General features: G+C 37.9%; 1 protein-coding gene across 2 annotated transcripts; it reads right to left on the bottom strand.

Annotated features, from left to right (window-relative positions):
- Positions 1-29,620: 29,620 nt before the first annotated feature.
- On the bottom strand, positions 29,621-126,396 carry sh3gl2a (SH3 domain containing GRB2 like 2a, endophilin A1). 2 transcript variants are annotated; one of them, XM_015345275.2, is made up of 9 exons: positions 126,189-126,396; positions 53,675-53,743; positions 49,846-49,918; positions 45,000-45,143; positions 37,305-37,438; positions 36,536-36,694; positions 34,549-34,655; positions 33,255-33,379; positions 29,621-32,244 (listed from the first exon to the last, which is right to left on the bottom strand). In XM_015345275.2, the coding sequence occupies exons 1-9, from the start codon at positions 126,231-126,233 to the stop codon at positions 32,048-32,050; spliced, it is 1,053 nt and encodes a 350-aa protein (XP_015200761.1). In that variant the 5' UTR covers positions 126,234-126,396; the 3' UTR covers positions 29,621-32,047. The 2 variants fall into 2 exon arrangements, with proteins under 2 accessions (XP_015200761.1, XP_015200762.1); XM_015345276.2 differs by having other exon boundaries at positions 34,549-34,652.
- Positions 126,397-144,179: the final 17,783 nt, after the last annotated feature.

Genomic DNA, 144,179 nt, shown 5'->3' with positions numbered 1-144,179 from the left:
TTTTCATTTATTTTTCCCCAGATCACTCTTCATCTGTAGCACAAAGTCACGGTGCTTCTGTCACTTTTAAAATAAACCAAAATAACTTTTTTTTGTTCCCCAGTCCTTTATATATTGCTCTAATGATTAATCAAATCTCAGTTAGGTTTATTAGATTATTCACAAGGGCAGCACAGTGGTACAGTGGTTAGCATTGCTCCCTTACAGTGCTGGGACCCTGGGTTTGGTTCCAGATATGGGGTACTGTCTGCATGGAGTTTTTAAGTTCTCCCTATGTTCGTGTGGGTTTGCTCCAGGTGATGCAGACCTCCCACAGTTCAAAGACATTCTGGTAGGTAAATTAGCTTCTGGGAAAATTGGCCCTGGTGTGAGTCCTGTCCAGGGTGTATCCTGCCTTGCGCCCTTTGCTTGCCATGATAGGCTTCAGCTCTACTGACACCCTGAATTGGATGAAGAGGTTAGAACAGATGGATGAAAACTCAAATGCAGCATTACACAAGGAAATACAGAATTCGTCAGAATGAAATAATAAGCGGTGATAAGTAAATCAAAGTGAGAAAGAAAAAAGAAAATGCAGTAAAAAAAACCAAATACCCATTTAAAAAAAAATAACCAATAACCTCATATGCAGATTACATGAAGTAAACTTACTTAAAAGGCACCAAGTATTTTAATTGCACTTTGTTCTTTGCCATTTTTTTTAGATTTAAAGTAAACTGTAGTTTACAGCCAGACCAGAAATGATTATTTCTTGGTTTAAGATCTGATCATCTTGATATATATATATAATATTTCTTAGCAAGGGAGGCTTTAACCCAGGGTTCAGTTCTCTGGACCTGGGGATCTATCTGTGTGGAGTTCATATGTTCTCCCTGCATTCGTGTGGGTTTCCTCTAGATGCTCTGATTTCCACAGTCCAAAGACAGACTGGTGTGAGTGTGTCCATATCTGTGTATGCCCCATGATGGACTGGATCCTGTCTTGTGCCCATTGCCTGCATTTCTTGCTTGTTAGAAAGGCTACAGCTACCCTGCAACCTGTATTTGGTAAGAAAATGGATTGATGGATGAAATTCCTAAACCTGGCAATTAGAGAATCATGGACAGATAAATCCACTAACGTCATTATTAGAAAATTACTACTGTTGCTGCCTATCCGAAACCTGCTTACAGCAGAGGAAATAACCCCATCCTAAATGTTATTACCCACAGTAAAATCTCCAAACTGTACTTTTTTTTCTTTTCAGTGAGAAACCACCCCATTCTCCCCCACAACCATGAGCTGTCTGCAGTATTTGCATCCTTGTGCTCTATAATGAAATCATTTAAACAGAAGAAGAAAGAGGCCATGCAGCTGCTGATATGCAGAATCTTTCATTCACTGCAACAACCGAATGAAGAGACCACAGTATATGGAAAAATGAATGGTACGTACTTTGTAAGTCACAGGCCTTTCAATCTTGTCAGAAAGTGAAGCTTGTGGATCAAAGGGGATTAACATGTCATCCTTGCCTTGACATGATGCTTTGCCTCACTGTGCCCCTGCAATTTTACAGTTGTAATGCACTGGGAGCACCCACTGGAATCTACATTTTCAACTATTCTGTAATATGCAGTATATTACACTGTTTTACTAAAGAGATCAAATATATTGTAAAATGTACTAAATACATAAAATGGGTTGTCATCAATCATTAGTTTGCAAGAGAAAGTTTAAACCTACATTTGTCAGCTTTAAAGTGAGGTGAAAATTATTGAGATAACTGGGCTCTATAGTTATTTGGAGAGAGTGGCACCTTGGCTTGGTTGACTGCCCTGCTGTTGCACAGCTGTTGGGTCCTGCCCTGTTATTAACAAGAATAAAATGAAATTTCTGTGTGGAGTCTGCATATTTGCCCTCTCTTCACACAGGATTTTAACCGGGTGGTCTGGTTTCCTGCCTCCTTTCATAAGAAATTAAGCTTGATTGGTGTCTTTATTTTTTCTACATTCTGTGTTTGAGTGCCCTGTGTGTTTTGAGTGTCCCATCCAGGGCGTTGTCCTGTCTTGCGTTGACAATACCTGTACCAGGATTAAGAGGCATTCAGATAATGGATAGATTGTAATGGGAAGCTGTGACTGTTAAAACCAATAATATAAATTACCACATGTCTGGTGCTTTGTACTATTATGTCCTAATTTGTTTTTGAAATTTCTTGTCTTAACTCTTAAACAAGAGGGTTTGCTGTAGACAGTGTGCTCTCATGTGAGTGGATAATGGCTGGATACTGCAGTTATTCTATAATGTGAAAGTCAAGAGCATAATAAAAGCCATGAATAGGAAATCACTGAATGTCCCTTATCTTTGGGATGAACCGACAATAATATATTTTATGTTGTCACAACCAGGTGCAGCGGCCGGGCTGTCAAAGCTACAAGAGAAAATGCATAAAAAGGATGATATATAGGGTCAATTTAATTTCACTTAATTGGCTTTTGTACAGTAAGTTTCAGACAGTATGTGAGTTAAGAACAAGAGACAAATTCCAGCACTGAGCTCAGTTGGGTTTTGTTTTGGCAAGCCTGCTGCCCATAGTGAATATTTGTCTAATCTCTGGTTTCAATTATTTTAGTCTTAGGTTTTTTTGTTTAAAAACTCTTTAGCTACAGCAAAGTTAAATATATATTTTTAATTTCCTCAATTATATTTACTGCTTATAATGTTTTTTTTAAATTAGCCTCTTGCATAGCAGTTTTAATGTTTTATTTGTCATTGTCTACGCGGCACTCTATATAATCTATAGTGTACATATTAGTAGTCTTTGCTGGGTTTTCTTTTCATTACAGTATGTTACGATTTCACATCTTAATAAATATGATTTAGTCTTTGGAGATCATACCATGATTCATTAGAAAGGGGGCTGCCTTGTCTGCTGCTTTCATGCTTGAACTCAGAACCTGGGGTAAGGCAATTGTAGAGCGAAACAGGTGTGATTTTTCTTGGATTTTGAATGTTTACATAATACAATTTAATGTAATAAGACCACCTAATTTCTCTCTGTCTTAACACATTGTTTTTCTCTCTTTGTCCATGGATATACAGTTTGTAACTTTGGAGCCTAATCCTTCCACTTCTACCCACATTAAAGTCTAAGGTTTCACTCTTCAAGTGTGGGAATCCCAAAGTGGTTAAAAAGATTGAATGTTCTTCGGTTCTCTCTTGGTTAATAACTGAGTAACCTCTAACTTTCAGTCACGGTGCTGGATACCTTTTCTGTCTTAAAAGAAGTAAGTAGTTTCAAAGACCATTAAAAATCCTAATGTTTGTTATATGTAGAAAGGGAAATGCAGGTTATCCACTCATCATGTCTTTCATCTACAAATACCATGTACAATTTGTGAAACCTTTTACAGCTGCTCATCTGATCTGTTATTTTTATTAAGTTTTGAAATCACCAGTTGCAGCCATGTCATGGACTACACTGTTATGGACACAACTCCTGGCCCACTCAGGAGATAATGAGACACACAGTACAGTTTTTCCAACACACCCAGCTGCAGAGACATTCGTCACTTGACATGCTGCAAATGCCACAGCTGGTTCCATTCAGAAGTTCCATCTTGCCTGGATTTTTTCCAAAGAGGTAAAGGAAATTTTTTTTAAAAAAATGTGCAGAATTTCATGTGTGTGTATTTTTAGTGACTTTATTATTACAAGAACCTTAACTAGCTCTGTCTTGAAAGAGTGAATCATGGCCATGAATGAATCATTCATGCCCACTAAAGATTCTACTAATACTGTATATTCTATACACCCTTCATGATTTGTGTTAAGAAGTGCCTGGGCAAAGCATCACTGATCTTGAATATATATATTTAAAATGTATTTTTGGCATCTTACGGTGGCATGCATACAATTCTACACAAACAATGGTAAGACTTAATTGAAAGATAGTCATATTTCTCTATTTTTATTAGATGGGTACTTACATAAACATGCACACACATGAAACCGCTACAATTCAAAAGATTTTAAACAATGCTCCGTGCAAAAGTGAATGCGGAACCTACTCACCGCTCAAATTAACTGTTAATATATGATCGTTTTTGTATTTATCTGTAATATGGTTTACACTATGTATATCAAATATAATTAAATATAATGCGATACATTATAAAAGTTTTTGATACCATGAACAGAAACATTTTTGTGTTGTTTTGTCCAGTTGTATTTTCTTTTTGAAATTAATCACATCATCACATTACTTTCGATAACCCCTATCTAATTCTAGGTCATGGTGGCCCAGAGTCTATCGAGTCTATCCCTTAAGGCGAAAGGCAGGATACACTCTGGATGAGGCGTGAGTCCATTGCAGGGCACAGAGAGACACACCAGGGCTAATTTTCCCAGAAGCAATTTAACCAACTGGTATGTGTTTGGGCTGTGGGAGCTCTGCAGCACTTGGAGGAATTCATTAAGAATAAACAAACAATTTAAAATGATCCCTTGCCCCAAAGACAAAACTGGAATTGCCAAGCCTTAATCAACTCTTGTTCTACAGGATTGATTCATTGAGTTACCCTTATCCAGGGTGACTTAAACTGTACAATAAAACATAAGAAAAATAGAAAACATTCAAAAGCTTAGGTAGAACTGTAGAAAGAATACTAAAAATTACAAATGACCACATGAACAGTGAAGGACGTATAGGTCACAGGTGCATATGCAGCACAAAACGGATTGAAAACAATGCTCATTGAGCGCTAAATGACACATAGGCAAGGAACTTCTGATTACAGTAAAGAAAGAATGCCACTGAGCAGAGTGTAGTATTGGTTTGTGGAAAAAGTTTGCAACAGTGCAAGAGGGATCCCAGATCTAACTACTAAACACTACTGCTGCTACAGATGAGCTTTTCGGGACTGAGCAGTTCTGATTTCAATGGCTGGTTCATTCCACCACTAAGGAGCCAAAGAAAAGAATAAAATGGGACTTATGGGACAGAGGTGATACCCTTGACAGCTTAGAGCCCTTGAACCCCTCAGTATGCAAGCTGCAGTAGCACTGCTGTTTTGGAGCAAAAACATATACTGTATATAGACAGGATGTTTCATGATTATGGTAGATGTGCCAATCTGTAAGTCAGACAAAAATACAGTATGTAAAGTTGGCAATATTGCAAGAGTAAATATTTTAAAAACATCCTGCCTCTGGTATTTTCAAAACTCCAGTGCCACCTGCAGAACTGTTACTAAGGGATTTGTACCAACTCAGTCACTGACACTTATGGATTACCTGTGCTTAAGTCAAAATCTCGTACAAGCCACGTCTTGTGAGGAAAAAAAGTCAAGCATCTGAATAGATTTTATTCTAGCTGCAACAGGATTTTCTTTTTAATATCCTTATTACATTCTCCTGAACATACTGTATAAAGTAGCCTTACAAGCCTTTTTTCGGCTGCCGTTTTGTTTCTTCTTGTTCAGCACAGTATTTAGAAACTAGTTCGAAAGGATTCAAGGAAGAGTCAGACTAATTGTCCTCTTAATCACAGCATTGTGAATTAAGTACTCTGCTCTTCAGTGATGTCTGGAGTTTGTATTTGTCAGGGATATCCGCACAGGGTGCAAAAAAAACGGAATGAAAGGGCGAGCTATTGTCTAGAAAACAAATGTGTACGCAGAAAAGGAAATGCACTAACAATATAAGGCAAACATTTTCAAAAGACTCCTGCACTTTTAATTTTTTTTCTTTTCTTGACTCTAAGTAAGGGCATGAAATCTGAAGTGCTTTCACGGGCCACCTAGTTGAGCTAAGACAAACAGTATATGGTAAAGGCTTGGAAAATGCCACAAAAACAGGCTTTTTTACCTTTCTCAAAGCACCAGTAGACAACAACATTAGGGATTCTCCTCCTAATCCTTTCTGGAAACCCTTATGTTTGTATTCTGAGGTCAGGAATCTATGGGATCTCTGCATAATGCCAGACAAATCTTTCAGATGTGTCAATCAACAAGTTATCATGTGATCCTGAACATCATTGCCCTTTTGGTCACATTAATTGCTATTGTACCTTCACTGATTTCCACTGAGGAGTACAGAGCCCTGAGATACTGCATTAGGCTGCTGATCCTACAAATAAAGTATATCTCAATGTGGTGGTATTAGCTATAACGCAAAGTCATTTTTGCTTTACTTCATAAACATCTAAAAATGCCGAATGTTTTCATAACCAGTGAAAGTGTCCAGTGTATTTTTCTTTTTTTTTTCAGATTAATTACATTGAGTCAGTCAGACATAGAATTTCAGATTTTTTTGTTTTGTTCTTGGCAGGCTATTAGTTTCTTTTGGTCTTTGGGTTTCCTCTTTTAAATTAAAAGAGATGAGGCGGGGAATCCATGTTATTGTGCAAGGGAGAGACAATAGGTTTTACAGCATCTGAGAAGACCACTGACCACTTCCATATATACAGTATACAGTATGTGAACAAGTAATAGGTTTATTCCATGCTGAAAAAAAGAAGAAAGAAAACACAACGTTTCAGCAGTGGAGCCTTCTTCAGGTGTCTGCTGAAGAAGGCTCCACGGCCGAAACGTTGTTTTCTTTCTTCTTTTTTTCAGCATGGAATAAACTTATTACTTGTTCCTTTGCAGCCTATGCATGCTGATGCAGCTACCCACCTGAACTATACAGTATGTGGACATCTGTGCCAGTCTAGTAGAACTGATGCTTTGATGTGTTAGCACTGGCATCATTTCTAGAAATAGAATGGAGATTATCTAATATTTACATAGAAATACTGTGTATATTTATAGTATTACATTTTGAGATCATACATCTGAATTTTAGTAGAGGCAAAAGAAGATGTAAAAGATAACCAACCAAACACCTTAGGTGCTTTAAAATAAAATGCACTTCTTTCTGGAAGAGCTTCTGAATTCACAGTCTAAGGTAGTGATTTGGTAACTAATTTGTTGATTGTTTGTAATTGTAAAAATGATGTATTGTATGTGGCCAGTAGTCAACACAGATTGGAGAATTGAGCAGGAAAAAGAGAAAATCACTGGATGTTTATGCGAGTTAGAATGTCAAAATTGATCAGAAACTAACATTGAGTAAAAGAACAGCAGCTATATATACAGTAGCTATATAATAGCTGTATTCTGTTCTCATAATAATACATTCTAGTGTCTGGAGTAAACACATGTATCCAAATACGTTTGATATCTTCATACACTATTGCTAGTTTATTTCAGGTGCACATCTAAAGTAGGTACTCAGGAAGGAAAATGGTAACAGAGGCCACCCAAGAGATATGTCCAGTTTGACAACTTTAAACTCAGTTCCCAAGCCTGAAACAGAGCTGAAGAGAGAAAAACCCATTTGTGTCAACAGCAGAGAAGTCAGTCATGCGGAAAGAGTGGTTTTCTGATGCACTTAGAACAATGGGTGTTGTGGGTGTAACATTCAGCTAGAGATTATGTGCAGAGCATTGTTATGAGTAACAACGTTTCTGCTTACAATGTAATGAAGATTTACTTGAGCTCCTACTGCTTCTCCCAGGTTTTTGCAAGTATTGCAACAAAATAATGTTATTGTGTACTGGTTAAGATTTGAGAAAGGAGCTCAATGAATACTATATTTAATTTTTATATATACAGTAGTAAGATAATTAATGATATTACTGTCTCTGCCTCATAAATAAATCTTCACCGATTTTAGTTTAAGATCAGATTGTGAATATTTTTATGTTTTCTTAAACTATACAGTATGTTACCTAACACTGACTAAAGCCCCAACTCTAACTTTAACCTTAACCTTAACATTGTCCTTAACTCAAACCCCAACTCTAAACATTAGTGTAATCATTACTTGTACCTGTATTCTAAGTCTATTTTCCAAAACGTGTAACTGTAACACGTCCTTTTCTAGTCCGGTAGAGAAGTGGAGATATCTGGATTTTGAATTATTGTGTATTGAGGTGATATATTTTCAGAACACTTTAATTGGCAGCTAATACATTTTTCATCATGTTTGGATTTGGTATGAAGCCAAGAAAGTGAAAATAAGTGTCAGCATAAAAATTAAATATTTTTAGCAGTCCAGGGAGGGAAACGGCAGAATGATTGTGAGTTGTGGCAGAAAACCAATACGAATTTCTCCTTCCTCAGGAAGAAACACTTATGCAAGCAATATTCTATTGTATGTTTTAAGAAAAATAAAGTTTACAGAATTTGCATATTGATTAAAAGTTTTTGTCATTTTGCTTACTTTATTATTTGTGACTGACAGTGATGCACTGTGTTGACTCCACCTATTTGATAATAAGCCCTGGTGAAAATCAAAAAATGAAAGCACAGAATGGAACCAATATGCCCCATTACTCAAGAGAACATTTTTCTACTGTTATGTTGGACCAACACCTGTCCTGTTCAGCAGTGAATCAAGGCTATTTCCTGACCACCCTGATGGACCTCGGTGAATGTGTCACAGATATGCTAAATACTAATATGCTATATGCTTAATGAATATGCTAACTGGTATGCTAATATGCTCATATGAGTATCAATTGTTGTGTATAAAATACTAATAGATGGGCAGGTCCAAGTCTGAAAATATGAATAGTAGTGTTTAGTTGCTACCAAGCTTCACTTGTGGTGACTAATAGCAATATGAGAGCACAACACTACATACAGTAGATCATTTCTTGGGACCTCACTTCTTGCAGGCTCATCCTGATGTTACAACATTCCAACAAGACAAGGAACTTCTGCTACAAGGGCTTTCTTGTGAATTGAGAATGTAACAGGCCACGGATGCCCAGCTTACCAGACACGGGCTCAGAGCTCAGTGACCAGGAACATCTTTGTCCAGGCTCTTCAATAGGAATAGGACAGCCTGTGTCCATGATTTAATTCCTCCTATCTAATACAATTAAAGAGCTGTATGTCTCTCAAACGTAACTTTCTTTAAGATACCTGCATGCTGGTACAAAGGTACAGTTTATTGTTTTCAAGGCCACACACTAACAGCCTGTGATCTTCATAGTAGATGCTCTGTTGCTCGAATAATTCACAAATCTTAATCAGCATAGTGCACTAGCCTAAACCATGATTTTTCAGTGAAAAGTCAATACATACTCTTCAGTCACCCAGTCTTCTGCAGAGGCATCTACTGTATATTGAGCAAATAAGTGGCTCATGGCATGAAAAAGGGTCAATCACCTGACATTGACATTCCTCCGAAGTGATTTTAACCGCAATTCGTTCCTCTTCTGCTTGGAATGATTTATATGACACTGAGAAACTTTGGGGGAATGTTAACACTGTTGGTAAATCCCTGGTCCTGAAAAATAAGATCCTACCAGCTATTGTTCTGTGCCCATGATTTGATCCAATGCTAAATCTAATGGTAAGGTCTTATTGGCTTGAGGTCCATATGACCAAAGTAGTTCACTACAATGAGGCAGGCTTTAATAAAGGGTATCTTGAGTGTGATAGCATCTACTGCCTCCTCCATATTATACATTAAACTACAGACATTGTTTCTCCATTTGTCATTCTTTCACTAGATGCTGATTAGTGTATACAGTTGTTGACATCTGTTGTTTGCCTTAGCTTTGGTCATTCTGCTATTTTCCCCTATATTCCATAGCATTATTTCACATTGCCTAATTCTGTATTCAAATTATATATTGTGCTGTTATAGCCAATGTCTCCCAATCCTTTCTTATCTGCTAATTATTGTTGATGATTTTAGAGCCTTATCAATTAAACAAGATTTAAAGCTCAAGATTTATCAAACTTTGAAATAAAAGTGCAACAATGAAGGCTTGCATAATGCTGATGGTGCTAGTAGTCAAACACAATTACATATTGAAATCTACAAATACATGCTATCACAATAAACAGGTTGCAAAACCAATCACATATGTTTGCTTGCTTGAATTACTTTAGTCATACGATTCATTTTTCTTCCTCATGAGGCTATTGGGTTAGATCGCATACTAGAATTTGTAAATTATTTGGAAAGAGACTTAACAGCATATCAAATGCTCTAGTCTGCAATGAGAAAGTTCTGTAGAGGCCCTATATCTGCCAAATCTTATATTATTATATATGTAACATATTTTCCTTCTTTTTCTTGCAATTACTGGTAATGTGGTGGACTTCAGATGTTTATTTATCTTCTTTCAAATAGTAAAAAAGTAATGTCTCCCATACTGATAACTCTCACAAATGATGTACTGTAGATTGCATTTTTGTTCCATAATCACATGGTTAACTTACACTTAAATTAAATTTGAAGAGATTTTCTCAGTTTTTTGAAGATAGAAGATAGAATAAATGAAAGTGAGATTTAACATATAACAGTGAATCATAACACAGTGGCGAGGACTTTTCTACCTGAGGAGACTGACATTTCAAATTACTTTAAAACAGTCAAAACTAAATAAATGAAAAGTAAAGTTTTTTTTAATCTCTGAAACAATGTTAACATTGTGTTTGTCTGAAAAAGCTGTAATATTCCTGAATCAAATCCTAATTTCTTGGATTAATAAATTACTTACAACTACATGGGTCATTCAACTTGCCTTTGCCGCAACATTTCTTACATGTTCATGCATTCATTTTACAGTATTTTTTTGCAGTTTGATTTCATCTGCATGGCAAATCAAATTTGAGTAGATTGCTATAAATCTATATGATACCTAATATAATCAGATATGGCCACCTTTGTCAAGAGATTACCAGGATATTTTATTGTTAAGGATGTTTGTTTTTACTCTCTCACTATCAGATAGTTGTATCTGGTTTGACCCTGGCAACATAAATAACAAAAGTAAATAATTCCCAGGAAAGCTTAACATATTCATACATTCCATTAGTCTTAGTTCAGCATGTCAGACATAACATTGAACAATAGATCACCACAGTTTTATTTCCGAGTGCTTCTGCTTTGTTTTCTATATGGATAGGCACTACATCTTTCAAGATTATAATAATTACTGCTTGCATTCATATAGTACTTTTCATCTCATAAAATCTCAAATATTATTTACATAATGGAGGGGATCCACTGACGTGCACTCCTTCTCTTTTAAAAAAATTGTGATGGGATCTTTAATGACCAAGTAGTCAGGAGCTTAAATTAACAGCTCATCTCAAAGGTATAGTACACTGTACAGCACACTGAACCCTCTCATCATTCTGATACATTTGTCTGGATTTTCTACAGGGAAGAGTGTCTACAGAACCACCAACAACACTTCCAGTAGTTGCAGTAGAAATATACTGTAGCTCTCTCCGAAAGGACTCCAGCCAGTAGAGACCAGTCCCAAATCTGCTTCACTTCTGAGATTTCACAATATTAGGCTACAAGGCAGTAATGCTACTGTCCCTTAGAAATTGAAACAAATAATTTTTTACAGTATGTATTTAGAAAATTCTAGTCTAGTACATTGAAAAAATTAGCAAAACTGATTAATGAAAACTATTTTTTCATTTTATATTTTCTTTGGTAGAGCAAGGCTCAAACCTCTAGAACAAAGATCTGCAAACTCAATTGTTCGTACTTTTATCTTCTAAACGAAGTAAGTTGCAGGGCTCCTAGGCTGTTTTTTTCTTTGTGACCCTATTTTTTTAGTATATTCAGTAACTATGGTGACTTTGACATTTTGATGGCTTAAAGGTGAATTGTTCCAATTGTGTTTTGTGACATGCAAAAGGAAGGCTGACAGTCCTTGTTTCAAAGGAACATACCTGTATGCTTTACATCGAATTACACAATCCTGTCTATCATGAAAACAGCATAATGAGTTCTTTCACAACATTGGTCAAAATGGTTTTATCTTTTGTATGAAACGATAAAAAACATATACAAAAGTGAAGTAGGAGCATTTTAAAACGACACTACAGCTATTATGTGCAGTAAATGTGCATTATTGGTTTTTAGCTGCCTGTAAATCTATACATGGTACCACAGAAATTTCTTGCAACTTGTAATGTCTGGCAGTACCGCATTAGTAGCATAACTTTAGTTTAAGCATGTATTTTACATTGTAGTTTACACTTATTGATATTTTAAATTTGCTGTTTATGTTTAATTCATACATCTGTAAGGTACTGTACTTACACTGAATAATCATCTTGGGGTCAGCTTAATTTGTGAGTGTAGTGTTTGAACAACGATATTAATGTAGCAAATGTATCAAGTCCAATTACCAATCTTTTCCTCTTATCACTCAAATTATAGATACTGTGCATTTTATTTGGTCCTGGCAGTCAACTATGTCTTATTTTTCTGAAAAACCGTGCTCAATGTTCATCAGTGTAAGGAACTTTCCAGAGCATCAAATTTACCATGCTAAATTTTGTATCTTTGCAAATCAGGAGAGGGCTGTGTTTCTGGAGCTATGACAGCACTTAGCATTCTCCTTCCAAAAGCTGAGATTCCCTTGCAAATCCTAAATGACAGAGGACTTCAGCTTTGGACATGACACATGTTCTGATTTGAATTATGTTCGCAGCCAGCCCGGCCTCCTCCCTTGGCTCTCAGCCAGATGAATATGGAGTGAGTCATATCATCCACCGTACAAACACACACACACTCCCCCCCCAGAAAAAAAGAAGATGCCAATTCAAAGAAGGGTTCCAATACTGCTGTTACAAGGAGTATCCCTCTTGTCTGCCTCTAGTACTATAGTTGTCTGACTCGTCTTTCTGCTTCATTTATCATCTCTAATTATTGTCTCTGACTGTGGCTGAAAGACAGGTAATTAAGAAACCATGTTGAGTGTTGAAAGCCGAGCCTTCCTTCTCAATAGACAAAGTATGTAAAAAACCTGTAGAAAACATGTAATGACATAAGCTGGCACACTTCCCTGACAGCCAGCTCTTAGTGCTACTCCTTCTGTAATGACAAGAGACGAAAGGATGCAAGTCTATATGTCTTTGTTATTCGAAGGGAAAAGAGAGAAAATGGAAAACTTGGGTAGGTGTGTGGCTGCTATTGAGCAAGACATCTTGTGGTCTACCATGGTCAGTTAGTAGAGAACTACCGTACAATTGCTCTATAGAAGCAGTGATTCACTTTTGCTTATCCAGGAACTGTACATCTATTCAGAAACACTCTGCTAGTTGGAGCCTGCAGTTTGCTGGCCCAGTGACTATCTATTCGCCTGCCTTTCTTTTTCCTACCAGTAATGAATAGGAAAACTGAGACAGCCAATTGCTGGCACATAGTTGTCTTTCCAAATGTTTGCCAGAATGATCAGTAATTGCTTCCATGGGTGGTCAATTCTGATATCATGGCATGGCACCGTGTGATGTGTTGGGACAAAACCAGAGTTTGATTTTCAGAAACTGAGAGATGCTTCAGGAGGGTCTGTATTTAAGAATACTTTTTTGTGGCACTGTACAATGTATATACATTTTAAAAGCGTATATAGTATAGTGTACAACATTGTTCTACATGATATAGAGTAGATGTTAATCCACAACGTTTTAGGAAATAATGTCTCTAATAATGTGTTTTTCCATACATGAACTTCAGCAATTTGTTAGACATATAAGAACAGATGAAATGCAACAATCTAAGACATACTGTACATCAACAGCTCATTCGACACACACACAGTGCTGTTTAAATTTAAAGTGGGATCAGGTTTATTGATTATCTGAGTGGTATTGTTTCTTGATATAATAAAAAATCAGCTCAAGTCATGTGTTCAAGTGCTCAGTTCTGGGGCTTAAGTTAACATTTCCAAATGAGTTGATTAAGGATCTACATGTATAATACTTCAGTAACTATGCAAAAAAAGACATGACTTACGCAACACCAATGAAACACAGCATACAGTACGACTATGGCCATCTTCAGTGAAGAAGATCAGGTCGTTGTTGGTTAGGATGAATGCAGCCCAATGGCAGAAGGATCTTGGAACTTGAGATATTTTATTTCAATGATTAGCAGACTAGTCCAGAGAAACTAGGAAATTCACTCTGTGACATACAGGTCCTAGAATCCAGTCACCACACCATCACATGATCATCATATCTGTATGATCCAATCTTTATGACTGTTTCCAGACTGTCATATCTACAGCATGAAAAAATCCAGGAATTACATGATTAGAACATCAGTAGAACCTGGAATGTTCTAGTCCAGTTGCTAATTGGACCTATCAGCCAACGCTGCCAGAATTGTGTTAATGTTCAGGGAAGTTATACATGGTACTTTCTTTGTAATTATAACTTTGTAATTATACAGAAACTTTATCATGCCTCTTAGTTCTCTATTTTTGGTAACATTTCTGCGATTTTTCTTCATAGTTATGTGAAAAATATTTCATTACATTATAGTCAAAACATTTATTTAAGACTAAGACTTTTAAAAGAGCAGAATTATTTGGAAATCATCTATATAATATTCTAAATGAGAAGGAAATCGAAATAATTTTGTTACAGTTTTTTTTGTAAACATAATAATTAAACAATTGTTTTTTTTGCAAATATAGATAATCAGCATGTAGTTAATGCTGCTGTGAAAGAAGTTCTTTTTGAAATTGGATTTAGATTTATTTTAATTATCTGGTTTGTACAACAGGCAGCCACATGGTACTAGAACATTTAATTAGAAACTCTTTCTGTGCAAATGCTGTCTTCTTGTTTCTGCTTTGTCCAAAAACACAAGGTAACTGTGGAGACTGTATGCTGGGCCACCCACATAGAGGAATGCTTTTTATACAATTACTTGTTGACTTACATCTTTCCGTGTGGTCAGTCCTTGGTCAGAGAGTATCACTGTCATTGACAAGACTTAAAAAGAGATTTAAAAAGATTCTCCTTTTCTTTTAATTACAAATATGTCTGGCCCTAATTTTCTTAAGTAATGAAACACACCAACTAAAGTAAAAAAAAAAATTACTAAATGGTTTGTCATTCTCAGAACATCCTAAAAATTAGATTAAGGTTACAAATTTCCACTTCTGTCATATCACCAATAGACACACGTTCTATTTGGAAAGAAAACTGCGTTCTGCGTTTACCATCAAAATTATGTTTGCTGCTACACACCTTCTGGGCAGAATTAGAGCAAATGTGTTGGAAAATACATTCAAAATAGAGACGTCAAGTTCTTGTTCTGAAACAATTTGAAATTTATGTAATAAAAAAGTTTGGAATCAACAGTTCTCTAACTGTGATACATGTTGACCCTAGAATTGCCAGTTGCAAGTTGTACTGTACATACAGTAGGCTTGGCTTTATAGCAGCATCCTTGTACCTTACAAGGAGAAAGAAGACCTCTGGACAACCCTGACTGGTGCATTGTCTAATCACAGTGATGTCATTGTTAGCTTTCTGGCACCCAGCAGGTCCCATGAGTTACACTGAAAGCTGAGGAAAACGTGCTTGATTAAAACCCACCCTGACCTGATATCTTTCATCCACTTGCAGTATACAATAGCACTTGAGAAATCCTTGTGGCCAATCACTGAATCCAGAGTAAAAATGGTCATTAGTGGCCCACCATTCAAGCTGAATCTTTCAAGCGCTCCCTGAGGGTTTTCTATATTTCTATCAAACATCAGGCAGCTACCTGTCTTTTGCTCTCAAATAAGTGTCTCTTGTATCGACTGCAAAGCTTAAAATGGCTAGAAGCCATATCACCCTGCGACTTACAACTGGCAACCCACTGAAGCTCAGCAGGTGTGAGCCTGGTCAGTACCTGGATTGGAGACCTCCTGGAAAACATTAAGGTGGAGGGGAGTCCCCATTACCTGTAAAGCACTTTGAGTGGAGTGTCTAGAAAATTAATTATTATTAAAATGTCATCTTTTTAAATAATTATTTAAATAATAATAATTATTAAAATGTCATCTATTCAAACTGTCTGGTGATAGAATGGGAAACATACGTTACCATTCATTTTTACGTTTATTTTATGCTATTTTTACTTTTTCTTGTTATCCAGGAAAAAGAATGATCTTCACAGGGAAATAATAAAAGCCGGTACAGTATTCTGCGCTTCCCCCGAACGGACATTAAAGACACTGAAGCAATTAGCTCAGGGGTGGAACTGAACTCTTCAATACATTATATGTGTTTCTTTTTATTTTATAAGTCATCATCTCTGTGTGATATGGAGTCCACCTGCAACCGAGCCTAGTATGAACACGTGACCCAGAAATGACACGGTCTGCAGTTAATACAGTCCAGAATCATTTACCATTGTGAGAATGTGATTGTGACAGTATTACGCCACTGGGAAACCTGCAACCCTTCCCCCCAAAATATAACAGAAACGTTTATCCAAAATCTAAGTTGCATTTAAGATTAGCCCCTGCATATTAATGTATTCAGTTGGAGCTGCATTATTCTGTTAATTAGCAGCTCAAAACTGAAAATCATAGCAAATGGAAATTACTCCAACCACCTCTCCTGCCTCCACCCCTCCTGGTAATAAAGAATGCGGTTCATCAGAAACCCATAGCAAAAAAAAGCTGGAAGTAAAAAAGGCAAGGAAGTCAAAGCCTTGAAAATAATAGTCTATTTAGTCTATCTCATTGAAAAAAATAATATTTTTCAAGACCAAAAAAATGTTTTTTTTTTCATTTTTGTCAAGATTTGGATATTTTTTGAGGACCGCTTTTTTACTCTGAAGAGTAGCAGTCTTTGTAATAGGAGAAATAGTATGAGAGTACAAGTACACATTTGGATTAAAAGTGCTTAAGCTTTTTATTACCCTCTTACATTTGTGGATCTAGTATTAATTTGCTATGGAAGATGTCAAACAAAATAGGGTATGCTTACCTGACTAGAGTATAATTCTTACATCAGAGAACAACAGCAGTGAAAGAATTCAGCCTTCTTATTTTTGGGGGCTTACTTTTTGTTTAAGCCTATTTTAAGCATTAGTGTGAGTTTATCAAGATTAAATGTTTCAATACATTGTGTATTTTTAAGCATTTTAGTTTATTGAAAGGAGACTGTAGAGATTAAACTAACCATTTTCATATTGAAATGTGTGTATTCTGCGATCATCTGGGGACTTCATAAGACCTCAACAACTAACCTTTAGCTTCACAGTAATATTTTGTCACGCTTTATCTGGGCATAACCTAACATTTCTAACTAACTTCAATTCTCATTAAGAAGGTTTGTTTAGAGACACATGAGGCTCACTCAACAAAGGGGAAATGTCAGAGAGAAACGATGCATGACAGATCAAGGGTGGATATTCTTCATAAACAAATATCACATTTGCCATTTCCCGTCCTGCTGATCTGATAAATATCTTTTGTCACATATATCGTACTGTTCCTCTTCAGTTACAAAGATGGGATGTTTCATTAAAAAGTAAACTTTTTCAGCATAAGCACTTGAAAGGGAAATCTAATGCAAAATGTTTGGAATAAATGTGGCACAGCAGAAATAAAAAGGAATATTCCATCCCATCTCTCATTATTAGAAATTTGGTTATCCTACTGCGAGCAAGCTAAAGTCTGTCCTGTGAAAAGTGCATAGTTGGATGACTCTCCCCCTGGATAGAATGTCATTCCATTAGGACTAAAAAGTAATAGTGTAATATTTCAAAAAAGAATATTGTTGGAGTGTCTTTTCCTACAAATCTATGTATATTATAGTATAGGTATGGAGTATAAGTGTACATTTGACTGCACTTTTTCAGTATAATTTTGCTTTTGATTTAATTTGTTTTGTATTTATTTTCCCAATTATTAGCTAGCAGCTGGCGTCATTCACATCCATTTTCAAAAGGTCCTTTATTTCTTATTAACACAAATAGTTGTTGGTGTATTGAAGAAACTAACATACCCTGATCTAAAATCGGCCAGTTTGTCCTGTATATTTCGTGAACAAATGGTTGAAAAAGAGAAACTGTAAAGCTTCCTGTTATGTGGCTATGAGGCCACAATAGGTTGAATAAATTTGTCCTTCAGGTTTGCTTCTTTTATTGAACAGACCTACTAATTTGCAGCTTTGAAGTTGAAATTTCTCGTTACCTAGAGTAAGCGCAAAATGTCGTGTGAAATTCACAAAAACCCAGCTTTTGTTTTTCACACAAATCTCCATAGTTGTGAAATGAGCAACTAAGACAGCAAAAGGTCAATTGTTCTGTTTTTGTTAAAAGAAAATGTCTCTATCTGCCTCACTTTCATTGAGCAAAAAGTCACAAGCAGTACAAAACTGACAACTCATCACAACTGTCCCACAGAACAGACAGGTTGTCAAAACAAAACCTAATCTCCTCATATTAGCAAAGGAAAACAGGTTTCATAGCTCAGGAACAGTAAAAATAGTCAGTGGATTTGAAAGCCCATGCTTATTGCAATTTAAAGGTTGTACATTGGTTGCACACACTTGTTTCTGTCACTGTATCATATAGAAACTTGTTCCTCTTGATTTACATCCCTTTACATTACAAGTTAGCTGTAATTGTTAAAAGCTCAGATACAGTCCCCAGTTTAAACTTTGCTCCATGTCAATGCTGGTTTCTTATGCATGTGACTCCTTACTCACCTGTCATTGTCTTTCGCTTCACAACTGACCACAGCTGTCAGCTCCTGGTTACTGTAACACCTCTGCCTTCCCAGCCTTCTCCAGACTAACTGCAGCTCAGCTATTTCTCAAGAAAGATTTTAAAAGTGAGGATCTCTTCAAGAGTGGGTCTCCACTGACATACAATAGAACACATGTTCCATTTTACTGTTATTCTGGCCAACTATAAAGTTATTAAACACAGACAACATAGAAAATGAATTTTGTTGAATACAGCATGTATTTGAGTTCCCAAATGTTCTGCTAGTAGACTGTTTTTCTGTGAACAAAAGGGTGCTTTCTTGTTTTAATCTCCAAAAGCAGGAGTAACTGGATATATGACTAGACTTTGAAAAACTTTGATTGCAGCATGCAGTCCCACTTTGGCATCAAAGATTGTTCCACAACTTTTTTTCTGTGAATGCATGAAAAGGAAATGTTAATGTTCACATGATTGCCCTCTCACTGAACCATTGTCCATTCTCTAGAGATGATCCAAAGGGCTTCTCCTTTTGTATTTCTTAATTATTTGATTCCACAATACTAACAAAAACAGGCACTTAATCTTTGGTTTATCTGACTACCCAAGTCACACCCATGTTTTGGGCAGAAACAAAGAATTAATGGGATAAAAGGAACAGATTCCCACAGATATGTGCTTGTGCAGTGGCTTCTACAATTCTAGCCTTCTGAAATCGTCAAAGAATGCTAAACACATCTGAAGAATAACAAAACAAGGTCAAAAACAATGGTCAATGTGCTGCCTAGGACTTGCTTAATGTCTTTATCATTTGTTGACTTGCTTCTGCTTGAAAATGCAGTGTAGCTTTTTGTCACCCGAGAATTATATTTATTGAAGGAGGCATGGTGGCACAGCGGTTAGCACTTACTGTATGCCTTGCAGCACAGGCCTTAATTCAATTTTAGACCTGTTGTGCTTTTTATGTAGAGTTTATATGTCCACCCTGTATGTGGGTTTGCTCAGGGTGCTCTCTACTATTGGTGTGTGAACATGTTTGTATCTACAGTATGATTGCCCTATGATGGACAAGCTGGTGTACCCTGCTTTTTGCCTGTTGCTCACCAGGATAGGCTCTGGTTCCCCAGTGATCCTGATTTGAATGAAGAAATTGGAGAATGAATGGATGGATTAATAGCTTTCTGAAAATGTGTTTGGGAATAAGTATGATTTTAAACATCTAAAACAGGGTGAAAGTGACTTTGATGTTAGTATCCCTCCTGAACATCAGTTAAGAACTCCATTTAAGTTCATAACTGGTTTATGTCAAATAGCATCAGTCTGCATAAAAATCATAAAACGGCACCAATCAATAACTTTTTATTAGTTTTGAAGTCTAAAGCAAAGAGATGGAGTGGAATTCTAAAATTATATTACAGTATGAAGCAGTGTTACAGTATTTGAGAGTATTAGAATCTGTAAGAGACTGTGAAGTTGTCATTTTTTCTTTAGGGAGTGAGTGCCTGTGTGGTTAGAACATATTGTAATTCCCACTAGGAAGCAAGAACTAAACACAGGGATTGAGGGTGAAAAAAGGTGGGTGGTTTTATTTGCAGACAAACCTGGATGATGTGGATGAGGTGACTAAGAGCATGCAGTACTGTTTGTAACAGTTCAGGAAAAAAAAACCCAAAACAAAACATAGCAGGAACAATGGATGAAATGCAGGAAATAGCAAGATAAATACTGAAGTCAAATAAACAGACTAATGGCAGTTTTAGTAGCAGACAAAATAAACACCTTAACAAGTGTTTAACAAGTCCAGAAGTACATTTTAACAACAGCTTACAAAGTGTAGTCTTGCAGTTGAACTATCTAAACTCTGTCATTTTATACCTAAAACTATCACACCAAGAATGTACCAAAAGAGTAAATATTAAAGCCATTTAGAATTTGAATTACTACTAGTTACATAACTTTACAACAAAAGGGGCAAAATAAAATACCCATGAATTATTATAAACATGAAAATAACCATTTGCAGAACACATAGGCATTTCAAATGATCTATAAGTAGAATATACTGTAAAACTATGTATCCCCTAATTCCTGCAAGTGGTTTGATCTGGTCGGTTCTTAGAATGTACTGTACATATAGTAGGCCAATTAGACAGCCATGGCTATGAGCTGTACATTAGAACTATGATTTCTATGACAGTTTGTTGAAGATTACAGATGTTAATTGTAAATTGTTGATCAACTACAGTAAGTTTGTTGTTTAACCATATTTAACAATAGGCGACCTATAAAGCCTACCAGACTGAGGCCCAGGAAGATCAGGGTGTCCAATCCTTTTCCTTGCAGGCTGATGTTTCTGAGTTTGCACGACCTAAACCACCCGGTTAATAGCTTAACTGGACACATGTAATGGCATCTCTCAAGTCTTCAGGTTATAAAAGAAACCTTGTGAACTTTCAGATAAACCAGCCAGGACATCCCTCTTTAACAATTACTGTTTATTGCTTCCCTGACTTCACATTTGCCACTTAAAGATTTATATGCAGAAATTGTTGGAAACACTTCCCTTAAAATAGGAAAGGAAAAGGAAACTCAAAAGGTTGAGCGAGCAAGCAGAACAATTAAAATCATCACTGGAGCACAGCTGGAATGAAAACATGGTTCCAGTGTGGTACCACTGGAAAATACATATAATTATCTATCATTGAGTTTGATTGTAATTTGTAAAGTTTTTAATATATAAGGAACATACAGTATAATAGTTACATCAGTTATTGGATTTTAAATGGTACTGGCTAGTGTTTGCTGGTTTTGTGAGTCTGATTCTTCTTAGCACTCTTTAGTCAAACAAATCTTTGGATTTTCAAATGAGGCACAGAAAATAGTTGTCCTATTTGATTAAAATAAATGCATACAATACTGTAAGAAATCACACTGCCAGAAAAAAATAAAACAGGTCCTTATGAAATAACAATCAAAGAATTAGAAGGAATTGTTTTTCATCTTCTGATGAAATTGTGATGCTTTTTTTTTCTCTTTAAAATTTGAGTAATATATGTGAGATTAGAAGATCATTATGGTGGAGGGCAAATCACTGAATGAACTTCATTGCCGTGCTTTTTTTTCTTTATCATATAAATGCCTTCGCAGCCTGACAACATCAGATCATATTGTATCTTTCTTGACAGGTTATCTTAGTTCTATCCATTCATTTTCTAACAGCTTCCTCCAAGTCAGGGTCAAGGGAGAGCCAGAGCCTATCCCAGCAAGCAGCAGGCGAAAGGCAGGGTACACCCGGGACACAGAGATGCAAACAAGACATGCACACATTTAGACTTTGGGCCAATTTTCCCAGAATCTGATTAACCCAACAGTATATGTTTGGACCCTGGGGCGGAAAGCAGAGAACCTGGAGGAAACCCACATGAACCGGGGAAAACATACAAACTCCACAATGACAGCACCTCAGGTCCAGAACTGAGCTCAGAGCCCTAGTGTGCTGCCTGGTCCTCTCAGTTCTTTCACTTTTTTGACAAATAATACTATTTTACTTAATAATATACAGTATATTCTTGTCTGTAAAATCTGTATCCCTTTGTGATTTTATTTTTGTGGCAAACCTAAAACAGTTAACGTCAATAGAAGAGGAACATAACAGAATCTTTTTGCCTAATCCTTGCCAGACCCTCTAAGAAAATGTGAATTCAGAAACAGTTTTTTATTTGTCTTTATTTGTTCCAAGCAGCAGATACAGTACATATATACAGTGCTACGTCACCAATGTTCATTACTGTTCTTTTCAATAACCATTAATAGTTGGAACAAGTATGACTGAATTTTCTGCATGTGAAAATTCATTTGCAGTTTTTAACTTTATTTTACTTAATTCCTTATTTCATAAGTTACAGCCATTTCATGTTGAGACATATTTTGGAATTAGAAATGCATTTTAGCATTAGTAACACTTAAGCTCCTCATCTCTCCTCACCCTGCCTTTGTTTTTTTTTAAGTACTCTGCACGTCCAAGATATGTCTGGCCTGTAATATTATCCTTTCCTATTCATTGTTATTTCATTTATGTCTGAATATTTTGAATGTGCAGTACATGCAGGGGTTTCAATAAAAATTAATTGAACGAAAACTGGAATCCCATTTGCTCCTGAGGGCAGATTGAGTTTAGAGCAGCGTTCCCCGGCATGCTCTGGGGCCTTGCAGTACCTATTCCACCAGTGCTCAGAAATAGACAAAACTTTGAAAGGTAGCGGGAGTCAACCCTCATGGGCCAGGTTCCTGCGGGTTTTAGGGGGATCTTTCAAAAAACACCTGATTTAAAACAGACCTTGTACTCATTTCAATTGATTGATTGTATCCTTAATGTCTGAGACGGAATGAAAACCTGAAAAGAACATGGTTGTCCGTTTGCCTTTTCATTGCCCGTCTCTGACCTCAGGCTTAACAAAGCAGGCTCGTGGTCAGACTGTCGGCCACAGAGGTCACTGTTACATTGTCTGTGAAGGGGAGAAACCCTGTTTGACATAGCTGCACTCAGATGTGCATGACCTTTGAGGAATCCCTGCTGCCAATGACAGTTGGGACAATTTCCTCCACGTCATAGACTTGCCTGGTCCAAGCTTTACATTAAGGAAAAGCTTCACAATACAGCCTCTTCAGTGATCTCTACATGAGGAAAGTATGTTTGTGCACTACCATTGGTACAGCTTAGTTTCAGTTGGTAGGAGGTTATATTTCATGTGAAACACACAGTTACTGTGTGTGGGGTGCCAGACAGCAGCAGGACTATGAGTTGCAAGTACAAGTTTGGCCTGTCTTCCAGCCGGCAGTTTAGTTGTTTCAGTTCCAATTGGCAGTACTTAAAAGTACTGTCAGAGTTAGCATAATGACACACTCTCAGGATGTTAACTCCAAAGTCCACCTTAAAATGAAACAATCTGGCAAGGATATACAGTAAAGAAACTTTAGCATCACAGCCTTCAGTTCTCTGAAATGAAACCCTGATGGGTGTCCACATGTAGCTTACTAATAATCAAACTCCAATTAAGCTTTTGATCTTAGCCTTAGGTGGGATATGAAAATTAATCTCCATTACATCGTCACACACTCCTGCAGGCTATGGTGAAGCAACTGGCTGCAAGGATGGGCTTTGTTCATCATAAATCCAACCTTGGGAGACAAAACAGGAGCAATGCCATAAGAAATTCTGCTTGGAGTGGGAAGGAGTAAGGTAGTTGTGCATGTGGCATACACACAAAAGTTCCTTTAAGGTGCCATGCACAATGCAGCTGATATTCAAATAACGTGTTGTTATTATTCTCTTGCTCAAACTGCTACAATAGTTTATTAGCTTGTTCATCCAAGAAGTTACTACAAAACCTACAGCATGTCCAGAACTATACTACTCAAGTACTGAACACATCTTAACAATCTGTGTCTCCTGTGCTGCAAAATCTACAGTACATTGACCTGTACCTGTCTCTTACGGGATAGGCTTTAAAAGTCTCTGGTTGACCCAGCAGGAGTTCAATGGGATATACCTGTGTACTTACAAAAGTTATTATCTTAACATGTCCCAGTGTATTCACTTAATTCGGCTGGTTCTAGGCTCCTTGATGTTCCAAGGATTTCACATTTTTTTTACGCAGCTAAGCTTTTCTAGTGGTAGCCCCTCTTCTCTGGAGAACACCACCTGCCCACATTAAAAAGCATTAACAGCAGCGGATGTTGATGTTTTAAGTCACCTTAACATTTCTGTTTTCGTTTCCATTTTTAATAATTTTCAGCTATGTCTTATGTTTTATTGTACATTCTGTATACTAGGCTGTTTTTATTATACAATTTATGTAAAGTGCTCTGAGAATGTTCTGTATTGAAAGGCCCTATATAACAATAAAATAGATTGATTGGTTGTGGAAAGGCACTGCCTTCATCCTAATGTGCATGGACATGGAGACTCCTAGCCACATAATATCCATCCATCCATTTTCTAACCACTTTATTCAATACAGGCTTTCAGGGGCACCAGAGCCTATGTCAGCAAGCAGCGGGTGAAAGGCAGCATACACCCTTGGGAGGGATGCCAGTATGTCACTGGGCACACACAGATACAAACAGACGCACACCCACTTAAACCAGGGCCAGTTTTCCCAGAAGACAAATATCCTACAAGTATGTCTTTGGACTGTAGTAGCAAAGCGGAACACCTAGAGAAAATCCACATGAATGCAGGGAGAACATACAGTACCAACTACACAAATAGCACCAGAGCAATTAAAACCCAGTGCTGTGACACAACAATGGCAAATACTGCTCCATTTTGTCGTGGAGTGCTTCAAATACATTACAGAATTCCTCATTAATGACAGACTGACACTGGTTGTTGAAAGCTGCAGCCCTTCAGGCTTTATAGGTAACTTTGAATCATAAAGACATGAAGACTGCTGAATAAGACTGACATTGCTGAAAAATGAAAACCACAAGACTGGAATGAATATCATCCTTTTTGCATGTATTTTCACTGATCAAATAGAATTGTCCTTACACTAGGTAAGATAAACCTTACAAAAAGCATACAATTTTGCACACTATCACTGATATAAAAAAATGAACTATAAAATTCCAGTGTAGCTTTGTTGCCCTGTACAAGGACTTTGTATACTAATCCGTGCTTAATCTCTTCTTTGGTAGAAAATAGAACTGCTTTGTGATGTGATTTTTTTCTCTTACCTTTTATTTCTGAACTGTTACTCTTTACAAAGGATTCCTTCTGCTCTTTCCATGTCTGTTACTGGTACAAGCCCATACTGGCTGAAAAAACACTGGGTTGGGCTGGTTTCAAAATTCTGAGGTTTAGTAACAGAGTGGGAGTCTGGAAGCCCAGTGCTGCACCTGCATTTCATGCTATCTCCTATTTTTCATCTGCTGAAAAGCAGGATTCTCTCTGTATATGTCTGTGCTTATTGAAGTAAGTGACTCAATTCAGGCTCAGTGAAATGGAACGCTTAATACCAGCCCAAGCATTTATTACAAGGGATTTTTTACACAGTAAGGAGAGAAACAAAGCATATGACAAAATAATTAGGGAATACATTTTCAGGATGTTGGTAGTAACATGACCCTGTAAAATCACAAAATTAAAAACTCCATGATATCAACATGATCTCTGAAAAAATTATTGTTTTGGAATTATAGACATATAAACTTTGGTAAACAAAAAAGTGATTATGTTTAATGTTTAGGTCAGTTCTTGGCCTGATAACTACAGATCTCACTGACAAGTTCACAATATAAAGCAGCACATGAGAACAGCTTTCTATCTCTATCAACTTTTCAAAAAGTCAGCAGTTTGGAAAGCAGTCCAGAGGATAATCCTCAAAGAGTTTGTTTCAGAATATGAAAGAAAACATTCATAGATAAAGTATAACACACAGACTGCAAGCCCACATCATCTAATAGTGCTACCTTACTGCCAATTGGAACTGAAACAACTAAACTAAATTGTGAGTCTATGCAATTAACCTGATTCAGAGATAATCAGATTAAGTTTTGTACTGTATGTGATTTTCTCTATTGTTCTTTGTCTTGTCACAAGGTATATTCCACATTTATCAAGTCACGTCTGTTAAAGACAGTTTATCGGAATGAGTTTAGCACCATTTCCTATTAATTTTATCTCTAGAACTAACCATACATTACGATATATTTATCCCAGTACATGGCAAGATTTTGTGTGCCAAAACAGAGTCCATGAACAAAAGACATCCTCAGGTATCATGCTTGCTTCTCCATTATCCATCATTATCCATCAATTTTCTTATCTCTTCTTCCAATTCAGGGTCATGGGGAAATGCATCATACACAGTGGTAAACAGCAAACAGCATATTGTGTATATAAACAGTAAGCTTGCTGATTGAAAATATTAGCATATTTTTCATTCTGTATTTTTGTACATACACACTATGTATTGTATCGCCACCAGTCATACTGTTACTGCATTGAGTCTGAATTTTTCTCACTTAATTGCAGATGCATACATTTGTTTAATTAAGGAAACTACTGGGAAAAAAAACTTTACATTTGATCCCTGGCATTTGACCCAGCTGTTGGATTGATTAAAACATGAATTGAGAACTAAACTACCTCTATATGTAATACTAAAATACTTCTAGATGTAACTACTCTAAATGTCATACTAATATGCATTGCATGCATTTCAACCAGAAACATTTACAGTAAATTGCGTGGCTCTGGAATTGTTTCCAGTTTACCTCTTCACTGTCAATATTTAGTGAAGGATATTTAAGGAACATGTGACAGAAAATGAAGACAGATCAACGATTACATTTCTTTCATTTCTTTTCACTCATCACCTTACAAATGCACCAGACTTATTTGATGAGTCTTTAGAGGTTTTCATCTAAACCCCTAAGTAAAACTAATAAATTCATTTTACATGGCTCTGTTATCAAAGGTTTTATGGGAAATACCTGTCCACGTAGCATTTTACAAGCAGCGCTATACCTCAGTATACGATAAATCCATATTGCATAAAAACTTTAAACATCCTGGGGGAAGACAACAGACTTAGGTTGATTGAAAGGCTACAATGTTTTTTAAAAGGTATCTATGAAATGCATGGATACACTTCCAAAGACAGGACTTAATCTACAGTATATTACATTTGGCAGTTGTGAGGACAGATTTTTCACTTGCACACAAAGAAAACTATATATTCATGTTCCCATTAAAGTAATTATCAAAGAGATCAAATAGTGGTTCCCAACGCAGATCTTGAGGGACCCCTGTGTCTTTGGGTTTTCTTCCAGCCAAATTAAATCCAGGTGTCAATTTTCTGCTTCAGACGTGCTTTTTGCTTTCAGGTCTCGAAAAGGTTGAATGGGGTTTGTAAATGGTATCACCCCTGTGTTAATTTCTGAGTGTTTCATCTCATTCAGATGCGCCAGTGTGAAATTTATCTTATTGGACCTTTTGAGGGAAAAGCGCTCAGTGTGGGAATGCCCAACACACTACCATTCCCAGCTGTGGTTGGTGATCACCTGTTTAGGGAGTTAGAAAGAAAGAAGGTTGTTTATTTAGGAAGTTGATTCTCAAGAGAGACAGCATGAATAGTATGTCCTTCTTTTTTTATTGCTGAAGTGCAGCACCTACCTTTATATGGGTGACATACTGGAATTATACCCCTACAGCCCAACTACAGAACAGTTCAGATTGAGAACTGAGAAAACGCTACTCTAATCGATCGAAATCGATTAGAAAGCCTAGGAGGTCTAGGCTGGTACTAGGGTTGTGCTATCTAAGAGCGGATTTCTGTCAGGACTCTATGATTAGAATCACTCTCATTCTAAGAGTGCCATGGGCACTTTTATGACCAAGCTTTCATGGTAAAAATTTAACTTCTACAGCATAGGTGTACATAATTCTGTAGTGGGCCACTGGAAATTTGGAAATTATGGCCCAGAGGGAAGAGTGTCGCTTACTGGTTCTACCACTGTCACTTGCAGAAGTAACTTAGTGTTCCAGGGAAGTCTCTTTTCCAAGTAGTCATATGTTATTTTAAAATAAATAGTTGACAACTACAGTTCAGATTCTCTTACTCTTGTCATGTAAATTTTGTTTCCTGCCACAGGGGACCTGATCACTGTATCCCATTTTGAGGAAAAGAGAATAAGGTCACAAACTGGGATGAATGGATCAAGCAGGTGATTTGTTATTCCAACTTATCTGTTTGAAGGCTTTTGTATATCTAACTAAGGTCGCGGGGGAGCTGGAACCTATCTTGGTAAGTGATGGGGTACACAGTGTTTGGGATGCCAGTCCATTGTAGGGCACAAAAGGCACAGACATTCACATACTCACACTGGGGTCAATTTTCCAAAAAGCCTATCAACCTACTAGTACACTGTATGTCTTTGAACTGTGGGAGGAAATCCAGAGGTTACCCATACAAACACAGGGAGAACATACTGTACAAACACTTTGCAGATACATATAATAATAATAATATTAGCAAACCAGGTCAGGAATTCAACTCGGGGATCCATGGCTTCGAGGCAGCAGTGCTAATCACTGCCTTTAGCTAAAAGTAAGTCTTCAGGGTGTTATATCAGCGCCACCAAGTGACAGCTTTAAGCATAAAAGGATTGCACTTCTGAAGGAGATGCTTACATTTTATGTGCATGTTTGTGACATTTTAGTCTTCACATTTGACATGCAAACCTGTTGACAATTATTGCATATATCACTTTTATTTTGCAGAGCCATGGCAATTTCAGCAGTCTGATCCAGTTCTTATCCTTGGCAAAGGTTCCTGTGAATCTAGATTTCTGTTCATCTTGAATGCTGTTGAAGACCTTGCATCCCTGTTTGGCAAAGAGTTCAAATAGCAGATCTTGTTTTAACCTTATACCTTATAGGGCTGAATAATTGCATGTACATGCATCTGAACTGGATGAGTTATGTACTGTACAGGGCAGAAGTGAACAGCGATGTGGCATGTATACTTCCAGGAGCTGACAGTGAATTAAGCAGGGTGTTGTTCTCTCAGTACACAGCGGTCTGATTATCCTGATGATAATATGGCAATAAAACAGGAAACAATGCAAGAGTCTTCCAGCTCACTAGTTTGTGAATGCATGTTATTTGTTGAAACTTCATATTATGGATCACAGTTATAATGGCATTCACTACTTTTTGCTGTTGAGTTTTATCGAATTATTACATATTTTGTATAGGAGGTGTGCATTTTGTTTCCTACCACTAAACCTGCCTATCAATGTATCAATTGCTAGATATATGTACCTTTACATACAGTACAGCAACATACAACTTATGAATCTTAAAAGACATTTCTGAAAGCAAGTTCCCTAACATATTATGTCGTGTTCTGTGTGTTGCATTTTTTATGCATAGCAAATATTAAAATTTTGCCCTGATCTGTGGCAACTCGGGTCAGATGGTAGGTCTCAAACACATACCCTCCACACTCCATTTTTCAGGGTGTTAATCTAGCCATCACAATTCAGAAGAGGGGAACCCTTCCACCGACTAGAAAAAAGATACTTAACATAAGCGTGATTTTGTCTTTGTGTTTATTTCAATGATTAACACTATATATATATTAATTATTTTTTTCACAACAAGCATTACATTTTTGTGTAACCCGGTACAGGAAGAAAAAAAATATTTTTGTGCAGCACAAACTTTTACATTTTTATTACTATAAACATATATGTGTGTGTATACAGTGTATATACAGTATACCAACACACATACATATACTGTATATTATACATAGACTTTACCACTGTTACAAAAGTAAGCTAGATGCATGACTGTACACTGAGGGTGAAAACAAACACAAAAGTAGCTGAACAGTCCTCATTGAGGGCAAAAATACTCACAATATATGTTCAGAATAGAAACAATCAAGGAAGGAAATGTTGCCAATCTAAGTAAAAGTGCTGTCGGTTCACACTACCTGAACAACTCACCAATGAACAACACTGTTGTAGGTAAAAGTTGTGCTTCCTCTTTTTATTAAAAAATCACTGATATTGTAGATGCCAGCTGGCTCAAGTCTAGTAATCTTACTGGTCCTTTTAGGAGTGACCTAAAGTTCTAATGTGAACAAGAGAAACAAATAAAGAAAAACAGACATATATAAAAATACACAGGACCCCCCACATGCTACCCAGTTGATAAACATGAATTGTTCAATGTAATATTACTACGATATCAAAAAGCTTTAACAGAGTGGAATGCTCTGTGAAACCGAGACGGTCAAATTAAAGAAAACCTGAAATGTCAAGCTTTTCCTTTTAAAGGCCTAACTGAAAGCTGAAGCTTCAGGATACACAGTATTTGATTTTTTTAGGTTTTTCTCTTGATTTGGCATTTATGCTATTTTTTCAGAAGCGTCACTGCAGCTTGAATAAATGATACCAATACAGGTACAGTAACACCCGATGTTTACTAAAGCATGTGGAGGGCTTTAAGCATTTGGTGAGGAAATCAAATGAAAACAGTGTTAGGAAACTAGAGTGTGTTTTGTGTCTCCAAAATACTTTCAAGGACAGATAAAGCAATTCAGACACACATTTTATGGAATGTATTGGAATAAAGGAGAAATAATGCACACTGACACTACAGACTGTGCAGTGTCAATAGACAAGTGTTAATAAACAAACTACTGGCTGAGCTTTAAGCTGTCTACCATAAATGCATGACAAAAGTAACAATACAGTACATAGCGCTGCAGCTTCTAGCAGAAATCAGTACATTTTCAAAATACTGTACAGGAAGTCTATGCAGTACAATAAAAGATGTCCCTGTGGTTAACCAGTGGAAACAAAAGACTCCATGCTGCTAGAAAAACTATTTGGAATTTAAGATTATAAACCTGTTAGGATGTTATGCAAAGCTATAACTTGAATTGTGCATTTTTCATTACTACATTGCTAGATACAGCACCAGTTCTAAATATTTCATGGGGCATTATTTTCACTAAATAATAATTAAGCTGCTTGATCGTACAAAAGCGGACAACTGTCTGTCAATTGCAGTAGTCCACAATCTGTGGAAAAGATAGTATGACTTCCTAAACAAACTGCAATGAATTGGGCTGCTTTCAATAACATCCAACATTTTTAAAAGGGCAATACATATTCACATAAATTTCAGGGTGTTCAATTTGCTACCCATTTGCTAAATCTGTTTAATGTTCTGTGTTTTTGCTTTAATAAGTAAAATTACAGTATTCATTATATTTTCAACAACAGAGATTCAATAGCATCCAAGAGCACTTCTAAGCAATAAAGTCTTCAGACTCTGGATTTAAAGACTTCTGTGTCTCCGAGAGACCTGTTCATCAGCAATATTTTACATCAACTTTCTGTACATTACTTATTTTCCCCCCTATTTGTTTTATTTTTTCAGTTTATCTTTTTTCATTGTTTCCAATAAAACTAACTAGACTGTTAAGCTCTGAAGAAATAAACCTTTTGACTGCTATCATTGCAAATGTGTTTTTTACCACTTCTTTCAGATAAATAGTGTGCTCTACATACTGTATAGTCCAAAGGTGGCCCGGTAGGAAGTGCAATCCGCAATGTACTTGTTTACCAAGAAAATATAAGTGACACCCATTATTTATCACAAGATACTGCAGGAGTGACTATATTAACGTATAGTTACTGAACTCCTGGGGAGAGGAGAGTCTGCAGAGGTTTGACAACTTCCCAAAAGCACATTTCATTCAGAAAACAAACATAAATACTTCTCATGTGAACGGAAAGATTGTACACTGAAGGAGACATTTATGATAAAGTCACATAGCCACTGTTTTTTTGTTTTTGCACTCATACTGTATGTGTAGGTGTGTCGCCGTCATCGCCATCATCATCATTGTCGTTGTTGTTGTCGTCGTCGTCGTCATCAAAGGAGTAGCACAGATGCAGGAAGAAGCCAGTGCCCAAAGCGAGTGTGGGTGATGTGCACACGTTAGTGAGGCAGGGGCACCAGGATATCCACATAGTTGATGGGGAAGAATCCCGACTGGCCGTGCAACATTCCCTCGTACCAGTTGTCGTCAATCTGATTCGTCAGGGTAATGACATCTCCCTCCTTAAAGCCCAGCTCGCCTTCGTTCTCGGGGTCAAAGTCGTAGAGGGCCCGACAGCAGGGCTGGTCCATCGGGGCTGGAGAGACAGTCAGGGCAAGGAGCTGTGAAGAGGCTGCTCAGAACATAACTATTCATGAAGCACCAGGTGCTCTAAGCTATTTTAATGCTATTTTAATGGAAACAAGAAAAGATTTTTTTTTTTATAAGACCCCTGAAGAAAGTTTTTTTAGACTGTTGATCTCATAATTGTATGTACTGTACCTGTCTATAAAATTCATGGATACAATGCGTTTCTTTAAATGATGCTAAAAAAATGTGATGACCTCTGATGCATACGTTATGCCATTTGTGCCTGTCCCTGTAAAGAATTATGCATGTGATTATGATGTCTTACCATAACATCATCCTAAACTACAGTTTTAAATCAAATCCAAGAAATCATAGATTTGGGAATTCTATTGTTTGGGAAACAATAGATTTGGGAATTTTACATTTACTTTACCCTAATAATTTAACACTGCTCAGGTCATTGTATTCTTTGGTAAAAGTGCACTTTCTTTTTCCAGTAACTGCATTGGAAACGCTTTTGCCAAAATAAGAGTTGTGCCTCTAAATTGGTTGATATGAAGAGCTGCGATCTGACAGAAGGATTAACATGGGTCTATTTTTATTCCCTTACAGCAGGCATTCATTACATCTGAGCATTCAGTTATTGGATTGAGCCCTTCATTTAAAGTCAGATAAAATAATTAGATCAGATGGGTAGCTGCGTCAGCATGCATAGGCTGCAAAGGAACAAGTAATAGGTTTATTCCAAGCTGAAAAGAAGAAAGAAAACACAACGTTTCGGCCGTGGAGCCATCTTCAGATGTGAGAAAGACAGGGCAGTAAGCAAAGGTACTATAGCATAGGAGAACACAAGCTGGGAGAGAGGAGGAGTGGGAGGCAGGTGCAGGGGACAGACAGAGTGGTCAAGTGGCCATTTAAAATAATTCGATACCATTTTATTTACTTTCAAACCATTTCACCTGAAATTCAACAATGAAATGTTGTTTCAGTAATTCCGTTTAGTGGGCTCTCCCTTACCTGGGGATTTTGCAGTGCCACTATGAGCTATACCACCATTCTGGTTCTCACTTGGTGTGAACTCCATGACCATGCGAGGCTTGGGCATATACTCTCTCCTTGGCTTGCTTGAGGCTTCCCTTATCCTAGAAGACAGAGAGGCAATATTCTAAATTGGCTTTTCCATGTGAACGAAATACTCTCCAAAGGGTAAGGAGAAGTTCCAGCAAGCACAGTAAAGAGTCTGTTGTCAAGATGCGGATTGTATCTCAGTCCTGATAGAGGAAAGCCTGGCATTTCATTATATTACCTTCTGTAATATGCAGATGTCCAGATATGCAGAATCAACTCTTATATATATTGTAGGTTTTATGGGGTGAAAAAATGGCAAATTGATAGTAAAACAACGTTTTACAATTTACACCTCCCCTGATCCAGATTTCCAAAATTATTAACTGACAGACATTGCATGAAAAATCTCTCTTTATACTGTACCTCCATATACAGAACATCATTTCTTTATAGTTTATCTCTTTGATATGTGAAAAGGTGATGTCATAGACTTGGATAAATGTTATCCTTAAAATCCAAAAGGGCACCCAAAGAAAAAAATATGATTTACTTTTTACAAAAGAAATCCCAACAAACAATAGCAAGCCAACTAGAGGGCTCAGGTTAGCAACATCACAATTTATTTTTGATTTAGTATTTTTATACTTCTTGATCTCTGCTGCGATTGTGGTTTTGGTGGGACGTCCAACATTGAAAATGCTCTGTCTACTTTTTCCATTTCATCATCAAATCCATGGGCTCTGCTTTGTTTCCACTGAGGATAGTTAAGTCCATTTCAATGGCTAATGATTTGTACAAAAAGTCATGTAGGAGTTTTAGCTGAGACTTTCTTTGTACAAGGTTTGTACAAGGTTTGGTCATTCACAACTTTGTTTAAATTTGAGTGTTTTTAATAAACTTTCTAACACATCTGATCCTGTATTTATTTTTCTAATTTTTTTCAGTTGCAATAGTCATATATAGTTAATAAAAATAATTTATAGTTAAGATGCACGTAATCAAGGGTGCAAGCACTTTCTGTCTGGTACTGTTAAGTCCTATCTTTGTGTATGTGAAATTAAGACATAACTTTGCTTAACCAGCTAAAAACCACACATACAGCTGATTTTAAATTTAATTAATCTGAAGTAGGCATATATAAAACATTATTGTCCATACACTGTTCCATTACCCTTGTGAAAAATAATAATTTTTCAACCAGTTGACCAGTTGGACACCTACAGTATGTGCTCACTTACAGTACCTGTTCTCCAGTTTGCTGGACAGCTGCTGGAGGATCTCAGTAGCTTGCCGGTGATACTCCACCTGTGCTTGGACCAGGGCAGCTAACTGGCTGACCTGTTCAATCTGCTAATACAAACACGAGAGACCAAAGGGTCTCCTGTTACGTACAAAGTAAACAGTCAGGATAAGGCTGCCTATCAGTGCTGCAGTATAGACAAGAGCACCTTCACCTTGGCTGGCTTGGAAAATGGATCCTTGTCAAAAAAGGCAGCACTCCCAGACACTTATACCTTATAGGGCCGAATCTTGCTGGAAACTAATTATTATTATTAATAATAATAATAATAATAATAATTAATTATTAGCGTTTAGTTATACTAATTATTATAATTAATAATTAGTGTATAGTGCTTACACTTACAGTATATAGCGCTTTTCTGGACACTCCACTCAAAGCACTTTACAGGACTCCCCTCCACTACCACCACCAATGTGCAGCATCCACCTGGATGATGCGACAGCAGCCATAGTGCGCCAGAACGCTCACCACACATTAGCTATCAGTGGGGAGGAGAGCAGAGTAATGAAGCCAATTCATAGATGGGGATTATTTGATTGATAAGGGTCAATGGGAAATTTTGCCAGTACGCCAGGGTTACACCCCTACTCTAGATTTTTAATGACCACAGAGAGTCAGGATCTCGGTTTTACGTCTCATCCGAAGGACGGCGCCTGTTTACAGTATAGTGTCCACGTCACTATACTGGAGCATTAGGACCCACATGGACCGCAGGGTGAGCACCCCCTGCTGGGTCCATTAACACCTCTTCCAGCAGCAACCTTGGTTTTTCCCAGGAGGTCTCCCATCTAGGTACTGACCAGGCTCACACTTGCTTAGCTTCAGTGGGCAGGCAGGTGTGAGTTGCAGGGTGATATGGCTGCTGGCTAATTAAAATAACAAACACTCAAAAGTATGCCTTTAAGTGAGAAGTATCAGTTAAAAGTGGGCATTTTCACAGATCTGACTGTTACTATCATATAGTAACTCTTGAGTAATAAGTGATATTAAAATCTTGGACAGGGTGGCGTTATCTCAACTTACTGTAGCCTTTTGCAATGAAAGAGAACTTTGGCACACTAATTTGAATACGAAATAATTCAAAATCTATTAGAAACTGGTGGACTATCCAAGATTCATGTTCTTTTTTGTATTCCCAACAAAGCCTTGTCACTGACATGGTGGTATTATTATGGCATCTAATGATTGCCTTTTTCGAATGCTGAAAAAAAGTGCTGACTTAGTTAAGGCACTACTAAGAAATATATCACAAATAGTAACACTACATGCTTAACTTCCACATTATTATCATCATATTCAGTTGCTTTCTTTATCTTGTTCTGAAGCTGAATGGAACTGAATGGTTACTGATTAAAATGCCCAGTGCCTGAAAAGACCACACTCCTGTCCAACCTTTTGTTAGGCTAATCTTCTGATTCTATATAAAATTATTATTTTATCTTGGAAAGTAGCTCTCCATACTTCTTAGACACTCAAGAATAAAACTGGCCCTTGCTTTAGCTCATTGAGTGCACTCATTCCAGGCCTCAGGGATTTTCATGCTTCTTAGATATTAGAAACTGAACTCCAAAACACAAAAAAGCTAACAAATAACAGTTATATTACTAAGGAAATGTAAGGGTTAATATTGAACATTTTATGAACAATGTTCTGTCAGCTCTTAATTATTCAGTTCATTTTCATGATTAAGAGATCATGTGGAATGAATGCCACCAGACCATGTGAGCCGTGAGGAGCCGGGGTGAGTAAACCCGCTTCTGAAAACTCAAGTGAAAACTGTCAAGTACAGTGATAGCAGTTTTCTAAACTGAAAAGTGTAAATAGCAGTATTTCGTGTAAGAATAAAAAAATGTATAATTGTTTTTTTAGATGTATCGGACGTGTACAAGACGCAAACACATGCGTTCATATCCAACAGAGCCCTTACATCACTTTCCAACAGGTTAAACATGCTCTGTTCTGCAATCTCTTTGGACTCATCAAACTTCTCCAGGGCTTGCTTGATCTCTTCATCCTGCAGCTTTCCCTGTCTCTTCTTCTTGTAGTCAAAGTCGAGGCGCCGGCCCTCCATCTTCTTCAAGTGGTGCTGTAAGAGGAAAACATTACATCTGCACATCCACAGTCATAGGCAAAGTAAATCATAGATCACACAGATCATATAGCCATAACCTTTAGGCATAACCTTGATGTGCTAGCTCAATATGACAAAGGCAATCTAAATTAAATTACTTTAAAAGTTTCTGTATTTTTCTCTGAAGGTGAAACACTTATTCTTTTCTTCTTCTTTTTTAATCTGGTTTAGATCCATCTTTGTTGGCAATAATCCATCACAATAAAACCTGTGAATCTCATGTTTATCATTTAGTCCCAGTTATCCCTATCTTATAGATAAGATCACTTATTGCTGGTACTTATGGAGCCAGAAATACATCTGCATGTATTTAAAACCCATACTAATGAGTTCTTTTCATCGTTTCTGACTCTCTCAGTATTATTCCTGCTTCCAGGCTAAGACAGATGGCCTTGAAAAACCAATTCTTGAGGGTCTTTGAAAACCTTAGACCAGCACCAAATTCATTCAAACCATATGGTCATAGCACAAGTCATGAAATAACGCTCAGTGAAGAATATGATAGAGATTAAATACTGTACAATAACAACTGATGAACACTTAATAGCCCTGTCAAGGTTTTTACCTGTATCTCCTTGAGGTCTTTGTCATGTAGATTCTGCAGAGGGTCTATAAAATTCTGCTTCACTTCCATATCAAGTGCATCTTTCACTTCACCTAATTCCCTAATGGCTTCCCCTGCATCAATGAGTGCAAGGCCTGCAAAATAGTAACAGACCAAGATCCAGTACGCAGTGCAAAATCTGTAGCCTCGTACTCAGAACTCAATAATATTCACAATGAACGTTCAACATTTACAGTAGTAAAACTACACTGAACACTTATGGCAAGCCTTGATTTTAACATGAGAAAACTTATGGTTTCATCAAACATAGCTTTAATATCTTTCATCAGTCATCATTTCTCATGTCATTGGTAAACATGGTTCAATAAATAGTTTGAATGGCAAATGAGGTATGGGTCACATAATGAATACAGGTTCCCCTTGCGTGGGAATTCAGAATCCTAATTATGATTAAAAACACCAGTGTAAAAACAGCATGGCAGAGGCAGACTGACATGTTTCTCCATTCAGTCTGTAAATCAACAACCCATTAATAGTGACCTGAACAGCGGTTGTCTGCACATATTGGCAACTGAGTAAAGACTTTGCAAAAACCAGGCAATTCTCCGATACAGATCCCAGACTGAACTAGAAACATTTTTGTATAGCACGTAATACTCATAAATATCACATAAGAATATATTAGATACCCAGTTTTGCTGAGTACTTAAGATTAAACTTTTTTATATGAGGTAATGCTCCTACTATACCACAAGGGGGAGCGAGTAGCATTGTACTTTTAATCCTTTCTGCAGCCGAATATGATACATGAAATCAGTGCTATGGGGATTTAATTTTGCGCATTAATGGATGTTTCAAAAAGCTCTTTGGGGCCCTTTTAAAATTACAATCCGTAGCAGCTCTTTTTTCAGCAGGATTTTCTACTCTTCCATCCATAATGCTGTTATCAGTGCCCACGCTATTAGGAGCATGTCCCGTAGGGGAGTCATATATTTCACTCAGGATGTTAGAAGAACACTGGTACCTTCAGAGGAAAAATATTAAAATGGGAAACCTGTTTGTCCTACTGTTAAAATAGGATCAAAACATCTTGTAAGCTGTAAAAAACTCAGTTCTTGTCATTTAACATTTCACCACGGTTCCTTTCCAGCTCTTAAACAGACTTGCCTTACGAGCTCAAAGTTTAAACATGAAAAATGGTTTAATTATGGTGTTGCCAAAGGAGCTCAAGATTTAAACAGAGATAAAAATGGTTGTTAGCAGCCACAAGTGACAAAGTCGAATATCCTGTACACTTATGTGTGTGACAGAGACTGATTGGGTGCTTATTAAGCCAATGAAATGACATTAACTGTGGCATATAACATTAAACTAAATAACATTATTATTAATAATACATTTTGTAGTGTCTTTGCTGTCATTTCAGAAATAACCAAATAAAAAATATACAAAAGGCCAGCACATTTGAATATAGATGTAATATATATATATACAATTGTATAAACAAGGACAGATTCAGAATCCCTGACAACCCTAGTAAGAGTTTCATAATCGAGGTGACTATGGAATTTAATGCTCGGTCATCTGTGGAGCAAAGCTGTCCCCTTTGCCCATTCAGGAGAACAGAATCAGAGGAACGTAGGCCATAAGATGAGGAGCAGCACTGAAGCAGATCCTTAAGACAAGATTGTGCCAAAAGTATAAGATAAGATAAGATCTATTTATTAGCCATATGCAATTTCTTGCATTAGGAATTCATCTTTTCGCATACCCCAGCTTGCTCTCCATAAGACACAGACACATAGACAGGGAGAGAAGCTTGGGGTCAGAGTGCAGGGCCAGCCATTGTACAGCGCCCCTGGAGCAGTTGGGGTTAAGGGCCTTGCTCAGGGGCCCAACAGAGTAGGATTCCTATGCCGGCTGCGGGATTTGAACCGGCAACCTTCCAGCCACAGGCGCAGATCCTTAGGGAGGTTTGCTAGTCAGAAACCGTATTTTAAAGAAGCTTCAGAGATGCACAAATATAATTTTAAAATGTGAGATGGGTGTGCAGCAGCTGCCACTACTGGAACTCTGCAAAGAATTGCCTGACATCCTACAGAAGGAAACAGAGTTAAGACCAGAGAAATATGTAACAAAACCACAGGAAAAAAATAACCAAGCGTTATGCAAAATGTGTGTTCTTTTATTCTCTGAGACAGTTCAGATGATGGAATAATAATCACGCCCAAACATAGAAGGACAAAGAAATATTAACAATATATACCACAACTATATTGTGACACACACAATGGTTAAACTAGTGTGTTACAGTAACAGGCAAATCCTTGAGGAGAACCTGCTTCACTCAGCAAAAGACTTTAAAATGGGGTGAAGAGTCACATTCCAAGAGGACAACAACCCCAAGGGTACAGCCAAAGTGGCTTCAGAACAAAAAGGCTGAATGTCCTTGAGGGTTTCAGAATTAAACAGTGAAAGAAACAGATACAGTGCCTTCATAAAGTACAGTATTTACAACCCCTGAACAAATGTAAATATTGTTGTTATCACCAGACCTTTAATACATAGATATTATTTTACTCTTGATTTACACTATAAAAAAGGTGTAAAAATAGTTTCACTGTGTAACATTTATCATGGTTGAATATGACTGTTTACTGAAGTGTTCAACCCCCAGAGTCAATACTTTGTAAAGGTACCATTTGCTGCAATTACACCTGTCTTCTTCGGTATTTTTACCCATTTCATGCTTGCAGATTTGCTCAAGCTCTGTCAAGTTGGATGGGGGATCGGTAAACTGACTAATTTTTACATCGCTTCAATAGATTCAAGTCTGAGCCACACAAGGACATTCAGCCTTCTTATTCTGAAGCCACTTTGGCTGTACATTACGTTTGGGGTCGTTGTCCTGTTAGAACGTGAATCTTCAGCTCAGTTTAAAGTCTTTTGCGGAGTGAAGCAAGTTCTCCTCAAGGATTTGCCTGTCACTGTAACACTCTAGTTTTACCATTGTGTGTGTCATCATATAGTTGTGGTTCTCCTCATAGATTTGCCTATATTTGGCTCCATTCCTTGTTCCCTCTATCCTGAAAAAGTGCACCAGTCCCTCCTTTTGAAAAGTATCTCCATTAGATGATGCTGCCACTACCAGGCTTCATAGTAGGAATGGTGTTGCACATCTGTGAGCTATGCTTAGTTTGCACCAGACATGGTACTTTGCATTCAGTCCACTTCAGTTATTGTTTCAATATGCCAGAGACTTTTTTACCATGTGGTCTCAAAGCCTGCCACTTGCCTTCTTGCAAACTCTAGGTGTGCTATTGGTTTCCACCTAGCCATTCTCGCATAGAGACTAAATCAGTGGAGTGCATTTCTTGGACAGATCCACCCATTCCAAACTTTATTATTCATCAGGGTTATCACTGAGTTCTTGGTCCCTTCTCTGACCAAACACCCTCTTGCCCAGTTGCTATAGGAAAAGTGGTTCCATATTCTTTCCATTTCATATCAACCAATTGGATTGTGCTCCTAGGGATTATCAACACACATTAAATAAATTATAGTTCAGGTATCACACCTGAAGAAGTATCACACCTGAAGAAGTGTGATACTTCTTCACCTGAAGAAGAAGTATCACACCTGAAGAAGGCTCCACGGCCGAGACGTTGTGTTCTCTTTCTTCTTTTTTTCAGCATGGAATAAACCTATTACTTGTTCCTTAAATAAATTATTTCAGGTGGGTAGCTGCGTCAGCATGCGTAGGCTGAAAAGGAACAATTAATAGGTTTATTCCATGCTGAAAAGAGAAGAAAGAAAACACAACGTTTCGGCTGTGGAGCCTTCTTCAGGTGTGTTTGTTTTCCGTTCTCTTCAGCATGGAATAAACCTTTACTTGTTCCTTAAATAAATTATTTTTACCCCCCTAGATATATGCTAGAGTTGTAAACACTGCTCTTTGATCTTCATGGCACAGTTTTTGCTCTGATATGCACTTGTCAGCTGAGGGACCTTATACAGAAAGGTGTATTACTTCTGAAATCTCATGGACTGACCACAGGTGGACTCCATTCAAGTTCTAGAATGATTTGACAAGGAAATTAAAACCACCTTGGCTCAAGCTGGAGTGTCATAGTAAAGGGGGTCAATATTTATGAAACACAAGACTATGCTAGGCCAGCGGTAGCTGTTCTCTTCCTGTATTGTCACTCCTCTTTTCTCTGCATCTCTGTTATATTCATGATCTCCCTAGGAAGCAGTCTTATTGAATTGCAGTGAAGTTATTAATTAATCATTAGGAACACCCTTTGACCATGTGTGTCTCTCTCCATTTGCACTTGCCTCCTATCCCAAATAGAAATATGTAAATACAGCCAAACAATAACCATCGTTTCAAACCCTCTGAATAAGGCAATTAAGGTGGGGATGTGCATATGTTGCTAACCTCAGCTGAAAGTCAGCTGCCTCCCCAGTCAAAATAAAAAAGTACAGCTGCAAAGAACACAGGGCCCAGCAACAATGTTTCTGTTGGCACACTGAATTTTCAAGATGCTTATAAACATATAAAATCAAGTAGAGGCACATCAGCACATGAGCACCAAGAGCTACAAACAGTCACCCCTTCATAACAATTTAATACTGTTATGCATTAGATCAAACAGCAATAACCAATAAGAGAAAACTGTTGACCCTCTCCAATACAGTCCCATTGATATAAACAGGTGTGTGACCTCCTCCCTGATGTTTCCTATAATCCACGATCATTTCCTTAGTCTTACTGATGTTCAGAGAAAGGTTGTTCTCCTGGCACCACGCTGCCAGGGTTTCAACCTCCTTCCTGTACGCAGACTCTTCACCGTCAAAACAGTCAAAACAGCACGGCAGCACCTATTCTTTCTCCACAAGCTAAAGAAGTTCAGCATGCCGTCACATATCCAGGGCAGCTTCTACAGGTGCACTACTAAGAGTTTCCTGACTGGTTACATCACTGCCTGGTATAGGAACTGCTCTGCCCAGGATCGCAAAGTACTGCAGAGGGTGGTGAAGTCAGCGCAGCTCATTACCGGCTGTGAGCTACCAAACATCCAGGATATCTACTTAGCTAGATGTCTTCTCAAGGACCCTAGTCATCCCAGTCATAAACCATTTTCTCTCCTACCATCCGGTAAACGGTATCAAAGCATTTGGTCCAAGGCCAACAGATTACAGAACAGCTTCTACCTCCAGGAAATAAGACTGCTAAACAGCCAAGCTGCAGTTCCTTCAGCAAATCACCCATAATGGCTACACGGACATACAGTTTTCACTGTATCGGCATAATGCACAACTTGGACATAATGTGCAGTATTGCATTCACCCTGGACACATAGCAGCACTATTTATATTGAGCTCTGTCTGAGTTTATTTTATTCAAAATTTGATTCTATTGCACTATTATGTATTATTATATAACCTTATTTTGTCATTTTTATCATTCCCTGTCTGAGCTCGTAGAAAAGACATTTCATTGCCAGCAACCACTGCTGCACACTGAATTGTTGTGCATTTGATAAATAAACTTTGATTGATTGATTGATTGATTGAAAAAATACAGTGAAGTGTTTGCATAATACCCCTTTTCTGATTTATATTCCAGAACCAGAAACTATGGCAGCAATATTCTATTCTAAGAAGTACTTTCAATCAAAAAGCAGACTGGCCATTGTAAGGAACTTAGTGCTATTCACATAGGCTTGTGAACACAGACAATGAGTTTGTCGTGGTACTGCCAGATAGATCTATTCACATACATTTTTATATTTCACTTTGCATTTTCACTTAGATTACATCTTCAGGACAGTGCTGAGGCAAAACATAGAGTGTATATCAAACAATGAATCTATATTGGGTCAGCATTTATGGCTTCTAATTTGACTTTTTCTGTTATAATTCATGGCATGCTGATTACTTGCTTCAGCTTAAGGTTCAAACTCTTTATTTTCTGGAAATTGCCCAGCTGACAGATTTAGTTTTCTTTCCCCCCCATAATCTTACCAAACCAATAAGAATTATTAATTTGATTAAATCGTCTTGTTCCCTGCTTCTAATCTCTTTGAATGCGTTAACTACTGTATATGTCATCTTGAAATTAGTCCACAGCCTTCATAATAAAAATATTATGGAGAAAATGTTTCATTTGTTTTTTTAGTGAATAATGACACTTCTTATATGGTGCTTACACTTAAATGTAAAAGTAAATATAAGGTCTTAGATGTTTATTTGGAGTCCTTAATTTCCTCCTCAATGAAAGAGGCCCACAAAATGTTTAGATAAATTGCATAAAGTGAAATGGCATGACTTAAACACTGTATGAAATATGGTCAACACTTTACAAAAAGGAGAGTGCATCTCTGTATTCTGTTCAATGAATGACAATCAGATCCTTGGATCAATAAGTTACTAGAACCCAAATGAGAAAGATAGCCTCCTCTCACTTGTTACCTTTCTTATGTTAATATTCTACAGGGCCTGTTACTCATATAAAAATCCTTAACAAATAAATTACGTAGGGTGAAGGCAGCTGTATCTAATGCTCGCAGGACTGCCAGCTTTTGGTGTTTAGAGAAAAGCCATTGAAACTGATGGCCCTCAGCCTCTTCTCACTCCGTACTGGCTGAGCTGTTCTTTGAGCAACTAGTTTATTAATAATAATAATTTCTTACACTTATATAGTGCTTTTCTTGACACTCCACTCAGAACGCTTTATAGGTAATGGGGGCTCCCCTCCACCACCACCAATGTGCAGCATCCACCTGGATGATGCGACGGCAGCCATAGTGCGCCAGAACACTCACCACACATCAGCTATTAGTGGGGAAGAGAATAGAGTAATGAAGCCAATTCATAGATGGGGATTATTAGGAGGCCATGATTGGCAAGGGCCAATGGGAAAATCCGTCCAGGACGTCGGGGTTACACCCCTACTCTTTTCAAGAAACGCCCTGGGATTTTTAATGACCAGAGTCAGGACCTCGGTTTCACGTCTCATCCGAAGGACAGCACTCTTTCACAGTACAGTGTCCCCATCACTATATTGGAGCATTAGGCCCCACATAGATCGCAGGGTGAGCACCCCCTGCTGGCCCCACTAACACTTCTTCCAGCAGCAACCTTAGTTTTTCCCAGGAGGTCTCCCATCAAGGTACTGACCAGGCTCATATTATTCCAACAGGGTGTAGTTCTGATGCATCAAAGCGCAATTGAAATGATGATCTTATCAATTATCCAACTACCAGTCCTTCCCACTCTTTTTGCATTTTTAGTTTATTTTACTACCTCCCTTATAGTGAGGGTGAAAGAACCAGTTTGCCTTAACAAATATATAGTGCCAAAAATGGGATTCACTTAAGAAATGAATGCAGATTAACAGTGTTAAAGTTCAAACTACAACTAAAAAAAAGACAAAATAATTGTTGAAATCTGGTAGATACATTGCCCGCTGTTTGTACTAAAAATAGGCTTTTCTCTAAAGTTTTAGTGGAAATATTGTGTATAATTGACACCCATAAAAGCGAAACTTCCATTCCTTGTGACTGATAACATTCCACATATTATTCTACTTATTTTGCATATGGTGTAATATTTGTGAGCTTGGCACAAGCTCAGGGTGCAGACTGTGAAAGAGAAGTGAAATAAAAAACAGTCAGGTTTCCCACATACCGAAATTGGACTCCTCCCCAAGTTCTCTGCCATACTTCTGCATGGCTTCGCCCAGTAAAGTCTCGGCCTGTGGATACCCAGGACCTTTTTCCTGGCCTCGGATCTTGGACATGGTGTTGATCATGCTCAGCTTTGCTCTAGATGCTGACGGGTGAGAAGAAGGACAGTGGAAACGTGGTCATCCTCACATTCTCATCTTTCAAGGACAAGGAAACATCATTGTTACCCCAGCGATCTGCCCCACATATCATCCCAGACATTACTATTGGCCTGATACTATGAGATGTTCTGATCAGATACATTTACGAATCCCTAGACAAAACAACCTCATCTAAGGTAAAGAGTAATTAAACTACAATTTATTATTTAAATACTTTTATTCAATGTGATTTACATGTGTAACCATTTATACAGGTAGGAATTTTGCTCAAGCAATCTGAGTAAGGTACTAAACCTTGGTCCAGGATACTGGATTATAACCTCACAATTATAAATTACAGTATAAATCCATAAACCTACATTCAACATCACCTTACTGCCTCCAAATACTGTATGTGGTGGAACAATCCAGACTATTTAAAGAATTAAAAGCATTAAAGAAAAGGTAAAAATCTCAAATTTAAAGGGTCAACATCCCCAATCCCCTGAAAGCTTATACAACAGGGATAATTCAGAAAAAAAAACAATGTGGGAGAGACTTCAGGTCTGAGTTGATTAATTGTGCAATTTGTGTGCTTGGCACATCTTCAATTATGGCAGTTTGATAAAGGTGAAAGACAAATCAATGCAAGTTCACACACTTGTTTAAGATCCCTGTATCTGTCAAATCACCACAAACAACATGCTAGCAATTGGAATCTCGTTTCCAGTGTAGACACTAAAATGGATTATTCCACCTGACATCAATCACTGAAACTGCCTTTGATTCTCATTAACCTTTACATTGTGTCTTTACGAGAAGACTTTACTAGTGAGTTTGTATTTAAGAGATATAGAATTTCAATTTTTACATGGTCAACATTTTCTCAGTACATGACATACAAAGTAAAACATACAGTATTACTGGAAACAAAAGCATAACATTTCTTTACAGCCATGAACCAACTGACATCTCCTCTCTTGTAGAACAACTTTAAAATTTTAGTGGAGTCAAAACACAGGTCAAATGGAATGAAATGGCTTATTTTCTGGAAATTTTCAGATGTATATCATTTCTTCAGTTCACAGAATCCTGAAAATATTGGAATCTCCAACTTAACTGAGCAAACAAAAATATGGCCTTTTCATAAGAATATTACCTAGTTTTCAAGTTAGCATTTGAAGTAATATTTGTAATGAGGAACAGCTTGAAATGATAAATATATAGATGTATTTATAAGGACATTAGAACATAAGTTCTGAGTAACAAACATTTTTAATTCAATGTGTTCCACATCATTAGCCTTTATTGACATCAGTGTTTTAGAGCTAGAATGACTCTTTACAGACAACAGAAAACAAATATTTTTAGAAGATAAAAGTTGGATTCATTGACTTGGAACAGCTGAGAAAGCAAAAAAAACAGCATCTTCTGACGCATGAAAAGGAAACTCAAGGCTGAACTGCACTGTAAATGTTTGTGGTCTGAATTTGAAAGTCTGTGTAAAAACTTTGAGCATCAGATGGAAATATAATAATGGTCATAGTAAACAAAACAGTTAATTTGCTGGTAGAGATAAATGAAATTATAGATTTCTCACTATTTTAGAGACATGGATAGTTTGAATATTCAGGAATTCCCAGGTAATTCCCAAGAAAAAATGGTCAAACAAAATAAAGAAAATATTGTTCTACCTGATAGTGCTGATCATTTGAATTTCATTTCTCTATGACCATCAACCACTGCTGTCCTGATAATGTGTACAAAGACAGTAAGAGCCTTTAAACATCAAAAGGTAAGAAATCACCACAAACAACACTTGTAATGATTTTTCTCTCCGTTTCATGAGATGATGAATGTGTCTTTCAGGCCTTAAACAAAATACAGTACCTTTTGAGCAGATCTATATTGTTTACAAAAAAGAAGAGGTGTGTCTAATGTATGCCAGAAATCTTGAATAGCATAGTTAATCACCAGCAATACACAGACATTTTCATTAATAAAGAAGGGAACTGTAATTAACAGTTTTAAAAAAGTCCTTCACAATTGTGGCAACTGTTGACAACAAAAACTGTTGTACGGTCAAATGGAGTCAGAAAATCAATTTAGTCAGGAATGAAGTAGGATAAACCTCAGTTACAAATGAAAGATGGACAAAATTTGTACAGTACCATCATTCATGTCTTTCTTAGTTCTTTAGCAAAGGAAAAACACACAAAAAACACCTCCCTAAGCCTTGCCGCAGAGTCTCTTAAGCTACTTTTTTTTCTATTGTCATCTAACAGTTTTTTTATTATCCCTCTCCCCTGCACTGACATAAACATCAGAAAAAAAATGCTCACTCTGTTTTAAAAATAGTACTCACTATTTGTACAATTCATTGAGCTTGTGAAGTGAAGATTGGGCATTCCTAAGACAATGGATTAGGGCTCCTGTTTTGGTCCTGGAGGGTGTCTACAGTATATGTTTTCAAGATCTCTTTAAAGCAGAAGTACCTGAAGAGCTGGGAGAAGGGCTTCAGTTAAGCAAGTAACCAGTTGCAAGGTATAACCAGTTATAACTTGCAACTAGTTAGCTGGCACTTGCCACCAGTAACCACTTGCAGTACCAGTAACTACTTATCTTACCAAGTAATTAGAAAGTAACCGCTTAGAGCTAAGAGCTGAGTTGTAATGAAAAACCACAGACAACACCCGTCTACCAATACCAGGGTTTGACACCCCTGCATTAGGGTTAACAATAAAGTCCAATAGAATTATTTTCAATATATAATACTCAGCATGCTCTAATAGGCTTCTGGGAAAATTGGTCCTGATGTGAGTGTGTACAGTATGTGTCTGTGTTTGTGTATGTATCTGTGTGTGCTCTGTAACAGACTAGAACTTCCCATCCGGGGTGTATCCTGCTTTGTGCCCTTTGCTTGCCGGTATAGGCTCTGGCTTCCCTGAGACTCTAAATCGGAAGAAGTGGTTAGAACATGGTTGAATGGATGGAAAAATCTATCCAGACTGTTTTTGGATCACTCTATGGTCATTTTAGGTAACCCACTCATTTCCCAATAAATTTTCTTCTTGTACTTTTAAGTTCTATACTGTATCTAGGCACTGTATTGCTACATTAACCATATTTTACAATATGTAGGAGTTATTAATATTACCATATAGTTCTTTATTTCCTAAATACTTAATTCATTTGTTTTAGTATGCAGAACGTGTACTGTTATATCACGAAATACAATGCCTTAACATACAGTACACATCAACTCCTAACCAGCCATTTTCAAGTACATACTGTACTGTATTATATAATGAGATCCAATGTCTTACCATAGTTTTAATATCACAAACTTAAATTACTTTATACAGTATCTAGACTATTTAATACAGGACAGAAATGAAAAACAAGGCAAGACATTTTTCATGTTAATAGTACACGGTATGTACTGTATATCGTGGTTATCTTGAAATAAAGACAGATTATGACTCTAAAGGCTGTGCACTTCTGGAGCTGTCAGGAGAGACTGTGTGCTGGGCTACAGAAGAAAAACATTGATTCCTGTCATTGTAGTATAATATCTCTTGTGTCTTTAATAAAGCTCTGGTTAAATTTCAATGCTGCTCCTTCATTCATCTTCTGCTGATGTGCTACAATGAAAACTGGCAATTCAAAATAATGCAGTTAAAGGGAAAATAACTTGTGATTCTAAAATGAAATTTTGGAAAGTTTCGCAATATCTTCCATAATAAAGTATGGACCAGATGTATCACAATAACAGATTCATCTTTATCACGTTCTTTTTTCAGTGTTATTCTACCAGATTTCACAGAGTGAATTAAAAATTGTTGTGGAATGCTGATATTCATCCAAAATGGCAGAAGTGGTTCTATTACAATTTGACTTTTTGATTACAGGCTGTGATGTTCCCCTAAGCAGGTTTAAAAACTCTTTTTATAAGATTGGGATGCAAACTAAACATTACATAAATTTTCCAGTCGGTATTCGCCTGTTGTGTCAACCAAAGAACCTCACACAAACTAAACAAACCATGCCCTTATTTAAATTAGATTATGCAGTACTTAGTCTCTCTTGAGCAGACAGCTTTACTGTATTAGTGTGGATAAATAGTCCAGTTGAACTGCTGTATCTCAGCTGTTGATAGACTTGTGAGAAGCTCTATTAACTCCAAACATGAAAATGCCTATTATGCTGAGAGAGAGCCTTGTGTGGGGGAACTGTAAAATTTGGGTTTTGTTTATTAAATTCATTGGAGGTACACTGAAATCCTCTCTATTATTACTTGTAAGCAGCTGTAACATAGAGAGATAATTTCTGTATCACACCACCAAAAACATAATGAAGCAGACACACACACAAAAAACTTCTGTATAGCCTGTCCTTGTGTAGATTCTAAAGGGAATTTTGAAAATTGCAGTGTGCCGGTAAGATCTTTTGTAATAGAGAATTCTGTTAAATTTGCTTCATGTCTTGAACTAATGTTCAAGGCTTTTTTTAAACTCAAAGCTTGCTGTAAACAGCTTTAGAAACTTAAATTGACATCATTTCTTGAAATGCATTATCTAACACTTTTTTTGATCCCAAAGGATCCCAAAATGCTTTGCAAGTACAGTAGGAAGGGATCCACTCGATCCTCTCCTGAAGTGCTGCACCCACCTGAGTCACACACAACAGCCAGTGAGCATCACCTACCTGGATTTGGCTGGAGATACTCGGTTGTCTTGGTCATTATTTCCAAAACAGCCCTGCTGGTAACGTCGACTTTCTAAATTGATTCCACAGAAGAAAAAAAAAACATTAAGAAAAATCTTAGAAAACACTGCATACTGTATATGCACTTGTATTTGGTTTCTCATCCCAGTAAGAAAAGACCACGATGAAATTATGGTTTCTTTTTGATTTTGTAAAATCTGTAGTTTTTAAAATCCAGTACACATATCAAAACACCAAAATTCTTGGCACTAGCGCTTAGGTTTCATGTCATGTATTGCGTTTTTGACGCAATCAATACTGGAAACCTATGTCTCATCCTTAGTCCCATTCCTACATGTTTACAGCCAAACAGTAGTTCAATTTTCGGGCCACCACTTTTCAAGCAGTTTCCATGGGCAGCTCACTGATTTATTTGAGCTAGTGAACCTTTTTGATATTTACCCTCTGCTATCCAATGTACATATGTTGCCAATATACTCCATTCATAACTTAATTCTGGTCCTGGGATCAAAGCCTCAAGATCAGACTCACTCTTCTTTTTCACCTTCACTGCAATATAAAACGGATCAGCACAAACACAATCTAATGATGTCTGCTAGGTTTTCTACAAGCACACCTGTTTGCAATAAAAAAATGACTGACTTCATTACTGAAAACGAACATGTCATTTGTAATGATCATGGTCAGATGAGTGCCATTTCTAGTTACACCGCAGCAGGTGGGCAATCATCAAATCATTCATCCAATCTGCCCGTTGCCGTAACAACACGATCAGGTTGGTGTTTGTGCCCACTGGTCCATAACTAAACACTGCTCACCTGGGGGTATTTATTCCCTTTTTGCCAACCTTAAGTTTACTCAGCCTCGCTTAACCTTAACTCTGAGTCAGCACTTGCCCGTTTCTGATGTTTTTTCCCTAGTCTGGTCTTTGGCTTGTTGCCCTCGTGTTTTTGTCAACTCCTCTGGCTTGACTCTTTGATCGTTTTCTTTGACACTGATTCCTGGAATTCATTACAGTAACCACTGTATGTTTTGCAGTCCCACGTGTTTTCCTCGCTGAGATAATCTATTAATGTACTGTATTAGTAGCTATTAATTTTTGTAAGTAATCTTTAATTTTTTCGGGACTCACAATGCATTCATTATCCCAAGTATTAATACACTGCTGTATGCTTATTCTCCACATTAGTGAAATCTGATACTCTGAGCAAGTGAATTTCTCCTAAAAGTTACTATTTTACTAAAAAAGACTGTTTTTAAGTGATTAAACTTAAAATTACTTAAAAGAGAAAATGATCTACCATACACTAGTTTTGGTAGCACCCTTGTATTCATTGAAACGCAGGTGCTATAAGGAAGGATAAACTAAACTCTAAGTGCCTTGAATTCAAAATGTACAGTATAGGATATTCCAATATTGGTTCCTTAGCTTGTTTTCACAGGTAAAATGTCTGTTTTTTTCTTTATATTTTTATTCCCACTAAACAAAAAAGATCCCTAAATTGGCACTGAGAGGTTTTCTCTTTTTTCCCCCTAGTAAGATGAGTGACTGAACAAATATTACAGGAGTCCTGGTTTCCTTGAAACACTTCTGGGTGGCAATCTGATACTCTGATACTCTGGCTGGAAACTGGCTTTAATTAAGCGTAATGTAATTTCCCTGTGAAACCTGAGTGGATGGCCAGTGAAGAACAAGCCATAATGATCTGTCAATCAAGATACCTAACTCCATACTGCAGTGCAGTATTTTGTAACATTTCAGATGACAGAAATTTCTCACAACACATTTAATTGTAGCTGAATTCCTAAAAGATATACTGTTATAATTCATTGTGTGTTGCCATAATTGTTTAAGTAGCATGTCTGTAAATATTGTATTGATTGTCCGAATTGAGTCAAGATTTGAGCGTTAGGTTAAAAAACCAATTACGTTTAAGAGTTGAACTGTGAAATTTTCTTTAAGAGCAGGAGAGATGTGTTCTTGCGCCTGCTGTTTATTCCAAGTCTATCGCAGCTTCTGTAGGAATATTTTTTTAAATGGTAGCCAGCAGCTACCATTTTCTCCTGTAGCTATGAGTGACATCAGACAGATAGTGCCCTTGAGGAAACACCAGCGCTGCCCTGAAGGGAAGCTGACCTTTTGGAAGTGACTAAATACAAAATGTCAGGAATCGAAAACCTAAAAGCATAAAAAAAGCAAATTACCTCAAAATTTGTGACAACAATGAAATATAACCCTAATCTTGGTTTGGACCACTGTGAATTTACAAACTGTATGACATACTCTCAAGTTTTAAAAAAAAGTATTTTTAGACTGTAAAATGTTCCAGTCTTAAAAATATTTGGAGACAATTCAGCTGATTTATTGAATGTCTAGCAAAGAGTTAACAGTGAATTTTCAAAGTAAAAGATCTCAGATTAACACTAGAATATGCCTTAATATACAGTACTTTAATAAGTAATTCAATATAGCAGTTTCACAACTGGAGCCACTATGAATGCGAAGTCTTTTTTTCCGGTGAGGAAAATTAAACATAAATGCAAAGACTGAGTTTGTTAGATGCTGGTTTCTTTTTAAATGTAGAATTGCCGATTATTTTTTGTGATACCCAGCTAATCTGGAAGAGTAAATGTGTGTTTTTCACATCTCATCTCACGGCTCCAATCTCTGTGATCACACATACAGGAAAATGAGGAAGTGTAAGCTGACTCCCCCAGCCGCTCATTTTTTAACACATCACAGTCTGCACAGCTCAAACTGGAGGTTCAGTGCCAAATGGAAAAAAGGCTCGACCCTGACTGATAGCACCTTCTGTCACTCTGTTGCTAAAAGCCAACAGAGCCATAGATGACTAATCCCAACCTATCCTCAGTGGTGCTTAGCCAATTGCACACCAGCGTTAAGGGAATCCCAATAACAGTCAGCTAGTGATGTAACCCAGGTTCAAACCCGTGATCACAGAGCACATTCTGCCCTTGGGAGATCACCTTTACCAACAGGAGCTACTTGGAAGGCCTGTTGGGTTAACTCCTTATAAAATAAATACTAATAAACAAATTAATGCAAAGAGCACGCATCTTATAGGCTATGCAAATCTGATTGCATACCCACAGCATGAATAAGAAGGTGATATTTGATTTAAATGTCCATTTAAATGTCATTTTGGACTACAAGAATCCATTCTGAAATCATACATTCGTCAGAAAGGGATGTCTTATCCTCCTTACTGTCCCCCAAGCCCGTCTACATTGTATGGGCGACAGGGCCTTCTCCTGCTATGCCCCCAAGCTCTGGAACTCTTTGCCCAAGGATATTAGAGAGTCACCTTCTCTAAACTCCTTCAAATCCAGACTCAAAACCTTCTTCTTCAGAAAAGCCTTTACTTAACTGGTTCCATTCTTCACCCCTCTGCTCTTCTTAATACCATCTTCCACGGTCTCCTCTATTATTATTGTTGTATTGTTGTAATTATTGTGTCCTATCTTGTGAAATTTTCTTATTTATTGTTGTAGTCTTCTTATTTATTGTTTATTGTCATCCTGTAAAGCGCTTTGAGAAGCCACCTTTAAAGGCGCTATATAAAATAAAGTTTTTTATTATTATTATTATTATTATTATTATTAACATCAGAAACTTAAACCCAAATGTATTCTACCTAAACACTTTGCCGATTGTTTCAGAGCACTTAGCAACACTATTTCACATTGGTATGTAGCTCAGAATACTTAATAATAAATTGTTCCTTTGGCAAGAAAAATGGGATTACCACTTTCTTATCGAAAATGATTGGGGGAAAAGGCATCTTACCTTTTCCATTTCTTTGAAGTCATCGTCTAATTTGGTTCCCTCTGCTCCACCAACCTTCTCACTCACTTTCTGCAAGAAGAAAAAAGAAAATGCATTTAAGACTCAAACAGTTAGGGTTAAAGGTGAGTGAAAGAAATACAGTAAGCCGTGATACTTAAGGTCCTGAGTATTAGATCAAACTTCTGCAGGATTTATTCAGTAATATACTGTAGATTTGAAGTTCAAAAGCACAGCTCCTCTAGCCTGAAGTGATATAATAGATCAGCATTTTACATCTAACTGCAGCTCCTCAAATTGGCTAAGTAAGGGAAGCTCTGCTGAATGTAAAGTTCACAATGTGTATTTAGTTAAGGGCTTTGGAATACATATATCTCTCATCCAACAGCACTGTAGTCTAAACTGTCTTTATTACACTTGGAAATGCTGTCACTTTTGTCTGTGTGCTTCAGGAGAAAAAAAAATGTGAACCACATTTGAAGTGAGCAATTGATACCTTAACCTCTGTGGTTTACTGTGCATATTAACTGACTTCATACACTTTGCTGCCTACTGTACTAAAATATTTTCTGTGCTCTTTCTTTTATTGTTCAGAAGATGTGGAATTTGGACTGAAAGTTTAAACACCTATCTCTAGCTGAGAGTCATCTACCTCAGTTTTGAGGTCATAACCTCAATTAGATATTCAGCACATATGAATACTTACTGAATATTACTGTATGGACATGACCTTGTGCACTACTACTATGCACTACTACTATGGTTTACACCTATCATGAGAACGTTTCACATTCAAAAATAATATCTGTTACTTCTTTTCTTTAATTTCCCACTTCGTTTCTTTTAATTGCTTTAAAAAAAGCAAAACTATTGACAGGTGATGTCATGCAATTTCAACTCAAGCAGATACTTATTAGTATTTACATTCAATCTGCCATTAGCATTTATAATTAATCAGTTATTGAATTAAGTACAGTGTATTTCGTGGCAATAATTATTTAAGACCATGGTTCCATCCTGCTAATAATGTGTCAGTAAGCACAGTTTCCCATTGTTGTGAAGGAACAGCTATACCCATGACTACTAAATAAATTGTATTAAATTAACCCAAAGCCTTGTACCAGATTTTTAGGCTCTCTTTCTTCCACCCGTTCTCTATCTGAAAAGGACCTTGTTTTCTGAAGTTAGAAGCCTTACTACACCTTTACAGCACAGGGGTCTCTCACCAAAGAACATCTCACCACTCCACCCCCAAAGTAGGTTGGCATTATCTTTCTCAGTTTCCCCAAAAGCACAGGTTATGTAAATCTGCCATTTTAGTTCACCAAATAGTACACTGGACCACGTCATAACCCAAGCATGGGACCAAAACTGGGACCCATCAGAACCCTTGCGCTTGAATGCAACTTACTGTAGACGACATCTAATTTTTAAGCAGATGAGCCAGTCGACGCTGGCAGAGTGACACACTGGGAGTGGAAGGCAGGAGTCTGGGGTAGCTGCTGCTGTAGGGTGTGATTTAACAACCTTTGATGCCAGATGAAGGTGATCTAAGACACTTCAAAGTGAAAAACATTTTATCTGGCCATTATCACAAAGCAGCTCATTCATGGAAATAGTGGCAGGTGACGGGGAATCCATCACATAAGTATAGGATGCAAGGTGGGAGGAAGCAGGACACCAATTTATCACAAGGCATGCTACATAGGGAAAAGTGAGAGAGGCTGATGAACCAAGCCAACATGTCGCTGGGAGGTGGAGGAAAACCATAGCACCCTGCAAAAAACCTACTGTACATAAACATGGGGAGAACATGCAGAACATGTGGTGACATAGAAGTCACCACAGTGCAGAATCGAACCCAGGACACAAGACTTGGGAGGCAGCAGTACTGACTGTCACAACACTATATCAAGCTCTTTCCTTTCAATGTCTTTAAAACACATTATTTTTAAGCATATGAACAGAAATGAAGTAAGTTCAAGTACTGCCTTTTTCAAATAAAGCTCAATCATCTCAGTGTGTTTTGACATCAGCTGGTTTTCCAGCCCACACACAGATTTCCCCATTTCAGTCATCGCATGGAATCCCTAACATTCCTAGCAACCTGTTGCCATGGAAACAGAAACCGGCTCTACTCAATATAGGTCTTTCTAGTATCTTTACCTTTCCCTGCTTGAAAAAACAACCTCAAGTCCCTCTTGGGATTTACTGACTTGGGAGCATGAAATTGAAAAAGTAAAAACAACTACTAACCTTTATTTGTGAAAACATCTCTGTTTTTATAGAACTTGAATGATAAATTAAAGAAATAAGAGGGAACCACTGGAGAGCAATGAAAAACATCATGCTTCCAAATTTTCTGAACAAGGAAAATCTCTAAGAAAAGCCTTCAGGTGCTGTAAACTAGCCTGTGTGGTGATATATCTGTTCTGCTGGGAAACTACTTAGAAAGGTTAGTCTCTTTGAAAGCTTAGAAGTTCTGTTCTGGGGGGAATTTGATATAAAGAACAGAAAGCCATTTTGAACTAGAAAAGTTTATCTCACATTTAAATTGTAACATTCCATATCCTAGGGAGCATTCAGTAATCAAAGCTTCTACAATCAGAGAAAAACCTCTCTGCCATTAGACCATCCTCAGACCTCTGAGACTAGAAGTGGGAGGTCCATCTGAAAGAGGAATTATTAAATCAGAGGGAGGCACTCACAGCTGTCTCACAAAATTGCAGGTTTCCCACATGTCTTCTTAAATTGGTATAGCATCAGCTGTAATCATGGAACTGTGCCTGTACAATGTGTACTCAAACAACTAGGGAACACGTGACTTGATTCTGATTGCTTGTTCTTCAATGACCCTGAAAACCTGGAGTTTCGTAAATCACAGACACTATGTCTCCCATAGCACCAACATTAAGAGTCTATCAAGACCTCTGTATGGCAATCAATCAATGTTCATTGTAGTAAGAGCTTATTCCATGTCAGTGTATCACTGAAGAAACAATTATCCTGATAGTATAAACAGAGAACTTTTTAAAAATATAACACATCCTATATAAGTACAGTGAAGTTATGAGATTTGTTTTAAAATTCACCATGATTCATTTATCTTGCTTCTAAACACCCATCTCATAATTCTTAGGTTGGCAAGTTGGAATTGCTATTTTTAATGTGGAGTAGAGGAATCTGATACATAACTCAGACATGAACTACTGTCTGCATAAATCTCTTTTTGCCAGAGCCAATGGGCACTATTGGTAAGTAAACTACATTTGTAATTTCTGTATGTATTACATACAGAAAAACAGTTATTTTATAATGTTATCCTACAAAACAGCTCTTTCAACAGATAATTTAGAATTTAAAGTTCACCACTCTTTTAGGTACTGTATACTGAAGTGTGCAACTGTCACGCCCAGACGTGCCAAAGTTTGTAGCCTCCGGTCTCCACAACAACAGGCTGTGTTCGCACATGGAGTCAAACACATCCCGGTGATGTGATAACTTGTTTGGGCTGGCTATCTATGCCACCTACCTTCACTTGGCAATCTCATCAGCTCCAAGTTACTTCAGCCCAGTTCTGTGCACAGTCAGGTGCTCCATCATTGAGCTTCCTACTGAATTAGGGAAGTGCTCTTAGCACGAACCTGTCTGTCTGACCTAAAAGGACTGCACCTGAAATAAACCCAATCCTGAGATGGAGCCACACTGCCAGCTGGATCGCTGTACTTTCCATTCTTATTATGTCTGAACAGTGACCAACCAGACCAGCAGAACTGTGCAACTTCCAGGTTTTCCTGACCTGCCTGGCCACATAGCTTCCATGCTTGTTTCTGCTGAGCAGCACCCTGTTTTCCCTCCCCTATTTAACATTTCCTTTTTTGTCCATTCTTTCTCCGCATGCACAGAGCATCCCCAGGTCTTGTCTTCACTGGGATCACGCAGGTGGACTCCTCAGCCTATCCTACATCCATGGCCCTTTCCAGTTCAGAGCCACGACTTAACAGCAACTAATTGAACTGTATCTGCACTTTCCAGTGCCTTATCATTTAACTAAATTTGACTACATATATTAAACTGTAATCATATCTGCAAAAACAAATCACTTAAAATTCTGACTGATACAAAGCGTCTGCCAAGAATAATTACAACTGAAAGTGAAATCAAAATCGACTTCTTAATTAACTCAAAATCCGTTGGGTTGTGTTTCACCGGATGTCAATTAAAACCCATTTCATATACTGTATACTTCCCTCACAGACGTGTATCAAACCCATCTAAAAGAAGAAGCAGAGCTACTATATTTTTCTAAATACTTTGTACTATAATTGCCATTCTATCTTGCAGAAAGAAAGTGAGTCATATGATGCGAAGTGAAGGTCTAACCCCAGACACTCTTGCTGAAATGATCAAAATTAAATATGTGCAAAACATTAATTAGCCGGAATAATGTCATATCCACAAGTGTTCTATGGAGGATTTCATTCACTGTTTTTATGGTTGATTTTTTAAAAATAAATTGGTAAAGCAGCCCCAAGGCAGGCAAAAGTTTTTTAAAAAAGTCAGACAGTGAAGACGAGGACTTTTTTTTCCCTATGGGAAAACCAAGCATAAACTGCTCACTTAACAGTAAATTAATGATATGGAAAATAAGTCCTCTATTTGGCCATAGGGAAGGTTCAGCCGAGCAAGCCAAAATTATAATTAATAATAATTCCTTACATTTATATACTGTAGTGCTTTTCTGGATAATTCACTCAAAGCACTTTACAGGTAATGGGGACTAACCACTCCATCACCAATGTATAGCACCCACCTGAATGATGTGACGGCAGCCATAGTGTTCCAGTACGCTCACCACACATGAGCTATCAGTAGGGAGGAGAACAGAGTAATGAAGCCAATTCATAGATGGGTATATATTAGAGCATCATGACTGGTAAAGGCCAGGGGGAAAATTTGGCCAGAACACTAGGGAAATACCACTACTCAGGACCTTGGTCTTACATCTCATCCAAAGGTCAGTGCCTTTTTGACAGTATAGTGTCCCCATCACTATGCTGGGGCATTTGGACGCACACAGAATGCAGGGCAAGCACCCCCTAATGGTCCCACTAACACCTTTTCCAGCAGCAACCTTAGCTTTCTCTGGAGGTCTCCCATCCAGGTACTGGCTAGGTTCACACCTGCCTAGCTTTTATCAGTCGCCAGTTATGAGTTGCAGGGTGATTTGCAACCACACGTAGGCTGAAAATTAACCAATGGTCTCAGGACCTCTAAAACATGTTTGTTGAATTAAAGCAAGGATAGAAAGATAATCGGGGTATCATATAAAATGAAGCAAGAGCTTTTCTTAGTGTTACTTCAAAAGCAGACTCAAAGCACTACTATATGTTCTTACAGATAAAAACAAAAACAGTTTTTGAGCAACTATGGGGTAAATACTATAACTTTTGTAAAAGGAAAGATGCAGGACAGTTTTATACTGTTGATGTCCAGTTGTAAAATGGAACTGGCAGAACAGATGAAAGCCCAAGATTTAAACCAAGTACTTTTAACCCACAGCTCAGAGAAGAAAGATTGATTTCCATGGCAACATGAACAGCTTTCATCACTTCCCATCCTTAATTTTGTAAAAGCAGCAAACAATAACCACTGAAAAAAACTTTATTTCCATTGCAAATAATTAAACAATGATGAAAGTTGGTCATCACTATGATACTTAAAGGTTGAGGGTATAGCTGTTGACTTTGTATACAGTGCCCTACTGTAAAAAAACACAAAGGTATTCACCACTGTTTGAAAGCTAATTTTTGCTCCACATAAGAGGCATCATTACACTTTTACATTGATTAATATTTTTCTCCTTAAAGATATAGATCTTGGTAATGAAAACAGAAACATATACTGTGGTTTAAACCTGTGTGTCAACATACCACATTAAAAACAACCATGTGTCCATCATGTTTATGAAGTTACTCTATAAGCTTTGAGAAATAATCCTTGCTGTCTTTCAGTACTGCACTTAGCTTTAGTCAGGGATTCTATAAATATGAAGTGACAATATCCATGCTTTTCAGGTCACTACAAATAAAAACCTACCTACAGTGTGTGGGTACCAGAAGAACATCACTAGAACACTTAGCATTACTTTGTGTGGCCTACATTTTCTCAGAGAGTTACAATCTGGAAGCAGATGTGATGTACAAAGGACCAATTTCAAAGCTTTGTGCTATCAATAATCCAGTACAAATTCTTAAAAACGTGAATGTGATGAAATGTGTAGTTGCCTTTTACATAACTATACCATCTCTTGCTAAATTTGCACCTTTAGAGGTTAAGAATTACTTTCACTGGAGCAAAGTGCTTTGTAAACCATTCTATGGACCTCTGGGTAGCAATGTACTTAGTACAATGTACAAAGTATAATTCCATGACATTTATATATCTTCCAGTCATTCAAAATCGCCTCTCGGAGGATTAGCCTCTTTAGCAAATGTGACAAAGACCATCGAAAATAACTTTAAAAACTGCAACAATGTTAAGTATTAAATTCTATTCAAGCTTTACTATCCCCTAGGAGAAATTTGTTTGGGGTCTGACACAACAATCCAACAAAACAAAACATCACCAACAAAGAATTCAGAACATTATTAAACAATATCCAATCATTAAACTATTTTCACTGAGTATTAATACAATCTGTAAAGCAAGTGAACAAGGCCAGTGAACAAAATAAATTAGAAATAGTGGACTGAGTGAAATTCTTGTAGTCAAAGTCTTTTTCTTCCAAGATATGCAATAATGTAAAGATCGTTCTGGTAAATAAAAAAATGTTCTCATTTGATTGATACCACCACCAAGAAAATGGGTTGAAGAATTCAGTAAAACGTGTTAAAAGAACAAAGAAGGCATGAAGGGGCTTCATTTTGTGCATCCTAGAATGAGAAGTAATTATACTGGTGTGTGGGGGAGATCTTTGTGGAGTCTGTACCGCAAAGCAACAGACTGCAGAGACACTGCAGCGTACCAGAGGCAGAAACAGATGCAGTGTGGAAAAGGAGCATGCTGGAGTCCCACATTAGGGACAGACAAGGTGACCGAGCAGACCACATTTCGATCACAACACACCTACATTTCCCAAACTTTGGAATTTTGTTTTCAAGATAATTGGAGATTTCTCCTCAGCTAATCATTTTTGGGGCTCAAATTTGTTTAATTTTAGGTGCTGCATGTTTTATCTACTCCAGCCTTGTTATGTTTGGTGTAACTTCGTAACTTCAGGTCTAATAACTCTGACAGTGTGTGATTTGATTTTACTTACATGGGATCCTCCCAAACAAGGCAACGATGGTGCTAAGCCTTGATATTTAGTTTGTTTGGTTATTTTAAGCTTGGAATATTGTGCTTTTTAAAGCCTTTTTAAATAGCTTACTATACCATAAAATAACAGGGCCACTAGCTGGGCTCATTTCAATTAATAACTGCCAAGATGAAATTGCTTCTATATCATTATTATTAAGAATTGTGTTGGGCAATTGTCAGTGTCCTTGCAATACAGATAACAAGGTCAGTGTACAGGGGAAAATAATAAAGCATTGCAGCCTCCACAAAGCACTCAAGCCAAGATCAATATGTGTTAAACTTTACTTGGATCAAATATGCTAACCAAGGACAATAGAGGCCTAGCTTGGTCAAAGAGGCCAAAGACTCTTAACATGACCATTGACTGGTGTTTTTTATAAATGTGTTCATTCGAAAAACTGTACTTAGAAAAGTCATGATCTTGGAACTGTAGTATCCTTTAGAAGAAAAAGCAATAGCACTGAATGGCAATCACTGCTTAGAAGTGTATTTTTACAGATGTGAATGCTCCAGTGGAATAAGAGTGAAAAAAATCACCTTTTCTCTAGTGGTCTCTAGAACACACAAAACTACATGGCTTACAGTATTAAACCTATTCTAAATCCAAAAACGGTTGGTTCTTCACTTTATTAATTAGAGTGAACAGCACTAATGTTCATGCACTAATTCTGAATTTGAAATGTATCTCAACAGAAGGCAATGTACTGTACTGTAAACCCCATAATAACTTGAGACAGATCTGCCTCTAACATTCCTTTTCTACTGGCCAAATAGGCTGTAAGGTGCTTGAGTTTGCAGTGAATTTCCATTTTCCCTGGAACAGGGCTCACAATTAAATATACAGAGATCTGGGGTTTGTATCCTGGCTGGTAGATGCCTATTTAAAAAAAAACATTCTTCTCAATAGGGATCCCCAATTTAAATTTAACTGGATGATAATGCTACTATTTTAACTGAACAAAAAACATAACAATAAATCCACAATTACCAAGATACTGCTAAAAACAATATCTCATATTATTTAACATATTAACATAACCAAGGTACTGTACATGATACCATCTAGATGCGTTAAAACTTCTATATGAATAAAATAATATATAGTTGAATGGCAACCTTAATGCACAGTATGAGTTTTCTAATGCATTCCTGCCATTTTGTAAACTTTATTAAACCACCTGACATCGGCCCTTTCTTTTTTTTCTTATTGTGTTATATAATATCCCTTACTAATTACAATTAAAGGGCATAAAGGTTTCCAAGTTCAAGAATTGCTGGACTCAAAACATAATGCTATTTTCCAGAGCATTTTGCATACAATTCTTCATCATTTCTTGTTAACATAGCAGCCTACAGGGCTGGGCTCTCATTTAATCTGCCTAATTTGTGTGAATTCCAGAATTTCAAAGACATCCTATTCGTGTCTTTGGAATGAGCAATAGTGTCTTACACGGTCTCTCACCCGATAAGAAGAAAATATGTGGCTCCCAGATACGATGTAACAGCATCAGCAGATGATGCTGAACTATTCGCTGCAGGAGAGCAATGAGTCAGGACTGTCAGGATTCTCCTCAATGCTAGGAGAATGACCTGTATGAGCATAGTTCCTCTCAGCAGTAAGATCTGAGAATGAGTCACACACTGCACAAAATGCTGTAGGTCTGAAAACAAGGGTCCCACAAAAATGCTAATAGATTATTGCTATTATCTAACAAGGCACAGAGAAATAAAATGTTCAGACTCGGCTCCAGCACAAGGTGTAAGGTACTGTTGAATTACAATTTCCAGCTGAGTCAAATACTGATGATCTTTTACTAATTAACAACCACTTTTATGTTGCTTGAACTCGGTTAGGATGTTTCCAATGTCTTTTTCTTGTTATTTGTAAGACAATAACCCGGTGTTGACTTTACACTGAAGTAAACTGCATCAGATTCTATTCATCAGATCAAGATCTCACTACTAATGAAAGGAGATGCTGCAGTCAGACACAATGTAGTCAGAAATATATCCAATAAAAACATCAGAATGGCTAACAAAAGGACATGACAGCTTGTGGTCTAAATAAAAGCTAGACTAATTTGTCAGTATATTAATAAGGAAAGGACCTACAAGAACCAGAATAATTGGGAAAATCTCACTGAATCCACCTCCACATAACAACTCATTCTCCCAGGCAAGCAGACGAGCGTGTTTGAACTGGCTGGCTTTGTCGAGTGCTTTGTGTCTGGATTTAACAAATCTTTGTCAATATCCTTTGGCATGTTTATTCAAATGGTAAAGTACCATTTCCTTTTTTATTCCTCAGTTCACTGTTTCAGGTGGGGCTTTGGGATCATAAGTTAATATTTTGGAAATCAACTAAAATAATGTTTTAGCAAAGTCCATTTATGAGAAAGGTGTTCCTGTAGCAATGCTAACACTGTTTTGTAACTAAACCAATGCAACTGAAATCAAATACTGTATATTGCAAAGGCTGCTTTCCTGTGCTCTTTTTAGCACCTGAATGTATCATTTTAACTACAGAATTTGTATACTAAACAAAACAGGTTATGTTGTGGTTAAGCTTTATAAGAAACTTTAAAAATCCAAAAACATCCAATCCAAATGACCTTTCTGTCATATTTCTTTGATTCAAAATAATGATGCTATGTATAGAATCCAAAACTACTACCCCTTTTCCCTCCCAGAAAAAAAAAGCATTCTCAAGATACCTGGACACTATTAAAACATCCTCAAATTTAGAAACAGTGATGCAAATATTGTATATACATAAAAGTACTATGTGGTTTAAATCACATAAAGTACATACCGTAAATAAGTTTGACAAAATGCAATACCACATTTAATGCTTTGCTCACACTGAATTGATAAATAACAATAAATGACACAAATTCTGGCATTTGTTCTTGTCACTACGACAATCAGGGTGTCAGAGTTGCACATCGTGTGGAGATTGATGGACAAAAGAAAGTCTTATCTAAAAACCTTCCCATGTTCTTTAACTTTATGTTTTTTCCTCGAGCTACAAACCTACTTCACAATCTAGCAGCTGCTACATTGGATATATGGGACAACAAGACTAGAGCTACTGTTATCAAATTCATGGGGCAACTATGTTATATACACCACCCTAGATGTTTCAGACTTAGTCCAAAACAATTATTATTATCACTTTTAATAGATTTTATTGGATGTAAGTTTTACCCGAAGCAACATGTGCCCATTTATACAGCTACTGTATAAATTTAACTTGAACAATGGATAGCAATAAAATTGCCAGTTTTTAGTCCTTAACCACTCCTCCACACAGCACTATTGATAAGCCGAAAACAGCATAAATGGTTTTCAAAAAACAGTATTAGTTGGCTACCGCTTAAGACATATGGATAATCTGAATATAGGTTTTCATTTTACATGTAGTGTACTAAGTTGGACTGAGAATTTGACTTGAATTACAAAGCACAGCTCTTTAGTAGTAATTAAAATATGTTAAACCACAAACAATGCAGACACAATTCCTCTGCAAAGTGAAATTGTTTCCAGCACATTCCCCTAAGCAATGGAGCCATGTACAGTAGTTCCAGGCTGAAGTACTACAAAACAATAAAATATAACTTTGACATAATTTTCAATTACAGAAAGAATTGACCAATTATTTTATAGATGTGAAGACAGATTGAGTGTGACTGCAAATTACTTGTAAAATACAATATCACCTTACTGTTCTGGCTCCATATTTGTTAAGCTTGCTTTTTTTTATCCCACTGATACATTTGCACTGTTAAACTTGAATTAGAAAGCCATCTTATCTGCTCAGATTTCCCTTACTGAACATTGGGCTTAATGAAATATTAAATAGGAGGAAATTCTAAAGAAAATAAAACTATATTCTTCACAACAGATTAAACTGTTAACAATGACCTTCTGTTTCTCCTAATCATCCAACAGTTATTAAACACCTACATTTCATATTCTGTGTTTTCATTCAGACTGAAGTGCCTCTCCAACACCTTGCAAGCACGTTGGCATTTGCACCAAAATCAATTATTAATTAGCTGCTTAGGTCTGTGCATCATATTAATCATTTCATTTGTCTTTATCAATATCTGGGGAACCTCTAATCATGCTCCATCGTATCTACTTTGTAAGGCCTCTTAAGATATTTCTATGCAGAATTAGTCTCGTTAAAAAAAATCAGTTGGTATCTGAACAAGAACATCCATTTTTTAATTAATGTGGAAAAAAGCCAATGTATAAATAACATGGCTTGGTAGTTTGTCCATACTCCTACAATGCTTTGGGTAAAAAAGTACCTCCTGTACATAGTTTCAACTTGTGTCGTCTGTTTCATGTTTCACTGTTCGATTTGGAAAAATCACTTTGTCAAAGTCATTGAGGATTTTGAATACTTGCATCAGGACTCCTAGTACTCTTCTGTTTTCAAGACTCATCAAATCAAAGTTTATTTCTCAAATGTACAACAATACAGCGTGCAGCAGTAGTTGCTGGCAATGAAATGTCTTTTTCTGCGAGCTCACAAAAATTACAAGAATCACAAAAATCACAAAAATTCACAAAAATCACAAAATTGAGGTTTCATTTTTGAAATTGAATAAAACTCAATGTGAGTAGAGCTGTTATGTATCCATGGTGTGTGCAATATATACATGTAGTGCAGTTATGCTGGATATAGTGAGAATTGTGTGTCCATGTAGCCATTACATTTGATTTGCTAAGGAGCTACAGGTTTAGCAGTCTTATTGCCTGGAGGTAGAAGCTGTTCTGTAGTCTATTGGACTTGGACAGAATGCTTTGGTACCGTTTACCGGATGGTAGGAGGGAAAACAGTTTGTGACTGGGATGACTGGGGTCCTTGAGAATGGACCTGGCCTTCTTCAGACAAGGCCAGGTCCATTAAACCTTATGGTTTTTTATGGTTATGGTTATAGTTTTAAAACTAAAAAGGTCCTTCAGCCTGTCAGTGTAGGACATTCCCTTAAGCCATGGAATCTAGTTGATCATGTTTAATGATTTTTAAAATTTGTATGCGTTTTATTTTCTGAAGATTAAAATTTGTCAAAGTATGAAAAAACGTTTTTGTGCTCTTCTCTTCAGAGAGGTAATGAAAATAAATAATTTCAGATAGTGAAAGAACACGTAAGACATTTAAATCTGAAAGAGAAGTAAAAAATCTACTACAGTGCCTTCCAGTTTTTTCTCCAGATTAAGTAATAGTCTGTTTTAATTTCATCACTTTTGTGTGTTTGTTCTATGTTTAAGGTCTTCCAAGAGTTAACCACAGTTCTTCCTGTTCAAAGCCTTCTGGTTCCTGTTTGCAGATACTATCACCGCTAATTACCAATCATCCCCTCCTGTTTCAACCCCAGAACCGACTGTTTCCCCTGTGCAGCTCAACTGGCTGCCGTTCTCCTTTCTGTCTCCTCATTACTGCATTGTCATCATCCTCCCACCTAATAAACTCTGTAACCCTCATCGCTAATTGGACTCTGAGGACAATTACTTAATTGAGCCCCGAAACATCGGAGCCCAGTGGCTGAAGACAACTGGACCCAGGACCATGGAGAAGGCACAACACCTCAGGAATCTGATCCAGAATATCCAAATGAATACACCTTGTACCCTGTCTCTTGCCTCCTCCATGGAGACTATACCCTCTGACTCTGTCCCTGTGTCCTTCCAGATACCAAACCAGCCCCAGTCCCAGGCTCCAGGTCAGTTTATGATTACCGATCAGAAGACTAAAGAACAGAACAAGGACATTCCATGACCCCCGGATACTGCCTCCCACTCCTTTCTTCGGGCCTCCAGATAAATGCAGAGGATTCCTGATGCAGTGTGAAAAAGTCATGTCCATGCAACTGTCTTCATTCCCTAATGACGCAACACGCGTGGCATGTATTTTTCTCTCCTTTCCGGAAAAGCCCTGGCATGGGCCTCAGCACTCTGGTATAATGGAGATCCTGTTTGTTCCTGCCACTCCGCGTTCATCCAGAGAGTCCTCCAGGTTTTTCAGTCCCCCGGAAACACCAAAAGAATGGAACCAAAACTTTTACAACTTGTCCAGGGAAATCAGTCGGTTAGTGATTATGCCATTCGATTTAGGGCATTGGCCTTGGGAGACGAGGTGGAATGAAGGGGCTCCGTGTTCATTCTTTTATTATGGCCTCGCAGAGAGGATCAAAGATGAACTAGCATGAAACTAATTCCCAGATTCATTTGAAGAGATGGTAACACTGGCCACCCGTATTGATGATTGGTTCCATGCAAGACGTGCCAAAAAGTACAGAAGAAACACGTTACCTCCAATTCGACCTCCAATTCCACCTTTCAGACTTGTGATTACCAGTACCCAGGAACCTATACCCAGGAACCTGAGGAACCGATGCAGCTTGGAGATGCTCATTGCTACTACCGGCCTCCCTGTCTTGAAACGCCAAGGTGACACATCCTTCTGCATTTATCGATTCCGGGGTGGCTGGTACTGTAACTTTATTGATGAAGACACGGCCCGCAGGTTAAAAAACCCTCTGGTTTTGTGTATTCCTGGATCAAGATCCAGTCATCAGACTGACTTTTCCTCCGGCTACCACCCGCAGACAAATGGGCACACTGAGCAGGTGAATCAGGATCTGGAACCCTACCTCAGGTGTCATGTCTCCACTTTCCAGAACGACTGGGTGACACATCTACCTTGGGCTGAGTTCTCCCGTAACGTCCTAATGAACTCAGCCACAGGCATGTCACCCATACAGTATATGGATTTAAACCCCGAAGACCTGGTCCCGGGTCCCAGCAAGGGACTTGTCTGCACCCCGGCTGATAAGGACTTTCCAAGTGAGGTTCCTGAGGAGGCCTGATCCAGTGCCAACAGGGAGCCCCTTTGGGGGGAGGCACTGTGATGCCCTGACGAGCTCTAGTGCTCCTGCATCAGCACCCTCAATCAATACGGCGCATTCCACATGTGGAAGGAGCTCATCGGGGCCATCGCTAATGAGATCAAGCCTTGCTTATCAACCTCATTAGGAACCTCACACACTTTTTAAGCCATGAGGAACCATTTCTCAAGGCTCTGATGTTGAGTCACCTAAGAAGAGTACGGGTTTGTTTTATGTTTCAGGTCTTCCAGGGGTTAACCACAGTTTTTCCTGTTCACAGCCTTCCCGTTCCCATTTGCAGATGCTATCACCGCTAATTACCAATCATTCCCTCCTGTTTCCATCCCAGACCTGACTGCTTCCCCTGCGCAGCTCCACTGTCTCCTCATTACTGCATTGTCATCATCCTCCCACCCAATAAACTCTATACTCCCACTCAATAATTTTCACCGCTAATCGAACTCTGACGACAATTACTTCAGCGTGCCCTTTTTCCCACCTACGGGCCCGGCATAACAACCCTGTGAAATTCCTCTAAGTTCCATAAATGTGGGCATGGTGCTAGAAATGGAAAAACACCGCAAGAAATAATTAGCTCCTCCTTCATAAACAGTATTCTGCATTTTTGATATTTTGCAAACACATCACTTCAAAATGCAATAAGCAGGCATTGCATTTGCACTAGATTCAAATTTAGCATAGTTTGTGTACTGTTTGACTACACAATCATTATTGACTCTAGTTACTTACAATATTGTTGCATAATGTAAGGGCGTCCACTACTTATATCACATATATGGATTGGGAAACAGTCATTTAACATTTAGTAACGTTAGCCAATACAGGCCAGTAAACAATGAGGGCACACTGATGGCTCGCTCAGGCCACCCACTTGATGACTCAGTGATGTCTGGAAAGCTGTGCAGTTTGCAGACCTCCAGGTCAGGTTGGAGAGTTTTATAGAGTGACCTCTAAGCCAGCTGGCCAATAGGAAGTCAGTTGCTAAGGCAGACTTGGGCCATAGGATTTGTTATACAGTATTTATTTAATATATGTTATATTTTAACTTGGTGTCTAATTTCTTACCTGATTTAAGAGGGTGATATTATCATTAATCTTCGTAATTTGCTTTCATAACAACCTGGTGTAAAGAACTGATTTTTAGCTGAATTTGATTTGAATGATAATTCCATACTTATAATAATTTGAACACTCCCATTTTTTGTAACAGTATTACAAATGTATACAGTATCAAATTGCTTTTCTCTCTAGCAGACATATAAAGCTATTAAATATACTGTATACATTTACCCTACACCAAATAATAAAGAAAAAACAAAAATGCTTCATTGATTAAACTACATAAGTGTTAATGATATTGCACTAGGATTCATAACAAAGAAGCAAAAGCAATTAAACATTACTCTTAATTTCAGTACCACAGCAGTTCATGATCCTATTTTTATATTGGACTCAAAGTATTCAGTCAAAGGTGCATTTTTGATTTTAAAAAATATCATTTTGTTTTAATTTTATTTTTTTTATTTAATTTTATTCAGAGCAGAGAGTACTGCTAATAAAAGGATGTCACTAACCTAGAGAGATGTAAGCTAGCTGATTGTCACTCTTGCCTCTCAATTGAAAATCTGAAAGATTTGTTGATTCGGTGTTGGATAGCTTTTTATATAGATCCCACCACTTCTAGCACCTTTTTCTGAGAACAAGTTTTATAACTTTTTTCCTTGTCTTTCAGCAAGTTATCAAAACACCATGGCAAAAACATTACCATGGCAATCAATTTCACACCACAGTTGCCATCTCCCTGTCTAAAATTAACAAGGTATGGCCTGTTCTTCTTAATGTCAGTAAATCCCTCTGCTTCAGGTGTTTAATTCTTGACAATCTTTTAAACCTTTCAAACTGTAATCAAGTATTCTATCTACTGTATGTTGTATCTATATATTGTTACAGCATGGTCTCTAAGAGAAGTGTCTCTTAGATTTTAGATAAAAGTTTGTGACATTTAGCAGAGTAAACACTTCTGGATTCAAAGCAAGGAGGTTTTTACAGAAACAACTTTAAAGTTTACCTTAGTATACCTACTGTAGGTATGATGTGGGTTAACGGTTGTCAAGGAGCAGTACAGAAACACAATATAAGATCACATTAAAAGTACAGAGAGAGGGAAGAAAAGAGAGGAGAAGAAGAGGCAGGGAAAAAGGAAGGACAGAAGAGTCCAAAGGAGTTGGGACTTCATCGTCCCAACCAAACCTGACTGGAGCTAAGTATTTGAACATTGCTAGAGTGAGTGTGTTATTCTGTGTTTTTAGGGAACTTGGATTTCCTGGTTAAAAGATACTTCAGTTAGAAATGCCTTTCCTGCTTAGGGTGCATTTTTATGGATAGGGATATAGGCTTCCATTTATTTTGTGGCATCTGAGGTGCAGAGAGAGAGATTTAACCGTAGGTTACATTGTATATAGTTAGAAGACAGCTAATGTCTTATGGGGCCTCTGTAGGCATTATGAGTTTAATGCTTAGTTGCAGTCTAGGCTTTTCTGTGTGACCAGAATGTTAGGTCTCTGAAACGCCTTGTTTGTAAATACTCTACATAGAGTAACTTGTGTGTTGTATGTTTTGTCGTGTTTAGTGTAGTTTGTGTCTTGTCACTGTAATAAATACTTGTTTAACCAAGTGTGCCTGGATTTGAGCTCCTCTCACCAAAGTTGTGCCAGAGAATAAGGAATTCACCTGCCTCTAATTATACCAACCGCTTGGGTATATTCTGGAAAAAGCACTTAGAAGTTGAGGGTTATGAGTAATTATTTCACTTATTGACTAAACCGCTCGGTCAAATCCTGATTTTCACAATTTTCATTACCCCCCCCCTCCTTTGTAACAATATGTTAAAAAGAGGGCTGCAGGGTGGTGAAGTGGTCAGCATTGCTGCCTCACAGCACTGCGGCCCTGGGACCAATTAACTGGGTGCTAACTGTGTGGTGTTTGTACATCCAATTAACATGGTGGGTTAATTGGATTCAAGAAAAACAGACCCTGGTGTGAGTGTGTTTGTGTTTGTGTCTGTTGCCCTGTCCAGGGTAAATCTTGCCTTGTGACAATTGATACAGGCCATTGGTGCTGTCAGTGAGGAATGTACCTCTCCTCTAATCAGCACCTAGACTTATTCAATGAATAAGCAGCTCAAAATCTGACAAAAGGGATCCAGATAAAACTACAGTACAACAATAATGTATATGAAATTTCCTTTCTGAAAATGAAACAGCATGAGAAACAGAACATTCTACTCACTCCATGATTTTGGCATATCAGCTGTTATCATCATGAACTATGCTGTTCTAGATAATCACTGTACCAGAAGTGTGGTCTTATCACGAGTCAGCAGTTGCATGAGGAAAACAGCTCAGCATCTGCTCAGTGTCCTGGGAAATACAATACAGAAGCAGAAGGATACTGGATGCATTCAGTTGTCATGGAATTTAATTGAATACTCAAACATATTCAACCAAACTATATCTAAAAACACCTAAAATCTCTTGAGATTAAATTTGATGGAACCTTTACGAAAAAAATATATAAAATAATCCATTCACCATTTTGTTATGAAAACACTTTACACAAACAGATCTAACAAAATACTGTAGTGTTGTTATGTGTGGAACATGCAGTAAGGCATCTAACGGTTAACAGATTCCATCCCTCCATTACCAGTAAATCACTTATTCTTGGTTGCAGGTGAACCTGGTGAAGATCTTAAAAGCACAGGCAGGCAACCTTTGACAGGATCCCATCTATCACAGGGCGCACACACATATACACCCACACAGGGACAAAGAGAGACACCTAGCCAGCTTGTCTATGGAATGTAGAAGCAAACAAGAGCACCTGAGAAAAACCCATGCTGAAAAGGGGAGAAAATTCAAATTCCACACGGAAGACATTGAAATCTGGCATTAAAGCCAGAGGAAGCAGTGCTAAGGTAGCTATGTAATGATATTCTGTGAGCAATATCCTTGGAAAAACGACCCATAAACAATATTACAAAATGTTTTTAAGTATTTAGGATATATTTAAGTTGTATATATATGTTATTCAGGTGGGTAGCTGTGTAAGCATGCGTAGGCTGCAAAGGAACAAGTAATAGGTTTATTCCATGCTGAAAAGAGAAGAAAGAAAACACGTTTCGGCCGTGGAGCTTCTTCAGGTGTGGGGGTGTTCTTTCTCCTTTAGATATTATTGGTTTGTTTTTATGTAGATTTTTGCTGCAATTTTATACTCTACTTAAATCCATCCATTTTCTAAGCACTATTCCCAATTCAGGGATGTGGCGAATCCAGAACGTATCCCGGCAAGTAATGGGCACAAGGCTGGGAACACCCTGGATGGGATGCCTGTCCATTGCAGGGCAAACAGGCACAAACACAGATGCACACACCCACAGCAGGACCACTATTCCAAGATGCCAATTAACCTACCTGTACCCCCAGACTGTGGGAGGAAACTAGAGCACCCACAGGAAACTCACATGAACGTGGAGAGAACATACAAACTCCACACAGACAGCACACCAGGTCTGGAATTTAAACCAGGGCCTCCGAGCTGCTCAGCACCAATGTTAACCACTGCACCAACTTGCCTCCCTATACTATACTTTTTTATTAAAAATAAGAAAACAGAAAATAAAACATTGCAGTGCTAATTTGTTCTTTTTTACTATTTCACAGAACATTTATTTACAAGTGAAGTTATACTAGAGGAGCTGTTATAATATCACTTCAACATGTACGTGCCCAGCACATTACTCTGAAATCTATGCATACCAACAATTTCTATGCTCGATATTCAATACTTTATTGCCACGACATCTATTTGTACGGAATTTGGTTTGGTGATCTCCTACAGTTTAAAGACATCAATACAATTAATACAACATGAAACCAATAATAGTGTCCACCCAACACATCCACTTCCTAAACACCAGCAGTAATAAAATAAGTAAGAGGGCAGTCCAACCAGATAGAATAACAATAAGCAGTGCAAAATTAAGAGTTTAAAGTACTTCAAAATCTAAATTAAAGTGCAGAGATTATGCATGTAGTAGACCTTGTCTTGATAGACCTAAGCCGCTTACCAGTGGGCAGGAAAATAAACAGAGTTTGGGCAGAGTGGGAAGGGTCAGTGAGGATCTTTAGAGCTTTGTGTTTCAATCTACAGAAGAAGAGTGAGTCCACAGAGGGAAGCTGGCATTCTACTGTAATCTCTCTAGCTGTTTCTTGTCCTGGTAAAAGTGATGTCATACCACACAGTGATGGAGAAAGTCAAAACACTCTCAGTGATGGATCAGTAGAAGAGGGTCATTGCTTCCTATGACATGTGTCACTTCTTTAACCGTCTCAGAAGGAACAGCCTGTGGTGAGCTTTCTTGGCCTTGATGGATGTGATGACTTCCTTGTTTTTGGCACGGTCCCTAGTAATTCAACCTCGGCCCTTTTAAGAAGGTGTTCTTCTCAGTCAACTAGCTAACCACTCAGAGCCCCGGCTCACCATCACTCCTTCACTCTGATAACTTAAGTGCGGAGAGCGTTTACATCATTGCTCAGTATTTGGGTTTCACCCAGCATTTAGCTCTACTCTTTTTTGTCCGTGCGTTTTCTAGGTTTGTGTACTTTTGGCTGTTTGGACTTTGTTTTCGGAAAAACAACTTGGATTCTCCGTTAACGGATTTGGCACCTCATTTCCTGGAATAACCTCCTCGGACATTCAGCTCTCTGCCTAGAAATCTGCATAGGATACATCCCCTGTATACTCCAACCCTTAACAGTTTTATACTCCAACCCTTAACAGTTTTAAACGGTTGGAGATGTCGGTGGCCAGGAATTTAAAATTCCCCACCACCTCTACAGCCTTACCATTGATGAATAATAATTATAATTTAATAATTGCTTACACTTATATAGCGCTTTTCTGGACACTCCACTCAAAGCGCTTTACAGGTAATGCGTTTTACACCACCAATGTGGAGCATCCACCTGGATGATGCGACGGCAGCCATAGTGCGCCAGAACGCTTACCACACATCAGTTATCAGTGGGGAATATTGTAGCCAATTCATAGATGGGGATTATTAGGAGGCCATGATTGGTAAGGGCCAATGGGAAATTTGGCCAGGACGCCGGGGTTACACCCCTACTCTTTTCGAGAAACACCCTGGGATTTTTAATGACCACAGAGTAAGGACCTCGGTTTTACGTCTCATCCGAAGGACGGCACCTGTTTACAGTATAGTGTCCCCATCACTATACTGGGGCATTAGCACCCACATGGACCACAGGGTGAGCGCCCCCTGCTGGCTAACACCTCTTCCAGCAGCAACCTTAGTTTTTCCCAGGAGGTCTCCCATACAGGTACTGACCAGGCTCACACCTGCTTAGCTTCAGTGCGTTTCCAGTTGTGAGTTGCAGGGTGATATGGCTGCTGGCATAGTAGTAGTGAATAGTAGTGAAAGTGCTCCATCGCTTCACCTAAAGTCGATCACAAGTTCTTTCATTGTACTGACATTTCTGACAAATTCTAAAAAGATTTAGTGTATGTAACAATAATGCAATTATGAAAAACAATAACAATATAAAAACAACAACAGATAAAATATGCATAATACAACTGCCTCATAAATTAGTGCTTCAATAACTCAGAGTAATTGATTTTATTTCTGCCTAGGGCTGACATCTCTGGGATTTACAAAAGCTGTTTATTGCAGGGTTACACATGACCAGCTCCAAAACTAAAAGGTCGCACGCAGGTCGACGGGCCTCAAATCAGAGGAAGAGGCTGCAATTGAAGTTCTCCCCTGAAACACAGATCGTCATTTCTGTTTGAATGCAAATTCGTCCCTTGAGGAAAAGGATAAGGGTGGAAAAGTGCTTAGGCTTTTAATGGTCTCTCACTTCACATACTGTACATTGAGGGATTAATGCAAGCTATAAAAACAATAACCCTTCAGGGCAAACCTGATTACACAGCATCAAAGGTTGTGCAGAACAGAAATTTCTGAGAAGTCAATACATCACGCTCTGGTTGTCACATGGATTCTGATATGCTGAACACGTGCGCGCAGACTCTCTCAGTCCATCTAGGCTCATGATCTTGTTAACATCACACCAGCAGGGGATCTCCTGTGTTTACCTAATCCCAAAGCAGCACACTGTAGCTTGACTATTAATATCTCTTAGTATGGTACTGCCACCACAGGGATTAAACACTGAAGAAGATTTGTAGTTATTTACAGGCAAGGTAATGAGCAGGTGATGGTTCCTGAACAGATCTCCTTTTGCTGACCTCTTACTGTGGTGGCTGCCTTTGAGCTTTACTTTTGCTGAATACAGAGGGACTCGTCCACAGCAGGGGAGCTGTGAGTTCACATAAGGTACTGGATTTTCCTACTGCTGGAACTAAATGGCAAAACGTCAGGCTTTTTAGGAGCGAGTAACATCCACAATAAAGGTCTTTAAAAAAAGGGAAAGGAGCAGAGATGGGCAAAATGTGTTATATTTCTTTTTGTGCTGCCAGACACAGCAAATTTAAGTCATGCGACTCAATAGTCATCATTTTGTCTTTTTTTAGAACAAGTGAGGGGCATATTAAGTGCTTTCTAATTTACAGTACCTTGCTCTTAGGGGGTCTGACTGCCACTTTAGTAGTTAGACCCCTACCACTAAAGCAGTTTTTTAAACAAAAATGGCTGACAAGCTGGGTGACAAAAAGCATTGTGTTTTGTTCTGTATTCTTTCTAGTTTTCAGAAAAGACTTAACCTCTCTGAAAAATCTGAAAAAAAATCAGTGAATCACATTCTGGGAATGAATAGCAAAATAGCTAAATAAATTAAATAAAAGGTACCCACAGAAGAATGGCAACTGGAAGATGTTCATAATTTCACTTTTTAATATTTCATTGTTAATAACAGCATTGCCATTGCCACATTTTAATTTTCTTTGATATCGGCTTAGACTGGATCAACCTGCTTTAAAAAACAGGGTTTGTCACCAAGACAAACTGGAAATTAATAGATCGGAAACCTGTCAATTCAACAAATTTCCCACTCAACAGATGCTATGGGTCTGTTGGACTACTACATTGTATATTCCATGTATAAACAAATTCCAAAGAATGAATTAAACCTGTAGCAATTACAATACACCAGATATGTGCCATATTGTAACTCCACCTCTGCCTTTAAACCAGGAACATGCAGATGGATTAACGGGTGGAGGCATCCCCCTCACAGTGAAGACTATAACAAGCTCCTTCTGTTACTTAACCCTTAACTGGAGCTGGAAGTGGGTGTGCAGATTCTATTTTGATAAATTGATTGGGACAGGATGTAAACCCTTATAAAAGATTAAAAATGTTCTGAAATTTGCCACTGTCTTTTCTCCTCCCCTATCATGTAGTGCTACAAGGGCCTCACAGTTTCCCTCCCTGATGAACTCTATGGGATTATAAGAGCCTGAGGTGATTTCTTACACAGCCTATGACCAAGAAGGCCCATTTCTCTGACAAGGGTGCAAGCATGAGGGCAGGCTTCAAGGATCTGAACTGACAGCTTCTCCACCCTCACTTACCTACATTTACCTGGCAAGACAAACATCTTTCAGCATCGAACCCAGAGGAAGCAGTACTAAAAAGTTAAACTTTCACAGAATGAAGAAGTGCTAAAAACACCACAAAATATATCTCTGTAAAAAAAAAATCCTCTCTCTCCAATGCATGGTATTTAATGACTGAGCTCATTCCTCCTTTTTATTTCTTTTTGCTTAATCCCGGTTTTAATTTAACCTTTTTCAGCACATTGAAGCAGAAGCCCCAGCTTGTTACATCATCTTTCCTTTCTTAAATATTTAAATGTCTAAATATTTCCCATCTACCCTGTCTCCTGACAGAAAAAAACAGGAACCCAGAAAATCATTTCTTCACTCCTGTGTGGGTTTCTGCACGCAAGGCTACCATGAATGAAAGGCTGCTTTGTAAAACAACATACAGTACAGACAGATCACTGTTTGCACTACCCGAAACAGAATTTGACTTGCGTGGTCCAAACTGTGCAGCACGCTTTTTCTCTAGTCTCACCCACAGAGTCAGATGAACGTACACACACACACTTCTGGAATACCCACAGTCCTCACTCCGTACAAGTCCAATATTTACATCCTCTCACCGAAATGTTAATCAAGAAAAAATTGTACACTGGATATTGAATTGAATTTCTAGCCTTTTGCCATTACCAGCTACCGACACTACAGTATGTCACTAAAGCCTCAAGCAGTATTAATCTGATTCGCAACTACGTGTGCCTCTTATGTAACAGAGTTGTACAATGCCTGCCAGTGTCTACTGCAGCCATGTGCCCTGGGACAGAAGAAAACAGGACCATCTGGCAGTGTTTGATCAGAGTGTGTGCAGGTTCGCCAAGAGAACACGGGTGAAGATTACCTCACCTACTGCTAGCAGCAGCCTGGCTCTCTCCATCTGAGGTCTGAGTCGCGGATATACAGTATTGTCCGCACACCTACACAAGCGGACACACATTTTGCTGCATGATTTCATCAGTCACTTTGAGCCCAAGGTTCTGCAGTTACCCAGAGCTGTACTAAAAGAGTGTGTAACAATGAAAGAAATCATGTCTTTTTCCCCAACACATGGATCTACTGTATTGCCCCGTAGACATTATTGTTCAAATGTCTGACAAGTCTGGCAAGTGGCCCTCAGATAAAGAGGATCTCTTGAGTAAGGTTTTGGGTTTTTTTTTTAGAAGAATACTGAAACACTGACTTGGCTCCATATACAAAGAAATGAATCTCTGGGTGGGAAGACTCAGAACTAAGATGGCAGCTTTTTTTTCTGCAACATACTGTACCTCTGCCTACTTACAGCTAAGTAGCTCTGAAGTGCTTCTTGGTATAATGAATTAAAATAATATGACTAGATTTAATTGACTATTTAAATGTCCTAAATTTAGTAGTACTGTACATTTTAGTGTTCATATGGACTCTTTGTCAGCTAAGAGATCATAAAGGGTCACTTTGTCGACATATGGATACTACAGTATATGACAGAAAAGTATTTTTAAAAAAGCCCTTAACAATGTCAGCTATAAAATGCAGTATTACAACTTTGCTGATAATCATTGCTTGATGGCTGTGTGCGGTAAATATGTAATACTGATCAGATGTTCATTATTCCTGCCAACAGTTAGACCATGAGAACAGCTCAATTGTGTTACTGATATCTTTAAAAACATATTTTGAGTTAGGTTGTATAGCAAGCATCACTACACCTTTATTATAATTATAATAATAATAATTAATAATTGCTTACACTTATATAGCGCTTTTCTGGACACTCCACTCAAAGCGCTTTACAGGTAATGGGGACTCCCCTCCACCACCACCAATGTGCAGCATCCACCTGGATGATGTGACGGCAGCCATAGTGCGCCAGAACGCTCACCACACATCAGCTATCAGTGGGGAGGAGAGCAGAGTAACGTAGCCAGTTCATAGAGGGGGATTATTAGGAGGCCATGATTGGTAAGGGCCAATGGGAAATTTGGCCAGGACGCCGGGGTTACACCCCTACTGTTTTTGAGAAACGCCCTGGGATTTTTAATGACCACAGAGAGTCAGGACCTCGGCTTTTACGTCTCATCCGAAGGATGGCGTCTGTTGTACAGTATAGTGTCCCCGTCACTATACTGGGGCATTAGGACCCACATGGACGGCAGGGTGAGCGCCCCCTGCTGGCCCCACTAACACTTCTTCCAGCAGCAACCTTATTTTTTTCCCATTTTACATTATTACATGGATTCACAAAGTCCACCTAGCTATGTGGGAATTAGAGCCTTCAGGGAATCCATTAATTTTAAGCAGACTTGCTCCTGACGATTTCTCAAGTAGAACAAAGACAACATTTTAAAACAACCTTTCTGAGAGATCAAAGTTTCACTTCCAAGTACAGTACATCACAAACAAAAATGCATAATACATTTTCTCTAGTAGTGCTGGATTTACAGTATGTATATGAGTACACTGATATTAAACAACTTTATCTTTCGTATGAGCCTTGCTATGCTTCCATGGTGGAACACCATTACTATTCCAGTAGGTAGCCATATGCATGATGACTAAATGTCAGATAATGCTTGTCAAAATTCTTGTCCTTATTTTTTTTGCAGCAGGAAGCAGTCTCATACACTTCCTTCTCTAATAAAATATTGTATAGTTAATGGTAATATGAAACTTCAGATGAAAATTAATTTACTCCGAGCTAGTATACTGTAATGATTACAGAGCTTAGCTTACTGAATCACTAAGACATTGAATTTCCAGTAGCTAATTTATTTAGGCACCAAACTACAGCAAGGTCAAACATATGATCAAAGAGTCCAACTGAAAAGATGAAGAATTGTTTTACAACTAAATACATTTTCACTACATTTGTTACAACTACTTTCATAAATTTGCAGAATAACTGCTAATTTACAAAAATAAAAATGGATTCATGCAATGTTTAATGTAATGCTGTTGAGCATGCAGGGGTGCTTTTGGATGAGATGTTTCTGAAATTGTATATTACCGTATCTGTTCACAAACTCACTTTGAATACAGAACAGGACTCTAATGAATACACTGTAGGCAGACAGAATACTAAATACAAGTTGTTATTAAATGTTAGAGAATAGAGCAATTTATTTTTACATAGTTGTGCTTCAAAAATCAGAGCTTTATCCATGGTTATGTCACGGACTAAAAACATACCATTCAAACTAAACTGGGGAGTTAAGGGATACAATTTTGATTTTGTCTGATCATGCCTACACCTTCATCTGAGTTCTTAACCCAAAAGCTCTAGAAATTACCAGTTAAACTAATTTTTGTCCTGCTGCAATAATGAGAGAAATAACCATTCAAAGTTGTCTTTACTTACTGTATAAAGGCAGTCAGGGATTATTCACTCAACCCTCCTTAAACTAATAAAAAATAATTTTATTTTAAAACTAAAACTATTTTCTTTAAAGCATTAATTTCATAATTAATGAACCAAAAAAGAACTAAAATAAGACCATCAGAAAATGATTTGTAAATGTTCTAGTTATATACATTATTGATCTACTTTTTATTGTTCTCATGTCCATTAATAGTTAATGGAAACACTATGCTCCCAAGTTCTATTAATAGTGTGTAGGAATAACTTTTTAGAAATCCATTATAGCAGTGTCTTCAATAGCAGTCATAGAATGACATGTAAAGTACGTTAATGTACTTACAGTACTGTATGTACGAATATACTGTGACACATTATGAGATGTGGAGGATGGAGGATTTGCTACAGAAAGTGAGAATGCTGTAAACGTACCTTTACAGATATTATTATAGTTTATTTGACTGTGATTTTATCCATGCCAAAATTTAACCCACTAAGAACGCCAGGCATTTTATTGGAGAAATTACAGTAGAGAACCTTGCTCAGGGGTAAAACAGCAGTGGCCCACCAAAGATTCAAACCCATATCCTTCCAGTTATGAGTCCATAGCCCACACCATTTCTCCACATTGCCAAACCATCAGTTACCCTTAAGAACAGATTTGTGTTTGTTGCTGCACTGCTTCCATATGGCTTCTGCAGGCTCATTACTGCAGTAGACTGGTATTGTTGTGCCACAATCAGTGACCTGTATGTTTTTCACACTTTGGGCTCCTAAGCTTAGATGCTGAGAGCCATTCTGCTGCTGCTGTTAATGAATGCTCTAGGGAATATCTGAAGGCCAGAGAAAAATATACTACTAGAGGAAAAGTAGTAAAAGTAGAAGTAAAAGTAGTTTTGTATTCGCCTGTGCTTAGAATAAAGATTAATTTCACGTTGTCCTTGGTAAGAAAACCCACTGTAGAAAATCAACTGCTGACGCAGACAAAGTATTCACTTAGTTGTCAAGCCCAAACTAAAGTTTTCCGGTACAGCACCTTTACTTCCTCTCAGACACTAGTCAAAAGTTAAGCAGGAAAAACATTTTGTAGTAAATCAAAAGATCTCTGAGTTGAAAAGTATGCCACCTGATGTGGATGTAAGGGCTCAGTACAGAGGAGTAAAAAGATGATCCTGTGCCTTTCAGTTGTTCTATCTGACCTTGCAAATGCATTTCCCTAAAATCGGCTTAACAGGACATTCAATTTCATACTCCTTCCTAAAGTGCATGTATTCATACTATGTGCTTTGTGTTGCCATATTCAGAGTTCCTCATGTGCACATTAAAGCAAAATAAATGAAATAAAAGATACAGACAGGAGTATGGCAAGTGGAAGATTTTAATTTGGAGAGCTCCAGGTGTATAAAACTGATTTACTGCATCTCTTTTTCTTGTATTTGCAAGCCTGTACAGAAACCAAGTCATAATGCAGAACCATTAACCACACACACTTTTTTAAAACAAGCAGTGACTGCTGAACTGAGATGGCCTGACCTTCACATGGAGAATGACTTGACAGATGTCACGGCAGTGGGTGGAAGAGGCTACCCTAGAGTCCATTCTGTTGCGATGGAAACCAGTTTCCAGTTTGAGCCATTTGTTCATTGTAGGAATTATGACACCATATGTCAGCTTGATACCTGAAGAAGGCTTCACAGCTGAAACTTTGTGTGTCTGTTCTTTTCTTTTCAGCATGGAATAAACCTTTACCTGTTCCATTTGTCAACTTTGGATGATGTTCATAGGCAAATGGCGCCTACTGTAAGTTTCAGTTTTTGCAATGTTGAAATCAGAGCCCAGACGAATCTTTACATTTTAAGATCACCGCAGAGTTATTTTCTTTTGTTGCATTTTTCATTTTATTCTCATCCAATCTTAAATCACAACTACTTTCATTTGATTTCATATCATACCAATGACAAAACAAGCTATTCATCTTTTGTCAACTTTTTATATGTTGGAAGAGCAGAGCCTCCCTTACTGACAACACATGGAGTCTACAGGTACTGTACCTGAAGACAAAAACTGAAGGACAAAATGTTTTTGGAGTTCTGTCAAAAAGAGAGAGATCTAAGAAGAACAATTCCCACCCCACCATTGGGGTCAGTGGGCTTCTGACACAACTGAGGCCTGTACTTGGAACACAGCGAGCTTTAGGTTTTCACGAGCCACAGTCCTCTCTCTAAACCTGTACCGTTAACAGTCTAAGCTATTCAGTAAAACTAAAACCATAATTTCTAGACCATGTAAATGAATTTAAATGTCACAGTCACACCTACTAAAACCACTGAGGCAGCACTGTGTAAGAGTAAATGTCCCTTTTTTCCTATCTTTCAGTTTATTGCAAATAAAAAATTCAAGTTATACATCAACACAGTTGAAGAGTTAAAACAAAAGTATGTGAAATAAAGCTCTATCTCTGTTTTTTTAAGAAAGTAATTAACGAGAATGAACTGTACAGTATGTGTCTCTGTTAAACAAGTTGGTTAATTCACCCTACTGTAGCTATAATTTCCTTAGCATACAATGGGCAAACAATATTACAATCATCTAAACCAGTGAGATTTCTTTACACAGTGGATACCACAAGAGTTGTAAATATTTTTACAACCATAAGCTAACAGTCCCTTGCTTAAATGGCAGATTCCCTTCAGTGCTCAAATTTCATGGACTTATTCTGCTGTCTAGTAGTCGACCTGAAGGAGTTCTTATGGTATTGTTATATAGCTTATGGTATATAGCTTGACTATCTTGTATTCCTCAGTCTATCCTGCATTGAAGCCAGCTTTTATTTTGTTCCATCCCTAAGAAGGCTATGTTAATGATCTCACAGATAATGATCAGTCATGTAAAACATCAGTAACTTTGCTTGATCATCTAGATTTTAGTGACATTTTTTAAATGAGAAGCTTTATGAAGGACATAAGTGGGACATTCTCCAAAGAATGCCTTTTTTACTATAAATTAAAGATGTACTGTGAGGTGTAGTAATTAAATACCTTGATTCCCTCACTGAATGTAATTATATATATTGAATTGATAAATAATTGCATTTCATTTTGCTTTTCTACTTTTTATTTTTGGTATTAAGTAATGCACTATTTGGAATAGGGGCAAATGTTCCTGTTGGTTTACCATACTGCATATCTTAGGGAGAGATTTAGTTCTGTGCAGGACCATTTATCTTAAGAAAAGAACAATCCCCTTTTTGCCTCAGATGAAGAGTTGAGCTCCTCCTCCTGGTTCTGTAGAAGCTAAGGAAGGAAACTGTAAATATCTGTACCTCAGCTGTACACATTATTGAATAATCCCTTCATCTTTTTAAGTTTGCCACCTTGGTTATTACTCTATTATCTCAATGTTTCAAGAGACAAGTAAAACGTGCATATAAGAGTTGTCACTTGGTAGTCCCTGACAATAAAGTGGGGGGGTGTTTTTAACATGTATAATTTCATTCAGGCAAGATGGTGACAGAATCTATTTGTAAATCTACTTTATTCAATTATTTACACCCCTAGCTTTTCACAATATATTTTCAGCTTAAGGTGGAATGTGCAGATAGGGTAACAATAAAGAGTAAGAATGTTGTCTGCAGCAGAAGTAGTAATGAAGTGCAGCATAATCACTTTCATTATACATCTGCCTTTGTGATAGCAAGGCCACATTGTACAAGCCTTATCGAGCACCAGAAGGTTCAGTGTCAGCAGTAATTGATACACCTGCTACGCATTAAAGTATCATTACAGGAAATAAAGAAGGGCTCTTAGTAGTTCAGGTGGGTAGCTGGGTCAGCATGCGTAGGCTGCAAAGGAACAAATAATAGGTTTATTCCATGCTGAAAAGAGAAGAAAGAAAACACGTTTCGGCTGTGGAGCCTTCTTCGGGTGTTTCTCCCAGCGCTCTTAGTATTAAGGCATAGGTGCCTTAAAGGTGCAAAACTAAGTCAAACCATGAAATGCCCCATTTTGATATTTCTTCAAAGTGCAGCTGAACAAATTCATTGGCTGAACCGAGCAAGTTAGTCCATGTTTACTCTACTTCCATTTTTAAAGTACTTTATTACTCAGAACTCTCAGAATCTGATAAACCTGTCAGGGTTCTAACAGTAAACAATTCTCACAATGGCTTTGGTGGAACTAATTGCTGAAAAAATCTAGATGTTTAGATATCAATGCCTGTAAGTGTACTGAGAGGCATTAAATATGCAACACATGCTATTGGTTGGAACATTCATTTTTTGTCTCTCCTCTTCATGATCTTCAATGGAATGTAGACAAAAGATTCACCCCATTTGGTCACTTACGTTTTGGTCAATTTTCTAACAATATTAGTGTGGAAGACAGCAAGCACAATTGTCCATTTCAGCCTGTCTGAACCAGCCGAAGCTATTCATGATCAAGTGCTAACGAAAATATATTTAGTTGTGAATAAACTTCAATTCTTGTGATTGTTGTGAATCAACAATCAAGAATTTTGCCAAACATAATTAATACCACTTTACCTTTCCTCTAACTGCGAGAAGTTCATATACATAAGATCAGATGGCTTTTATGTGCTGAAGAAAAATTAGAACATAGTTATCAGTCTGTCACTAACTTTGAAGGATGGATATTAAGAGGTTTTGCAACTTATAAACACAGGAAAGGCAGTAATTTCAACCTTAATTTCAAAACATCATTCTAAATGGAGTTAATGATGGGTTCCTTTACACTGGAAGACTTCCATAAGTGGTTAACTGATTTTTGTTTAAGATATTGATCTTATATAACTTTTGATCACATCTGGTTTTCAAGGCAACTCTAACAGTCTTGGTGACATCATGTAATCACAATGTATGCCTGTTTGTCAACACAAAAGTGACTGGTGAAATTGTTTCAGGCTTTTCATGGGCAAGAAAGGAGGCATGATAATCTCCTGTTAGCTAGTCTTTTTTAAAAAAGCATTCAGATGCATTTAACTTTATGTAAATTCTATTAATTAGAATATTTAATAATAAAAAAGCCCATTGCCCTGTTATTACCTTTGAAAACTTTACAGCTTGATACATTCTATTGAATGGAATATGAGAAATAACAGCCAGATAGCGAGCAAACAATGAGAAAAGTGTAATAGCAAAAGCAATATGTACTGTAAATCAATTAATTGGAAATGCTAAAATTATAAATTCCCTTAATGCTAAAACATTTGCTTTTGTCCAATCAGTATTACTTTAAAGTACTAAGCAATAGATTACTTTGCAAAATTATGGGTGACACAAACTTTCATTCTTACAAAAATGAGACAAGAATTTAATAAGGATATTTGTTATGAAGTGAGTCGGATGTCATTTGACTGCGAATCTTTCAAAATATATTGTGTAACTTATAAAATCTGTCACTATTGTCAATGTTTTCGTTCCCTGAAACCCACTTTTTACTACCACAATGTCATTATATTTCTATAAGTAATGCGAGAACATTTTATATTTATAATCATGTCCTGGACAAATTGACAAATCCACCAGATACACATCACTCAATTGAAGTCAAAACAAGGCCCACATAAAGTCACGGCAGTTTACAGTAGTTCTGTATTTGGGTGAATGCACTGTATTCTGACATTGTGTCAGAACATTTTTAAATCAATAAGATAATGCAGATACACCACTGTGGCTGCTATGAAGCAAAATGGGGGAGTTGCTTTTTGAGCTAGGGGAAAACCAGGAGTGCGTGTTCAACTGCAGTTATATCTTCCCACTTCAGAGACAAAAAAGACTGTTCTTACAGATAATACTCTACCATTCTTTAGATCTCATATCTGTTAACGTGTTTGGTAAGTTTTATCCTTAAGCCAAACATTTAAACATTAAAACAAAATGAATTTGAAGTCTAGTGAACTGTAAAGTAAGACCAAGTAATAGGTTTATTCCATGCTGAAAAAAGAAGAAAGAAAACACAACGTTTCGGCCGTGGAGCCTTCTTCAAGTGTGAGGGAGGTGTGTGTGTCAGGCTCAGCATGGAATAAACCTATTACTTGTTCCTTTGCAGTCTACGCATGCTGAGGCAGCTACCAACCTGAACTGTAAAGTAAGACTGTAGGTGCTGCATTCTTTTTGGATGCTTTAGCTTCTTAGTGAAAAAAAAAACGCAGGGGGCTGACTGTGTTTACATACTGTACACTATAAATTATTGATCCTAAAGATTTCAATTTCCTGCATTCCCAAAGCAGCTTGCTGCTGAAGTTCAAGGAGCTCTGACTGATAACACTAGAGAATCACTGGGAAACAAACAGATAACCTCCAGGAGAAACTAGAGCAAGTGTAATACAAATAATTCTAAACCACAAAAAAAGATTACAAAAAAGGAGGCCATTCAAGCCCTCTAGCCTGTTTGAAGGGTAGTAGCTAATTGGTCCAATTCATAACCTGCTGTTTCTTAAAGATGGCCAATGCATGGACTTCAACATCATGGCTGGTTAGCCTGTTCCATACTCTCACAATCCTTTGAGTATTGTTCTCTGTTTGAAATGCTGTTCCACATGGTTTCCACCTGTATCTTCCAGTTACAATGAGGATATGATAAGAACTAAAAAGGTTCAGTTCTTTTTCACAATTGGGTAGAACCAACATACCGTAACTGGCTTTCACATTCCAGATACACAAGCAAACGGTAAAAATATATTTTCACGAAAAAAATAATATTGGTGTCAGAATTTCATTGTGTGCGCCATTTTCATAATGCAGTCTTTTTGAATTTCACATGTACCCTTGACATGATCATGAATGGGGTTCATTCCGGAATTAGGTGGATCAGTTGGATCAGATGATTTGAATTAGGGTTTGGGGGGTTCAAACCTTATCTTGTCCCAGGGGGGGGAATTGAGCTCGGCACCTCAATTTCACTCCTGAGGGTGGAGGAGCTCTAGTGCTTCATTTTCTGGTGACCAGTAAAAATTTTGGGACAAAACACGACAAACATATCAAGACTCAATGTCCAAGTGTGAAAGACACGAGTTTGTCTCATGCTCATAAGCTCAGCTCCTTAAATCTCACACATTGATCTGAACCAGGCTCTCTCCTCTTCAGGAAACTGAAACGGTTGCATGGGGAAAGAAAAAAGAGGGACATGGTGGGAGACAGGGAATGAAGAGAAGGGAAAAAAATTAGGGCATTCCTCTGGGAAGTGAAAAACCAAGCGGGACTCATCCTCCTCTAATCTCCAACATTATATTTTTCAGTTCTTGATTTTTCAATGCATTGGTTAAGCAAAAATAATTTCTATATTCATGTTTTGTTTTAAGACATAGTAATCTAGTGATTGGCAAAGCCAAAGCACAAAGGCTAACTCACTTGCTCTTACATAGTGCTATACATACTGCGACATTTGAAGCTGAAATAAGGCAAATGTATTAATAATAACTGTAAGAGGAGCTGGTCCTGACTCCCATGTAGTGCATAGTTTAGGACCCTGTGCAGACGGTATATTCCGGAAGTGACTGAAAAAGGGCTATGGGGAAAACATGGCTAAGAAAGGTAGGGATGGTGAATAGGGGGCGGTGCCGACAGTGAATCCAGGTGCAAGGGGGGAACGCAGGCAAACAAGTCCAAAAACAGTCCAATGTAGGAAATCCGGGGCGCAGTCCAAAATCCAAAACCAGGTTATCTATCCAAGACAAGACGATTAAAAAAACAGGAACAGGGACAAGGAACTAGGAAATTAAAAATGGAGTGATGAGGCCAGGCGCTCTGAGCCCTGGACGCCATTCAGAAGCCTATGCCTTCAAGCCGCGAAAGTACATTAAGGCGACTTGATGCTTGGCGGGCCTCCGTACGTCGGTCTTCCAATGCAGAGCCCCGAGGTTCCGGAGCTTAAATATTACCGGTGAATCCAGGGACAGGTGTACGTGATAATGAAACTAAAACACAAAAGGGTCGGAGCGCCCTCTAGAGGAGGGATGATTGTGACAATAACCAGTTAAAAAATGTCAGCTTTGGTAACTTTGTATAGTTATTAATGATACACACTATAGTTATCAGTATTACTAATCCAATACATATTACTGTATCTCTGTTAGGAAAGCTAAGTCTGGAGCATGATGACACTGAGCATAGTCGGGAGTGCTCTGGCACCCAAATTAACACAAATGAGTCTATTTCAGGGGTGAGACAGACCTCAACTTGAGTACCACGTGTGACTAATTATTCTTGAGTTTGATCATTTATCATCCCCAGCAGAATGTAAACTGATATCTTGGTATTCTCAATGGTGACACAATTCTCTTTGTCTTTAGAAACAGAAGACGCAAAAAGAGCAAATGCACACAATGGCTCATCCAAAATTATTTTTTTAATCATGAAGCTCAAAATGCAATTTATAACACAGAGCTCCAAATCCACTCACGGGTAACTTAAAGATTCAATAAAACAAGTGTACCATGTCCAAAATATAAAGAACAAGAATATTCTAGTCCAACTACAGTTCTACACCACCTGTCAGGTTAAAAATGTTTCTAAAGAATAAAAAAAATCTGAAGAGTGTGAATACTCATATATACTATAGCAAATATATCCACAAGTCACAGAATTTCACATTACAAAAAAGAAACATTTCAAGTCAATGGGCTTTTTTAAGAAATCTTGTGCCATTAGATACATTCAGTAGTTATTCAAAAAAAAATTGTATTGTGAATTATCATGTGGGTGTTTTTTCTTATTAATTGTTGTTTTGTATATAAGCAAACCGGGCTTGTCCACTGTTTATACTTCAGATCTGGCTAAAGTAAAAATTATTTCATATACTGTAGTCTTCATATAAAGGAAATGTCATGTCTGAACACCAGGGGTCACCCAATGCAGTATGTGTTCAAAACTATATCCACTGTCTGTCATCATAAATGAACAGTGGCGGTCAGGAGACTTCAATAAAGTGTTTGTTAAAAAAACAACGAGTTCATAGCTTCCACACTATGCTGACTATGTGCTTTCAATGCCATGTGACCATTTGAGAAATATGAAAAGGCTTTTAGTAATATAGAACAACATCTATATTACCATTCATAAAAAAGCTCAGATGATAGCTAGTCTGTCTCATTGAAAGATGTTCTGTTGTTTTAGCCAAAAACTCTCTGCTGTGTGAGATTAAGATGGCCTACTTGAAGAGTACTTCTGCTTTATGTGTTAAGACAGTCAACCTTACAACAATTCCCATGTGCACCTATATTTGGAAGACATCCTTTAAACCTGTTTCCCATTTCTGGATTCTTCCTCTTTAATGTGAATAATCTATTGTAGCCTAAACCCAAACTACAGTGCACATCTACTGTTGTCATGCCAACTGTGTCCCAAGTCAAGGAATAGAATCAAGGCATGCGGTGTAACCAGTCTCAACTTGTTTTTTTTATCCTGTTTTATTTCAGAAAACCTCATTCCTCTGTGAAATCTGCAGCTCGTCCTGTACCAGATTCAGTCAGTACTGTCCTTGGTAATGCTGAAGGCACAAACATAAATTATTCACTCAGGCTTTAAGCTGCCAGTAGCTAAGGCTGATAAACAAACGAGCAGTCGAATGTCATCCAGCTCAGGCAGTATGATTTGTAATATAATTAGCAAGGTTGTCTTACTGCTTCTGCAAAATTTTCAATGTATTTTGTTTAAGAGAGAAACATAGTTGTTACAAAAACAGAAAGAAACAGGTAACAATTCTTAGTGTTTACACATAACAAGCAGTTTTCAGCAGATGTGTGATACCGAACAGGGCCTGTCACACCAAATCCATGATATTCAAGGTACAGAAAACATCCTACACATCTAGTCCAAAAACTCTGAGAACTAACATTTCACCAATGTGTTTGATGGCTGTGAAATTGTTTTAGCAGGGCTCTCTAAGCAGTTTTAAAAATTGTGAAAACAATACTCTAAACAACAATATTTTCTTAACAAATATTAACCATAGGTAGTACAGGAGAACATAAACATACAGTAAAAGAGTCTTCTAATGCTAAAGTAAAAATGCAAAAACAGTGGGAATTACCAGATATAATATATTTAATATATAATACTTAATTTCCAAAGTTATGCTGTTTCACAGTTCAGACAAAACATGTCCAAGATTTTAGAATAGATGAGCAGATATGAGTGTCTTCCAAAAAATAGAAAACTAAGGGGCTTTTAAAATAAATGATAATTTTCTGGTTGGATCAAACATCCTCTGAGGGAATGGGGAAATGAAACCTGATGTGCAGTACATCAAAAATATGCAGCATACAACAGTGCTACTGGTGTTCAAATATACGCTATAGACCTGTGAGATTTCTATGCAGTTATGAAAATTAAAAATTAAACCAGAAGGGTGTCCAGGTGGGAGGATATTTAATCAGCCATATTCACTGACCAAAGCTGACCAACAAATGTTAATTATCATTTTTTTTCCCTAATTTCCACATAGAATACCCAATAAAAGTTAGCTAATTGTATAAAACATCTAAAAGAAAATGTCTCATTACACAGCGAGGTCACATTCATATTAGTATTTTCCACCATGTTACGTTTACTGCACTTTTATAAAAAAAAACTTAAAAAGCAACCTTTAACTGTCAGGCAATTTTCACTCCTAGGTGTCTTTTACTGGAACAAGACAAACATAACTTAAAACCACGTCACAACTTTGCACTTTACCCACGTGTCAGTACTTTACCCCAATATTCTGTGTTGTATGTTCGTTACTCAGCTTTCGAAGTGTGGAGGGTGAAGGGTTTTTAATTAGGTCTGTATCTTTAGAAATCCATATATTCTCATGTGTGCAGTTAGTATTTAGAATTAATTACCTGCCCCTTTTTCTGCTCTTCTTCACAGAGGTCAAGAAGGTCATGAAGGTAGGAGCTCATGAAAGAGTCTTTTAATGCTGAAGTAAAATCACTGACCTTGTCACATCACTTGTCAAGAGGGAATGTGTGATGAAACCCATGAAACAAGAAAGCTTTCACTAAGATTTTATTTTATCACCTCTGTTAAGCAGGATCACTTGAAGAAGGAGGTTAAACTTGATAACAAAATGCACAAGACATTTTCATTTCTCATTGGATTTTAAAAAATGTGGCCAGCTGGCGCAATAATAACACAGTTCACCAAGCAGATCAGAGTCACCGCTGACTCATTGTTTCAGAGCAACTCATGACAGCAACCACTTAGACTTCTAATTATTGTAACAATGTGCAAACCACAGTAACACTATTGTGCTCCTCCAGTAATAGTTCCTCAAAGATTTGACAGAATAGTCAACACGGGTTTACAAAATGCAGGCTTTGCTTAACTAACTTGACAGAATTCTTTGAATATAGTGCCTGGAATAAAGCACATCTAGAATTTCATAAGGGTTTCTCATAAAACAATTCATTCTTAAATGACAGGTAGTACATGTTTAAGGCAGTGACTTTGGATTAGGAGCTAGTAAATGGATAGAAACTGGAGTACAGGTAAGGAGTGAATGATTAAATTGGGATGTTGTCATTTGTGAAGTACCACAGGGGTCTGTACTGGGGGACAGGGGTCTGTATTGCTCTTCCTAATAAGTATAAAGGATCTAGATTCAATATCAGAAGTATTTAAACTGTAGCAGGGACATTAACATAATTGTTACCAATTAAGGAAGCCTTAATCAAGCCAACCCAGGTCTTTTCTCTATTGTGCAAGATTTTGCAAGGGTAGAACTGCCCCAATAATTGCAAACTAGAGGAATGTTAATCACTTTCCTGGCAGCCCCCAGATATACAGTAGCATATGCTATTACGGACTTAAAATAAGTTCAAATTAATTAATTCAATAAGCCATTCAAGAAGTCACATATATTCAATTTTAACATTAATAAACTGTTTTCAGAAAACAGAGTAATTGAAAACTTTAAATCAACATTAAAAAAATAAAGTATAAATATTTTTAAATATCACCTCTACCTATACTGTATGTGGAGTACTTCCAGGACTCTTCTAACTTTTTATGGTATCAGCCATAATTAACAAAGGAATGATTTAGAGAATTTCTCCAGCTGTTGCCTTTGCATTTATGGTTGCCTGCCAATCCACTTGTATCACAGTCTGGCAAGATATTCCTTACATGTGTGTGAGTATGAATAGATATCTGTAGGAATAAATCTGGAGGGTACTGTAAAATAACACAATAAACACTCAAATACATTTGTATTTAATGAAACAGGTTGTCCAGTAATTGGAATTGCCTCTAAGGCAAGCTTGCAGCTCTGAGGCCCTCAGGTTCAATATCTGGGGTGCTTGGTGTGTGGAGTTTGTATGTTCTCCCTCTGCTTAGCTGGGTTTCATCCATGTGCTCTGGTTTCCTCCCATAATCAGAAGATATATGAGATATAGTCCAATATAACCTTGTAGGTTGATAGATTTCTATAAAAAATGGCCCTGGTGTAAGTGTCTGTCTGTCCTGCAATGTACTGGCATCATGTCCAGGGTGTATCCTGCTTTGCACCTGTTGTTTGCCAGGATAGGTTATAGGAAAAAGGCTAGATATTAGATGGATGGATTTCCTATTATCCCATATATATACAGTACAGTACCTCAGTACCATCAGTTCAACACCTAGATGTATTCCCTAGCAATCTTTATCACACATAAAAGTAACTTGATTTTAACCTCTTACCCACTTGTAACAAGTAGCCATAATTACCTGGAACCTTAATGATTTTTATATCTTTTCACCTACAGATTGATCACCCTCTATGAAATCTACATTATACAGCACGTATAATGTTATTACTCAAATTGCTCATTTGAGAAATTTACCATGTGCACTAATTTCTAATACTAAATAAATGGATCCATTTTCAAAGAAACCACACACTGCACAAAACAACAAAATTTGGAATTTCAGCACTGTAACAGTTAAAACAGTTTTCACAAATAAGATGCGAAAGATCGCATTTTCATAGAGAAAAGACCATCAGAGGTGTCAACAAATGTACTGCCAGAAAGTATCAAGACAGTCACATACCGTATCTAAACTCACTGAGTGGATACAGAAGACAATACAAGGATGATATCCATGTACAGTATGTTTAAAATTCTTAATTAAAAATTTATCTCACTACCAGCCCCCACAAAGTTTGACAAATGCATCTTTACATTTCAACTCACGGAAAAGACCCCTGCATTTTACGATTAGAATGAACCTCCTACAACATGCCCACGTTTCAAGTCACGCATCTTCTGATGGGCCGAGACCTCTAAAACACCTGTCACTGATTGAAGGCCAGCTTCTCCCCTCAATGAGAGCACTCGCAAACCCGCAGGCACCTGGGAAATCGCAGAGTTGCAGGTTTGCCCACAACCAAGAGGTCCGCCAAATTAATTCCACCCCCAACGCTAGTTTGCACCCTGCAAGTTGTTCTCCATCACTCGGGGAAACTGAGAGTGAAGTGACCCAGACTTTAAACTTGTAACAACAGCTGGTGGAGCCACTCAGGAGGCCCCACACCCACGTTGGAATAGTCACTGCCTGACAAGTCGTTCCACACTTCAAAATATACCTGCACTTCAGACTGTTAAACAGACATTGTTCTGTGTGTCCCAAAGACCAGCAAATCAGCTGAGTACAGCTGAGGCTGTGCCTCAGACCAGGAAAGTGTGCAGCAGGTGGTTAAGATGAGATTAGATCAGGTCAGAGAGTGATCTGCAAGGGGCCAGGTGGCACAAAGGATGTCCAGATGGAAATTAGTGCTCTATCTACACTTCACTATCTGATCATAGGGTTTTACATAGATGTACAGCATCAGATGACAATGTCTTATCTGTAACAGGAGGTGCATTCCAGTAGCAAATAGGAAAATGTACTGGAACACACAATGAATAAAAAGTCCTCCACCTCCTTTCAAAGGCTGAAAATATGTATCTATGTCTAAACTGATTTAATATTAATTACAGGACTGCATGGTGGCGCTGTGGTTAGCAGTGCTGCCTCACAGCGCTGGGGCCCTGGGCTCAATTCTGGACCTGGGTTACTATCTGCGTGGAGTTTGTATGTTCTCCTGTGTCCAGATAGATTTCCTCTGGGTGCTCTGGTTTTCTCCCACAGCCCAAAGACAAACTGGCAGGTTAATTGGCTTCTGGGAAAATTCATCCTAGGGGTTAGTGTGTGCCCTATGATGGACTGGCATCCCATCCAGGGTGTACCCTGCCTTGCACCTGTTGCTAGCCAGGATAAGCTCTGAGTCCCCCGCAAGCTGTGGCTAAGGATTTGCGCCTGTGGCTGGAAGGCTGGCGGTTCAAATCTCCCAACTGCTCCAGGGGCGCCATATAAATGGCTGACCCTGCGCTTTGACCCCAAGCTTCTCTCTCCCCATCTGTGTGCCTGTGTGTCTCATGGAGAGCAAGCTGGGGTATGTTCGAAAAAGACAAATTACTAATGCAAGAAATTGTATGTGGCTAATAAAGTGATCTTATCTTAATATTGATTTGAGGGATAAACAGAAAAAACAAGCAATTAATTAATAGACAGCTTTCACTTCAAATGGAGGAGCTTCAAGCTTCTAGTCAGACTGAGAATTAAATTAGCAGGAATTAAACCTGGCCGATGCAAAACAATAATCTTTAAATGCTCAGTGCTTTATTACAACATTTCTTTAAACATTTAGTGTGCAGAAAAAGGATAAGAGTAAAACATATGCAAGCATAATAATGACACATATGCCCTTAATTTCAAAAACAGAAATGAAACCCAAAAGTTGAAAAATGCACATACAGTAGCATTTACTTGATACTTGATACATTTACTTGATAATCGTTATCACAATATAGACAGGTTCACACAACCATATTTTAGTCTGTTGTTTTGGTTCTCTAGATAACATGGCTGTGCAGAACATCAAGATAACCCAAAAATATACCTCCAAGAAATTAGGAACAGTGCATTTATAGTTTTGTGTTTTGAGCATAAATTGATAACAAAAAGCAGTAATAATGTATTGTGCATAAAGCTTGTTAAGTACTTTGAGTTGAGCATTGTAACAGAACTGCACATAACCTTTGAATACTGCACTACACTTCTATTTGTGCAAAACACATTTTTGCAGTGTTCCTCTGGATCTTGGCAAACAGGTTTAGAGGACTCAGTCCTGATTTAAGTACTGTTCTTCGATGCTATAGTATCAAATCCTATAAGGTTTACGTTTTCCAAAGGTGAAGATCTTGCTGTTCTGTTTTTAGAAATATTAGAAACTTCAGATGATATATGTGTGTGTCTCATGTAATTAGCATTGGATTTAAGCAGTACCACAGCCATATTTGCCTGGCATGTGTGACTCAAGAGTATTAAAGTCTTCAGGTGTATTGCGTTTCATAAAGCACTAGCAAAACAGCAAGGCTAAAGTTATGGCATTTTCTAGAAAAGATCAAGATGCTCAATCGCACTTACATCCGTATAACAAAACCATGTTACATTATTAAAGAGAGCAGCAGCATTAAGTGAACTTAACAGAATTGGACAAACAAGTCAAGACAGTGGACTGGACAAATAGACCAGTCAAAATATCCTGCCTGTTCTTTATAGTAGAACTGCTCCTGAATTGCCCTCCAGGCTGCAATGGCTAACAAGCATTAACATTTTCTGCCGCATGGACACCGAGGATATTCCATATGCAGCAACACGAATATAAAACAGAATGGATGCTGGAAACACAAACTCAGACAGGACTTAGTGCTTTAACCTTAACAGATTTCTACTTTACTAAAACATATAGCGACATGTTGTCTCTTTATTTTTTGTTGTTTCTTGTCTCTTTGACAGGCGTTTCTTGTTTTCTGCATACAGGGAAAGGTTTAAGGCTTTCAGTAGGTCAGTAGAAAATGATAATTTAATGGATAACTAGACAGTGTGCACATGCAATTATGTTCATTGGCATTAAATTAAAACAGGAGTTTGGTGTTCCGTTTCTTCTAACAAACGGAACAAATCAAACAACACTGTGCAAGTCTTAAGGAAAAAGAATAGTACAATGCAACAAAACAAAAGATGTGAGCTTCCAGTTTTTTTTCTATGTTACATATTTATTCACAGATTTCCCACTCAACAGATCCAGAAAAACACTTTTTGCCAAAACAATGAATAGCCTTTGAGTCCAAAGTGACAAAAAGGTGACAAAGGATTTGGATAATAACATATTGATCTATGTAGTCTAATTTGAAATGTTTATCACATCAAGCACAGGTTTTGAACTCAATTAATTTACACATACTGTACAGTTTGCATACCAGGACCTAATGCAGTTCTTCTCCAAAATTCCACTAAAATTAGTGGTAGTATTGGTGAACACGTAGGCTCAGCTTCTGAATCTTTCACAGTTAACAACAGCTGAGATGATTCACACTTCTCCCCTGCTGTAGCAACAGCACTTGGGCCGAGTTGTCTGAAGAACAGTAAGGAAGATCAGAGTGTCCTCAAAACGCTACTGGAAAACATCCAATTGTTTGAGGCCAGATGGCAAAGACATAGATGAAAACAAAAAGTGCACCTTTAAAGAAGGTTCCACAGGAAAGATTGGGTTTTAACTTAAAATTGCATAACTTCATAATGGCTTACATCTACTGGACATTAAAACATAAGGAAGGTTACAAATGCGAGAAAGTCATTCGATCCTTCTAACCCATCCGGTAGTAAGTAGATGTTCAGAGGATTTCATCTGACCATTTCTTGAAAAAAGCCAGGGTGATGAATGCAACAAAATGAAGGGTTGTTTGTTCCATACTCCTGCAACCTTTTGTGTAACGAAGTGCCACTTTTCCTCAGTTTTAATTGCAAATCAGCACAGAGGGATTTGTTCGACAGTCCAATCTGAAGAAATCCACAGGGTTGACTTTTGAAAACTCCTTTGGGATTTTTAATATTTGTATCAGATCACTTCTGTATTCAAGTCTAAAACGGCTCCGGTCCTTCAGTGTGTCAGCATAGAACATTCCATGAAGGCCCGAAATGTATCTGGTTGTTCTTCTCTGGACTGTTTCCAGATCTGTAATATCTTTTCTCTAGCATGGTCACCAGAATTGAACACAAATAAGGCCTTAATAGTGTGTTATGTAAATTTATACATCTCTTTTACACTTTTTACATTTTTTTAAGTACTACCCCATATCGTCTAGAAAATTAAAAGAATATGTCAGCATGAACACCTTCTTGTCTTTTTTATGTATAGCACCTTCTAAGTCAGCATTTCTCTAACAGGTTTTCAAATTCCCTGTTTCCCTGTTTAAGTTTTTGATTCATCTGACCATTACAGATGCTTATAATATTTTATAAATTTACAAAAGATAAAGACATAAGGTCAATATATCACACATTGGAAAATATAATATTTCACAACAAGTTCAACTGAATCAAATGTTATGGTCAATCATCAGTGCCTTTACATTTTTCCATAGTGTCTGGCTTAGCCTGGAATGCTCATATGTTTTTTTTGTTTTTTTGCCGCAGGAAAAACTTACAATGGAAACTGCAAAAGCACAGCTGACCAAGCTAGTCTGACAAAAGAAGTGAATCTTACCAAAAAACGTAAATATTGAATGTTTTGTGCATAAACTTCTTGGTGCATAATCTTCGTATGATCTTCAGAATGTTTTTTTTTTTACAATTGCCACTTTTTCATGTGCACTATAAAATGACATATCAGATAACAGTTGTTGAGTTGATTTCTGGGAGATACAGTATTACATGCAACTCAGTACATGAGAGGGTTATATTCACAGAAAATTCACGGAATTTACATAACATAATATTTTTTTTCTGGCTGAGACCCCTTATATAAAAACTTAAAGGCTTTATACTGAAAGAAGAAGCAGTTCTGAATCATAATTACTGAATTATGATCCATCTCTGCCAATTTATTCTAAGATGTTTTTTCCCCAATCTTCATCAATTAATTCTATTTGATAGTTTCTAGAAAACGTAATTATTTTCATCTTGATTTCAAAATAAGTACATTACATTGAAGCAGTCCTGTCACAAAACTCACTATTATACAACAGCAAAACAGATGTGGTCTCTGATTTTATGTTATCTTAGATATGTCACCTACTGTACACTCACCTATGCTTAACTCAGACTGGGCTCCTACACCCCACCTCACAACCTTTGCTCATATAATTCTTGTCTCCTGTTTGTCTCCCAAGTCTGTCTACACTCTATGGGTGACAGGACCTTCTCCTGCTATGCTCCAAAGCTCTGGAACTTTATCCCTAAGGATATCAGATAATAACTTTCTCTGAGCTCTTTCAAATCTAGACTCAAAACCTTCTTTTCTCAGAAGGGCTTTAATTTAACTGTTTCTGTGTGCCATTTTGCTTTTCTCCTGTACTCCATAACACCATCTACTATCTCCACTATATGTGTTTTTTCTGTTGTTGTTCTGTAAAGCGTCTTAAGTCACTTTTAAGCCACTTTTAAAAACACCGTATACCCAGCAGCTATAGTATATCACCCTGCAACTCACAACTGGCAACCCCACTGAAGCTAAGTAGGTAAGAGAAGAGGTCTTAGTGGGACCAGTAGGGAGTGCTCACCCTGTGGTCTGTGTACTGTAGGTACAAATGCCCCAGTAAGGCACCGACCTTTGGATGAGATGTAAAACCAAGGTCCTGACTCTCCATGGTCATTAAAAATCTCAGGGAGTTTCTTGAATAGAATAGGGGTGTAACCCCAGTGTCCTGGCCAAATTTCATCCTGGCCTTTACCAAGCATGGCCTCCTAATAATCCCCATCTATGAATTGGCTTTATTACTCTTTTGTCCTCCCCACTGATAGCTGATGTGTGGTGAGCGTTCTGGGGCACTATGGCTGCTGTCGCATCATCTAGGTGGATGCTGCACATGAGTGGTAGTGGAGGGGAGTCCCCATTACCTGTAAAGTTCTTTGAGTGGCGTATCCAGAAATGTGCTAAGCAAATGTAAGGATTATTATATACAAATAAAGTATATTACAGTAAGTAAATGTAAGGATTATTATATACAAATAAAGTATATTACAGATTATTTTTATAATTAAATCAATTCTTTAAAAAATAGTATTTAATTTAAAATATACTTCTACAATACATTTTGAACTTATAGTAGAAGCATAGTTTCACTTTGAAATTATAGTTTTGGTTCAATCAATGACAAAAAATAAATCCCAATCAAATACATTACAATTCCATAACAATAAAATGTGAAAAGGTCCAAGGTGGGTGAAAACTTTTGTTAGCCACAAAACAGCCATAAAACTGTACGGAGACTATCGTTATGATAGGGAAACACATTAAAAATTCTCAACCTCACTTTAATCTTACACAGAGTCATAAATCCAGTGAACTCCACGAAACCAGTCTTCCCTGACTAAATTACATTTCGATGCAGACTGGTTTGCAAAAAAAGAGTGTAATGTGATGCAAACCATGACAGCTTCTTTTTATGAGGCTAAATCACATTATCCACAGGGGAGAGTAATTTTCGAATTGTCTCATTGATAGCCTTTCCTGCATGAGGGAGCCCTGAATATGTGAGCAAAATCGCAATGCTGTCTTCTTCTGTTTCTGCTGCTGTTTTTCTTCAGCTTGGTTGGCTGCAGCACTTTGGGAAATGGAGAGGACCGAAGCACTACGTCTTGAATTAATGAGCTAAATTCACACGCTCCTGATTGCTGGACACATACCACAAAACACAATATGTTTTCTTTTGCTAATTTTTTTCTGCATGAATGCAGCAGGGATTGTAAAAATGTACTTATTGTGAACACAGACTAGATTCCATTACATTAAATCTTTTCATGACATCAAGCCAAGTATTTTCACATCATCCCACTTTTTTGGACCATACAAAAAATGTGTACACTAGGCGCTGGAATGTGAAACAACTCTGAACAAAAGGGGTATGAAGATCAGAATGCAATTTTTTCACAATGAACATTTTTTAATGTATGCTTTTTAAATGCCATCTTGGATAACAGCTACTGTATCATGTTCCATCCTCGTGAGTTTCTGAAATTATTTAAATTTGTTGGTAATGTGTTTTGTAAGTCTTTACATCCTGACAAGGTTTTAAATCTCTGTTAAAGTCACAGCTGATAGGTAAATGTCTGTAAATATGGACCCCAATATTTTGTGGAACTACAGGAATTGACATGAGAACTTAAAATCATACAAATCATAATGTTTGTACTTCATTTTTAAAAACAAAATTAATTCTTGTGCTGAAGACTGGAAGAAAAACTGTTGTTTTTGCCACTGGTTTCAGGAATTAATGACCAAAATAATAAATGAGCCCAGACAGCTGCCTAAACAGATGAATCATGCCAAGATCATTTGAAGGGATTATAAATCCGGCCACAGACCTTTTTAAAGCATGAAAACATACACAAAAGGAAAAGTATAGGTTAAGGCAGTAAATTCTTGTATTTTCTTGTAATGCTTAAACAAATGAGGGAGTGTTCAAACACAAAATAAGACGTTCACGTGATGAGAGTAAGTCCCCCTTGTGATGAGCTGTGGCTCACAGCCAAGAAGAAATCCTTTTTCTGTGAAGCAAATGCGACAGGAGATCAATTTAGTTAACCTGTCCTGGAGTATAGAGCCAGCAGCCTACATCTAAAACTGCGATCGACACAGAATCAGCCTATTGACTTTTCCATTTTGTAGCCTTCCAAGTACTCCTGCATAACTTGATCTGGACCCGTGTGGGCTGAGGGTGCCAAACTGTTTATATCTCTAACTTATACGACATATACATGTTCTCACAACTTCTCTCTTCCTAAAACTGCAATGAACATGATAAGAAGAGCAGAGTCCAAAGTGTATACAGTACCTACTGTATATAAGAGCCTCCTACATGTTCTCCTAAAACTCCCTCACTAATTTGTGCACTCTGATATTACTGAAAATCAGGTGATATTCGGCCTAGAATACAGAAAGGAAATTAGATTGAAACTTATATTAATGAAATGCTGAATTACTGTATAATTTTATTAAAATGAACTATGGCATCTCACCAGTCAGTTCATTTACTTCTTAGTGTAAACCTGCAGCCTTAATTAGCAGGTGACATTTAAAGCATTCTCCAATAAATACAGCATTCACCTACAATAAAAACAGAGTGCTAAACCAGTGATCAGTAAATCTCAGACTAGATTAAGCCTCTACCCTGAAAAGCAATGGACAGAGAGATAACTAGATTGAGTCTCTGCAAGGCACTGTAGTCACTGCAGTCACAGAGGACAGTCACCACCCCGGGCATGAGCTTTTCACCCCACTGCCCTCAGGCAAGAGATACAAGAGCATACGGACACTCACCACCAGATTCCTCAATAGCTTCTATCCACAAGCAGTGCGATTGGCGAACACATTTAGCTGTGCCCCTTGGACCACACCTATACCATCTACCTCTTTATAATTTCTTATTGATCTATTGCACATCTCCAGTTATTTTATATACGTCTGCATTGTTTACATTCAAACTGTTTACTGTTTACTTGTACATTGTACATTGTCTGCACTTTGTGTTTTTGCGCTTGTTTTAAACAATCAAGAGACTTTCTGTAAGTAAGAATTCCATTGTACCAGTACATGTACCGGTTATATATGGCAATAAAGTTCAAGTTCACTTTATCTAGAAACCTAGAGAGTTTACAATTGCTATGATTCCTCTGCTTTTCAGGCGCTCCTAAAATGGCAGGTATCTAGTAGGGTATATCCTATTGTGGGAAAACAGGGAGAAACAATCCATATATCCATTTTCTAACTGCTTTATTCAATACAGGATCATGGGGGCACCGGAGCCTATCCCAGCATGCAACCGGCACAAGGCAGGATACACCCGAGCCCATTGTACTGTAGGGAAGACAAAGACACAAGCACACACTCACACCAGGGCCAATTTCCCAAGAAGCCAATGACTCAGCATGTCTTTGGACTGTGAGAGGAAACCAGAGCACCCTGAGAAAACCTACGCAAACAAGGGGAGAGCATACTGTACAAACTTCATGCAGGCAGCACCTCAGGAATTGAACCCAGGGCCCCAGCATTGCAAGCCAGCAGTGCTAACGACTGCACCACCAGGGAGAAAAGACTTAAAAAAAAAAATAAAATAAAAACACTTTAAGAATTGTGCAACACAGCTATGATGAGCTCCACCTATTTTTAATTCTGCATAAAGCATAACCTGATGGAGAAAAACAAAGCCTCACCTCTGTCACATGAATGCCATGTTCCCTGAGGAACACTGTGTTTTTTTTCTACACTGTTGTGCGGTTCCTGTCACACCTTTAATTTTCACCAGCTATGCAGACTCCTCCATCCCACTCCAATAATGAGTCATCCTCCCACTGTCTCCCCACACTGGGCCACCGGACCTGCCTTCAGCTGTAAATAGTTATTAGCCATCATTTTCGCCCAAGTAAAAAACTAAAAAGGGAAGGTGATTTCATATAGTAAATCTAGTTTTAAACAGAGCCACAATATTTGCCTCATTCATATAATTAGAATTGTTTAAATTTCAGTTTAAAAAAACTCAACAGCTGAACCCAATGAAGGCTGAATTATCTTTTACTTCATTACTGATATGCCAGTAGTATCACTGGCCTAGTTTCACACAACAGAAGGAAACTTTTGTTTATTCAGAAGTGATTTAATATACTGTATGGGCCAAGAGGTTCCTTTACAATGCCTTATTACGAGTTCAAATGTCTTATTTCTAGCCGTACTCCCAAGCAGATTCTGCGTTTCCACCAGTTCTATCAGCATCAAGGACATCCTGTAAGTCATACATGATTGATAGGGAGAGTTTAGATCCATTAATGGATAATGATGCATGTTCCCAACTCATTAAAATCTTAATTCCAAAACTGCTTTTAAACAGTGGCATCATCTGAAAATAAACAAGGAAACTGGGGTGTAAGTAAAGATATTCATGGCTCTTTAAGTAGTTTAGGCATACAGTATGAGCTTTAAGCACAGAGACTAAGTTCTCTCTTTCAATTTTCATTTATATCAATCTTCTTCACCTTATTTAATTAATACATGGGGTTGCTACCTTTATCAGAAAAATCAAAGATATGCCTTATTGTGACTGGTGTATTTTGTAGGGACCCCACTGTAGTACAGTACACATCTCAAGATGTTTAGTGTAACTTTTTCTCAAAATAAAAGGTCCTTATACTGTCTGGTATGATTAAAACATACCATGTTCACACAACTTGTGCAACTAAAACAAAAACATTGCAATATTAGTGCTTTTATTTTAGTGTGTATTTTAGCTGTTTTTAATTATATGACCTTTTTACAGTATATCAAACAAATGATAAATCAGAAAAAGGAAAACAATAGCTTTTCTTTGCTACAGCACTTTGAGACACTTGTGTAAGATGATGATTTACAACACATGGTATCATTTAAATCGTATCCTTAAAATTAGTGAAAAGCAGAGAATGTGGAATCAAATAGTGTAGCAGACTGGGAGGCTGAGTGTACTTGCAAACATCTTCTACATGTGACTTTTCTAACTGTATGACACCTAAGAGGTTAGGTGAGAAAGAAAAAAGCCTTTCCACATTGTTGCGTCCTTGTCCAGGTCGTGTTTTCATTTCAGTCAAGTCAGTCCAAGTTCAAAATCCCAGTTCAAGTTTCTTGCCAGAAGATTGGACTTCCCCAAGGCAAAATAATCTACAGTACAATGTTTTTTTCTCTCCATTTCGCTCCATGTTTCTAGCAACCTCCTCTACTATCTGCTGCTAGCCGTTTTTATTTCCTTTCTTTAAATATCCAAAATAGGTGATTCCCAGATGAGTCAGTTGTTCTTCATTTAAACTACAATTTAGAGTTTCATGACATTTCACAGCTTTCAAACTCGCCACAACTCTCTTTGGTTGGGGAAAAAAAATCAGTATTCTATTATCCTGCTCCTCAAGTTATGCTGTTATGCTGCAGTTGTGCTGATAAATACTGTACTAGGTTAGTGAAAAAAAACACTCACAACAAATATTCAGGCAACAATAGAACAGCAAATTCAAATCCAATAACTTTATTTGAGAACCTTGAATTAATTCACAACATAAAAGCTTTCTGCCAGTAGAAGTCTAGCTGTTTCAAATACGGTGCTTCTGAAAATGAAACTTGCTGCTTAAAATATTTTTTATTAAATTCCCCCTAGGAACTGCACACACTGTCATATCTGACATAAAGGAAAGGTTATCCATACAGTATAGATGGTAAAAGTCAAATTTTTTAACCAGATTATGGGATCTAATGTTCATGAAAACAAAGAAAAATACCTAGCTAAAAACCTCAAAGCTGTAGGAATATTGTGATAGGTCTCAACTCAGCCACACAAGTTCAGCAGCAACACAAGTTACAAGTTCTGCTACATTTACATTTGACTGTGTGCTGCAGATGTGATGTTAAATTTGCATATGTTAAAAAGTTGATGATTCATGTGTCCTGTCACTAAAGGAAAATCAGTTCCTAAAGCTCATGCTTTTAAACAATCAAGCATTACAAATAATAGGGTGAGCAGCAACTAAGTAATTCTGAAACATAAATTAATATAACCCCTTTTCACACATCACTTACGGGTTAAATCAGTTTATTCATCTGCCAACAACCACTTTACCCTGATTATAACAAACAAAGATCAACCAATTTCAATCCTACCAATGTCCAGAGAAATGAATGTGTAGCTTTACAAGCAACAGCAAAGCCACAGGATGGATGGGAGTCGTAATTTGGCATTTAGTCTGCATGCACAAGAAGAACTGCTGTCTCATTTCAATTCATGGCACATTATGCTATTAACTCGAAATAGCCAAAAGGGGGCATCTGTTTCATAGGATATCATGTAGGATGTTTATAGGATAGTACAGGAAATTTCCTGTGGAATTACATATTTCAATGTTTGAATGACCTGTGTTGCATATAGTTTGGAGTCTTAGCTTGTCATACAGTCTATGAACATCATAAATGTCATCTCAAGTAGCTTTCTGAATTTGGATGCTACTTCATATTCTACAACCAAGTGACATACTGTACCATCAACGGAGCTATTCAAAGTGCCAAGTCAACAAGCTCAAGAGTGAATAAATCCTGTTAGAGAAATGACTGGAGCAGATTCTCGCCATTACACAGGAACCTGCCCTCCACAAGCTTCTGAAAAAAATATTTTTTTAATTTGTTACTGGCCTATGTTCCTTTCAGTCTTGTGTCATTTGCCATCTACATTTATATCAAAATGGTTCATTTGTCAAGATTCTACTTATATCCTGAGTAGCACATAACCTTTTTGTACGGTACTACAATATCATTACATACTGTATGTCAGCAGGACAGCACAGTGGTGAGCATTTCTGCCTTGCAGCACTGGGGACCTAGGTTCAGTGCTCGACCCAGGGTGCTTATCTGTGTGGAGATTGTATGCTCTCCCTGAGTTTGCATGGGTTTCCTCCAGATGCTCCGGTTTTCTCCCACAGTCCAAAGACATACAGTACAGTACTAGCAGGTTAATTGGTTTCTGTAAAAAACTGGTCCTGATATGAGCTAGTATGTACTGTATATCTGCCCTGTGATGGACTGGCGTATCCAGGGTCTATCCTGCCTTGTGCCCATTGCTTGTCAGGATAGGCTCCAGCTCCCCTGCCAGCCTGTATTGGGTCAAGCTGTTAGAAAATAGATTGATGGGTGTTATACAGTACCAGACCACAGAGATGATGTTGTGATCCACTAATTATTAACATAATTTGAACACTAATTACACTAATTACTAACTTAAATAGCAATCTTCTTTTTCTTCTGCAATCTTCTTCTGATTTAGAAAACTGCTGGAAAATGTATTTCTCTAAGACCAGACGTGTCACCTGATAGTCACCTACCTTTTTTATTTTTTTTCCTTCTCTTTTTTTTTCTACAGCACTATAATTAAAAGTAGTTCAGCATTTCTTACACAGGGCAGAGCTCAGGAGGAACGTATAAGAGAAGAAAGCAAATTAATTATCTTTTATTAATAAAGTGCTGTTCATTCCAGCTAAGAATTTAAAGCGACTTTAACTGTAGTGTCCCAAAGTGGTCAAATGATTATATATTGAAAATGCATCCTTCCCCAATACTGTCCTTATTCAACCATTCATATTGTACTGCAAAACTGTTAAATTCATTAAGAGAAGAATTTACCCATTTAAAACTGTAACAACCCTATGAAACTGAAAACCACATTCCACATTTAAAATACAAATGCTACTGAACACAATGGTGTTCATTGCAAAAAATGTTTTTTGGATGAAAAACCACATCCACAAACCCTGTTATATTTTCAGATCAAATTCCACTGCTACAAATATATTAATCTAAAGGAAGTATAAAAAAAACCAAAAGCATATTTTTTATATTAAAGTATATTTATTATATATTAAGAATAACACATATTTCCTTAGCTCCACACTAATAGTAAAGATTAAGAAAAAAATTATTAACAATCCTCCCAAATAGTGTTTGGACATTTCATCCACTTACATTCAAGCAGAGTGTCTTCTTAAATTGGTAATATGGATACCATCGCGTGTGGTTAGAAAGAGAAATCGATTCTGTTGTACACTCGAGGTGGACTTACCTTCCCCTTGCTGTTTTGATTAAGCATAAATATATAATATAGTGTGAATACAAACACTGCAGAGAAAAATGAGGTGAAAAACAAGCTGGGAATAAGTGCTACATTGTGATAAGCATTTCAGACATCTACCTTACTGTATAACAGGTCACAAAATGGTATGCGTTGGCTACTGTCATTTTTGATAGTCATTCGTAAGATCTTAGACTGATCTTTAATTCTAAATGCTTCCCTAATTAACATACATATATACATACAGGTATGTGTTGGCAAAATAATGCATTCCCTGGGAGAATCAATAAAAACAATCCTTGTTATTTATAACGGAAAGGAATTAATCTGGTCAGAGAATGCAGCATTAATGTGCAAAGCAAGCTTAGCTGTTTTTTCAAACAGCACATTATCATATTAGGGCATACACAGCTACTGTTACATGCTGTATAAACCTGCAAAATATAAATCGGTGCATTAATAGGATCATTTGCACTGGTATGATACTTCACACACGATGAATAACCATAAGACAACGTTCTCGTCATGTCTTCAGTATTACAGGTGACTGTTCTGGAATGTCAATATGCAAGGTAACCAGGGAGATTAGACTCACTCTTGTGTAGAAGACTCCACACAGAAGTGCTACATGAGATGACTCTGTTATGATTACAATAAATACCAGGTCAGCCGTAGATATTCATTTTTAAATTACATTCAGTTCACAGAGTGAGTGGAAATTGCTATCTTTGGCACAGCATATCAAAACTGGACTCTCTGAAGATAGCAATCGAGGGCCAGTCTGTCAGATTCACATGCCAGGTGAATATCAAAGGAAATGCTAAAAGAAAACCCTGCACACTGTTTTGATATTCTCACCACTTTATCTCTACAAAAAGCCACAAACCGGTAAATATGATAACCTAGTGTACTTCTTGTACAATAACAATATCAGCAAATACCAACAAAGTTAAGCACTTGATTATTGTTTGACTCAATATATTAGAAATGCCTTATGTCTTGTGTAAGTCTTCCCCTATGTTTTTTCTATTCAACCTCCATTTATCATCTCTGCAGTACAATTTTTATTTAATTTTTTCAGAAACAACACAGTCTATCCATCTAACAAACCACTTTCTAACTGCTTTATCCAATACAAGGTCGCGGGGGAGCCTATCCCAGCAAGCAACGGGCACAAGGTAGGATACACCCTAGATGGGATGCCAAGCCATAATGGAGCACACACAGACAAAAAAGGTACAGCCACTCACACCAGGCCTAATGGTACCCAAAAGTCAATTAACCTACCAGTCTGGCCTTGAACTGTGGGAGGAAACTGGAGTATACAGAGGAAACACATGCAAATACGATGAGAACATATAAACTCCACACAGATAGTACCCCAATAACAGAACCTAGAGCCCGAGTGCTGTGAGGCAGCTGCTGATAACTGTGCCACCACACTGCCCATGAACAACACAATCATGATAATGATAACACCCCACAATAATATACAGTAGCACTTTTTATTCAAAAGGACCCCAAAGCATTTTACATATAGGAGGGGTCTGCGACGACTGAGGAGGGCAAACCTTCCCCCGCCTATTCTTACCACTTTCTACAGAATCACCTTTGAGAACACCTTGACCACCTGTATCACTGTTTGGTTTGGGAATTGGAATGCTTCAGACCACAAAACCCTGCAACGAATAGTGGAAACAGCTGAAAAAATCATTGGAGCCTCCCTCCCTTCCATTTCTATCACCTATCACAAACGCTGCTTACACAGGGCCTCCAGTATAGTAGATGACCCCTCCCATAAACTCTTTGCCCTCCAATAATCTGGGAAAAGATATCGCAGTGTACAAGCTAGCTCCACCAAACTCTGTAACAGCTTCTTCCCACAGGCTGTCAAGTTCCTCAACGCCCTGGAATCTATTTGCTCCCACTCCAATTCCAGAAACAGGGTTTAAATCCCCCCAGTGTGTTGTGTATATTGTATTAGGGATTTGCCTTGTAATTTGCACTATCTGCACTTTGCACGATGTATATCTTGTCTACAATGTCTATGTCAGTGTCCTGTCTGTCCTGCCTGTATTTGCACTGTGGACCAGGAGGAACGATATTTCGTTCCACTGTATACTTGTACTGTATAAGGCTGGAATGACAAATAAACGTGAACTTCACTCACTTAACCCACAACTGAAGTGCAGTAATCATCCACTACAGAGTAGTTCAGGGAGAGAAGTGACAAGTAGCCCAACCAATTGAATTATGGGAGAACATGAGATAAGCTAATCTGTACAAGCCCAGAGTGGAATTCAGTTAAGATAATGAGGTTAACACCACTACTCCTAATTAAACTACCATATGATCCTTACAGCCTGCACAACACAATACTTGAGATGCTATTCTACATAACGACTCAGGTATAAAACACTACAAAAGTACCATGTGGGAACAATGTCAACTAGAACATAGACAAAACATGTATTGGGAGATGGACACCACAGCACAAACATTTTCTAGAGTGATAAGATTTGTATTCGTATAGAAATGATTTTGCATATTAGTTTCCATCATCTTTAAATAAAAATAAAGTTACAGATAAAAAGAACAATTTACATATCCTTCAGGATAGATTTACCTTGACAAATCTGTCATACACTCACAAAACGTTCCCTCCTCTAGCACCAGTGGTACCATCCTTCAAGCTTCCCAACAAAATACTCTGTGAGAGCACCTCGGTAGGGACCATATTCCCCAGAATCCTCAGGGGGAATGAGCGGCTGCTTGGTCACCTGACCAGTTGCAGAAAGCCAATTGGTCTGGTGACTAAAAAAACAAGGAGATGATTTGAGGGTCAGTCAGTGAGTGTCGTCTAGGAGACAGAAGGACTGACCAGGGACTGAAGGAACTTAATTTTAAGTGTTTTGAACACTTTGTGAAATTGTGAAAAGTCTGAGAAAGAGTTTATTTTGAAGTGTTTTTGAGAAGAGTCTGAGGGTCAATTGCAATGAACTTGCCAATTTAGTATGGTACTGTCTCTGGATCATCCCCTGCTGTACACTCAATTACAATGAAATAACATCCACATCCAAGGGTTTTGTCCAAACTGCAGAAGTGACACAGAGCTGGTAGAAATGAAGTTTACCATATCAGTCACCCTTCAACTCACAACTGGCAACCCACTGAAGGTGTGAGCCTGGTCAATACCTGGATGGGAAACCTCCTGGGAAACCTAAGATTACTGCTGGAAAAGGTGTCAGTGGGACCGGTGGGGAGCACTCACCCTGCGGTCTGTGTAGGTCCAAATGCCCCAGTAAAGTGACAGGGGCATAGTAAAAAAGACGCCAACCTTTAGATAAGATGTAATACCAAGGTCCTGACTCTCCTTGGTCATTTAAAATCTCAGGGCTCTTCTCGAATAGAGTAGGGATCCTGGCCAAATTTCACCCTGGCTTTTACCGATCATGGCCTCCTAATAATTCCCATCTATGAATCGGTTTCATTACTCTGTTCTCCTCCCCACTGACAGCAGGCGTGTGGTGAGTGTACTGGAGCACTTTGGTGACCATCTCATCATTCAGATGGGGGCTACACATTGGTGCTGGTGTAGGGAAGTCCCCATGACCTGTAAAGCACTTTGAGTGGAGTGTCCAGAAAAGCACTATATAAGAATAAGGATGATAAGTAGTATTAATTCAATAAAAAATCTGATTGTATCTGCTCTTAGGCTTTAACAATAAGTACCATGAATCCATTAAACCATTGGAGGAGAACATCCAATGGACAAAGCATACACAAGGAAGTAGGGACAGGTTTCATATGACAGTGTCTATGAGAGGTCAGATACACTCTGTTATGAAAATTTAGGATATTAAGAAAGAAAATGTATATCACCCCAAAATTGTCCGAAGACATTTCTTCAGCTAAAGAAATATTTTCTTAACTTGTTGATTAAGAAGTAACAGGCTCTGCAGCTTTATTATTAGAAGTCAACATTTAGTGTGTGTCAGTCTTCAGAAATAATAATAATTTTACTGATGATGCATCCTGTTCCTCTACTACGTACAATACTTACTGTTTACCTTTCACGTAAAACAAAGTTTACTGTTCATTATGTGCAACCAATTATAACACTTCATTATTTACTAATAGTACAGTATGTTACTGGAAACGTAACTCCAGATTAAGATAATACATGATTAGCGGTCTTAATTAATGCCACTAAACTGTCTGCAGAGACAGACATGAAAGATTAAGACAAGATTAAGACATCAGTGACTCAGTAGACAGCACATTGTACACAGTACAGCAGCTCTAAGATAGTATACGTTTATATTTCATCTAAACTGTCAGAAATATCAGTACATTTTAGCTGATATCCTGGAGTTCACTTCTGGTTTTTTTATATACTAGATTTTCCCTCTAAGGTTCGAGTTGTTGTTTCTGAAAAGCATGGACTTATACATCTCTATCCATTGTTAAAACTATTTAAGGAATGTGACTACATTCATCCAGCAATACAGCAGCCTGCCAACATGCAAAAATCCATAGAAGAAATTCATTGACATTTAACAAGCTTTTACTCCTAGCTGTGTTTTCTATCACATTCCAAAACAATCATATTTTCATTTTCCACTTTCTCAAAATAACAGGAGACGGCTTTATGTAAACATTTAGGAAACAGGGTGAAAGGATTAGCATCATGCCATATTTCTCACATCCCTACTGTAGGTTCAGATGTGTGCCTCTTACATTCCGTGATATACAGTATGTAGCTCAGAGCAACATTTTTATGCTACATTCTCAAAGCCATGTAAGCAATTTTTCTCTTGCCAAAGGGGAACACAGACTGAAACTGAACATCAACTTATTACAGACGTCATCTACAGCACTTGGGAGAACCTGTCCCTTCTAGTTGAAATGGCAAAAGAAATGAGTAAAAGATTTCCTAAAATATACCTGTCTGTGAAAGCAAAACACAGGCCAGAGACAGGGTGTACTCATGATATTTTTTCAGAGCACTGGAAGAGTAATATTCTAGTCATGTTCTTAAGGTAATAATAATTTTCTTAAGTGCTCATATTTTTAGATCTGCTATTTAGTTTAGAGGTTCCAAGTCCAGGCCCTGGAGGCCATAATGGTTTTTACACATCTCCAAAGCAGGTGTTGAACAAGTGAAATAAAAAATGTACTACACAAATGCAAACATAATGAATTATTATTCTAATTATTAACAAACAAAAAGGCCTCATCCCTAAACACTTGCTCATTTGTCTCGTTGAGTTTGCTTGAAAGTTACAGTATATCAGGGAGGCTCCAAAAACACATTAGTTCAGTTTGAAAATGTGTCACTCAAAAAACAGTTTAGGAAAAGGAATGAGCTACGTTATGTTTTTGCAATTTATTTTTTGTCAATGTAATTAAATGTCAAAGCTATCAGCTGGAATAGATGTTAAGCTGAAGCTTCAAATGAAATCTGGAAAAATAGGTTCATTTCTCAGGCATCACTTCCCTAGAAGTTGCTACAGCAGGGTTATTGATCCTATTTCAAACAGAGCAGCTTGATGACTTTTCCACTAAACTTCTTGAAATAGCTGCTGCAGGGAAGAATAAAAACAGAATGAAAATTAGCACATTTGAGCTGTAGTTACACAAGAACAAAGCCATTTGAGTAATGACCTTTATATTGGTGGGAATAAAATTAAGCCTCAAAAACATGGATTGTTTTATGTGAGTGCCATTATTGTTAATCACTATATCGAACAATAAAAAGGTACACAGATCAAATTTAATGTTTTGATAGTTTTCGATTAGCAATTTTTTTTCCGGTGGACAACTGAAATACCATACTTAATAATGTTCTTGTTCAACAATAATTATATTTTTTTGATATACAAAATCTATACTGTATTGAAATACATCATGCTTTGTATTGCAGATTGCACTTCAACAGCACTAGAGATGTTACAGCCTGCAAAGAATGTGGGAAGGTGAAATATTTTCCAACTCCTGCCCCCGCCTCGCAGTGAAAAGTATCTGTTTCTCTAGGAAAACACTCAAAGAAATTTGCACTGTCCAGATTTCCCCTTGGAGCTCACAGGATTAATACAAGAAGGATTAAACAGGGATTAAGAAAAGGTTCCTGCTTTGTCTGGCTCAATTCAAGTGTGACTCATTCAACCATTACAATCAAAACTCTTAAAACAATAGCAAATGTCAATGACAATAGAAGACACACTTTAGTACATATTTCATAATACTCTTAGCATTTATGTTCAAGATCCCAGCCTCCCTTTAAAATGAATATTAGTAGTCATTGTGTCTTCACTAGATGCCAATTTAGTGAAAAGTATTCATTGTCCTCCGAGTATAGGATGATTTTTTATTGTTATTAACTATAATGATTTTACACATTGAAGTCCTGCTTGTGATTACTGCATACTTAATTTACAAGACAGTTCACATCCGAATATTGTTGAAAATAATACTTGTCTGGATGCTTTGTTTGACTGCTGGTGAAGGTAAACAAGGAATGACAAAAAAAGGTCTATCCTCGGCTAAATTGTGAAACTGTGAATTAAACTGCCTTTAGGATTAGTGTTCAACATCACCTGTAAGGGACTCAAGGGACTGATGAGACAAAAGAAACAGGATTAAATAAAACAACAAAAGAGGATCCCTATTAATAAGATAAAAAAAGATTTCCAGGTTTCCATGTAAAAACAATCAGGCAGGGAACATGTCTCTGAAAGGCTCAATTTATAGACTAAAACATTCCTGTCCTATCATTCTGTCTTATCTACCAGCTAGAGAACAGACGTAACATTGGACTTTGTTTTCAAATGACAAACCATATGTAGTGTTTCAGAGGCATTATTCTTTTCCCCGATCAGCAGGACAAACATCCATGCCACGTAAAACCAAATCAGGCAAAATTCAAAAGTAAAACTCCCACCATCAGTATTTTACCTTCCACCTTTATTTTCAGATGGGTGCCTTTACTGCAGTAGATTATTTCTGTTGGAAAATACCTGCTCTGCAAAAACAAACATGAGTACGGTTTGCTGGCAAGGAATTTTTCTGTAGGATGCTGTGACACTAGCGTTAGCATATGCGATTTGAGGTTGATACTGATTTTCTGTCCAATAAACAGGAATATGCGAGACTCAGAGAATCATTACAGATTGCCAATCGGTTTTGGAAAATCCTGAGCAAAACATTTATTAACCAGCTTCTAGCCATTACAGCTGTTTCCAAGTCTAACCACGTTCTGGGAGAGCCCTAATCTTTCAGGTTTTACAAGTATCTTGAACCAGTACATGAATACATCTACATGGGATTATTATTTAATACTTAAACCAAGCATGCTACTTATAAAGAGACATTTAGCACTATTTTTTCATAGTATCTCTACTTCCTTTCTTAACATGCCTTTTAATAAATGCATTTGATGAAGAATCCTAATCTAACATTATGTATTTTTAATACTCAGGATAGCCTGCCTCATCACATTAAAAACTGAAATAAAAAATATCATATCCTGTCCAGGGTGTGCCCTGCCTTGCGTGCCGGGATAAGCTTCGACTCCCCCATGGCCCTGAAGGAGATGAAGTGTTTAAAATTGGGATGGATGGATTGGATAAATCAGTTCATAACAATAAGTCTTTAAATGTCATTTAAAAGACAGCAGCAGTGTCTGAAAGCTGACACAATGGTGTTGAGGTTTGTACTTTTCAGTCCTAGGTTTGATTCTGGACTGGGATGTCATCTGTGTGGAGTCTGCACGTTCTCTTGTATGCGCAAGCATGTTCTCTGGGTGCTCTGGTTTGCTTCAACCTATCAAAGAAACGCTAGCTAGATTAACTGATGACAAAACCAAGGCAGAAGTATGCAATGGATGGGATGTGATTGACTGGTGTCCCATCCAAGGCATAACCCTGCCTTCCACCCCATGCTTCTGGGACAGGCTCTGGGGTTGGCATGATCCTTACGGGGGTTAGAGGCTCTCTGCTAACGTATAGATGGAGCAGGATTTGAGAAAGGGAACTCTACACAGTGGATTGCAGTGGCACAAAAGAGAGTCTCTCATACTGAACTTTGTTCTTCATACTGTACATAATCACGATCATATTTGGCTCAATACAAGTTCCACGCAGCATGTTCAGACAAGAAAGTCCCAGAAGTAAATTGCCTTCTAGTCGTTTAAAGCTATAAAAGTTAGCCTTAAGACTTCGATGCAAAGTAAAATACTTTTTACTTTGACATTAAGAAACCACCTCAATGCAGAAAGCAAAAGCGGTTTCTTCTTCCAGCTTTGCGCTCTTGGCAACATTAGTTGTTTTTCAGGTATTAATGTAGTTGGCTTTTATCCAGCAGTCGCACATTTCCAGGTTGAAATATAAAAGTACAATAATTAACTGTTCAATGTCTCCTGATAATGTGTAGTCCATGCCCTAATTACGGGTTGTTTTACAATAAATATCCAGTAGCAAAAGAAAATTAAAAGCCTGTGGCAAATAGACCAGACAACTGGTCAGGCCAAGTCCCTTGTGATATACTCTCAGGAGCAGATAGTATAATAATAATAATAATAATAATAATAATTGGTAAAAAATATTAATACATTTTCAAGCTTGACTGGTCCCACAGAGAGTAGACATCAAAACAACACTCTTTTTCCCCAAAGCAAGAAACTAGTACAGCAAATTAAACTGTCTATAGATGCCTTCTGATCTTTATCAGCTAGGGGTATACAAAAGAAATCTTTAACTGTAAATTTGATCACAACGGCTAAACAACAGGTTGGAATGACACATTTATTAGAACTAAAGTTTAAGTTAACTGCTGTAGAGTTTTCTTTCCATATAACTTACATCCTGTGTCATAAACGTTAGGCTTTTGGAGGACAAGGATGAGACACCAGGCCAAACTTTGTCCTATAGAAGTGGTTGTGTCTGCGCCATTTTATGTTCGCTGGTTTATTACCTTGAACCTATCACTGCTACAAGACTGCTCATCTTTAATATGTAAAACTGAGCAGGATTCTCATTCACCATGCTTTGTGGCTTGCAGCAATTCAGGAATCCTTGTCATTCAGCATGGCGCAGAACTGACATCTCTTCACAACACTCACGGAATTAAACAGGCAATTGTAAACACCTCCTGAGCCTCTCTTGAGATGAGTTAGGAAGGCAGCTACTTAATTAATTATACATATCTAATTGAAGGAGGAAATGGCACAGAATTATGTGTCAAAATCTGTGTATATCTTATCTGCCAACATGCTGTATTCACACTGTAAGTGGGATGGGAATGTGGGGACTTACGTCTTAGTAGTAAAATCATGAGTTAGGCTGCCTCCCACTTCGCTGAGCTTTAGTGCTTCAGGCCACGAGCCACCACAGGAGCAATACAGTACAGATACACTGAAGTAAACTGCGCGGAAGTTGCGGTGCTTGTGTAAGATGTCTTTATACACAGGTAAAGGAAAAGGAATGTAAGGTCTTAAGAAGAATAATGACAATTTCATGAATCTCTAAAAGCATCGGCCAAGGCTTTATGTATTGTGGCAGACTCACCCTACACCCCCATTACTTAATTTTGTGTGATTCTTAATATTCAACACTCATGCCTAGTGTCTACTTCTACTGATCTTCACCTCATTCAGGGAGAACTAGATGGTGCAAGAGGGTGAAGCAGGGAAGAAGTTGACCTCACATGCAGGCCTGGCCATTTTGTGAAGCAGCAGTGTATTGATTAAGTGCTGGGTCCCAAAGTTCAATCAGACTTGGCTGTCAATAATTAGCAACCTCCCCTAACGTCATTTCCTCCCCCCAAAAAATATAAACACCGTATGTGACCCCCTTCTCCCCCTTGAACACTGTACGTCTTTTTGCACTCCATCTCCACCTATGCAGCTGCCCCTTGGTCACTCCTCACTCTGCCTGTGGGTCCCAGATTCTTTGTCCTCTGGCTGGGAGGCTAGGCCTCAGCCAAGCCGGTTAAGCCACATTGTGACTAAAACACTCCTTAATCCTTTCAGTACACTTAATTTTCGGGTGTTGTTATACCTAGTGAACTTTGTTGAATTACATATTGTTGAAATAAACACAAAATCAAAATAGCCATATACAGTACATTATAAATAGTAAGTTCTCATTTATTATGTTTAACAAGCATTACATACTGTAAGCAGTATTTGTGAATGTGGATTCTGTTGGAATGCTGCTGTGAATGTGCACATTTAATACAAATGCTAAATGAAAATAACATCACCTTAGAAAATTATTAATAGTTATAGTATATAGTAGTTCAGGTGGGTAGCTGCATCAGCATGCGTAGGCTGCAAAGGAACAAGTAATAGGTTTATTCCATGCTGAAAAAAAGAAGAAAGAGAACACAACATTTCGGCCGTGGAGGCTTCTTCAGGTGAAGAAGGCTCCACGGCCGAAACGTTGTGTTCTCTTTCTTCTTTTTTTCAGCATGGAATAAACCTATTACTTGTTCTGTTATAGTATATATACTGCTTGTAGTCCATGTGGCTCTATGCACTGACTTCCACATGAATTCCCTTTTTGCATTTCTAACAGTATTCTGTAATGTAATATTTTTTATGAATTTACTGCCTCCTAAGAACAGCAGGATGGGTTGTCCCTCACTGGTATGAAGAAACAGCAGTATCTCTTCATGTCTGTGCTTTCCAGCAAGGCAGGATACAAAATCTCAAGACCATCTTTCAACTTTTTTAATGAGGAAAGAAGGACTCACTGTCAAAAATGATACATCCACCTACAGGTTAAAAAACATCTTCAGACCATGAGTTTTAACTTGACAATAGAGGCCTCCTGTTCTATATCAAATGAAAATCTAACAACAATGAAACAACAATCCTCTATCATACTTAGCCGCTGCAAATCTCATATAATGAAAGTAGTATTTATGTGGCACTTGTAGACTTCTTTTCTTCAAAATTACAAGCTTTATTTTTGTCAACAGCCTTTCAATTATGTTCCACCCTGGTAGAAAGCCTTTCCTGGCCTCCAAAACAATCTAAATCTGAATTCCCCAATTTATTTTTCTGTTTGTCTTTTCAGTCAAAAATACTGTATGTACCTTCCAGAGAACAACAGAAATTAAACAGAAAAACTTTCTATATTGGGAACATTCTAGGTTGTGTTCTCTAGTCACAGGTTCTTCAGCCAAAATCTCATTTCAGATCTCTGGCTGCCTTTCAACGACAAGTAGAAACTGAATTTCTACACCATCTATTTTAGAGTCGCATTAGTTGCAGAGATACCATGCAACACCTCATGAGGAAGTTTTCTCTGTAGAAAAGCACAGAAGAAATACACATCAAAACCCACTCATGCATATGGAAATAAGTGGAATTTAGCTCTTACTAGGTAACAGATGGCAAGGAGAATAAAATAATATATATTTGCTTTTTTTAAAGCACAACAGCAATGTCATGAGCTGCTTTGTTCATTTTCGGGGGAGTGATATGCATTATTCTTTATTCACTGTCTCCAAACCAGCCAAAGAGCTCATTTGATGTATCAGAATCCCATCTCACAAGAAATATGACAGGTATCCGTGAGACTGACTATAAGCAGCTACAGTATTGTAAAATGAGTGAAAAGACAAACAGAACACTAAAACGTTAGACTTTTGAATGAATATGTGCACTTCAGACATGTTTAATGAACTCTGTCACAATAAAAAAATACTTCTCTACAGTCAGAGAAGGATTTATGCCTGAGCCTTTATGCTTCTTGAAAATGTACTGTACTCTAGGCAGCATGGTGGTGCAGTGGTTTACATGGCTCAATCACATCAATAGGGCCCTGGGTTCAATTCCTGGGGAGCTGCAGTATCTGTGTGGAATTTGAACCCAGTGTTCACGTGGGTTTCCTCTCACAGTTATACTGGTCTCAAAAACATACTGGTAGGTTAATTGGCTTCTGGAGAATTTGGCCCTGGTGTGAGTGTGTGCATGGCTGTTTTGTGATTTGTATGCCCTTCAATGCACTGATATTCCATCCAGGGTGCATACTGCCTTGTGATCGCTGCTTGCTGGGATAGTCTCTGGCTGCCCTGCAGTCCTGTACTGGATAAAGCAGTTAGAAAATGGATGGATACTACACTATGTGCACTAAGATAATATCCAAAAATGTCATTGGCTTGCTTTTCTTTCCTTTGACAATAATAAGGTCTAAACCACTGCGGCAACACAAAGTTGATCCAAATTTCCTTTTGTTGCTTGTCAACAGAAGCCAGCAATGAACCCTATTAAACTGTACACTACTGAGCTTAATATCAAAAAGTGTTTTATTATAAATATTAATAGTAGCATAAATAATACAGTGGTAGGATTCTAAATGTGATTTTAAAGCAAGACAGCTTATAAACTTGGAACATAGAAGCCAAGCATATGATTTGAGCATCTCACACGCCATTATTATGCAGTACTCACCAACAATTGGCATATGTGCTCAGCAAAATGTGCATTTCAGTTCCTTTCATATTTCAAAGGCAGGAAAGAATAAAAACAAGATGTGATGCAACATATTCCATTATTTCTACTGTTGTATCTTGCATTATTGTGTTGCTTTATGAATACAATGGAAAGACATTCAAAAATGACCTTAGTCATGTACTAGTTCATTATGTATTGGCTTTCTGCTGGAGTAACTATAAGGGTTCTAGTCTCTGTTGGTCACTGCATAAAACAGAAAAATAATTTTAATCACATCGCATTAACACTTAATTTGCTAAATAAATTCTGACCTTTCATTTGGCTATAGTACCCGGAAACTTATTTATCTATTAGGTATTTAAGGAAAAAATGTCAAGCACAAAGCCTGCAAATTCTTTAAATGGCATCATTTGGAGGACATAAAAGTCCAGGACCAACACTATGACTCCAATTCTGGGCTAATTCTTCAGTTACTGTGCCGTGAGCTCTACAAGCATAGATATGTCGCTTTGAAGCACTCGGCTTTCACTCAGAACTTGTCGCCTTCCACGTGTTCATTCAGCTCTCTGGGCTGCTCCTGGGCAGGCATTATTCTCAATTGAATCAGCAGTACAGACAATTCAAAATTCCTCATGCATCCGTTTTAAGAAGGGGGTGCACAGTACAGTAATCCGCTGGAATCTTTGCAAATACCCCCCCACACACACCCTTCCAGCAAAGAAAAAGGATAAATTAAACACAAGTATCATGTAAAACATAGGGTGATGACAAACTTTTGTTTTTAGATTATTGTACAGTAAGTGATCTACAGTATACCTGATGTGCAGCTGAGCCGGCGTGTCTTAAGATTCAAATACTATACAATTCTAAGGCCTGGTATAGAAAAATAAGATTCTTTTAGGCATCTTATTTTTTTACACATGTTAATAATAACAATAATCCATCCATCCATTCTCTAACCACTTTATCAAATACAGGATTGCAGGAGAGCCAGGGCCTGTCGTGGCAAACAACAGGCACAAGGCAGGATACACCATGGATGGGACACCAGGATGGGACGCCAATTTTGGCGCAGGGCACACACAAATACAAACACACCCTCACTCACACCAGGGATAATTTCCTGAGAAGCCAATTAGTCTACCAGTATATCTTTGGATTATGGGAAGAAACCAGAGCAATCAGAGAAAAGCCATGAAACTGTGGGAAGAACATACAAACTCCATGCAGATATCACCCCAGGAATTGAACCCAGGGCCCCAGAGCTGTGAGGCATCAATGCTGACCACTGCATCGCAACCCAAGAAAAATAATAATAAGGATAACATGATAAAATCATTTTTGTTTCTGTTTTTCATCATGAACATTCTTGATTTAAAGCGAATATTGATATAACTATTATTTATATATTGAACATTATAAATAATGTTCTATTATATGAAATATGCTTTATTAAAAATGAACATTCTACATATAGACATTCTGACTTTTTAACTTAATCCATTTTTCCAAATTAATTGATAAGACAATAGGCCAACGTTCCATCAATTCACATACATTTTCTACTTGAGAATCAAATAAATCCTAGGAGGTTTACTTTATACTTGGGAGTTGTCTAAAAAGCTTAAAATTGGAGTTGCGTGAAATAATTACTGGCTTTCAGTTTCCTAGTAAGAGTTTAGTTGTCAGGTTATTCTAATTATGAAATCATAGTTGAATATTTTAAAAGAGTAAAAGGTCTTCCATAAGTAAGGAGACCTAAAAATGAAATATATAAATGCAGCTATCTGAGAAGTGCTGTTCCTGAAGTAAACCAATATAACTCTCTTTCAGATCATGCTGACTGATAAAGATGAGTGCCTGTTGGTGATCTTCCATTTGAGAATTAAACAGTACAGGTACACCCAAAGTCACTGTCATTTTAATGCTGACAAATTAATTTGTGCAGCTTTGCTATTGCACTTTATCCTGAATCTACAAAACAATTTTTCATTCCACAGTGATATAATCTCTTACCTTTGACACAGTAATTGCAATCGCATTGTTTTTAATGTAAAAAATATAAAATTGTTCTTCTGTATAAACATTGCCCTCACCTGTAGTATATTTTTGCAAACTACCTGTATGAAATCTGTCAGAAATAAGAGCATCTGCTGAGCAAATAAACACTGAAATTAAGATTCAAATTTTTGAATGTTTCTGTTCTTTTGTTTGACTGCACATGTGGAATTCAGTTCTCTTAAAAACACCGTAAAAGCAGTTTGTCACAGCTGTAGACTAACACATACTGAAATTTCTTCTACAGCACCTGGACTGTAATATGGCTTGCTTTTTGTTCTTCATTAAATTCAAATGTATTTTTATCGTTACTTTTTATGACCATTCAAAGCATTTATATCCCACAATTCCCTTTCACATCACACCTTAACCAGAGAGAATCTGAAAAGGACTTTATAGTTCTTTCTCATTCATTTATAATATTACTTTCATGAAATAAATGACGTACCAGAGTGAAAGGATTTGTTTATTTCAATACAAGTCAGCATTTCAATGCATTCATTTACTGTACATGGTAGCTTTTTCCATTGTAATGTTAGTGTGAATATAAAGAAAAATGTGAATTGCAAATCACATTTAAATGTACTGCTATTTTTAAATAAATTGCAGCTCTGCAGAGTCAAAGTCAATGAGGTACAGTGATACATATTTGAATAGTTACGGATACCTTTGTAACTCTCCTGTACACTATGCGGGTTCTTCAAGTACTGTAACAACTACAGATAATAAAATAAATTTAAAACAAACATAATTGCATGTGCGTTTGTTTCAAAAGCTCTTTCCCTACTGTCTAACCGCTGCCTGCTGAAACCTGCTAATTAAATACATTCTAATCATATGTTCAAAAACCAACATATAATTGAGACTGTGATTTAAAATGAGATTTTGTCTAAGCACATACAGTACTGTAGACCAAACTGCATTCAGTGTTAAACAGAAATGTTTAAAACGTGTTTGTTTTGTTTCAGTTACAGTGCCTTGCGAAAGTATTCGGCCCCCTTGAACTTTTCAACCTTTTGCCACATTTCAGGCTTCAAACATAAAGATATAAATTTTTTATTTTATGTGAAGAATCACCAACAAGTGGGACACAATTGTGAAGTGGAACGAAATCTATTGGATTTTTGAAACTTTTTTAACTAATAAAAAAATCAAAAGTGGGGCGTGCAAAATTTTTCGGCCCCTTTACTTTCAGTGCAGCAAACTCACTCCAGAAGTTCAGCGAGGATCTCTGAATGATCCAATGTTGTCCTAAATGACTGATGGTGATAAATAGAATCCACCTGTGTGTAATCAAGTCTCTGTATAAATGCACCTGCTCTGTGATAGTCTCAAGGTTCTGTTGAAAGCGCAGAGAGCATCATGAAGACCAAGGAACACACCAGGCAGGTCCGTAATACTGTTGTGGAGAAGTTTAAAGCCGGATTTGGATACAAAAAGATTTCCCAAGCTTCAAACATCCCAAGGAGCACTGTGCAAGCGATCATCTTGAAATGGAAGGAGTATCAGACCACTGCAAATCTACCAAGACCTGGCCATCCCTCTAAACTTTCAGCTCAGACAAGGAGAAGACTGATCAGAGATGCAGCCAAGAGGCCCATGATCACTCTGGATGAACTGCAGAGAACTACAGCTGAGGTGGGAGAGTCTGTCCATAGGACAACAATCAGTCTTACACTGCACAAATCTGGCCTTTATGGAAGAGTGGCAAGAAGAAAGCCATTTCTCAAAGATATCCATAAAAAGTCTCGTCTAAAGTTTGCCACAAGCCACCTGGGAGACACCCCAAACATGTGGAAGAAGGTGCTCTGGTCAGATGAAACCAAAATCGAACTTTTTGCCCACAATGCAAAACGATATGTTTGGCGTAAAAGCAACACAGCTCATCACCCTCAACACACCATCCCCACTGTCAAACATGGTGGTGGCAGCATCATGGTTTGGGCCTGCTTTTCTTCAGCAGGGACAGGGAAGATGGTTAAAATTGAGGGGGAGATGGATGCAGCCAAATACAGGACCATTCTGGATGAAAACCTGTTGGAGTCTGCAAAAGACCTGAAACTGGGACGGAGATTTATCTTCCAACAAGACAATGATCCCAAACATACAGCAAAATCTACAAAGGAATGGTTCACAAATAAACGTATCCAGGTGTTTGAATGGCCAAGTCAAAGTCCAGACCTGAATCCAATCGAGAATCTGTGGAAAGAGCTGAAAACTGCTGTTCACAAACGCTCTCCATCCAACCTCACTGAGCTCGAGCTGTTTTGCAAGGAAGAATGGGCAAGAATTTCAGTCTCTCGATGTGCAAAACTGATAGAGACATACCCCAAGCGACTTGCAGCTGTAATCGCAGCAAAAGGTGGCTCTACAAAGTATTAACGCAAGGGGGCCGAATAATTTTGCACGCCCCACTTTTCATTTTTTTATTAGTTAAAAAAGTTTCAAAAATCCAATAGATTTCGTTCCACTTCACAATTGTGTCCCACTTGTTGGTGATTCTTCACATAAAATAAAAAATGTATATCTTTATGTTTGAAGCCTGAAATGTGGCAAAAGGTTGAAAAGTTCAAGGGGGCCGAATACTTTCGCAAGGCACTGTAAATCCATCCATCCATTTTCTAGCCACTTGATTCAGTAATGGGTCACAAAGAAAGCTGATCCTATCCCAGCAAGCAACGGGTCCAACACAGGAAACACCCTGGATGTCTATCATAGGGCACACACATATACTGTACACGCACACACTCACACCACGGCCAGTTTTCCCAGAAGCCTGTCAAGCTACCAATTTGTCTTTGGACTGTGAGAGGAAACTGAGCACCTGAAGAAAACATGGGGAGAACAAACAAACTCTGCACATCTAGCACCACAGACCTAGATTTAACCCTGGATTGATGCTAACTGTTGTGCCATTGTGCCACCCTTCAATGAAAAACATTATTATTAATAATAATGTCTACTGTATGAAGAGTACAATAACAATAACAATTGTTTGCAGGTGTACAATACTTTTCATCCTGAAGGATTCCATTCACTGCTGAAGTGCAGCACCCACCAGTTAGAAGTGTGGCAGCCATTCTGCAACAGCATTCCCTACACAGCAAGTCTGGGGATGCTGTGTGAAATTGAGGTGTTATCAGGTAGGGCCCATTATCCAAACTTAGAATGGAAACTAGTCAGGAAATCAGGGCTAACACCCCTGTTTTTACTAGCTGTACCACGGGATCTTTACAGACCAATGTCAATGAAGGATGGCATCTCCTACAGCTAACTGTAGTGTCCTTGATCACCGTACTGGGCTATAGTTCTATAGGTTTTTTACAGGAGGAATTTTATCTTTTTTTTTATTAATACAACCTCAATATGATCACCTGTCAGCATTATGCTTTGAACATCAGATTGTTTTGTTGTATTGGGAAAGATGACAGTTTGCTACCGAAAGGTTTTTTGTGGTTGATTTTCCCCTAAGAGTTTAAGCAAAAATTCATACTGAACAGAACCCTCCTTGATATCTAATATAAAGCATCTGTATTTAAATGAGTGTTTTTACTGTGAATTCCTAAAATGTAGTCACTTCTCTTTTGTTAGTCATATTGCCCTGCTCTTCAGTTGATGTTTTATTATTTTCTATGCATTGTGCTGTAATTCCTATTTCAAGAGGTTGTGTTCCCAGCTTCAGTAACGCTATACAACGCAGTTACAGTCAGTTGTGATGTTGTGATACTTCTTTGAACAAAATTAAATAAATACAATCACGATAGTTTCAAAATAGCATATCCCAGCGCACACAAGAACGCACCAAAAACAGTTACTGTACATCATGCACATTTATTTTTTTACTAATACTGTATTACCTCTGACGCTGACTCATACTGTAGTTCTATTTTAACCCACATAACGCTACTGAAGTTTTTGTTATGGGACGCTTGGATACATTTTCACAGGACAGTGGTTGTTTTCTCTTTGTTAATACCTGCACTTAAAACCCAGGAATCCAAACCCCGCGGTTGTACTGTTATAAAATAGCACCAGTTTCATGATGTCTAAAACAATGTTCAGTTGGGACAGCAACAGCATCTTGTATTATGTACTCACGCAGCAAAGACCAACAAAAGGTCATCTTCACAAAGCACAGTTTTGAAACCTAGAGCAGTGAATTCAAGCTAAGGTGAAAGTGAAAGGCAGTGAAACTGTTTTATTTACATAAGTCATCAATACTTATTATAAATAACAAACCAGCTGGTGTACGGAGAAAAATCAGTAGAAAATGTTGTATACAAGGCAAAATATTGGAATTAAACCGAAATAATAATAAGCCAATATTCTGCTTGACCATAAAATAACAAGCGTCTGTGCTTTTCTTGATCACAGTGGAAACGATATTTCAGTGTTGGGGGTGTATTTTTGCTGCTTAAAAATGCAGTCTGAAGGGTAGTCTCCCGCATATTCATCTTTATTCGGTGAAAACCAATGACATTGCACCGAAACTATTATATTTCTCTTTCATGTTTTATATTTTCACATTACCAAAACTAAAACCATATTTCAGTACTGAATGCACAATATTTAGAAAATGTCAATAATGTTTACATCTACAGTCAATAATGTTATTTATTTAACATTTAACACTTTAAATAACATCTACAGTCAATAATGTTATTTAAAGAGGGAAAATAAAAGGGATAAAAAAATCAAGGGATGGAGCACATTTGTAAACTGAACCTAATGTGAATGGAATTGTCGAAAGACATTTGCAGTTATAACCCAGCACTATGGAATCTGAGACTCGAAACCTTGAGCTACCGAAGAAAACGCACAGATTCGCCGTATAAAAGCTGCTCTCTTTATATATAATTTTTGGTTTCATGTCTAAATACGTGCCCTACATTATATATTGCAGACACGACTTAGTGCAATAGGAAATTAGAAATATATTTATAAACCCAAGCAACCAAAACAAGCAAGGAGTCAAAATGGGTCTCCTCGGTGTTCCATCAAAACAGAACACTTACTGCATTCCCACGTCCTGCAGGAATGCACAACATTGCATCCTCTGCGATTCCAAGGATAAACAACAGGAAGACTTACCTGGGTGGCTTTGTGGAATTGCTTCTTCAGTCCTGCCACAGACATTTTCAGATGTAGCGGTTTGCTGTTCTTTGTTTTCTGATTTCTACTCTTGCTCTTGTCGCAGAGTGTTCAAGATGCTCAGTTCAGACCTTGCTGAAGCGCTCAATTCCTCGGGATCTCCAGACTCGGGGACTGACTAATGCTATGATCAGGTTATTGAATGTCACTCTTAATGTGACCTGCCAGTGACGTCACCTTGCTCCATAACCAACCTCTTAAAGGCACAGCGGAAACAGCAACTACAAACAACTAAAAATACTACGGCAATTACCTTAGACAATACACGATATGTGCTTAAGCAAAGGCTCAAAAGAAGCTTGACACCGTTATGCATTACATAACCATCGAATGATATGAAGAGCACCAGAAGAAAAGAAAATTAATAACGCGTGTGTAAAAAAATCATATAAAACGAATGTAATTTCTGAACGAGACCTATTCAAGGTGTCCTCTTTGAAATAAAAATATATCTATCTCCCTCCTTTAATAACTTCTTCCAAATAAGAAGTTAATAATGTTTATAAACGAAAAGAGGTTATTCTACCCATCTAATTCTGGATTTTCAGTCCCCTGGTTTTCATTACTCCAGACTCTTATTGGCTCTTAATAACTCAATGTATTGCAATCGAGTGTTAAATTATTTATCTGTATTACCACTTTTACATGCCTTTACTCACTAATGATTAGAAGTAACCTATAAACCCGATAGCATGCAACCCTCCAGAACCATGTTACATTAGAATTAATATTTAGTATAGGGTTAGTATAGGTGTGAATATTTTAATATGTGCCAGTGCAGCCTGTATCTCTGGGAACCACTGTCCCATTTATAATAATAATTGCTTACACTTATATAGTGCTTTTCTGGACATTCCACTCCAAGCGCTTTACAGGTAATGGGGACTCCCCTCCACCACCACCAATGTGCAGCATCCACCTGGATGATGTGACTGCAGCCATAGTGCACCAGAACGCTCACCACACATCAGCTACCAGTGGGGAGGAGAACAGAGAAATGAAGCCAATTCATAGATGGGGATTATTAGGAGGCCATGATTGGTAAGGGCCAATGGGAAACTTTGGCCAGGACGCCAGGGTTACACCCCTACTCTTTTTGAGAAATGCCCAGGGTTTTTACTGACCACAGAGAGTCAGGACCTCAGTTTTCCATCTCATCCAAATTAATGCACCTTTTTACAGTACAGTGACCCCGTCACTATACTGGGGCATGAGAACCCACATAGACCACAGGGTGAGCACCCCATGCTGGCCCCACTAACACATCTTCCAGCAGCAACCTTAGTTTTTCCCAGGAGGTCTCCCATTCAGGTACTGACCAGGCTCACACCTGCTTAGCTTCAGTGGGTTGCCAGTTGTGAGCTGTAGGGTGATATGGCTGCTGGCGGAAGAGCATCAATTATCCCAGTTTCAGAACTAAGAACAGTTACAAACAAGGGGAACCTACTCAGCCATTCTAGCCCTTTTCATAATTGTTACAGTAGCTAACAGATCTAATATCATCACCTGATTTTGGAAAGATGCTATGCTTTGACACCATGGCTGTATATAATACTTTAAGAAAGCTTCCTGTTGTCACATTCCAGTGCAACTCTCTGTATTTTCCACCTGTGTCTTCTGGCTTGTGCTGATGCTGAAAAATTCCATTAAGTTAACTTGAATAAACACCTTTGGGGATCCTAGAATCCAGGCTCCTGCAGATTCAGAGCTATCTGACTGCTTAGCTGTACATTTAAAAAGTCCTTGAGACAGATAAGCCCATCCAGAATCCTGACTTTCCAGCAGAACGATGGAAAACCACACAGTGCTAGGTTACAATGGAATGACTTTAAGAAACCACTGTCTACTTCTTGACATGGCCAGATTTGTCTGCTCTGAATACAATGGAATATGTGGGACTAAGGTGAATGCTATCGGTAGTAAATAAGAGCAACTGGCCATTTGTTAGCTGGTCAACTGCCCAAAGGATCAATGGCAGAACATCTCACAGCAGTCTGTCCAGAGGCTGATGAGGTCTTTGTGTCAGCACTGCAAGCTATGGTTTCATACGTAGGGATAAAACAGTGGGGCATATTATTACAGTAGGTTTTAGAAAAGATTAGTAGAAATCTTTCTGTTGCTTTGAAAACCTCTGGCAGTCTCCCTCACCGATTCTAGACATTAGGAGTCCATGTTGAGGTACGCCTCTCTGATAACCAGGATGTCCTGACTCTAAAACAAACTATGGGTCCATTTTGACCATCAAGCCATCATGGCTCCTTTCAATCTGGAACACCAGGGGTGTGACTTATCTGAGTTGAAGCCTGAAGTGGAGACCAGTTAGTCATCCAAAAGATGACCTATCAATGAGAAAACTGGACCTGGTGACATCACAACCCATCACTACTCACTTTAAGGTATTGTAATGCCAAGAACTTCATTCACTTTGTCTCTTTCTTGCTCCTCTTTTAATTCAAAAAGAAAAAGTTACGTGAATGCTATTGTCCAAGTCAAGAAAATTAACTTTAATTCAAGGGAAATTTTGTGAACAGCTAGCCAATCTGAATCATTCAACTGGAACAGAGACAGACCTTGAGCACGAACTGTTAGAAAGCTAAGCTCAGCGTGACATTAGGTGGATACTTTTTCCTAGAGGAGCAATGCTGAGCACAAAGCTAAGTAACACTATTTCCCTGCACCACAGGAAAGAGATTGAACATAGCTACATTGAACTGAGCCCAGTTTTGTCTATCAGTAGGATTTTAAAAACCTCTTTACAAGATACATTGACAAGCCTCACCAGATGAGTAAAAATTCCATGTTCACATTAGTAGTTTTAAGAATTTATTCCAAACACATTTGACAAAGTAACTTCACTATCTACTTGTCTTTGAAAACATGAATGATTTTAACTTAGGCTAACAAATGTTAGCATCAGTGTGTTTTATCCCTGATATTATTACTATTTTTGTAATCACTGAATGAACAATCAGCCATTTTTATCAAGGCTGACCAAGGCACTCTTGAAATGTACTGCTCTAGTTTCTAATTGGTCAAGAAAATTCATATAGGGTAAGTAAGAGCAGGTCATATCCCATTCTGTAAAAAAGTTTAATTTTTGACATTGACACATTTTGTTTTTATTTACATTTATCATGATTCCTTGTTTTTTGTCTAGATTCCTATAATTTATTTATTAAAATATCTGGTTATATCCATTAGACTTCGATATTGAGGTTCTTTTGTGCTTTTGTTGGGAGACAATTCTTCCCTGCTAAAATGGTGTTAGCGGAGTGTTCTTGCTAAGTGTGACCCTGCTATCATCTCTCTTCTTCCAGTGGTTTCCAGCAGGTAAGTTTCTGGAGGCAGCTCTGCTCGTGCAATGCAGTACTGACCAACTTGGAGAGCTCTGATGAATCAATTAGAAGAAATATAAAATAACAATCCTTTAAAACGTTTAGCTGATTCTTTCTAATCCCGAAATATAAAAATAGCCTTGCAGTTCCCCTTAAAGGGCTTCAGATGAAACCGTTCACCTAAAAAAGTTTTTCTGAATGTCACAACACTTGATCAACAACAATCTCAACACAACACTCCAATTAATGTTTTCTAGGAACCTGCACATCTGATGGGGTGGCTGATAAAACTTATCATTCGTGATTGCTAGCAACAGTTCATGGCCAAACTGTTTTCATGCATGATTTACACAGGAGAGCTGTAATGTTTTACATACTAAAAAGCAAACTATTTACAGTAGTACTCAGAAACATGGTAATATGATGATTAGTGCTACTACATCGAACTTCCTCAGTTCTGGTTTCAGTTCTGACAAGATGTCCTTCTGTGTGGAGTGTACATGTTCTACTTGGTACTGGTTCATTCCCATAGTGAAAACAACATGCTACATACTGTAGCTTCACTAAATGTCTGACCATGCAGGGTTACTCTACTATGCCCCCGATTGGATGGATTACTTTTAGTTCTGTTATCTAGCTCAGAGAAAAAAAGAGATTTAGACAGATGTAGAAAATAAAAACTAGAACACACTGTTATACACCAAAGCAGGACTCTTATTTTTTATTAGCAGAGACAGTATATGAGTTTTAATGTCTCTCAGTATATACTGGTCTGTGAAGGTCTTATTTATACTACATGTGTAATAACTCACTATGTTTTTAATTGAGCATTTTATAGCTTTACACTTCTTGTATTATTAATTTACACGAATTGTACTGTAAATTAATTGAGCATTCTTATTTTGAAGTAATCCAAGACCAAGTTTCAGTTTGTTCAGAAGTCCAGTATTACCTTAATAAATGGGTGAAATTCCACCATGTTTTGAAAACTCTCAAAAACATCAAGTGGAAAGAATGCTCATGTTGTTGGTATTCTATTTTTATAGGAATTATCAAGTTCCTCCTTTAAGAAAAACAATTATACTGAAACATATTTATTCTTTTATTACGCAAGTCCTCATCTACAAAAAAAATACAGAAGAAAGCAAATAAATTAAGAGCTTCTAGTGTGCTCTAGACTATTCTAGTATGTTGTTGAGAAAATGCCTCAGAATTGTCCTTCAAAATACCTAAAAACAATGATAAAGGAAAAGTTAAGACTTTAACACAGAGAAACAAATATACAAATAATATTGCTATTTAACAGAATGTAAAGTAATGCCCTTGGTTTACTACGGTAATTCACTAAGACTCTGCTCCCTAGGTTTCCTTCTGCTGAACAGTTTCCTCCATAAGGCTGTGAAGCAACCCCTCCCACACCATCTCTCCTGATCTTCTTCAGGGGGAGGGGGCAGAGGAGGGCATGGTGCTGATGACAGGGGCAGGCCAGGCTCTGGGTCTGCATTAGTGAGGGGGGAGAGGCAGGGATTTCAGGGGGAGCTGGGATATCAGAGATCAGCGGAGGAAGGGGATCTAGCGATGGTGATGGGCTGGGCTCAGGAGCTGCCTCAATGAGGAGCGAAGAGGAAGGAATTTGTCAAGGAGCAGAGACATCAAAGAGGAAATCAAGAGGAGACAGAGATGGGTTGAGCTCTGGAATAAGTTCAGTGAGGAGGAAAGAGGGAGGAGTTTCACAGAGAACCACAGAATGAAAGTGTGGGGGAGGCAGATGGGGTGTCCAGGTGGTGAGCTGGGAGCTGGACGCTGAGGGAGAGGATAGCTGGTTATTGGATTCTGCAAGAAGTCATCGTAATCAACTGACTAGTCCTCTGGGGTCTGTGGTTCAGTAATACTCTTCATACATGTGAAAGGAGGCACACTCTAAACATACTGGAACACAAAGGAACCTCAGTACGGACGTTCAGTGGATATAATGAAATATATTAATCATAAGCTTAATCCTGAAAAGTAAAAAAAACAAATACAGGTCAAAGAGCAATGATTACTTTTTAGTGGGAAAAGTGACACTGCCTTAAATTAAAATATTGCAGACTTGGTATTGGATATGACCTTTGTAAGTAATAAAGCAATCCTGACATTGCTGACACAAACCTCATCACCCCTGTACAGAGTGCTGTGATTTGTCCTACCACTCTTCTTGTGCAGCAGCAGTCAGCTGATGACGTTTGGCCAGTTACGGTTATCTGCTGCTGATAGCATTCACAAGCTGGTCCCATGAACATTCATTTGGACTTGGGTCAGAAATAAAGCTGGCCAAAGTAAGACTTAGTCATTGCTTTTTTTTTTAAACAAAAAGTCATGCCATTGTATCCTAGCACTGTGTGGTTTCTGTTGTCCTGCTGGAAAATCAGCTATTCTAGGACTCCAATCAGCTCAAGGACTTGAATGCACTGCTGAGCACCAGAGGTATTTTCATAATAAAAGATTTCAGCGGCATACCAGTATGTGATCTCCTGTCACAGCCTAAGGGATGAAGAATGGTCATCAAATAACAGTACATTATTTATTCTAATTGTAATATTTAAATTGTTCTTCAGGTATTTACATATTGTTTATAAATGTGTATATATGAATATATAGCAGTTACTTTACTTTTAAAACAGACTAGTAACATATTCTTAATAACTAATTTATATTTTTTTAATTCAATTAGAATTTTATCAAATAAAACAAGGAAGCCATTAGCAGTAAGGAAGATGGTACACCTGTGTTACAGGTGTTTGAGAGAGATATTGCAGCAAGGATGAAAAGATTTCCTAAGTCTATTACTTTTACACCCGGGGACATACAGTATAGGTGTCTTCCAGTTGGTTGTAAATTCACAGTGGAGGGGGTGAGACACATAATCCATAATGCTCTTGGATGTCTTTTCAAGCTTTTGTTTGTAGAAGATATTTAAGTTAATTTAATTTGCCCCAATTATTCTGATACTTATTTTCCCTATTTTTTCCATCCTATCACCATTAACCTTATGGATGCTGCCAAACTAACAAGTGATAAATGAATTATAAATAAATGACTTAAAAACATAGAAAAGTGTTAAAATAGTTGAGTTTCCTAAGAATCGCTTTTGGCCTCATAAATGGTGTCACAACAATTGAAATCACTTGTAATCACTGAGAATTTCTACACTGTTATCGATAATTTGGTAATCCATCCTGACAGACAAACAGAGTTAAAAGCCGGAGTGGGATCTGGCGGAGGGACGGGGAATAAAAGGGGGGTCACTGGATCAGACGTTCCCTAATCCCAGACTCAGTAGGTCAGGACGCTGTGATGAAGCATGTGCTATCGAGTCGCTCCTGGACTCACGGATAGGTGGGCTTCCGGGCGTCCATCGTCCAAAGCTGAGCCCAGATTGGGAGGAACGTCTGGCTTTTATAGCAACGGGTGTCTGGAACCGAAGGCAGGTGTGGGAGATGAGTATAAAACAAGGAAGGGCTGGAGCATCTTTAAGAGGAGGGGCTTATGAGCATGACAATGTCTCTTCCCTCAGGGCTTGGCCCTCTTCATGTCCTGAAATTCCCTGCAGGTTCCTGCCATTTCCTTGACCAGGGCTAGCTGCTCCTGTGTGGCCTTCGTGTCTGCTATTTGATTAAGGCAAAACCACAACTGGGTGAGCTACACCTCCCATCTCCCTCAGGTGCACTGGACCAAAACACAATAAAGAGTTGCCATCTCATTTACCCACTTCAAGCTTGCTTAGACTCTGCTGCCAGGTCCTTAAGCAGTGCCACAGTTTTAGATTAACGATATTTGGCTGTCCAGCCTTGTCTGCTTGAATTCTTGCAATCAATTATTTTACTCCACATTCATGGGGATCTGAAGAAAAAGCTTCCTTCTTCTCTGTATGCCACCCTATCAGCTGCTGCTCTAAGCCATCATTCTGAGCACAAGCCAATTTGACTTTGCATTCGTTTATTTAGCAGATGCCCGTTCTCCAATTGCTTCCAAGTCTTCCACACCAAGATTATGACTTTGGATTCTTTTCATGGGATTTCACAGCCATTTTCTTCATTGACCTGCTTCTATTTACTGGGAGCTTTATTCTTACTGCTCTCACTGCTGCATGTCCCACAGTGATACAGTAGGTGTTTACCTCCTTTCACGCGTGTGAAGAGCACTACTCGACCACAGACCCCAGAGGACTGGTAAGTTGTCTACAATGACTTCTTGTGGAATCCAATGACCAGCTGCCCCCTCCCTCAGCATCCAGCTCTCCACCTGGACACCCCATCTGTCCTCCTCTGCCTCCCCCACACTTTGATTTTGTGGCTCCCCGTGAAACTCCTCCCTCTGTATCCCTGCCTCTGGGATTCATCTTTCAAGTTGGAGAATCCCAGCTTGGTTCTCTTCCCTCTACTTTCCTGGAGCTGGCCTCCACAGCTGTCTCTTCTCAGCAACAACCTGACAGAGCCTAGGACTGAGAACTCTCCATCCCTGTGCAAGACACTCTTTGCTGTAGCTCAATGAGGGAAGTTACCGCTTGCTGTACTGCACCTGTAAACTGTCGCTGCTTTACATCTTTCTTAACTCCTCACTTTAGACACAGGTGCAATGTTCACTTTCATCTAGCTGAATAGCAGCTGATTGATCCATTCAACCACTCAAAAGTCTTTATTCTCCAGCCTCTCTCTCTCTGTAGCTTGTCAGCCTACAGAGCCTTGCTTCTCTCAATCAACACCTTAGCCAATCTGATGTGTTCTTGAAGCAATTTGTTCAACTCTAGCTGATGGCCCAATCTTTGAACTGCCCTTCCAGGGTACACATTCATAGCACAACTCCATATCCACTCTCATTTCATTTGCTCTGGCACTATTTGCTCTTTCCCCTGTTCCACAATATCTTGAGGAAAGGACTGTCTCCTTCCTGTATGCTCTAAACCTGAGAGCAGTTTATTTGCCTAAGCAGACCAACATATAGTTTTTTTCTTCTCTTCTGCAGGGGATTTCCAGGATCTCGGGCATCACCATGGTGACCTGGTTTAGATCTTATTTCCCCTCCTTCTCATAAGGACATGCATATTCCACAAACGGGCCTCTGTTTCTTCTCCCAGGCTCTCCTGTGCATCACACAAACCATGTGTGCCATGAATTGAAGACATCTTAAATAGAAAGTTCACACTTCTGAAACACCTCATGCCTTGATGCCTTCAAGAAGTCCAGTATAATGTTCACTGAGCCTGTTATTTAGCTCCCACGTCGACCTGCCAGTATGTAGTACTGGAATCATTCATCTCCAAGTCCAGCATTTTTTCCATTAAAAAAACTTGGATGGTCACCAAATAGGCACTAGAGGGCGCTGTTCTCCAAAACCACGAACTATTCCGCGTCTTTCACATGTTCTGTCGCAACAGTCTTTAGACTGATGTCAGTAAACAGAAAGAAAACGGAAATGCAATAGATCTCCATTTTTTACAATGCGAGAACACAGCAATTAAACCAAAACCTTAGCTCTTGTTTGAGCTCTAGTTACACTTCTTCTCCAATCATCCTCCCTGTGAATACCTGCATAGCAAAGCTGTTTACCTGCATAAAAATCCAATCCAAAAACTTACAACACTTCATGGACACTGTTGTATCCTCACATGAAGCAAAGAATGACATGGAGGAGGGTGTGGAACAATTAACTATATATATTAAAGTCTGGTTGCACAGAACATTACACTACCGATCCGACATCCTACTCTTACGCTAGCTGTCTTCAAATGTTTTCAAGCTCCCCAGTTCTTAACAGTTTTCTCCTTCTCTTTCTGGTGCCAGACCTACAGTATAGCAGCCGGGTGACTCCTACAACTTAGGAAAATGGGGTAGAGCCATCTGATGGACTATTATTTGTAATTCCAATATTACTTATACATTTATATAAAGTATATGTATCACTCTCTCTCTTCCACAGTGAGTCATTTGGTCATCCTTCTCCAGTCTTGCTCCAGCGTTGCGCATAATAGAAGATCACCTCTTCCCTCCTGCGAGGTTAACAGCCAACTAAAAACCTTAGCTTCCTAACTGACCATCTGTTGCTACTTAAGGGGTCACGTGACTGTGACGTAAGGTCATGCCTCACAGGTCTCTAGGGAAATGTAGTTTGAACAACAACAACTGCCACTTGATCACTTATACTAATTAATAATAATAATAATAATAATAATAATAATAATAATAATAATTGCTTACACTTATATAGCGCTTTTCTGGACAATCCATTCAAAGCGCTTTACAGGTAATGGGAACTCCACTCCACCACCACCAATGTGCAGAATCCACCTGGATGAAACTGCATAATACTGTAAGAGATGTGCGCATTAGTTTCACTTGAAGTTCTTGTCATTTTGAAAACACGTATATTTTACATGTACAGTATATTACTGCATTACTGAAATTGAAAAGAAAATGTAATTCTGAACAATGTGTAAAACGGTCTTTAAGAACTCTCAATAGATTTTATTTGACGAGTCATTATTTAAGTGGATAATACTAGACCAGTAAAGCTAAAACATCCAATTTTATTATTAAAACATTGAGAGCACGCAGTGTCAATACTAAGTAATAATATATTGAACATTATATATTGAGAGACATTATAAAAGCAACAAAAACTACTGCTTCCTACATTGTAGGAAGAATGCACAAGAAAAATGACAGTGCTGATTACTACAATCACACAAACTATCCACTTTAGTACACTCAATTAAAGATAGAATTGATTTTCCAAACAAATGTAAAAAAAACAATATCACTAAATATGTCATTAAGTATATGTTCCTTCATGTTCCTACTTTTTATTATGCAGTTGTTGGAGGCTGTTTTACAAATGAGGTAATTTCTGTTTTGAGCGTGTAAGTGTAAACCAGATCAGTCTGGAATATTATTAGAAATACTGTACATGCTGCAAAGTCAGTCATCAAGAAGAAAGTACACATTGAAACACACAGGATTTTCATTAGTATATTCCAGAATGATACAGAAGCTGATGAAACAATTTTAAAAAATAATGATTAACGAATGTTTTAAAGGTAGTGATCAACTACCAGAAATGTCACAATAGTAATTTATTTCAGGTGATTCAGTTGAGTAAGGGCAAAAAAGCATTGATTGTTACAATTTTATGTCGGGCAGTTCATACTTTAGAATACTTGTTCTTATTCTCTGCTTTAAATCCTGATGGGATCATTTTGGTTAGTCTCAAGGAGAAGCCGGGAGGCATGTCTTCTTGTGGTGCATATTGTACCCATTACTTCTCCATCTCTGGAGACTGCTTTCTTTCTGCATCAGGAAATTTGCCATTAATAATAATTGATCCATTTTGAATAACTTCAATAGTCATACACGATTATGGCGGGTCAGAGCCTTAACCAGGAGAAGACTGGAGCAATTCAGGATGCAGTCTGGAGGAAAAACACCAGTTCATTGCCGAGTCACACACACAACCTAGATAGCAAAACCCACATGGTCATAGAAAGAACATGCAAACTCCATACAGAGGGACTTCTATAGCAGAATAAGGCCTAAAGCTCAAATGCTATGTGCCAACAGCACTAATCATCATATCACCATGCTTATCCAGGACAGGTTACTTTTACAGTCCATAAAAATTTCAGTAAATCAACAGACATATATTAAAAACTATACTGTCAACTGTTGTTAGCAATTACTAACACAGTGATAAATATTGCCAGCAGGTCCTGTGAAATGTCCACGTTCCTATAAAACAAGATTTGGAGCTAAGATTGTGTCAGTCTAATACATTTATAAAATTCAGAAAAAAAAAGTTTTAGATGAGTGGTTCTTAAACTTTATTGCAGCCTGTATCCCCTTGGTTCTTAAAATATGTTTTTGCGCCTCCTATCAAAAATCATTGTCATTCAATTCTTTAAACTTAAAACACACAGTTATCATAGAATATAGAATGTTTCATTCATGTAGAATGAAAGATATAGAATAATATATACATCTATTTTGCAGTAAAAAATAAAGAAAAAAATACACACTTTTTTAAGTTGACCTCAAAATGCTTAGATTTAATGAAACATGGTACAGTAGCTGTATTTACATGCCTGTGCTTAACTTGTCTTTTTGATGATTGACCTTCTAAAAGAATCTAGACTGTCTCACACCCCCAGAAAAGATACTATCTCACATCCCCAAGCAGTGTGTTCACCCCAGGTTCAGAACCACTGTTTTAGTGGTTTAAATAATAAGGTACCTTTAAGCATAAATAACAAGAGGAATCGGAAACCTCCCTCCACATATCGCTCAACATTTCATTTGATCCAGTATTCATAGCCAGAAAACCATGATTGTACATGAATGATTTTAAGTGAGTAGTACTGGATCTGTATGCAGCAAACAGGAATGAATAGACCAGGAGTCTCCAACCTTAGCAAGCCACTGCCTAGAAAATTTCATATGTCCCTGCTATATAACATATTTTGAAAACCCTGAAACAGTTTAGGTATCAGTTTAAATTATGATTCTTTAATATATGGTAATTTTACAGTATAAAGATTCTTCTCCCTTCTAGTCCCTTAATTGAAAAATTAAATCAATATATGGACAGATACATAAAGGTTGTTTGCAAACCAATAAATAGCCAAAGTAATAATTTCTCAAAATCTGCAGACTGTATTTTGTAATAATTTTTAGTGGGTTCATCAGATTTCTCTAAGCTGGTCAGCATTGTGCTCAGTACTGCATTGCAGGCACAGAACTGCCTCAAGCTAGTCACCTCCCAGAAACTCCAGGAGGAAGGGAGATGATGGAAGGATAGCAGATCACACTTCATAGGAATACTCTGTTAACACCATTTTAGCAGGGAATAATTGCTTCCTAGTATCTACACTAAGTGTAAAGAATATAATATGGGGGTCTAATGGATATTGTCAATATGTTAATTACAGAAATATATCCCCACAAATGTGAAAAAATACAGACCAAAGAACAATGATTATCTTTAAGTGTGTTATGTGACACACTGTCAAAAGTGAAAATATTGCTAATTTATAATTGGATATGTGCTCTGTAAGCATTAAGCCTCTGAAGAAATTGTTTTGAGATGCTTACACATGTTCTATTGCACTCAGATCAGGAACAATTCAGGCCTCATCAAGACCAGCCAAGCGGGTTAAGACTAAAATTTTACTAAAACACTCTATAATCCTTCCAGTTTACTTAATTATTGGCTCTATATTAGCTTACTGGAATGGTAAAACTGTGTGAGTGTTGGACTTCAGTAATGCATCTCTGAGCAATAAGTCTGCCCTCAATCTGCACATTCTTGTGACAGGAAAGAGGTCGCATGTACAGTATGTGATCTCGTCACAGCCTGAGGGACATTGAGTCACCCAAATTATAGTACTGTATGTTATTTATTCTAATTAAAGTCTATATGTTTTTCTTTAGACTGTTACATAATGTGTATGTACAGGTATACTGTATGTATAGCACATTTCATGTCAAGTGATTCTGATGAAATATTCTTATAATGGATTGCTTTTTCTTCTGCATACTGTACATCGTGCTGGTCATTATTCTAATGTTGTAATGTTTATAAATCATAAAGAAAACAGGTTATTTTTATTATTTTATTATTATTGCTACACTGTAATTCACTGGTCTTGTCGATAAAGCCCCTTGAAAATTTGGATCAGCACCACGAACGGTGTATAAAGTACTTCCACATTAGTGGCAGCGCAGTTCATGTACATAAACCAGGAAGAAAAAAACGTTGTCCTTTGTGAAGAATCTTCAGGTTGTGAATGATATGTAGCATGCACGTGTTTGTTTATAAAACTGTTTTTATATTGTAACGAATACGGCTGACATTGCAGGTTGTTCGAGCTGGCGCGGCGCACCAGCGCGGTGACGTCACCGCCCTTCCCTTTGAATAGCAGGGACCTCAGCTGCCGGGCTGAGGGGAGATCTCCCTTTAGCCCAGCCGGCTGGTTCCATGTTTGGTGACGTCGGAGGCCTGGGTTTGAGTCCCCAGCAAGGGGGGGGCTGACCTGAGGTGGCAGTGGCGAGGGTGCATACCCATGTGAACCCGAGAGCCTACATTGGTGTGAGAGTGGGATGGGATAGCCCTTTGCCGAGGACGGCGAATTAAGTGGGGGAGAGTGTAACGCATATGGCCTACATTACAGGTTGTTAGAGCCGGCTTGCCAGCACGGTGACATCACCGCCCTTCCCTTTGAATAGCAGGGACATCAGCCGCCAGGCTGATGGGAGATCTCCCTTTAGCTCAGCTGGCTGGGTCACTGTTGAGTGACGCCGGAGGCCTGGTATCCAGCGGTGGGGGGCCGACCTGAGGTGGCAGTGGCGAGGGCGCATACCCACGTGAACCCAAAAGCGCTACAATATGATTATGTATCATTTTCATGTTTTATTCTTTTCTCTTAGTATTAAAAAATAACACTAGGTACAATTACAAATGAAGAAACCGCAAATCACATGCATAATAGAATCCACAAAGACAAGCCTAGACCAACTCACTAGCAGTCTTCACAACTTAACAAGTAGGCAAAATTGACAATCCTGTAATTAATTCCCTCGTCCTCCACAGGTGGGGATATTGATGGTCCACGTTTTGTGAACGGAGAAGTAAAATAAGCGGTTGGCGATTTCAGATTGCACGATCAAGCAAAAATAAATTAATTCTTAAAACATTACAACACGCAAAACAGTGGAACGTGAAGTGGAAATTAGGACGCTCGGACTAATTCTATTTTTTTCCAAACAGAAACTGTTCTGCATAGAAACACCATAACAAAATATTTGAAAACTATCTTTACTAAGAGTTTAGGCAACTTTGCCTCAAAACCGGCTTTGAAGTAGGTTGTTTCTTCCGTTTTCACCATGGCCTTTGACTTTTCCCTGAACTTTATTTTCAACTACAACCAGTGATGGTGGAGTAAGAAGTGTGATGATCACAACTGTCTTCACCAGTTTCTTGAGTATTAGTACAGTTTTAATGATACATTTTCTTCGGCTGAGACAAATGAAGTATATGAGTATGTTTCTTTTTTTGAAAACATTCAAAACATTTTAAGTATTTTACACACCTTAATGCCCCTTTCCTCCTGATTGGATATTGAGAATTAAACATTACGGTGAAGAGAATATCTTTGATACACCAAAATCGCTGCTGTGTTTCTGAGATTATTATAAATTTAACTGACAAAGATTTACAAAGCAGCCAGGTGTAGAACAGAAGTGTCCCATGTGGAATTTGAACCCACAACCTTCCAGTTACAAGTCTGAAACCCATTATTATACTGTAACAACAATTCTGGAGATCAACACTATGTGGTTCAATCTTACTTGTCTTCATTCTCATCCCTTGATGTCTGGTTGTTACGGGAGTTTCTGTCCCTCCAGGATTTCACAGCCCACTTGTTCAACCACCTGCTTCTATTTACTGAGAGCTTTATTCTTACTGCTCTCACCTTTGTATGAGCTGCATGTCCCACAGTGATGGAAGTGTGTCTCCTTTCACATGTGTGTAGAATACTACTGAACCACAGACCCCAGAGGACTGGTCAGTTGTCTACAATGACTTCTTCTGGAATCCAATGACCAGCTGCCTCCTCCCTCAGCGTCCAGCTCACCACCTGGACACCCCATGTGCCCTCCTCTGCCTCCCCCACACTTTGATTTTGAGGCTCCCTGTGAAATTCTTCCCTCTTCCTCCTCACTGAACCCATCCCAGAACTCAACCCATCTCTGTCTCCTCTTATCCTTGATTTCTCTACTCCCTGTAAAATCCCTATTTCCCTGTGCCCTGAGCTCATTCCAGAGAGCATCCCACCTCTCTCTCTGGAGACACGCCCTTCCCTGCCTCCTCTGATCCTTAATTTCTCTACTCAAATTCAAATACTCTACTGTCAAATTCCTTCCTCTTCCCTCTTCATTGAGGCAGCTCCTGAGCCCAGCCCACCACCATCTCTTGATCCCCTTCCTCCACTGATCTCTGATATCCCAGCTCCCCCTGAAATCCCTGCCCCTCCCCCCCTCACTGAGACAGACCCAGAGCCTGGCCTGCCCCTGTCATCAGCACCAAGCCCTCCTCTGCCCCCTCCCCCTGAAGAAGATCAGGAGAGATGGTGTGGGAGGGGTTGCTTCACAGCCTTATGGAGGAAACTGTTCAGCAGAAGAAAACCTAGGTAGCACAGTCTTAGTGAATTACTGTAGGTAAACCAAGAGCATTAACTGCATTGTTAAATGGCAGTATTATTTATACAGTATTTATCCTGCAACTAGGATCACACCTTCCCCCTTCTCTCAATGACATCTCTCTATTCATTGTAGGGTTCATTTCACATTTCACTTCACCTATCCTGACTTTACACTACCTGATTGGCCACTTTGGCTGTCCCCTGCTCCCACCTCCCACTCCTGCTTTCTCCCATCTTTTGTTCTCCTGCTACTTTACCTTTGCTTACTGCCCTGTCTGTCTCACACCTGAAGAAGGACCCATGGCTGAAATGTTATGTTTTCTTTCTTCTCTTTTCAGCATGGAATAAACCTATTACTTGTTCCTTTGTATTTGTATATAAGGACATTTCTTGAGGCTTTTCGTCAGCAGCACATTAGAATACTTTTGATGTTTTCTTATTTTTTTCCTCTTAATTTATTTATTTATTCTCCTGTATTTTTTTTCTTTATGTCAAAACTTCCCTATTCAAAGAGGAAATAGTTTTCTGTACTGTATATTGTTTTTCTTAAATAAGGAATTGGGTAATAATTGGAAATAGAATATCAAAGATAGAGTTTTAAAAATGTGTCTGAATTTAAATCATTTATTAATACTGAACAAACTGAAGCTTGGTCTTGCTTTACTTCAAAATAAGAAGTCTCCAAAGATTTTATAGTACAATTAGTGTGAATTGACAATAGAAGAAGTGTTGAGCTAAAAAAAGTTTAATTAAATATGTAGTGAGATTTTACACATGTAGCATAAATAACACCTTCACAGACTAGTATATGCAGAACGACATTTAAACTCCAGTACAGTGTCTGTAAATAGTAGACTGAATACAGATTTATAGTTCAAGACTTCAGCTTCAAACACATCTATTGTAAATCTATAATACTTCCGCTTTGGTGTTAAACAGGTTTGCCAGTTATTCAAATGCATTGCTGGTTTATACTTAAGCAATTATTGCTAGTAGAGCCTTTGCCAGGTCTGATAATAAGCAAGACTGAAGCTATAATATTTTCTTGTAACCATTAATTTAACGCTCCATCTCTGTTCTAAATAAGATCTTTGCAGTCTCAGAAAAAAATATATCAACCATTTTTTTTAGAAGAATAAAATCTGACTAAAAATAACCCAGCTTTTTTCAATAACTGCTTATACAGTACAGTATCGTGGTAATTCTAACCCAGGAGACAGCTGGAGCAAAGCAGGATACACTCTGAATGGGACACCAGTCCATCGCAGGTCAGACACATAGTGGACAACGTAGAGATGTTGAGCTGCCCAGATAGCACGTTGTTGGACTACGGAAGGAAACTCCACACAGAAGGACCTCTAGTCAATGCCCAACACCCAAGAACTGTGAGGCTACAGCACTAATCCACCCCACTGTACTCCCAAGCACTGAAAAGTTTGCTTTGTAGTGTGTAAAACCAGGTTGGTCATAGTCAACAAACCATGGTTTGATGTTAGTGATTTTATTTGGAAACCTTTTAAAACAGATATCTGGAGGAATATGTAGACAAACTGTCCACAACCCTGCTCCTAGAGACCCTCTATCCAGCAGATTTCATTCTACACTGCCAGTTTATCCATTATAATGTACTGTATATATGCATTATAATGTCCGACACAGTTTAACTACTGTATATTGAGTTCAACTGGTGTTTTTTTTAAAATTTAGTAATTTAGGTATAATTTGTAACAATGTTGTGACTCTTCCACTGTCCCAACTTGCTGGTCTAAAAAATTGAATTCCTAACAGAAGCTCAGGAGGAAGGTTCAGTCCTAACCTTGCACACTTCCACTCGTTTTTGATATACAGTACAGTACGTCTTGCACCCAGGACTTGCCTTTGCTTATCAACTTCTTCCTTCTGGCAAACGTTTTAGGGTTCCCAAACAGATACAAACATTCCTTTATTCCACTATCCATTCAAGCTGTCAATGCAAATGTCAAGGATAAACACAATTTTGACTCTTACAACCCACTTGAGTGCAATATGTTTTGTGATGTGTTATAAATGTTACATGTTGTTATGTGTTATACTTTACATGTGCAATAGAATGATGTGCAATGTTTTTCTTTTCTCTCTCTTTTTTTGCATTCTATTTAAATGTACAGGAGTGCTGGGTGTCCATAAAAATTTCCTTCAGGGGACAATAAAATCTTATCTTATCTTCTCTATGTTCCTCCCATTACCCCTGTGCACCCTTGCAGGGATTCTAGCTCTCTCTTGACAATATTGAGGGGGCTTTGGACAGTCTATCCTCATGGCTATGCTGCCAGTCTTTCAGGTACAGTAGGTGAGTCAAACCCAGTACTCCCTTATGTCTTATTA

This window comes from Lepisosteus oculatus, chromosome 1 (genome assembly GCF_040954835.1).
Source record: "Lepisosteus oculatus isolate fLepOcu1 chromosome 1, fLepOcu1.hap2, whole genome shotgun sequence".
Taxonomy (NCBI): domain Eukaryota; kingdom Metazoa; phylum Chordata; class Actinopteri; order Semionotiformes; family Lepisosteidae; genus Lepisosteus; species Lepisosteus oculatus.
Note: the sequence above shows the minus strand (reverse complement) of the source record. Positions and strands in the feature narration are given on the sequence as shown.

Bases quoted from the DNA above. Each gene is read 5' to 3' on its own strand.
- sh3gl2a (XM_015345275.2), bottom strand. From the start codon at position 126,233: ATGTCTGTGGCAGGACTGAAGAAGCAATTCCACAAAGCCACCCAG. The intron at 49,919-53,674 runs GTAAGATGCCTT...GAATCAATTTAG, and splicing joins ACTTCAAAGAAATGGAAAAG to AAAGTCGACGTTACCAGCAG. The intron at 32,245-33,254 runs GTAAGGGAGAGC...CTGTCTCTCCAG, and splicing joins TGGCACTGCAAAATCCCCAG to CCCCGATGGACCAGCCCTGC.